The 144,179-nt window shown below is 34.2% G+C and overlaps 10 protein-coding genes, 1 long non-coding RNA gene and 4 pseudogenes across 17 annotated transcripts; 5 read left to right on the forward strand and 10 right to left on the reverse strand.

Moving 5' to 3' along the window:
• Nucleotides 1–373: 373 nt before the first annotated feature.
• LOC116113717 lies at nt 374–2,350 on the reverse strand (annotated as a pseudogene).
• A 9,857-nt stretch (nt 2,351–12,207) lies between these two features.
• LOC116113736 (clavaminate synthase-like protein At3g21360) lies at nt 12,208–14,644 on the reverse strand. Its single transcript, XM_031399897.1, has 3 exons — nt 14,099–14,644; nt 13,278–13,531; nt 12,208–12,832 (listed from the first exon to the last, which is right to left on the reverse strand). Exons 1-3 carry the CDS (start codon nt 14,471–14,473, stop codon nt 12,469–12,471), a joined length of 993 nt encoding a protein of 330 aa, XP_031255757.1. The 5' UTR covers nt 14,474–14,644; the 3' UTR covers nt 12,208–12,468.
• Nucleotides 14,645–17,565: 2,921 nt separating this feature from the next.
• Nucleotides 17,566–20,208, forward strand: LOC116113718. Its single transcript, XM_031399879.1, has 4 exons — nt 17,566–17,811; nt 18,558–18,668; nt 18,782–19,730; nt 19,850–20,208. The coding sequence occupies exons 1-4, from the start codon at nt 17,596–17,598 to the stop codon at nt 20,104–20,106; spliced, it is 1,533 nt and encodes a 510-aa protein (XP_031255739.1). The 5' UTR covers nt 17,566–17,595; the 3' UTR covers nt 20,107–20,208.
• A 9,530-nt stretch (nt 20,209–29,738) lies between these two features.
• Nucleotides 29,739–32,278, forward strand: LOC116113719. Its single transcript, XM_031399880.1, has 4 exons — nt 29,739–29,984; nt 30,730–30,840; nt 30,954–31,902; nt 32,022–32,278. Exons 1-4 carry the CDS (start codon nt 29,769–29,771, stop codon nt 32,276–32,278), a joined length of 1,533 nt encoding a protein of 510 aa, XP_031255740.1. The 5' UTR covers nt 29,739–29,768.
• Nucleotides 32,279–34,982: 2,704 nt separating this feature from the next.
• LOC116113728 lies at nt 34,983–37,095 on the forward strand. Its single transcript, XR_004125463.1, has 4 exons — nt 34,983–35,119; nt 35,569–35,631; nt 35,757–35,811; nt 36,923–37,095. It is a non-coding gene; the product is annotated as an uncharacterized LOC116113728 (long non-coding RNA).
• A 2,055-nt stretch (nt 37,096–39,150) lies between these two features.
• On the forward strand, nt 39,151–41,335 carry LOC116113726 (cytochrome P450 CYP72A219-like). Its single transcript, XM_031399888.1, has 5 exons — nt 39,151–39,473; nt 39,569–39,786; nt 39,896–40,140; nt 40,321–40,708; nt 40,791–41,335. The coding sequence occupies exons 1-5, from the start codon at nt 39,197–39,199 to the stop codon at nt 41,214–41,216; spliced, it is 1,554 nt and encodes a 517-aa protein (XP_031255748.1). The 5' UTR covers nt 39,151–39,196; the 3' UTR covers nt 41,217–41,335.
• A 3,446-nt stretch (nt 41,336–44,781) lies between these two features.
• LOC116113725 (MMS19 nucleotide excision repair protein homolog) lies at nt 44,782–58,870 on the forward strand. Of its 5 annotated transcripts, XM_031399883.1 has the most exons (20): nt 44,782–44,931; nt 45,379–45,441; nt 45,564–45,618; nt 45,890–45,987; nt 46,213–46,371; nt 46,492–46,551; nt 50,525–50,707; nt 52,175–52,228; nt 52,663–52,749; nt 52,885–53,602; nt 54,186–54,565; nt 54,883–54,956; nt 55,722–55,827; nt 55,909–56,807; nt 57,629–57,704; nt 57,803–57,914; nt 58,043–58,119; nt 58,220–58,300; nt 58,500–58,579; nt 58,666–58,870. In XM_031399883.1, the coding sequence occupies exons 1-20, from the start codon at nt 44,860–44,862 to the stop codon at nt 58,697–58,699; spliced, it is 3,468 nt and encodes a 1,155-aa protein (XP_031255743.1). In that variant the 5' UTR covers nt 44,782–44,859; the 3' UTR covers nt 58,700–58,870. The 5 variants fall into 5 exon arrangements, with proteins under 5 accessions (XP_031255743.1, XP_031255745.1, XP_031255744.1 ...); XM_031399885.1 differs by lacking the exon at nt 52,663–52,749 and having other exon boundaries at nt 52,936–53,602; XM_031399884.1 differs by lacking the exon at nt 58,666–58,870 and having other exon boundaries at nt 58,500–58,583.
• A 1,034-nt stretch (nt 58,871–59,904) lies between these two features.
• On the reverse strand, nt 59,905–65,329 carry LOC116113740 (protein PAF1 homolog). The gene is made up of 12 exons (XM_031399900.1): nt 63,815–65,329; nt 63,405–63,473; nt 62,825–62,932; nt 62,548–62,731; nt 62,380–62,456; nt 62,156–62,275; nt 61,651–61,756; nt 61,183–61,269; nt 61,002–61,070; nt 60,834–60,905; nt 60,602–60,745; nt 59,905–60,515 (listed from the first exon to the last, which is right to left on the reverse strand). The coding sequence occupies exons 1-12, from the start codon at nt 64,729–64,731 to the stop codon at nt 60,378–60,380; spliced, it is 2,091 nt and encodes a 696-aa protein (XP_031255760.1). The 5' UTR covers nt 64,732–65,329; the 3' UTR covers nt 59,905–60,377.
• A 7,214-nt stretch (nt 65,330–72,543) lies between these two features.
• On the reverse strand, nt 72,544–74,114 carry LOC116113751 (histidine-containing phosphotransfer protein 4-like). The gene is made up of 6 exons (XM_031399917.1): nt 73,984–74,114; nt 73,460–73,590; nt 73,300–73,368; nt 73,081–73,152; nt 72,715–72,787; nt 72,544–72,627 (listed from the first exon to the last, which is right to left on the reverse strand). Exons 1-6 carry the CDS (start codon nt 74,044–74,046, stop codon nt 72,580–72,582), a joined length of 456 nt encoding a protein of 151 aa, XP_031255777.1. The 5' UTR covers nt 74,047–74,114; the 3' UTR covers nt 72,544–72,579.
• An 11,058-nt stretch (nt 74,115–85,172) lies between these two features.
• On the reverse strand, nt 85,173–87,443 carry LOC116113720 (probable protein phosphatase 2C 6). Its single transcript, XM_031399881.1, has 3 exons — nt 87,212–87,443; nt 85,824–86,151; nt 85,173–85,355 (listed from the first exon to the last, which is right to left on the reverse strand). Exons 1-2 carry the CDS (start codon nt 87,441–87,443, stop codon nt 85,829–85,831), a joined length of 555 nt encoding a protein of 184 aa, XP_031255741.1. The 3' UTR covers nt 85,173–85,355; nt 85,824–85,828.
• A 67-nt stretch (nt 87,444–87,510) lies between these two features.
• LOC116113721 lies at nt 87,511–88,508 on the reverse strand (annotated as a pseudogene).
• A 12,683-nt stretch (nt 88,509–101,191) lies between these two features.
• On the reverse strand, nt 101,192–103,049 carry LOC116113755 (histidine-containing phosphotransfer protein 4-like). The gene is made up of 6 exons (XM_031399920.1): nt 102,919–103,049; nt 102,395–102,525; nt 102,235–102,303; nt 102,016–102,087; nt 101,649–101,721; nt 101,192–101,549 (listed from the first exon to the last, which is right to left on the reverse strand). The coding sequence occupies exons 1-6, from the start codon at nt 102,979–102,981 to the stop codon at nt 101,502–101,504; spliced, it is 456 nt and encodes a 151-aa protein (XP_031255780.1). The 5' UTR covers nt 102,982–103,049; the 3' UTR covers nt 101,192–101,501.
• Nucleotides 103,050–114,291: 11,242 nt separating this feature from the next.
• On the reverse strand, nt 114,292–122,341 carry LOC116113750 (probable protein phosphatase 2C 6). 3 transcript variants are annotated; one of them, XM_031399913.1, is made up of 6 exons: nt 121,922–122,341; nt 120,510–120,716; nt 116,862–117,146; nt 116,331–116,436; nt 114,943–115,270; nt 114,292–114,474 (listed from the first exon to the last, which is right to left on the reverse strand). In XM_031399913.1, the coding sequence occupies exons 2-5, from the start codon at nt 120,543–120,545 to the stop codon at nt 114,948–114,950; spliced, it is 750 nt and encodes a 249-aa protein (XP_031255773.1). In that variant the 5' UTR covers nt 120,546–120,716; nt 121,922–122,341; the 3' UTR covers nt 114,292–114,474; nt 114,943–114,947. The 3 variants fall into 3 exon arrangements, with proteins under 3 accessions (XP_031255773.1, XP_031255776.1, XP_031255775.1); XM_031399916.1 differs by lacking the exon at nt 120,510–120,716 and having other exon boundaries at nt 121,956–122,341; XM_031399915.1 differs by lacking the exon at nt 120,510–120,716.
• Nucleotides 122,342–133,657: 11,316 nt separating this feature from the next.
• LOC116113722 lies at nt 133,658–137,359 on the reverse strand (annotated as a pseudogene).
• Nucleotides 137,360–139,580: 2,221 nt separating this feature from the next.
• Nucleotides 139,581–141,912, reverse strand: LOC116113723 (annotated as a pseudogene).
• Between the last annotated feature and the right edge of the window lie 2,267 nt (nt 141,913–144,179).

Below are 144,179 nucleotides of genomic sequence, written 5' to 3' on the forward strand. Positions count from 1 at the left end.
GGGTGTTTTGGACAGATTTCAAACCTTAAGGGAGTATTATAGGGGTGTTTTTGATGAATTTCAAACCTTTAGGGACTAAATTTTTTTTTACAGAATACAGTCCAACCAACCGATCCAACAGGTCAAACCGGACCCTTGAATGGGTCATAGTCCAGTCCGATTTTCGGATCATTGGTGTTACACATGACCTTGCTTCAAATTTAAAGTATGGAAGTGCATTTTTCAATTCCTCTCATTTCCATAAATGAGATGATCTTGAGGCATATTGCCCTTAGATAACAACTTCTTACTACAAACGTTTTATCATCTCTACCACATAGATTAGATATGTTAATAAAAGAAATAGTTTTTATGTGTTTATAATCAAGTTTCACTACTTGCAAAGTGAAGCTAAAATGCGGCGAGGAGGATTGGATGATCTTCTGGCATGAAGCACGGGCAAGTTGTCTGCCAGCAATACATCACCCTTCTGCCAAGGAATGGCAACACTTCCTCTTCCATGATTTCTAGACAATCATAGATTATATCAGCTGGCAATGGTTTGCCATCCCCGAAAGTCACCTTAACAGGATCATTTTGCTTGCCTTTCCACCCAATATAAGCAGGTACCATGCTGTTAAACCAGATTTTGTGATGCCTTAATTTGTCATACTTGATAGCTGGAATTGGACCCATGATTGTTTTAACTCCACCATTCTGCATCCAGTCCAATTTTGTTCCCAACTTAGCAGCCCTGTTGGAAGATAATCAGGTTTGTATGAGTCTTGATAAATCAGCAAGCACCGCATGTTTTAGTTAGATGATCTAAACACAAAACTTTCTTCAGCCAGGTTCTTGTCATCAGTCGAGAATGTAGATTTCCAACTGCGGTCGATTGGTGATGAAAGATCATCCTCCTCTTCTAGCACCAATGTATAAACCAATCCATGTTGCTCTAAATGTTCAACAAACTCAGGGTACCTCTGGTTCATCCTTTCATAGACAATGTGGCTTAGGACTAAGGGAGTTTAATCCATTGTTTAAGAGTAAAAACAAATTCTAAAGTTGTTTTTATGTATTTAAGCCTAACATTAAGAATTAACCACAAAAGCACTTTTTACCATGGTTTTAAAACCCGAATCGGACCAGTCGGTTTGACTGAGAACTGATCACTAATCTAATCTAGTGAATGGCTAAAACGAGTTTTAGCCATTGGAGAGGATTGACCCGGGAATCAATCAGCAAAACAATACCAAATTGTCGATTCAACCGTCGGGTCAAAAAACCCGTGACGTCACCATGAAATTTATTAATTATTAGAGTTTTAAAATTTTATTACATCACACTAATGTCAACATGATGTCATCGGGTCAGACTGCGTGACCTGGGGATCAACCCCTAGATCAAAGCCCGGTCCAATTATAAAAGCATTGCTTTTTACCTTTTAGACACGTTTAATAACATCAAAATCCTCAAATTGTAAACGCAACTCTGAAGTCTTCCATGTTAAAAACCTTGACAAGCTCAACAATTCAACCTACTAAAAAACCTCAAAATTCTTTTTTTAAATAACAAAACACACTAACCAACCCAATGACAGGAGCCAATATTTTGATTTAGTAGGGACAAATTAAAAGAAAATTTTGAAATATAAAAAAAAAATTAGTTTAAAAGTAGGAAAAATTGATCATAAAATTAAAAACTTGAGGCACCAATTAAAACTTCTATTTTGAATAGACGAAGAATTTAGTTATTAAAGGAGAAAAAAATTAATTTTAAAATTATAAACTATATTGATTGTTTTTATTGATGTATTTTATATTCAATCATAAGAGAGAAAAAGAGAATCAAAGCTTAAAATATGTTAGAGGTTGAAGCAAAAAAAAAAGAATGGAGCATTTGTTACAAATATAAAATGGAATTGGATTAATAATTTTCCAGTGTCAGTGGGAGCATGAGTCCCCCATTCAGTACTTAGTGGCTTGGTCCCTGAACTAACCTGAGCCATTTCATGGTGAAACGGAATCTTTTGATGAAGCGGAGACTCATTAGCGGTAAAAACCCGACCAACGTTGGTCCGAGGAGCAGCACTACCCATGTATGGCAACTCCTCGTACCCAAGAGCCTCAACAACGTCGTTGAAGTCCTTGGCTGTCTTAACATCAAACCCTCTAAAAAGCACAGCTCCTGCTCTATGCAGTAGAGAATCAAGAAACTTTTTCCGGGCGGTGACGGTTTCAGTCAAAAGAGATAAAGAAAACGGAACATTTGTTGGGTTTGGAGAGGGAACTGAAGGGAACGAAATGGAGTTGTAGTTTCTTTGATGCGGGATCTGGAGTTCTGTGAAAGCGTGGGTATAATGATCTTTCATTTTGATTTCGTTTTCTGTTTATTTGTTCTATGTTTTTGGAAATCAAGTTAGAAGTGTTGTGGGATCCTGTGTTTGCATTGTGGTGGTGTTATGGAGGGTGATGTACTGTGGATCATGTCGTTGAGTCTGAGCTGGGCGGCAAATGCGTCCAGTTAAGGCGGATGGGAATGAAAAGGGTTGGACTAATCAAGGCTCAACAATGTTGGAGAGCATATCCGAAATTTGGAAGTCCTTGTTTTTGAGTAGCATCATAGAGCAGGCGGTGAGAAACAAAAGCTGGGAATTACATTTTACACTCTGCTTGATGATAATTATCGATTTAATAATATTATGCATGCAGCCTTCTCAGAGATGATGATATGAAGAGTAACAGTCAGGCTAGTTAAGCAGCATCTTTATATTTAAGAATTATGGATCGGATTTTCAACAACATTTGGATTACATTAAACTAAAAGTTTATGTCAAAATTTACTTAAAATTAAGGCATGTATCCAAGGATTTTGAAGGCAATTAATTGGTAATAAAGAATTGATTTCGCTTGAATAGTGTTACACATGACCTTCTTCAAGGTTCAGGCGGTTCGAATTGGTGAAGAATATTGTTGAGTTGCATCCTGACATCGTTGCAACTGTGAACAAGAAGCTCGAGATTCCATAACATGAAGCTTGTTGTCAAAAGAAAGCCGAGGGTTGTAATGCTGCTCTTGCAGACTAATCCATGTTTAGCTACAAGACGTGTATAAATATGGTAGTGCATTTTCCATAGCCTCCAGAAATTAAGGGCTTCTAGATGTAATGGTGAAGCTCATGCTGAGTCAGTCTTGGTGAGTGAACTTTAATTTGAAGAAGATGTAGAAGATAGGGTTGTTAATTGCGCTTTATGTTGCCACAGAAACGGGAAACAAAGGTAAGACTGAATTTCACTCGTAATCTAGATCTGGAACAAATGGAGCTGGTCAATGAGTTTGTTGAACTCATTTTGTGGGTTATGTTGCGAAATTCTCCAGAACATATTACAGGTGTGGCCGAATTTTTGGTCCAAACCCAACAAGACGGATTTCTCCATTGCACTGTGCTTCCGAGGGTTGACTAGACTTTCACTCTGCAATAGAATTACAAAGGTGACATACCACATGCTCTTGGAAGCCATGCCTGGAAAAGTTCCAACTGAAGAACTCTGTTGAGTTCTTTGCTTCAATAAGTACCTAACAAAAGGGGGACAAACAGTGTGTCAACTTGCTTAACATCAACCATATGACAACATCCTAATTATACAGGGCATACTGCATACAGTGAATTTTGCAAAAGAAGACTACGACCAACCAGTAGTCGTATTTCCCATCCATTCCAAAATTTTCTAACTCCGCAAATAGTGTACAGACCCATCTTTTCTTCAATGATCAAACTGCAATCAAATGACAACATACTAAAAGCTTTACGAACAACTATAGACTACAACTAAATTAGGTAACAGACATGGAGTATTTGAAACTCTCAATCAAATGACTGAATTATAGCTAATTTAAAGAGACTGTACTACGAATTATCCACACAACCCCAAAAGTTTTTACTATTATTTTCACCTACCTTGTTTTTTTTTTTTTTTTTTTGTTGGTTCAATGTTTATGCCTTATGGTCTTATGGAGTCCAACTCTTTTTCTCTAAACATAATTTGAATACTTCAAATAATAGGAAAAATTCCACATGCCGAATTTTTGAATAAATTCTATGACAGTCCATGCATATAATTGAACTTTGTATTATGTGAAAGTATGGGCTCATGGGGTTCAATTTATGTGGGCTTTGAAGGCATCTATGGAGGCCTCTTAAGATATATGGTCCAAGACTCCAATCTTCTGCAAAGCCCAGCTCAAATCCCCATTGGCCTAAATATGCAATGAATTGTATTGATTCGGTTTTTCCATGGACTTCAAATTTATCATTATATTCACAGTTTATAGTCATAACAAATGCCAAAGAAAATAAAATCTAGGAGCTTTTTGGTTATAGTTATTACAATGATTTTTAGAAGTTTTCATCTCATATTTACTTCCTTTTCCATTATATTACCTTTCTTTACGGTTAAATTGGGAAATAATGAGAAAATGGATCGAACACCTTTGCTTCAGAACAGGACTCAAACGACCAATTGCTCTAAAAATTTTCAAACAAAGCAAATCATCTCTTTCTCGGATGTTCAATTCTTTGTTCTCCATCTTCAAGCAACAAAACATTAGCCAAGTAGACAACAATTTTCATTCCTCTAAAATCTGATACACAACCTTTTTTTAGGGAAACCTCGACGGTACGAGGAGAATTTTATTGAAATAAAAAATAAGGATAAACACTAGTCGGGGGGGACGAATGAGCCTTACCCTTCAAAAGAATCTAAATACACGATAGAAATGAAATGCATAAAATACATTAAGATAGAAAAAACCCTATAAAAAAAACTGTCTAAAAGGAACAATAGTGTAACAAATCTCAAACATGAAATAAACGTTGTCTCACTAACTAATTTAATTAGTCAATTCAAACTTGAGCGCCCAAAGCATCCAACTATAAAAGAGCAAAATTGAAGATCAACATTAGCCAGTCTATGTCTGTCCGCGATAAAATTACTTCCTAGCAAAATGGGTAGAGTTAAGCCATTTCACCCAAATAACCCAAGCAGGTTGAAACTTTATGCCATGAGCACATGTTTAAACCGCAACTATCCAGGCATGACAGTTTGCTTTTCTCTTGAAATGCTTGTCTGGAGTTGAATGCACAAAGAAACTTTGTACTGAAAAAGAAGGGAAAGGAAAAAAAAGCTTGTCAAAAATCATAATAAACATTACCTATACGTACCTTCTATGATCAATGCGATAAATTACTGAATATGATGCTCAAAAGTAAAAGCCACTTGTTGGTTTAGGGGCACACATTTGATGACACTGATTTTGCAAATAGTACATACTTTGACGTTGGCTTTTTGAATAGAAGTGTCAAGATTTCTGAGAATATCTGAAAATGGAAATGAAAGATATAGTAACAGAATCATTCACATTAAAGAATTACCTGATCTTCCTCTTTATTCCATTTAAAACAGATTTATGAATGCCTCATGTCCCTGAATAATACGGTAGTATTCTGACCAGAGAGATTGTTCCTTTACCATGCGCATAAATAAACCCTTGCCTGCTAAGAAATGAACTCAACCATTTAGTGCCACAGAAAATATATATCCTCAAGGCTCAAGTTTAAATGGGATAGAAGCTAATAGAACATATTTGGGATTTTAGCTTTACAATTGATACTGCATGCATAAAACTGTTAAAGTTCAAGACTACTTTCTTTGTCAGACATAAAGACTCTCTAAGCAAGTCTTACAATTAGGCATGGTATTTCTGCTAAGAAATGGGAACAGAGCAGATGCATTTATTATTATAAATAAAAGCATCATCCAAAAAGCTCACGCATCCAGGAATCTTGTACCGAATATAGAAGGTCAAAAACTGGTTCAAAACTCAACTGTGAACAAAGTAAAAACTCGGTCAATAATCGCCTGTTTCCTTTTCACAACGCTGTTGAAAACAATACATCCATGCATATGTCAGTTTGTGTTACCTTTCTTAACAATGCATAGGCATGACAATTTTCTTTTTCCCTTGAAATTTGATGTATGGTCCACAAGTAGCAGGAGGAATTTTTTGCTAAAAAAAAAAAAAAAAAAAAAAAGAATCTTGTTAAAATATGATAACAAAGAAAAACACCTTTTGTGATGGATGTGAGTATACTATTAAATGTGATACTCAAAAATAAAAGCCACTTGCCTTAGTTTAAGCACACATTTGATGAAACTGATACTAAACATTTGTGCCATCAAGGAAGTTGACAAGTTTTTGAGACTCATAAACATGGGAAGAATATCTGAAACAGGAAATTAAATAAATCAGTTCGATTATCAATTCCATAACCAGAAGTATGTAACTATACTTGATTTTATTACTACACTAGACCATAAATGCTCCAAATTAAATGGCATAAAAGCTATAAAATAAATTTGGGATTTATGCTTACAACTCAAACTCATTGCATCAAACTATAAATTCTTCAAAAGTGAAAAGGACCTTTGCGAAAAGCAAACCTGATAGAGAGCGTATAAGATTTGTGCCCATTGACTGAAAATACACCAGTAGTTGCCTCTTTCAGCATTTTTCTCCACATCAGGATTTTCCTTCAATTAATTCACCCATAGACGGCTTCTTGATTCATTACAGAAAAAGGAAAAAGTCAATTTTTTGGAAATAAATAAATAAAAGCATCTTTAAAAAGCATTCACATCCAAGGCATTTTACCCTTATATTGAAGGTGGAAGCAATCCAGAACTCACATGTTATCAATGTGAAAATGTTATTCCGAAAGCTTGCTCTCTTCTCTAGTGGTCTCATTCTGGTATTTATTTTAAGTTTCTGTATGCCACAAATCAATAAAAAGAGTGAGATTAAAAAACAATAATGATAAAATAAAATGTCTGCTGTTCTAGATAATATCACAACATGCAATCAATTAAAAAATTGATTATTACTTTGATACTTAAAAAAGTACCATCTATTAAAAGGAAATAGAGAAGGGAAAGAAATACCACTAGGAAGAATCGTCCGTGACAGAGTTGGATAATTTGACATGCTGGTGGGGAGAATTCAACTTGCGGATTAAGAAATTTTGATTGAGGGATGGAGGAGATTTGGGCCCAATAGTCACCTCTTCCTTTTCACAACGCTGTTGTTAAGTACCGCATCTATGAAGCCGCCATTTTTCTAGTGTGGTTGACTGAAGAAGACTGTTTGGTATTCCTTTCAATCGAGGAGAGTAAGAAATGTGCAAGGAATGCAGACATGGCATGATTATAATATCTTTTCCATCCTTCTTGTAATTCATAATCCCACTCTTTCCATTCCCACATTTCTTTAAATGTGAGAGATTTCAATTTGGGAAGGCAATTGCAGATGTGTCATCACTCTTAATTCCTAAAAATTCATTACCCACACTTCCACTTTTTTACTGTCTTTATGTAGAGTACTTCAAGGGATGATAATTTCCCTAAAGAAGGCAAATGCTCAATGCTTACGCAATCAAAAATACCTAACACTCCTCAGATTAGTTAATGACACCATCCAATTGGGGAATAATATGCGCCTCCGTAGTATTGAATATTTAATCTCTTTAAATTTGGAGGTGGCTGTAAGGCTTCAAGATTACCTATCATCTCATTTATTCTCTCATGAAAACCAGCACGCCATTTTCATATCAAAATATAAATCCAAGAAAGGAGATTTGGTTATCTTAAGTTGTGCTCTTTTCGCCTCACCCACGTCTCTCAAATATCCCAACCCTTTATACCCCGAGAATGAAGATTGCTGAGGTGTTGTAACAACAAGACTACATGCTTTCGTATTATCACTCAATACGAATTCTTGTAACGTCCGAAGACAAGTTAATTTCTCCATTCCTTTTGGATGTACTCTAATCCTATAGTTCCCTTGTTTATCAAATGCCTCCAGTTTATTAATTTTTCCATCTTTTGAGGTAGTTTCTTGAGATGGTCACATTCACTGACATTAAGGTTTGTAAATATTATAATTCACATACTACTTCCGGCAATTCTTCAAATCATTATCACTAAAATTGAGATATCTCAAGTGTATCAATTCTTTTCTTTTAGAATTCTCCAATAAACTAGAGATAATATAGCATTCCAATACCTAGTGCCCTTAAATGTGTCAATTTAGCTAAAAACTTTGAAAAGGAGACATTATATTAACAAATCCCCCTGATATTTAACAAGGAAGCTACGTAACTTTTTGACATTACAAATAGAAGCAAAATCAGCTGATGGGACCTTTTCACCAACCAACATTGCGTGGTGACCTTTCTCATCTCAGTAAGAAAAGTGTAAAGTCATGAAACTATATCATGCATCTTACATCCGAATATTATTATCATCATAATTTTTTTCAGATCTTGAAAGAGAGATCGTGCAACTGAATATCAAAATACTCTCACCAATTATTCCATCTCCTTATTTTGTTCCAAACCCAGATAACCTTGAGCCATCCATAATTGTATTAATTGATCTTTATTTATACATATCTTTTGGAAAGATGTTACAATATGAGAAACATCGTTTCACCATAGATGGTAAATCGTTATAACTAAGAAATAGAGTGGGAAATAAATCTTCTTCAAACTTTTCTAGTTTCCACATTTCACTATGTAAGACACTTTCCCACTTCTTTATTCTTAAAAGCAGAAGAGACTCCCCATAATCTTTGCAGCAAGAGGTAACCCTTGCATTTGCCTACAATTTTCCTACCAATTCCTTCTAATTCTTCACATTCATCAGGGATTATTAGAACGCTAAACTTTTAAACAATGACCAACATGACTCTCGTGCAATTCATAATAGATGATGGCAATTTGATTCATCACTTGTGCAACTGTCTTTTGCGTGTGGTAATTAAAATTTTACTTTCATAATGACATTTTTAAACAATTGTACAATGGTCCCCATTTATCATAATCTTCTGTCATACATCATCTAGGACAAGAAGAAATTTTTTTTCCTAATTGATTCACTAATAGACTCTAAGACAGTTAATGCACCTAAATTAAGGACGACGCGTTAGAGCCTCAATGATCTCCTTGGCTACCTTGAACCGTCAAAAGGGTCTGATACACAGACCCACATTCTTTTTCAAATTTGTTTATCACCTCATATTGTTAAGCAAGTTGAGCTAGAGTTGTTTACCCATACCTCCCATGCCACAATTGAGATGATATGGAGGCTTTACCCTCACGACTAGTACTCTCACCCAACAATTTGCTTACTAAAGTAGCGTTCTCCATTTCTACCATAAATCTCAAAACATCAACAAAGGAGGTAGTTGGGTCACGTTGAGGTTGTTCAGTACTTCTAATAGTAAGACTATACCTATCTTTCTTTGGCAAGCATCTAGTCTTTCGTTTATATCCTAATTCAAGACTAATTCTACAACGAAAAACAAGTTGTCTGAAAGTAAAGCCAGAGGAGAGAAAAGAGAGAGAAAGAATGAGTACCCTCTTAGGAATAGAAGCATTTTCAGTTGTAGAAGCATTTCCAGCTGCCTCTTCAGCTTTCAATTTCAGAACTGAAGTCCTCCACTCATCCAACACGTCTTCCATGTCATAGGCTGCATCTTTGAGCTCATCTAACCAAAGTTTCACAGCCTCCTCCTTCAGTTGTCTTTCTTCAGCGTCCCTGAGCACGGCCTGAATCTTTCGGAGAGTGGTGGATGAACTCTTAACGGCTTTGCGAGCACCCGTCACAAGACTGATCCCACCTTTTATTTCTTTGACAGCAAAAGAAGTCAGCTGCTCCAAGACAATTGAAACAATTGCATCAGCCATTGGTAATAGTAACAAATCAAAGAGAAGAAATTAGGATATGAAGTTTGGTTGTTTTGTGAAAACTATGCGTATGCAATCCTGTCTACTTTTACAGTGTATGAAAAGAGACAATTGGAATATATTTTACTTAATTGGGAAAGTGAAACCTTGCTTTGATTCTGGTTTAGGCATGTTGCTTTCTCCAATCCCAAGCTATTCCTCTTCTAACATTCCTTACTTCTTCCCGTAAAGGTGTTTGTTTTATTAAAAAAAAAAAAAAAAAGAATATGGAGGTTGAAGAACTGAAGATAATCCATTGAAAGTAACGTAAAAATCCAATTCCAGGCTAAAAAGTAAAGTATTTATACACAATCCAGCACTCAAAACAAAAACTTGATAATTCAATTTGTTAATTAATTAATTAAAAACATTAATCCAATACTTAATTAATAATTCGTTAAAATAATAATTTGTGGTCATGCTTAGTCATATGATTAATTAAAGGATATGATAAGTGAAATTAATGATATGATAACTTATATTAAAAATTTAAAATTAAATGATTAGGCCTGAATGGTTGCGTAAATCGATGCAAAAAAAAAACCTTTGGTATTGCTAGATAATGAACTTTCAATTCCAATGTAATTTATTCGTATAATATAATTAAATCATTATCAACAAGTTATTATTAAGTTGTTAATTTAGTTATAGCTTTTTCAAAAACATTTAAAATTTTGAATTTAATAGCTCAGGAAAATCTTTGAAAGTTTCACTTGATATCTCTCTCCCTTTCCTAGAGCCTTTTATCAATGTTGTGTCTGTGCTCTGGGATCAGTGTTGCTTTCTCCAATACCAAGCTATTCCTCTTCCAATATTCTTTCCTTCTGCAAAGGGTGTTTGTTTCATAAAAAATCGAATGAAGAAAACCCATTGAAAGTAATGTAAAGATCCAATTCCAGCCTATAAAGTAAAGTATTTTTGGTTGGATTTATACACAATCCATTACTCAAAACAAAAACTCGATCAAAGATAAAAAAGAAATTGGTTTATATAATCTAATTAGTTTACTTGATTTGATCTTTATGATCATAAAGAAATGGTTTCAATGACATGAGATTTAAATTTCACCGTTTTATAAATGACAGTTTTTTGATTCCCTCAATTTAGCAGATGTATATGGGTTATACTCAAAACGATATGGGTTAGGCCCAAAATGAATGCGGGCTGTTACAAGCTAAGACATGTGAGGCATACTACTGAATATAATAATTAATATTCTAATATTAATGTTAAAATGAACTAAAATCATTTCACATTAAATGTATAGTTCATAAGATAAGAGGTTTGTAATATTTTAACCAATCTAAATAATATTAATATAAAGTTGAATATAATATTATATTTAAAATGATACTTAACATAAAATTTGTAAAAATTTTATAACAATCATAATATATCGCAGCAAACTATTTAACATTTTCTAACATTGATATGATATGATTATATTACAAATTCATCATATCATAATCACATTTCTAATGTTAGTCTATAATTCAGTATTTTCTCTAATTCACATTGAAGGGTATCCATCAATAACAATTCAGCATTCTTTCCTAATGCGGCCAATTTATCAACTTATTTTTCTTATTTTCTCTCATAATCTGTGTATGTTAATAAACATATGTGGTCGATATTTACTTCCTATTCTTATTTTATTACTAATTATTAGTCACAATTTTGTATTTTATTGAAATAAAACTTTAATTAAGAGAGAATCAATGTCAAAACCTAAACCCTTTTCACCCATAAGAAGGAATTTATTTAATTAGCATCTAATTAAAAAGAAATAGATCGATCCATCATCTAATTAGTTAATTCATTATCTTACTTCACATTACCCTTAAATTTAACTTGTAGTGCTTTCAAGTTAAACACTACAAGTTAAAGGCTTATTATCTGTGATCACGCAACCATCCAATCTGACCCTATTCAGATCTATCTCTTTTTCGTTTTCGTTTTCATTTATTTCTTGGTATGAATTTTTATTGTTTTGACTTTCATTAATTTATGGCTGATTGTTACTAAATCGCACGCACATCTTACTCAATTCCACCAGGGTCAATTGAGTATTGTTTTTGCAGATTTTCGTAACAGCATATATGAGAAGTGTCCAGGTTAACTAAATTCGAAGTGTTGCTGCATCTATAAAACATGAAATGAAATGAATTTGAAATGGAAGTGCATTATTAAAATTTGTTAAAGAGATTCGAAGTCCTTGTTTAATTGTTTTCTGTAGCATTAAAAAGCAGGTGGTGAGAAACAAAACCTGGGAATTATATTTTATAACACTCAACATTTCAGTCTAATGAATAATTATTGATTTAATAACATTATTAGTCTCATAATCTAACCATTAATCATCTTAAAACCAACAATGGTAAGTAGAACTTGAGTACTAAACATCAATGCACTTAGATAAGGCATGCAGCTTCTCAGAGAAGATAGTGTGAAGAATAACACTTTGATTCATGTCCACATTTACACGCTCTATCTTTTTCAGTGTCAGCTGTACCAAAAATGGCTATACAAGGACACAATAGCAGGCATAGTATACAAGCAGAAAACTCGGCTTTCCTTTATTCTAGAGCATCTAATATCTATTTCAGGCATACAGAAAATCATACACAAGCCATTATTAATTAACCTTTGCTACTTGCAAAGTGAAGCTAATATGCGGCGTGGAGGGTTGAATGATCGTCTAGCATGCAGCACAGCCCAGTTATCTATCAGCAAAACATCACCTTTCTGCCAAGGAACGGCAACTGATTCCTCTTCCAGGATTTTCAGACAATCATAGAGTGTATCAGCTGGCAATGGCTTGCCATCCCCGAAAGTCACTGCCTTCACTGGATCGTTTCGCTTGTCTTTCCACCCCGTGTAAGCAGCTACCATGCTGTTGAACCAGATTTTTCGTTGCCTTGATTCGTCATACTTGATAGCTGGAATCGGGCCCATGACTGTTTTCACTCCGCCATCCTCCATCCATTCCAATTTCATTCCCAGCTTAGCAGCCCTGCGGAAAGATAATTGAGAGCCATTTTAGCACAATATCCATAGTAAGATGCACTTTTATTTGCATATTTATGAAGTGATTCTCTTATATATGAGAGAAATGAAGCTAAGCTAAACAAAATATTGACAAGAATATCATGACAATGTAATCTTGAGCACTAGCAGAAGAAGGTTAAAAACTACATAACACAGTTTCGGCAAACAAAATTTTCATAATGCTGCCTTAACACGTGACATACACACAACCATGATTGACTGGATGCATGTGCATCTATTACACCAAAAATTTTCTCCAAATCCTCTGGGAGTGAACAATAGGCCTATCACCAAACTAAGGCACCCTCACAATCAATTAATTAAAGTAAATTAATCCTAGTTTGTTCATGTTTGTATGAGTCTAGATAAATCAGCACCTCAATAGTTTATTAGATGATCAAAGCTCAAACCTTTCTTCAGCTAGGCTTTTGTCTTCAGTCAAGAATGTGGATTTCCAACCGCAGCCGATTGGTGACGAGGGATCATCCTCCTCTCCTAGTACTCTTGTATAAAGTAATCCATGCTGCTCTAATTGTTCAACAAATTCAGGGTACCTCTGTTTCATCCTTTCATAGACAACATGGCTCAGGACTATAGGAGTTTCTCCACCACTTTCAGGCTCTACTTCACAGAAGAAGAACAACTTGGATGGAAACTCAGGAACCTGTTGAATAAATCCAGTGAGTCCAAAACAAAATTGGAACAATTTGTACTGAGCTACAAAACTATGAATTTATTATTTATATAAAGCAGTTTAAAGGATCAAAGTATTAACCCACAAGTAAAGCTAAAGAAAAATGGTACCAAATCAACCTTGAAATGTTTTTAACCAACTTAGCTAGAGTGAATTTAAAAGTGATTTGGCAAAAAGCATATATGAATAAAAATGGCTCTCCAAATGCACTTTACAACTTTATTTGGAAAAAAAAAAAATTATGGGGCCATGGTATAAGATCCTATTATAGCTACATTAAGATATAATTGAGCATTTAGCTTCTCTGAAAGTGTTTTTTTAAGAGAAAATCTAAAAGCTGCTTTTATCTATTTTATGCCAAACATTAAACATTAAATACAAAAGCAAATTTTTTACTATATAATCACTTCTAAGAACATCAAAATCCTCAAACTGCAAACACAACTCTAAACTCTTCCATGTTAAGAACTTTATCAAGTTCAATTCAACCTTATGAAAAGCCAGTAAATTTTTAAATAACAAAAACAACCAACCAACCTGAGCCATTTCATGGTGAAAAGGAATCTTCTGATCAGGCGGAGACTCATTGGCTGTAAAAACCCGACCAACAACGTTGGTCCGAGGAGCTGCACCACCCAGGTACGGCAACTCATCGTACCCAAAAGCCTCAACGACGTCGTTGAAGTCCTTGGCCGTCTTCACATCAAAACCTCTAAAAAGCACAGCTCCTGCTTCATGCAGTACAGAATCAAGAAACTGCTTCTGGGTCGTGATTGCTTCAGTGAAAAGAGACAAAGAAAACGGAACCGTTGTGGGGTTTGGAGACAGAACTGAAGGAAAAGAAATGGAATTGTAGCTTCTTTGCTGAGGGATTTGGATTTCTGTGAAATGGTGGGTATGATGAGCTTTCATTTTGTTTTCTGTTTTGGTGTTTCTGTGTTCACTGTTTTGAAACTCACAAAGTTAGAAGTTCTATGTGATCTTGTGGTGTTGTTTGTCTTGGTGTTTGCAGCGTTGTGTTGTGGAGGTGGAGGTGGAAGGTGATGTGGATAATGGTGGGGAGTATCACCTCGATGGCAAAGGCGTCCAGGTTCAGCTGATGGTAACGTTTCTAGATGGGAGTGAAATGGGCTGGACTCATTTAGGCCCAACAATATTGGACAGCATATCCAAATTGGGTTGGGCCTATATTGACCCGAAACATGTGTATATTTAGGGGATGTTTAATTCAGGGAATGTTTAATTATTGGAAAGTTAGATTATCTTGAGGGGGTATTTGGTTTAGGGAATGTTGGATTACTGAAAAGTTAGATTACCTTGAAGATTACTTATAATCTTTAGGAAAATATGTTTGGTTAATTCATAGGTATGTTATATTAATATGTTTGGTTGAGAGGAATAAATTGGTGGGTATGTTATTTAAATTACTAAATTGTCCTCTAATAAAAAATTATTATTATATTATTTTTTAATATTAATTATTATTTTTTAACAACAATCTAGCAGTCAACGGCCAGATCTGGCACTATCTAGCCATTTTCGGCCATATATATGGTCAGAAATGGCCAAATCTGGCACAATCTTGCCATTTTCAATCAGAAATCTGGTCAGAAATAGTCATATCGACAAACACTGACCATTTTCTGCCTTTCGTGTGCTATTCCGATGATGACGGAGGCTGGCTATGGTGGTGGTTACCGGCGGCAAGCAGCGACAGGTGGGTGGGGGTGGCGGCTTGGGTGGGCTGCAATTTGTTTTGAATTCAAGGGTAATTTTGTCTAAAAAGTTAATTAATTGTGGTGAAATAGTAAAAGCCATATTTATGTAAATAAATTAAAAAATAAGGGCATTATTGTCTTAAAATTTTATTAATAAGGGATATAATTGTAACAAAAAAAGATAATCCTGGTAATCTTAGAATACCTAAGAAAATGGAGATAATTAGATTACTTCTAATATTACCAATAGTAACCACTATTGGTATTTGAAGATTACCGGTATCTTATATTACTTGACAACCAAACATGATAATCAAATAATATAAGATGACTTAACCCTAATAATCCTGCATAACCCCCAACCAAACGCCCCCTGAAGATTACTGGGAATCTTTAAGAAAATGTGTTTGGTTAATTAGTGAGTATCCTATATTAATATGTTTTGTGTAGAGGAATAAATTTGTGGGTATATTATTTAAATTATTGAATTGTCATCTAATTAAATATTATTATTATATTATTTTTTAATATTTATTATTATTTGGATTATTATAACCCTCTATATTTAAAAACTTAGCAAAAACAACCCCATCATAAAAGTTTGGAAAATCAACAAACCACCCCCACCAACCCAGTCACTCTCGGCCGCCGGCAACCACCGTAGGTCGCTGGCAGCCGACAACCTAACGACGCATGGAAGGCAAAAAATGGCCTCCATACGTCGTATAGCCATTTCCGATTAGAGATCTGGCCAGAAATGGCCAAATGTGACAAATCTGGCCGTCGACAGCCAGATCGATGAGAAATCTAGCAGTCAACGGCTAGATCAATGGCAATTGATGGCCAGATCGTCGGATCTAGCCATTTTTGGCCATATATCTGGCCGAAAATGACCATATCGGCGCACAACAGCCATTTCTGACCTTTCGTGTGCCGTTCTGGCTGTGGCTGGCCGCGGTAGGTGGGTGGGGGTGGTGGCTTGGGTTGGCTGCAATGTGTTTTAAATTCAAGGGTAATTTTGTCCAAAAAATTAATTAATTGGGGTGAAACAGTAAAAGCAATATTCATGTAAATAAATTTAAAAATAAGGACATTATTGTCCTAAAATTTTATTAATAATAGATAAAATTATAAAAAAAAAAAATATTACCTTAGTAATAATAATTATCTTCAATATTACCAATAGTAACTACTATTGATATTTAAAGATTACTGAAATCTTATATTACTTGACAACCAAATATGGTAATCAAGTAACATAAGATAACATAACCCTAGTAATCCTACGTTACGCCCAACCAAACGCCCCCTTAAGAGTAAACAACTTTTTTCCACCCAAATAATAACTTAATGACACTTTCTCAGTCATAAATTTTTAAAATATTACTTTGCTGTCCAAATTTATATTCCGTTTCTAATTCTAGCATTGCTACGAGCCTACACTATCATCATTCTCTTCTTCATTCATCACTCACCAAAACCCCTCAAACCCTACTCTTATTGACCCCGTCAATCGTCAACAATCGAGCGACTAAGATTTGCACAATCACCCCTCCCAAGTCAAAATTCGATCAATTCCATGTACCAAAATCCAACCTTCCACCACCAACAGACTCAACAACCTCTCCTCTTCAAAAGTCAAATAGCTTTGACCGAGTTTGCTATTTGTTCGCAACCAAAACATAAATTTGAGTAGTAAAATACTATTTTAAAAGTCCATGGATGGAAAAATGTTAGTAAGCCAATATTTGGGTGGGAAAAAGTCATTGACTCTATATTATGATTTTGTAGTTACGACATTTTGCTATTAATTTTGTTATAATAATATTTAAAACATCGTTTGACTCATTTTTAATAAATTGGGCAATAGTACACTAACAAATGAATCTCATAAATTTTCTCTCACAAATCTAACATGATATTTGATAATTAATTTCAAATGAATTTTCTCATATAATAAATTGATCAAAAACCAATTATCAGCTATCATATTGGGTTTGCAAGAGAAAGTTTGTGAGCTTCTTTTATTAGACTATCTTTATTGTAATAAATTTTCTTTAAAATTTGCATATTGTGAAGAAATTTGAATTTCAACTTTTTTTTTTTCTCACTATTTGTCTAGTTGGATGTGGGCCGGGTCACCATTTAAAACTCCAACCCAATCTACATATCCTTCTAGAGAATTGAATTGAAAAAAATAAAAATAAAAAAAATCCCGCCTCAGGAGCTCAGTGGAAAAAAATTTAAAATCGAAACACGAACACAAATAAGGAGACAGATTCCGATTCCGATACACAGAGAGACAGAGTCACAGAGATGCCGAGAAACGATACGAAACCGAAATCAACCCGAAAACCGCTTCGAGATTTATCAACCAACAACAACTACAACAATGGAGGCGGAAGGTTCTCGAAATCCGTGAAGACGAAGAAGAAATCGGACGACAATAAGCAAATGGACGAAGCATCAGACGACAATGCACTCGATCGCCTCTTACTTGTGCAGTCCGACCTTTCGAATCTTCTTCAACAGGTTTAACTACCAGAGCCTCATAATTATTTCTTATAACTTCCTTTTTAAAATTTTTTTTTAATATAATTTGAGTGGTACGGTTGATATGAGTAACGTAGTGTTTAGTTGTAGGACATTCATTTGGAATTTTTCGGGATTTTTTTAATTTTATTATTATTATTTTGTATTGGAAGTTTTTGAAACTCTTATTGGGCGCGTTTGGTAATATGGAAATGAAATTGAGTGGAGATCGAAATATTAATATTTGATGATCTTAGTAAGAAGGTCTCTGATTTTGTTTATTTCTAGTTATTTGGCTAAATTCTGTGTCGCCAAACGCAATCCAAGTGGTGAGCTTAAATTTGGATCTTGTACTACTGTGTACATTCTGTTGTTTTGATGTAGATAAGCATATTGTAAATCTACATGTTTTTCTGCTGCTTTTTCACGTGTGAGGAATTTTAGCCGTATTGAATTTGAAAAACAGTTCATTGTTGAGAATGAATTCCGATGAAGGAAGGAAAGTGTAAGCTTTTTTCTGTTGCATTCGCACACAAGTTTTTTCAGTAATCTGTGAACAAATTGTGCCAATTTTACATGGTTTGAAGTTCCTTTTGTTACAACGCTTAAGCTTAGGCTTTAAGTTTTAATAATATCCAATGTACATATATTTTCCTTTTCTTTTCTTCTAAAATAGACATGGTTTATTGTTAATAAATTCCTTGAGCTGTTACTAATCGTGCAATAATTTATGCGATGAATAGCAGATTGATGAACTGGTTGTGCAAGCATTTAAAGTTAAGACAATGAGCAAAGAGGGGAAAAAAGAAATTGAATCTTTCACTCATGTCTTGTCTGATATGAGTTCTACTTTGAAGGTTACTTCCTATATTTCTCTGTGTCTTGTGGGTGGGTGGGTGGATCAATATGTTTTTGGTTCCATATGTTCTGTTTCTAAACTGCTTTGAAATATCATGTTGTATCATCGCAGCCATGGGTTCCCAGATTCCAGAAGGCTCTCTCCAGTCCTGCTGAGTCTGAGAATCAATTGGCGCAGACTTTAGCAAGTAAAACTGCTTCTGCTGCAGATGAAGATGAAAAAACTTGTGAATTTGGGAGTCCAGAAGAAGACAAGGAAGACACTTTAATCTCTCCTTCTCCCCTTGTATCCTGGCGAGTCAATTGCACTATTGAAAGAAATAGACAACTGTTTTTGCTCACACCTCTCCCTATTTCGAAATCTCTGTCGTCCAAACATCAGGACACTTCCAAATCACAATTTGAAAGGATTGCCTCCAATCATACAATAGAGCTACCACGATTTTCAACTATTTTGGGAGATGCAAACGATGATTTGCTGGAAGGAGTGCCAATAAAACCAACTCCAAGGAAGCCTTCGGAATCTCTAGTGCCTGGAAACGGAAACACTCTAGAGTCTGCATTTTTTGCTTCACCAATGGTTTCAAAAGGAGAACACTCCATGTTTATGATAACTCCATGTTTAAAAATGTCCCCTCCTAAATCTTGTGTGTTGCTTGAGCCTATTTCTGAGTCCACTCATCGACCCTTTGACAAAGTTCGTAAGTCCACTCCATTTCCAGTTGGAATTCATAATTGCCAAGGCTCAGAATCTTCTGAGTCCTCCGGTAGTGAAGCTTCTGAGGACCTGGCATTTAAGTACCCAGAACTGCTAGGAATACAGCAGGCTTGTAAATCAGTAATTCAGAAGAAAGAGTTGGAAACATCACCAGACTGGTCATTCTCCCCTCCTAAAAGTTGTGTTTTGTTGGAGCCACCTGATGAAAAATCATTGGAAAATGTTGCTGACGTTCACACCATGCCAATCACTTCTTGTGATTTAAATCAGCAAAATCTCTCTGTATTAAAAGGAAATGATATTCAAAAACCCTCTCAGCAAACCAAGAAATCGTTCCACCCAGGTATTACTTTTGTTATATGGTTTTACTTTTCTTTATGATATACATGCATTGGTTTGTAATGCCACGAGCGTTTATACTAAACATAATTTTATTCAAATGCTTATCCTTTTTTTTTTAAGAAATGATTCGAGGCAATGCAGCAATAGTAGAAAGCACTCCCCTGTGGAAGGAACCAGAGAGCACAATGAGAACCGGCAAGCGTCCTGGTGAGAGTACTCTAAAGAAAGAGTTGTGGACGAGGTTTGAGGCAGCATCGAGTATTGAGATTAGTTACAATGCCTCTGCATTGCAAAGGACTGCTAGGAAAGGATTTCTTGACATGCTGGAAGAGGCTTCCTGTGATGAAGAAAGTTCAGTGATCAATGGTCTCAGATAACAGTTGTTTTTATGTTCTGTAAACGGTGGCATTCTGTTGTATGTTTTAAAAGTGTCCAGTGGCTTAGCGGAAAATTGTCTCTTGAAGTGTTACAACGATAGTGCCACCTTAAATACATGTATTTTTTGGATTTCAAAAATTAATTTTCCTATAAGCCTTAGAGGCTGTTGCTTCTGCTTCTTTGAAATTCATTTTATAACCTTGCAGTAGGATTTTTATTGAGTGCATTAGACCAACGTTTTAAAACCTAACCCATGGTGAAACCTAACAAAGTGGTTGGATCTTGGGTTGACCGGTTTGACTAGTGGGTTAAACCGGTATCTAAAGGTTTGAAATCTAATAAAAATGATTGTGAAAATTTATGTAAGTCTTTATAGGTTTGAAATCTTGCAAAAATACCCCAAACATTATCGTCGACGTCGACAAATAAGGCATGTTTTTGGTGGTGACAACACTCCCCATCATCACGAAAACACTTCTCTCAGTCTCTTGACCAAAACCCATCTTATCCCTCCCTCGTTCGCCTCCCCAACCATCGGTGATAACATGATTTTTTTGGTGACATGGGTTTGTGATTTGATGTCGATTCACTCAACGGAAATCAACGTAGTTGCCACCATTGCACTCATTGGCAGTTTCTTTGTAAAAAACCTTAATATTCCAACCTTTAATTGTTTAAGGATTGATGTTCTAATTTATAGGGTTTTGAATAAATAAGAAAATTTGTAATTTGACCCGGTGAAGGCTTTGGGTCCTGACTCAACCGGTCGGGTTTTAAAACAATGCACTAGACAATATGCCCAAACCCCAAATGGAGTCTTTTATACCACAAATTTGTATAAAATCAATTGATCATGAGATGAATCTAGCATATGTTAATAAAAGTTAGGGTGTAGGTTCTAGTTCCTTATCCGGGCATCTTGTAAAAAAAATTACACCCTAGTAGTTTAAAAAATAACAAAAATACCTTAACAGTTTACAAATACACCCCTAAGAAATTAAAACCTGCATTTAGTAGTTTTTAACTTTTGATTACTCATTCATTTGTATCCAATATGACTCATAAATATTATACTAAATTTCTAATAATTTAATAAGTACTGTACTGATGTTTATAACATAACATTATAATTAATTAAGTAATCATACTATAAATCTATAATATAATATTATAATTAATTAAATTTTCTAATTATTTAATTAAGTAATGTACTAATGTAGTAAATTATTAATGTTTATAATGTAATGTTATAAATTTATAATTAATTAAGTAACTATTTAACTATGTAATGTTATAATTAATTAAATTTCTAATCATTTTATTAAGTAATGTATTAATGTAATAAATTACTAATATTTATAATGTAATGTTATGAATTTATAATTAATTAAGTAATCATTTATGATTTAACTATGTAATGTTATAATTAATTAAGTGATCATACTATTATTTAATATTATAATTAATTAAGTAGTCATTGAACTGTAATGTAATGTTATAATTAATTAAGCAATCATACTATAAATCTATAATATAATGTTATAATTAATTAAATTTCTAATCATTTAATTAAGTATTGTACTAATGTAGTAAATTACTAATGTTTATAATATAATGTTATAATTAATCATTTAATTATGTAATATTATAGGTAATTAAGTGATCATATTATAATGTAATGTTATAATTAATTAAGTAATTATACTATAAATCTATAATGTAATATTATAATAAATTAAATTTATAATAATTTAATTAAGTAATTATTTTTTATAATATAATGTTATAATTAATTAAGTAATCATTTAACTAGTAATATACTAATGTTTATCAATTTATCATATATAATTAATTAATTTCTAATTTACTATAAATATACTTAGAACTTGATAATTGAAGTAAATAACTAGATATTATATTATTATTCAATCAAATATACTATTTTATTAAAAAAATAACTCTTTTAATAACATTAAAACACTTTTAATTAGATCATAATTCCAATTATACACTTAATTAATCAAAACTTTAACTTTAATATTATAATATGTCAAAGTTTTTTATATGTAAAACTTTATATATATATATATATATATATTTGATTAGATTATTATAATATATCAAAGTTTTTATATAGTGTAGTTTATATGTATAGTTGTGTATATATATTTAATTAAGTTATTGTAAAAATTTAATTTTTTTAATTTTAAATTTTTTATATGTAAAATTACATTCACCCCCCATTCGTCACAAATATTTCGTTTCGACCCAGGTCCAAAACAGGTTCCAATTTGAGCACCTGCCCTCTGTTCCAAGCAGGTTCCAAACCGGGTACCTGCCCTCGGTTTCAAGCAAGTTCCAAACTGGGTAACCGCTTCAGGTTCTTTTCCCAAGTTCTGATTCCTCCATATATAGGAGTCGGAACAGCATAATATCGGTTAAAAAAAATGGAATCGGAACCTATCCACACAGTGTTGGTTTTGGGTAGGTTCCGATTCTACTCGCAGGTTCCGGTTCTATCTGCTACCTGTGCTCACCCCTAAAAGTTAAACACATGTCAATTATATATATATATATATATATAGAGAGAGAGAGAGAGAGAGAGAGAGAGAGAGAGAGAGAGAGAGAGAGAGAGAGAGAGAGAGTAAAACCTCTCTATAGCCATAATTGTGGGATTAATTTTATTACTATAAGGAGGTTATAACTTAATAGAGGTGTGGTAACAAAAATTTATTTATAATTCATGTTTTAGTAGTATAGTATTAGGATTTCAATTGATGTTTTAATAATATTAAAATTTCAATTCAGCGCTTCAATTGCCTGCTTTTGAAACGGATAGAAAATCGTGTCTTGAAACCAACAAAGATAAGCGTCTTTGATGGAATTGTAAATACAGTTGCTACATGGTCAAATTAATGTGAAGCCACAAACTATTGTCAATTTTTTTAATCATTACAAAATTATGCAGCAAATTGATGTGAAACCACGTATTATTGCCAATTGTTTTAATCATTACAAAATTATGCGGCAAATTAATGTGAAGCCACATACTACTGTCAATTGTTTTAATTATTACCAAATTAGGATCCCCGATGTTGATGAATTGTAAGTTACAGATGAAGTGGATGAAGAGAATCAAAGAGTCATTGTAGAATATAATGATTAGCTTCGACAACTTCATTACACTAATTGAATGGATATTAATGTCTTTTTCAATCATCCAAATGAGCAATAAGTTATGTTTTAACTAAATAAGAAATCATTATTATAATTAGACAAGAAGATAAAGAAAATAATCATGAGGATAATAGTACGGAAATACAAAAAATTTTGTGCCAAGAAGCTCTAAACATACTTGAGAAACTAGAAATATTTGGTTTCAACAAAAAGATATTCATGCTAGCGAGTAATCTATCCGCAAGTTAAAAGATGTAATAACATATTGTCAGAAGGAGGTAGATCAACATTGCATTACAATGATGGAAAATATTAATCTGTTTTGTTAATTGAAGTTGTAATGTTATAGTCAAATTAGTTTTCATAATCTGTGTAGAACTGCATCTGTATGCTTAGTGAACATTTAGTTTTATTTTATGTAAATTATAGAAATTCCTAGAGTTGGATGTTTTGGTTTTTAACTAGAATTAAATTACACAAGCTAAATCCAGTCAGGCATGTGTGATCCCTTCGCGTTTCTCACATGCAGGTTTATTGCATTTCTCACTTTTGTTGTATGTGTTTTTGATCACTTTACCTTTCCTATTTCTGCACGACTTGTACTTCAAATTCTTTCTCTCACCCTCTCTCTCACCCGTATACACACACACACACACACACACAAAGTGATTTGTTGATGTGTGATTTTGACACCAACCAAACGCACGTATGAAATGCTGAGCTGACCCAGAAGGCACACGTGGATGAAAAAATGAGATGAAAGAAATGACTAGACAGTGTTTAAAGTGGTTCGGATGCTTAAGGAAGCAAGTCCTACGTCCACTGATGTTATATTAATGATAGCGGCCAGGTCGAGTCAGCGAGCTGACCTTACAAATGATTACACGAGAGTGAGAGAGAGAGAGAGAGTATATGCCGTTTCTTAGTGAGATTAGCTAATCCCCTAAATTGAGAGAAGAACTCTCAATTTATAATGGGATAGATTAAGGTTATGATTATTGAATCTGTGAGTTGGTGGGATTATCCGTACAAATCTTCCTTGATGTCTCATTGCCCACCTTCCAGAGCGATTTACGCGATTTGGTGCAGGAATTGGACACATGGAAGCTCTCCAGCTCTGAGTTGGCCTGGCGCGCACCCACTGCACTAACAGAAGCATGCTGCTCCTTTCATCACGTGACTCGGCTACGGGTGTACCCAAGTTCTGACTTTTTCATGTTGACCTGACCTTTACGTCAGCCCTGCTTTCTTCAGGCATAACATGATTCGTGCACATGCATATGTGTGCTTGCGTACCTGACTCAAGACATGCACTTTCAGCCAGAAACATATTCAATAGATATCATTCAATAAATTTCTGCTCTTCTCATTTTTTAATTGATTTTCTTGGCATATTTCCTTGTATTCCTTTTAAGTAACAATTAAATGGTTTATTGTGGTCAAGGGTGAAGACTTTCTCTACGGAATCTGTGAAGCTATTGATGGGGAGAAGGATCCACAGTGCTTAATGCTAACTTTTTGCATTGTTGAGGTTGTGGTTGGAAGGTTACTTCCTACATTTCTCTCTGTCTGTGGGTGGGTGGGTGGTCAATATGTTTTTGGTTCCATATGTTCTGTTCTAAACTGCTTTGAAAATCATGTTGATATCGCAGCCAGGGTTCCCAGATTCCAGAAGGCTCTCTCCAGTCCTGGTGATTCTGAGAATCAATTGGTACAGACTTTAGCAAGTAAAACTGCTTCTGCTGCAGATGAAGATGAAAAAACTTGTGAATTTGGGAGTCCAGAAGAAGACAAGGAAGACACTTTAATCTCTCCTTCTCCCCTAGATCTTGGCGAGTCAATTGCACTATTGAAAGAAATAGACAACTGTTTTGCTCACACCTCTCCCTATTTCGAAATCTCTGTCGTCCAAACATCAGGACACTTCCAAATCACAATTTGAAAGGATTGCCTCCACTCATACAATAGATACCACCATTTTCAACTATTTCGGGAGATGCAAACGATGATTTGCTGGAAGGAGTGCCAATAAAACCAACCAAGGAAGCCTTCAGAATCTCTAGTGCTGGAAAGGAAAACACTCTAGAGTCTGCATTTTTTGCTTCACCAATGGTTTCAAAAGGAGAACACTCATGTTTATGAAACTCCATGTTTAAAAGTCCCCTCTAAATCTTGTGTGTGCTTGAGCCTATTTCTGAGTCCACTCATCGACCCTTTGACAATGTCGTAAGTCCACTCCATTTCCAGTTGGAATTCATAATTGCCAAGGCTCAGAATCTCTGAGTCCTCCGGTAGTGAAGCTTGAGGACCTGGCCTTTAAGTATCCAGAATGCTAGGAATACAGCAGGCTCGTAAATCAGTATTCAGAAGAAAGAGTTGGAAACATCACCAGAGGTCATTCCCCCTCTAAAAGTTGTGTTTTGTTGGAGCCACTGATGAAAAATCATTGGAAAATGTTGCTGACGTTCACACCATGCCAATCACTTGTGATTTAAATCAGCAAAATCTCTCTGTATTAAAAGAAATGATATTCAAAAACCCTCTCAGCAAACCAAGAAATCGTTCCACCCAGGTATTACTTTGTTATATGATTTTTATTTCTTTATGATACATGCATGGTTTGTAATGCCGCGAGCGTTTATACTAAACATAATTTATTCAAATGCTTATCCTTTTTTTTTGCAGAAATGATTCGAGGCAATGCAGCAATAGTAGAAAGCACTCCCCTGTGGAAGGAACCAGAGAGACAAGGAGAATCGGCAAGGTCCGGTGAGAGTACTCTAAAGAAGGAGTTGTGGACGAGGTTTGAGGCAGCATCAAGTTTTGAGATTAGTTACAGTGCCTCTGCATTGCAAAGGACTGCTAGAAAGGATTCTTGACATGCTGGAAGAGGCTTCCTGTGATGAAGAAAGTTCAGTGATCAATGGTCCAGATAACAGTTGTTTTTAGTTCTTAAACGGTGGCATTCTGTTGTATGTTTTAAAAGTGTCAGTGGCTTAGCGGAAAATGTGCTCTTGAAGTGTTACAACGATAGTGCCACCAAAACAGTATTTTTGGATTTCAAAATTAATTTTCCTATAAGCCTTAGAGGCTGTTGCTTCTGCTTCTTGAAATTCATTTTATAACCTTGCAGTAGGATTTTTATGAGTGCATTAGACCAACGTTTTAAAACCTAACCCATGGTGAAACCTAAAAAGTGGTTGGATCTTGGGTTGACCGGTTTGACTAGGGGTTAAACCGGTATCTAAAGGTTGAAATCTAATAAAATGATTGTGAAAATTTATGTAAGTCCTATAGGTTGAATCTTGCAAAAATACCCCAAACATTATCGTCGACGTCGACAATAAGGCATGTTTGGTGGTGACAACACTCCCCATCATCACGAAACACCTTCTCTCAGTCTCTTGACCAAAAACCATCTTATCCCTCCCTCGTTCGCCTCCCCAACCATCGGTGATAACAGATTTTTTTGGTGACATGGGTTTGTATTGATGTGATTCACTCAACGAAATCAACGTAGTTGCCACCATTGCATCATTGGCAGTTTTTTGTAAAAAACCTTAATATTCCAACCTTTAATGTTTAAGGATTGATGTTCTAATTTATAGGGTTTTGAATAAATAAGAAAAATTGTAATTTGACCCGGTGAAGGCTTGGGTCCTGACTCCACCGGTCGGGTTTTAAAACAATGCACTAGACAATATGCCCAAACCCCAAATGGAGTCTTTTATACACAAATTTGTATAAAATCAATTGATCATGAGATGAATCTAGCATATGTTAATAAAAGTTAGGGTGTAGGTTCTAGTTCCTTATCCGGGCACTTGTAAAAAAAATTAACTAAGTTAAAAAATAACAAAAATACCTTAACCGTTTACAATACACCCCTAAGAAATTAAAACCTGCATTTAGTAGTTTTTAACTTTGATTACTCATTCATGTATCCAATAGACTCATAAATATTATACTAAATTCTAATAATTTAAAAGTACTGTACTGATGTTATAACATACATTATAATTAATTAAGTATCTATAAACTCATAATAAAATTTAATTAATTAAATTTTCTAATTTATTAATAAGTAATGTACTAATGTAGTAAATTATTAAGTTTATATTAAGTATTAATTTTATAATATTATTAAGTACTAATTAACTATGTAATGTTATAATTAATTAAATTCTAATCTTTTATTAAGTAATGTATTAAGTAATAAATACTAATATTATAATGTATGTTATGAATTATAATTAATAAGTAATCATTTAGATTTAACTATGTAAGTATAATTAATTAAATGATTACTATTATTTAATATTATAATAAAAAGTAGTCATTGAACGAATGTAATGTTATAATTAATAGCATCATACTATAAATCTATAATATAATGTTATAATTAATTAAATTTCTAAATTTAATTAAGTATTGTACTAATGTAGTAAATTACTAATGTTTATAATATAAGTTTAATTAATCATTTAATATGTAATATTATAGGTAATTAAGTGATCCTATTATAATGTAATGTTATAATTAATTAAGTATATACTATAAATCTATAATGTAATTATAATAAATTAAATTTATAATAATTTAATTAAGTAATTATTTTTATAATATAATGTTATAATTAATAAGTAATCATTTAACTAGTAATACTAAGTTTATCAATTTATCATTATAATTAATTAATTTCTAATTTACTATAAATATACTTAGAACTTGATAAATGAAGTAAATAACTAGAATTAATTATATTCAATCAAATATACTATTTTATTAAAAAAATAACTCTTTTAATAACATTAAAACACTTTAATAGATCATAATTCCAATTATACACTTAATTAATCAAAACTTTAACTTTAATATTATAATAGGTCAAAGTTTTTATATGTAAAACTATATATAAATATATATATATATTTGATTAGATTATTATAATATATCAAAGTTTTATATAGTGTAGTTATATGTATAGTGTGTATATATATTAATTAAGTTATTGTAAAAATTTAATTTTTTTAATTTTAAATTTTTATATGATGACCATATCGGCGCACAACAGCCATTTCTGACCTTTCGTGTGTCGTTCTGGCTGTGGCTGGCCGCGGTAGGTGGGTGGGGGTGGTGGCTTGGGTTGGCTGCAATTTGTTTTAAATTCAAGGGTAATTTTGTCCAAAAAATTAATTAATTGGGGTAAAATAGTAAAAGCAACATTCATGTAAATAAATTTAAAAATAAGGACATTATTGTCCTAAAATTTTATTAATAAGGGATAAAATTGTAAAAAAAAAAAAAATATTACCTTAGTAATTACCTCCAATATTACCAATAGTAACTAATATTGATATTTAAAGATTACTGAAATCTTATGTTACTTGATTATACTTGACAATCAAATATGGTAATCAAGTAACATAAGATAACATAACCCTAGTAATCCTACGTTACGCCCAACCAAACGCCCCCTTAAGAGTAAACGACTTTTTTCCACCCAAATAATGACTTAATGACACTTTCTCAGTCATAAATTTTTAAAATATTACTTTGCTGTCCAAATTTATATTCCGTTTCTAATTCTAGCATTGTTACGAGCCTACACTATCATCATTCTCTTCTTCGTTCATCACTCACCAAAACCCCTCAAACCCTACTCTTATCGACCCCGTCAATCGTCAACAATCGAGCGACTAGGATTTGCACAATCACCCCTCCCAAGTCAAAATTCGATCAATTCCATGTACCAAAATCCAACCTTCTACCACCAATAGACTCAACAACCTCTCCTCTTCAAAAGTCAAATAGCTTGGACCGAGTTTGCTCTTTGTTCGCAACCAAAACATAAATTTGAGTAGTAAAGTACTATTTTAAAAGTCCATGGATGAAAAAATGTTAGTAAGCCAATATTTGGGTGGGAAAAAGTCATTGACTCTATATTATGATTTTGTAGTTACGACATTTTGCTATTAATTTTGTTATAATAATATTTAAAACATCGTTTGACTCATTTTTAATAAATTGGACAATAGTACACTGACAAATGAATCTCATAAATTTTCTCTAACAAATCTAATGTAATATTTGATAATTAATTTCAAATAAATTTTCTCATATAATAAATTTATCAAAAACCAATTATCAGCTATTATATTGGATTTGCAAGAGAAAGTTTGTGAGCTTCTTTTATTAGACTATCTTTACTGTAATAAATTTTCTTTAAAATTTGCATATTGTGAAGAAATTTGAATTTCAACTTTTTTTTTTTCTCACTATTTGTCTAGTTGGATGTGGGCCGGGTCACCATTTAAAACTCCAACCCAATCTACATATCCTTCTAGAGAATTGAATTGAAAAAAATAAAAATAAAAAAAATCCCGCCTCAGGAGCTTAGTGGAAAAAAATTTAAAATCGAAACACGAACACAAATAAGGAGACAGATTCCGATTCCGATACACAGAGAGACAGAGTCACAGAGATGCCGAGAAACGATACGAAACCGAAATCAACCCGAAAACCGCTTCGAGATTTATCAACCAACAACAACTACAACAATGGAGGCGGAAGGTTCTCGAAATCCGTGAAGACGAAGAAGAAATCGGACGACAATAAGCAAATGGACGAAGCATCAGACGACAATGCACTCGATCGCCTCTTACTTGTGCAGTCCGACCTTTCGAATCTTCTTCAACAGGTTTAACTACCAGAGCCTCATAATTATTTCTTATAACTTCCTTTTTAAATTTTTTTTTAATATAATTTGAGTGGTACGGTTGATATGAGTAACGTAGTGTTTAGTTGTAGGACATTCATTTGGAATTTTTCGGGATTTTTTTAATTTTATTATTATTATTTTGTATTGGAAGTTTTTGAAACTCTTATTGGGCGCGTTTGGTAATATGGAAATGAAATTGAGTGGAGATCGAAATATTAATATTTGATGATCTTAGTAAGAAGGTCTCTGATTTTGTTTATTTCTAGTTATTTGGCTAAATTCTGTGTCGCCAAACGCAATCCAAGTGGTGAGCTTAAATTTGGATCTTGTACTACTGTGTACATTCTGTTGTTTTGATGTAGATAAGCATATTGTAAATCTACATGTTTTTCTGCTGCTTTTTCACGTGTGAGGAATTTTAGCCGTATTGAATTTGAAAAACAGTTCATTGTTGAGAATGAATTCCGATGAAGGAAGGAAAGTGTAAGCTTTTTTCTGTTGCATTCGCACACAAGTTTTTTCAGTAATCTGTGAACAAATTGTGCCAATTTTACATGGTTTGAAGTTCCTTTTGTTACAACGCTTAAGCTTAGGCTTTAAGTTTTAATAATATCCAATGTACATATATTTTCCTTTTCTTTTCTTCTAAAATAGACATGGTTTATTGTTAATAAATTCCTTGAGCTGTTACTAATCGTGCAATAATTTATGCGATGAATAGCAGATTGATGAACTGGTTGTGCAAGCATTTAAAGTTAAGACAATGAGCAAAGAGGGGAAAAAAGAAATTGAATCTTTCACTCATGTCTTGTCTGATATGAGTTCTACTTTGAAGGTTACTTCCTATATTTCTCTGTGTCTTGTGGGTGGGTGGGTGGATCAATATGTTTTTGGTTCCATATGTTCTGTTTCTAAACTGCTTTGAAATATCATGTTGTATCATCGCAGCCATGGGTTCCCAGATTCCAGAAGGCTCTCTCCAGTCCTGCTGAGTCTGAGAATCAATTGGCGCAGACTTTAGCAAGTAAAACTGCTTCTGCTGCAGATGAAGATGAAAAAACTTGTGAATTTGGGAGTCCAGAAGAAGACAAGGAAGACACTTTAATCTCTCCTTCTCCCCTTGTATCCTGGCGAGTCAATTGCACTATTGAAAGAAATAGACAACTGTTTTTGCTCACACCTCTCCCTATTTCGAAATCTCTGTCGTCCAAACATCAGGACACTTCCAAATCACAATTTGAAAGGATTGCCTCCAATCATACAATAGAGCTACCACGATTTTCAACTATTTTGGGAGATGCAAACGATGATTTGCTGGAAGGAGTGCCAATAAAACCAACTCCAAGGAAGCCTTCGGAATCTCTAGTGCCTGGAAACGGAAACACTCTAGAGTCTGCATTTTTTGCTTCACCAATGGTTTCAAAAGGAGAACACTCCATGTTTATGATAACTCCATGTTTAAAAATGTCCCCTCCTAAATCTTGTGTGTTGCTTGAGCCTATTTCTGAGTCCACTCATCGACCCTTTGACAAAGTTCGTAAGTCCACTCCATTTCCAGTTGGAATTCATAATTGCCAAGGCTCAGAATCTTCTGAGTCCTCCGGTAGTGAAGCTTCTGAGGACCTGGCATTTAAGTACCCAGAACTGCTAGGAATACAGCAGGCTCGTAAATCAGTAATTCAGAAGAAAGAGTTGGAAACATCACCAGACTGGTCATTCTCCCCTCCTAAAAGTTGTGTTTTGTTGGAGCCACCTGATGAAAAATCATTGGAAAATGTTGCTGACGTTCACACCATGCCAATCACTTCTTGTGATTTAAATCAGCAAAATCTCTCTGTATTAAAAGAAAATGATATTCAAAAACCCTCTCAGCAAACCAAGAAATCGTTCCACCCAGGTATTACTTTTGTTATATGATTTTACTTTTCTTTATGATATACATGCATTGGTTTGTAATGCCGCGAGCGTTTATACTAAACATAATTTTATTCAAATGCTTATCCTTTTTTTTTGCAGAAATGATTCGAGGCAATGCAGCAATAGTAGAAAGCACTCCCCTGTGGAAGGAACCAGAGAGCACAAGGAGAATCGGCAAGCGTCCTGGTGAGAGTACTCTAAAGAAAGAGTTGTGGACGAGGTTTGAGGCAGCATCGAGTATTGAGATTAGTTACAATGCCTCTGCATTGCAAAGGACTGCTAGGAAAGGATTTCTTGACATGTTAGAAGAGGCTTCTTGTGATGAAGAAAGTTCAGTGATCAAGAGTCTCAGATAACAGTTTTTTTTATGTTCAAAACGGTGGCGTTCTGTTGTGTGTTTTGAAAGTGTCAAGTGGCTCAGCGGAAAATTGTCTCTTGAAGTGATACAACAATAGTACCATCTTAAATACATGTATTTTTTGGGTTTCCAAAATTAATTTTCCTTTAAGCCTTGCAGGCTGCTGCTTCTGCTTTGAAATTCACTTTATAACCTTACAATAGGATTTTTATCGTGTGCACTAGAGCAATGTCTTAAAACCCAACCCGGGGTGAAATCCGACAAAGCGGTTGGGTCTCGGGTTGACTGGTGGGTTAAATCAGTATCTAAAAGTTTGAAATCTAATAAAATGCCCTTGGAAATTACTGTAAGTTTCTATAAGTTTGAAATCTTGCAAAAATACCCCAAACATTATCATTGATGTCGACAAATAGGACTTGTTTTTGGCAACGACAACACTCCCTATCACCACGAAAACACTCCTCTCAACCTCTTGACCAAAACCCATCTCACCCCTACCTCGTTTGCCTCTCCAACCATCAGCGACAGCATGATTTTTCTGGTGACTTTGTTTGCGATTAGATGTCGATTCACTCACCAGAAATCAATGTCGTTGCCACCATTGCACTCATTGGCAGTTTCTCTTTAAAAACCTTAACATTCCAGCTTTCAGTTGTTTACGGATTGATGTCCTAATTTCTAGGGTTTTGAATAAATAGAAAATTTTGTAATTTGACCCGGTGAAGGCTCAGGGTCCTAGTTCAACCGGTCGGGCCGAATTTTAAAACAGTGCACTAGACAGTATGCCCAAACCCCAAATGGAGTCTTTTATGCCACAAATTTGTATAGAATCAACTGATCATGAGATGAATCTAGCACATGTTAATAAAAGTTAGGGGTGAGTGGTTCCGAGTACCTTGCAATTTTTAGGGAAACTGGAACCAAGACCTGTCAGTTCCGGTTCTTAAATTCAAGAAACCTAAACCTGAAATGCAGGTTCCGATTCCTTGAAATGCAGGTTTCGATTCCTTACTCGGGTACCCTGTAAAAAATAATAACCCCCTATTAATTTAAAAAATGATAAAAATACCTTAAAAGTTTACAAATACACCCCTAAAAAATTAAGAAAACCTACATTTAGTAATTTTAAATTTTTGATTACTCGTTCATTTGTATCCCATGTGACTCATAAATATCATACTAAATTTCAAATCATTTAACAAGTATTGTATTAATGTTTATAATATAATGTTATAATTAATTAAGTAATCATACTATAAATCTGTAATGTAATGTTATAATTGATTAAATTTTTAATCATTTAATTAAGTAATTTACTAATGTAGTAAATTACTAATGTTATAATTAATTAAGTGATCATACTATAATGTAATGTTATAATTAATTAAATTTTTAATCATTTAATTAAGTATTGTACTAATGTAGTAAATTACTAATATTTATAATATAATGTCATAATTAATTAAATAATCATTTAATTATGTAATGCTATAATTAATTAAGTGATCATACTATTATGTAATGTTATAATTAATTAAATAATCATATTATAAATCTATAATGTAATATTATAATAAATTAAATTTATAATCATTTAATTAAGTAATCAATTTTTTTATAATGTAATGTTATAATTAATTAAGTAATCATTTAACTAGTAATATATTAATGTTTATCAATTTATCATATATAATTAATTAATTACTAATTAACTATAAATATACTTAGAACTTGATAACTGAAATAAATAACTAAATATTATATTATTATTCAATCAAATATACTATTTTATTCAAAACTAATTTTTTTAATAACATTAAAATACTTTTAATTGGATCCTAATTCCAATTATATACTTAATTAATCAAAACTTTAATATTATAATATGTTAAAGTTTTTTATATTTAAATTTTTTAATAAATATATATATTAGTATATTACTATGTATTTGTATATATATTTGATTAGATTATTATAATATATCAAAGTTTTTATATATTATAGTTTATATATATAATTGTATATATATTTAGTTAGGTTATTGTAAAAATTTAATTTTTTCCATTTTAATTTTTTATATGTAAAATTAGTAGACCCCACATTCTTCACAGATATTTCGTTTCAACCCAGGTCCAAAATAGGTTTCAATTCGGGTACCCGCCCTTGGTTCCAAGCAGGTTCCAAATCAGGTACATACCCTCAGTTCCAAGCAAGTTCCAAACTGGGTACCTACCCTCAGTTCCAAGCAGGTTTCAAATCAGATACCCGCTTCAGGTTCTTTTCCTAGGTTCGGATTTCTCTACATATAGAAATCGAAACTGGAACCATACAATGTTGGTTAAAAAAAAAAATAGAATCGGAACCTACCCACACAGTGTCAGTTTTGGGTAGATTCTGATTCCGGTTACAATTCTATGCACAAGTTTTGGTTCTGCCTGCTATCCGTGCTCACCCATAAAAGTTAAACACATGTCAATTATATATATTAACATGACTATTTTTGCCAAAAACACCAGAAAAAATGTGTAAAAACTAAAAACCGTAGCTCAAAACGTGGAAAAGAGGGAAGCGCAAACATTACGAGCCGTTTAGTAATAACTAAACTATTGGGGTCAATTTGTAAATTGGAAAAATTCCATCTGTTTTTAGTTTCCACTTTTCTTCAACAAGACTAAAACTCACTTCGACTTGGTTCTCTTAAGAACTCACAAAGCCCTCTCTCCCCTCCTAAAACCCTAACTCATTACTCAGTCTTTCACCAAATCCAACGGCACAACCGAGTCATCTGAGTCAGCACATTGATTCATTCGTTAACTTGTCCAGCTCTTCCGCTCACCAGGTTCTTAACCGACAACTCTTGCTCTTATATATTCTTTTTCAATTTCTAGGTTTTGTGAATTTTTTGTATTTTTTTATAAAGTAGAATTGTGTTGAAAGATTATGAAAAATTGAAAAGTTAAAACTTGAACCTAGAATATGTAACTTCAAGTAAAATCTGTAGCAAACTGATTTTTACTTTTAATTTTTTTTAGATTAATCTGTGAGTTAATTATGTCTGTGTGTGTATAGAAAAACAGAACTTGAATTTAAATTATTTAATTATAACTTTAATTATCTGTACATATGTAAGAAATAGTCGAGTTTCAACCTAAATTATGGATTTATTTGTTAATCACTGTGTTTAATATAATGCATTTTTTTTTTAAAATGATCTTTATTAATCATACTTGTGGATGTTTATAGCTATGATGAATTTGAGTGTATAATTGTACTGTGTGTTGATTACAGGCTGCAAGTTTGGATGCAGTTGTTTCCTTGTTGAAGAATAATGTGTTGACTATAGAAAAACTGGTATGGTTTACATACAGTCGTTTTGTTTACGCTGAGTTATTTTCTTCTTTTTGGTGATTTTCTTTGTGTGTATAGTTTCCTGGTGTTTGTCTTTTACTTTGTCATTTTTTTAAAAATATATGTAGGTTAGAGAGATGGATATGTATTTGACTACCACTGATGATGTCACTCGTGCAAGAGGTAAACATTTTAATGTGTTATGTTGACTATGACGTTAAGTTGTTTAGACTGTAGTTTAATTGGATTAGTATATCACTATCATGTTCCTTTGATGATTTTGAATATGAAAAGAAGAAAAAGATAATCCAAAACATTTCGGGCAAGTTATGTTTTGATTGGCGATGTTAAATTTTTCTTCACTTACTGGTTATTTGTATACTGTTCTTTATTTCTTTCTAAGAATTAGCAAACAATTTGAGAATAAATCGTGGAGTTTGCACTTCTTTTTCAGGTATCCTTCTTCTTGGAGAAGTCCTTTCAAACTTATGCTTTACAGTGAATAGTATTAATTTATCACTTCAGAATACTGTAAAATAATGAAAATAAAGGAAAAGTATCTGAGGCTGTATCCTGAAAAGCAACAGTTGCGCTAATGCAATTGTGTTAAGGTCTAGACAATGAAGTAACGATTCAACTTTAAGACTTTACAAATGCTTTTTAAGTTCAAGAAGGAAGCTATTATGTTTTATCCGCAACATATTGTCAGAAGGAGGTAGATCAACATTGCATTACAATGATGGAAAATATTAATCTATTTTGTTAATTGAAGTTGTAATGTTATAATCAAATTAGTTTTCATAATCTCTGTAGAACTGCATCTGTATGCTTGGTGAACATTTAGTTTTATTTTATGTAAATTATAGAAATTCCTAGAGTTGAATGTTTTGGTTTTTAACTAGAATTAAATTTCATAAGCTAAATCCAGTCAGGCATGTGTGATCCCTTCACGTTTCTCACATGCAGGTTTATTGCATTTCTCACTTTTGTTGTATGTGTTTTTGATCACTTCACCTTTCCTATTTCTGCCCGACTTGTACTTCAAATTCTTTCTCTCACCCTCTCTTTCACCCGCATACACACACACACACACACACACAAAGTGGTTCATGCCCATGCTGACACATGCATATGTGTGCTTGCATACCTGACTCAAGACATGCACTTTCAGCCAGAAACATATTCAATAGATATCATTCAATAAAATCTGCTCTTCTCATTTTTTAATTGATTTTCTTGACATATTTCCTTATATTCCTTTTAAGTAACAATTAAATGGTTTATTTTGGTCAAGGGTGAAGACTTTCTCTACGGAATCTGTAAAGCTATTGATGGGGAGAAGGATCCACAGTGCTTAATGCTAACTTTTTGCATTGTTGAGGTTGTGGCACAAGTATTTCCCGATGATCTGCTTGCAAGTTTTGCCAGCGACCTTTTTGAAATTTTAGGCTGTTCCCCATTCATTTTACTCATGTAAGCTTGGTTTATTTACACAAACTGTATTCTGTTTGTCCTTTTACTTTTATTCTGTAGTTGAAATTTGAATTAGCATAGGTTATATTGATCGGTTAAATACCACAAGAAGGAAGTTGGATTATCCGGTTAATCAGATATGCATTGAACTTATTGCAGCATGCCGAGATGGAATATCAGGCTCTGAACCATTCATGACAGAGTCTGCTCTTGCACATGAGAAATGGTGTTGCTTGATTCAGAGCTTTTCTGCTTCATTAACTAAGGCCTTCACTTTTACCTTGGCAACAAGCACAAATGAAGATGCTTATGATGCAGATGTATATTTTGGAGGTGAATCTTGTTAAACTTACGGATATCATTGCTTGGATGTCTGGTACTTGTGTGTGTGCATGTGTGTGTCTGGCTGTCTTTTCCCATTTGCATATCATTTGTTTAATTCTCTCTCAATAAGCTTGGCCGGTGATTATTAGGAGGTTCCACGGTATATGTTACATGAATTTGCATAAACCTGTTGATCACAAGTTTGTGTAAATCTGAAGTCTGTCTAATACTCAAATCTTGCATTCCAAGGTCAGCACGGATGTTTGGCATGCACGGATGTTTTAATAAAACATTAATGTGTTTTAATATCCTCATCCCTGCCATGGGTAGTGTATGTCATTATATAACATTATTGAAACTGTTTTATATGATATAGTTGAATATGATAATTCTGTCCATTAATCATATTTTTGTCTTAAAACATTATATGGGATGTGACATCATGGTTATATGAGTTGTAATCTGTCAAAAATACAACTTCAGCTGACATTAAGTTTTGTGATTGATTAATTTTTTGGGGCATTTTTGAAAGAAATTAAAATCTAGACCCTAATTGTAATTTTGTAGGGGTGTTTTAAATGTATTAAAATATAAGGGACTGCTTTCAGGTTTTTAGAATATTTTTATTTTTAACCTCAAATGGTCTAACNTTGCATATCATTTGTTTAATTCTCTCTCAATAAGCTTGGCCGGTGATTATTAGGAGGTTCCACGGTATATGTTACATGAATTTGCATAAACCTGTTGATCACAAGTTTGTGGAAATCTGAAGTCTGTCTAATACTCAAATCTTGCATTCCAAGGTCAGCACGGATGTTTGGCATGCACGGATGTTTTGATAAAACATTAATGTGTTTTAATATCCTCATCCCTGCCTTGGGTAGTGTATGTCATTATATAACATTATTGAAATTGTTTTATATGATATAGTTGAATATGATAATTTTGTCCATTAATCAGATTTTTGTCTTAAAACATTATATGGGATGTGACATCATGGTTATATGAGTTGTAATCTGTCAAAAAGACAACTTCAGCTGACATTAAGTTTTGTGATTGATTATTTTTTTGGGGCATTTTTGAAAGAAATTAAAATCTAGACCCTAATTGAAATTTTGTAGGGGTGTTTTAAATGTACTAAAATATAAGGGACTACTTTTAGCTTTTTAGAATATTTTTATTTTTAACGTCAAATGGTCTAACCGGTCGGTCTAACTAGTTGGACTAGTTGACCCGTGACATGGTCACCTTGCCAGGTCTCACAACAGATCGGGTTTTAAAACAATGACTTAATTTGCTTGGAGGCCAAGGGGAATTCTTGGGACCAAGTCATCAGATCCTTGGTGATCAAGTGAGCAGCCCTCTAAAAGGGAAGAGGCGGTGGTCTTATAATATAATTTAGATTTCATTACAAATATATGCTTATAATATAATATTGCAGCAAATTACTGCAACTTGTTGATCTCAGTAACTTCATGGAAGTCGCATTCTGTGCTGCAACAATCCTCTTGATATAAATTATATACAAAAAACCATTAAATTAAAAGTAAATAGACAGCGATTTGGTGGCTCTTTGACAATTAAACGACCACAAAATCTTTCTATCAATTAAAATAATGAGCAAACTCCGAAGATATTTTTCATGGTCTCTTACAGTCTCTTTTTTTGTATTACTATAAATAAGGAACATTAGCTTCTCTCTCAATTCATTCCAAATACGTAGGATCTCATATCAATAAAAGAGTCTTTGAAATTTCATACTGATTCTGAAATGGAATTATCACTGAAATCCATTGCAGTCTCCATAGTTTTGGTTACAGTAGTAACATTGGCATGGAGAGTGCTGAACTGGGTATGGTTGAGGCCAAAGAGGCTGGAGAGATACCTGAGACAGCAAGGTCTCTTGGGTAAACCTTACAGGCTTCTCTACGGAGACTTGAAGGAGGCCTCAATGATGCTAGAACAAACAAAATCCAGATCCTTCACTGTCTCTGATGACAGTACACCACGTATTGTTCCATTCCTCCATCAAGTGGTAAAGGATTATGGTATGTACATCACCTATCTTTTTAGTCATTTTTCATATATTACCTATATTATTGTATCTTCTACTAACATTTGTACATATTTGTCAAAATTGCAGGTAAAAATTCTTTTATATGGATTGGTCCAATACCCAGGGTGACCATCATGAATCCTGATCAACTAAAAGTAATATTTTCCAGGCTTAGTGATTTTCATAAACCTCGGGCGAACCCACTTGCCAAGTATCTTGCAACTGGACTTTTTGAGTATGAAGGGGAGAAGTGGACCAAACAGAGAAGGATTATCAATCCAGCATTCCATCTCGACAAGTTGAAGGTCCATTCATTTTTTATTTTTTTTTCCATTTAGTAATTCCATATTCTAAACTTTTTTGTTGACATTTCTTTTTGCTAAGAGCTAATTTTGATTTTGTAACTTGTTACAGCTTATGTTACCTGAATTCTATCAAGTTTGTACTGAGATGATTAGCAAATGGGAGAAATTGGTCTCTGAAGAAGGATCATGTGAATTGGATGTATGGCCCTTCCTTGCAAATTTGACAGGTGATGTGATTTCTAAAACAGCATTTGGAAGCAACTTCGAAGAAGGAAGAAGGATATTCCAACTCCTGACAGAATTAGGTGATCTTATAACAGAAGTATTACAATCGGTTTACATTCCAGGATGGAGGTAAAATAATATCTAATGTTCAAAAAATGATATAAGCTTAGTCTAGATTTCGCACAGGAAACAATTTCTCTTTTTCTCATATATTACAGTTTCAAAAAATGGTGGATGCCCAGATATAAACAGTTCTTGATCATCATAGTTCATTTAATTAACTTTTATTGCTTACATACATGTTTGTAGGTTTTTACCTACTAAGAGGAATAGGAGATTGAAGGAACTTGACATGGAAATCCGAGCTTTACTTCTGGGTATCATAAAAAATAGAGAGAAGGCAAGGGAAGCAGGTGAAGCTGCAAAGAATGACTTATTAGGTATACTCATGGAATCAAATTTTAGAGAAATTGAAGAACATGGAAACAACAAAAATGTTGGAATGAGTATAGATGAAGTGATTAAAGAGTGTAAGCTATTTTACTTTGCTGGTCAAGAGACTACCTCCGTTCTGCTTGTTTGGACTATGGTTTTACTGAGTAAACATCAAGATTGGCAAGCTCGTGCAAGAGAAGAGATTTTCCTAGTATTTGGTGATAAGAAACCTAGCTATGATGAACTGAATCACTTGAAAGTTGTAAGTATCATAATATATCATACAAAAATTCTCTTCTTTTTTTTTTGTTCTATGGAATTTGATTTTAATTACTGTATATTAGGTCACAATGATACTATATGAGGTACTCAGGTTATACCCTCCAGTAGTTGCTGTTGATCGAGCTGTTAACGAAGAACTAAAACTTGGGAACTTGTCACTACCTGCTGGAGTTGAGGTCACAACCCCAATTATCTTGGTTCACCATGATCAGGAACTTTGGGGTGAAGATGCAATGGAGTTTAAACCAGAGAGGTTTTCAGAAGGAATTTCAAAGGCGACAGAAAATCAAGTTTCATTCATCCCTTTCGGATGGGGTCCTCGGATATGCATTGGACAAAACTTTGCTCTCATGGAAGCAAAAATGGCTTTGGCTCTAATCATGAAAAACTTCACATTTGAGTTATCTCCATCTTACGTGCATGCTCCTCATACAGTTATTACTCTTCATCCGGAAAACGGTGCCTGCTTAATCTTGAGGAAACTATAGTGTGAAACTGCCAATTGTAGACAAATAAGATTGACATTATATTGTTAAAAGAAAATAAAGTTATTACATTTTATAGCGCAAAGCAAGTATCGCTTTGGCCCTATAATTTTAAATATCAATATAACTTTCGAATTTGATCATTTATAATACATATAACTTAAAGACTTAACGTTACATTCAACTCGAATCTGGATAATCTCTAAATATAAAGTATTTATTACTTTGCTGTAAGTCAGGGGTAAGTAAGGTAGTTAACTGTACGATTGTTGATTTGTTGGAGTCAAGTGACAGATTTAAGTTACTTTGACAAGCGGAAGTAGGGTTTGAGCTATTAACGAAGGTGTAGGGGTTTTATGTATTTTTCACCGTAGTTTGGGAGAAGGGGTATGGAAAAAGTTTAGCCCTTTGTCTATTTCAATAGTAATCTGGATCTAGCGTCCCTTTGTTTCAGTATAATTAGAATGTAAGAGAAAAAAAGAAATCGTGTAACATGATGTTCGATCGGTTGGTAGTCGTGACCTAATAGCGAAAATGGTTTGTTGAGAGATTTTAACCTAAGAGCAGTTAATGTTCTTTTAGAAAAACCCTAATGATCCAGGGATAGCAACAAAGCTACAGACACCGAAAAAGTTACACTGAAATCGTGTACCGGTCTACGTGTAATATGTCTCTCATTTTTTTTACAATTTTTTTTCTAGTGAACGGTCGTCCATCAAATTTGGACGGCCATTCACTTACATGGGTGCCCGTCCATATTATATGGACGGGCATTCATATACAAGGGACGGGCGTCCACATTTAAAGGACGTCCGTCCATAAATAAATTATGAAAATTAAAAAAAAAACTTTGGGGATGGCCGTCCATAAATTATGGATGGTCGTCCCTTACGTTTGGACGGGCGTCCATTACATCCATACTTAAAAAAAAAAAAAAAAAATGTTAGGACGGTAGAAATGTTTGCATCATGGTTGAAGTTTTGTAGCTTATCCTTATTCTTTTCATCGCTACTGCTATCTACAAAAGATACATGAGGATCCTTATCACAAGGAGGATCATATCCAGGCAAGAAGGAAAATTCCATCTTATCAGAACATTGATAATTGTCTTCTTTCTCTTTCCTTTCTCAAAGAATGGATCATTTTCAAAAAAGGTGACATTTCTGGAAACGGGCACTTGTAAGTGAGTTTATCCATATCCAAGGAATTTCTAATCACTCGACTGAAAGGAGAGGAATTGAAAATTATACGATTTTTGTGCAAGTTTGTCTCTGACAGACGAATGAAGTAAAACATAGCATGTACAACCAAAGACACGCAATCTTGAGTAAGAAGGAGGTAAACCAGTCAGCTTCTCAACAGGTTATTTATACCAACAGTAGAGCTAGGGAGACGATTGATGAGATAGGCTGCAGTTAGAGCTGCTTCAGCCCAGAAATATGTAGGGACATTACTTGAGATAAGCAAGCAACGGACTGTCTCCACAATATGCATAATAACATAGGGCTTATCTCAGCTATCCCATTTTTAGGGTATGGGGACACGACCGTTGGTGCATGATTCCCTTCCGAGAGAGAAGGGATTGAAATTCATTGGACATGTATTCTCCCCTTTTTCTTTCAAATTGTGTTTTAACAAATTCACAGAAATTCTCAAACACATGTTAGCACATCAGATTTCCATTTCAAAAAAGAAATCCGTAAAGTCGTCTATAAATGTAACAACATATCTAGCCCCTNTGCACAACGTGGAAGATAAATTATGACCCTATCTCCTAAACACAGGGCTTCACGACTGGGCAATACATATGCCGCTGAAAGATGAGCAGAAAAACATGTTGTACTGTAAGCAAAAGAACTAGAGATAAAAGGCATACTTGGTGGAAAGCAAAAACATGTTGTACTGTAAGAAAAAGAACTAGAGATAAAAGGCATACTTGGTGGAAAGCACAGAAGAGTTAATTTGTTTCAGGAAACACAATTACATGGTAAGTTTGAAAAATTCCCATGCACAGTACGGTCAATCTGCTTGTTGTGCGTGCAACTCCCATGGCAGCCCAGTGCACAATAGCCACTAGCACAGAGTGTCCGAAACTTCAGAAGGATGCAATAAAGTTTCCATGGAGGCAAGTGAAGAAGGTGCGATAAATATGAAAAAAGCACAGTGAATGAGGACGAAGAAGAAGAGCGAAGAAGAAAGGTATTTAGAATGTTTTTTTGTTTAAAGTATGGACGGATGTCCATTAGGAATAAAGCCCGTCCAAACTTAGGGGACGACCGTCCATTCCTAATGGACGCTTGTCCAAATTTAAGGGGCGGCCGTCCAAAATTTATGGATGGCCGTTCCCAAATTTTTTTATTTTTTTATTTTCATATTTTAGTTAAAGACATGCGTCCTTTATTTACGGACGCCCGTCCAAAATGAAGAGACGACTGTCCATAACAGATGAACGGCCATCCCTAATTTTTATAAAAAAAATTTGTTCCATTTTAGTTATGGACGGGCGTCCTTTAATTGGGGATGTCCGTCCCTGGTATATGGACCCCTGTCCATATAATATGGACGGGCATCCATGTGAGTGAACGGCCGTCCAAATTTGATGGACGACCGTTCACTAGAAAACAATTGTTAAAAAAATCATAAGTGTGTTACACGTAGGCCGGTACACAATTTCAGTTTAGGTTTTTCGGTGTCCGTAGCATTATTGATAATTTAAAGGAACAAGAAGAAAACTATACTCTTGATGCTTGATTTTGACACTAACGATTCGCACTTATAAAGTGATAAGCAGACTTATAAATTACACGTGATAAAGGAATATGAAATGAATTAATGAACAAGAAGAGATATTTAAAGTGGTTCGATTGCTCAAAAGCGAATCCTACGTCCACTACTATTGTATTAATAGATGGTTAAAATAAAGTCACGTGCAACAAGCTGAGTTATAATCTAGAGAGAATACAAAAGAGAAAGAGAGAGAGTAAGCTATTTTAGACAAAGATTAGTCAATCATGTAGAATAGAGGGAAGTCTTCTATTTATAGTGGGAGATTTCAAGGTAATGATTACAAGTTTGCAAGTGGGTAGGTGTCGTGCAAATCTTTCTTTGCGTTACATTGGTTATTTGCACGAGAAATGTCCTCCACTTGCGTAGGGCTTGGACAGGTGGATGATTCCTAACCGTTCGCAAGCTTGACACTCACCTACCACACTAGTATGAGTCATGCCCCTTGCGTCATTGTGCGACGTGACAACGTCTAGACGATATAAAACTTTCCTAAGCCCTGATTGACTCTTACTGATGAGAGTCCACATCAGCTCTAACTTTTCAGGCATAACATATACAAAACTGTAACTGTTTTCGTAATGTAAGATGTTTTTAGTAGGGCGTAACCTGAAAAATGTGTAAAAACCGAAGCTCAAAAAGGGGAAAAGAGGGAAACGCAAACATGACGCGCTATTTTAGTAATAACTAAACTCTTGGGGTCAATTTGTAAATTAGAAACATTCTCTCTGTTTCTAGTTTCCCACTTTTCTTCAACAAGACTGTTTAACTCACTTCGACTTGGTTCCTCTTAAGAACTCACAAAACCCTTTCACTCCCCTCATAAAACCCTAACTCATTACTCAATCTTTCACGAAATCCAATGGTGCAACCGAGTCATCTGAGTCAGCACATTGAGTCATTCGTTAACTTGTCCAGCTCGCCCGCTCACCAGGTTCTGAATCGACAACTCTTGCTGTTATATATTCTTTTTCAATTTCTAGTTCTTGTGAATTTTTTGTTTTTTTTTTTATAAAGTAGAATTGTGTTGAAAGATTATGAAAATTTGAAAAATTAAAACTTGATTTTAGAATATGTAACTTCAAGTAATATCTTTAGCAAACTGGTTTTTACTTTTAATTTTTTTTTTTTTTTGGATTAATCAGTGAGTTAATTATGTCTGCGTGTTTATAGAAAAACAGAACTTGAATTTAAATTATTTAATTATAACTTTAATTATCTGTACATATGTATGAAATGGCCGAGTTTGAACCTAAATTATGGATTTATTTGTTAATCACTGTGTTTAATATAATGTATTTTTTTTTAAAAGAATACTTATTAATCATAATTGTGGATGTTTATAGCTATGATGTATAATTGTACTGTGAGTTGATTACAGGCTGCAAGTTTGGATGCAGTTGTTTCTTTGTTGAAGAATAATGTGTTGACTATAGAAAAACTGGTATGGTTTACGTACATCGTTTTGTTTGCGCTGAGTTATTTTCTTCTTTTTGGTGATTTTCTTCGTGTGTGTAGTTTCCGGGTGTTTGTCTTTTACTTTGTCATTTTTCAAAATATATGTAGGTTAGAGAGATGGATATGTATTTGACTACCACTGATGATGTCACTCGTGCAAGAGGTAAACATTTTAATGTGTTATGTTGACTATGACGTTAAGTTGTTTAGACTGTAGTTTAATTGGATCAGTGTATCACTATCATGTTCCTTTGATGATTTTGAATATGAAAAGAAGAAAAAGATAATCCAAAACTTTTCGGGCTAGTTATGTTTTGATTGGCGATGCTAAATTTTTCTTCACTTACTGGTTATTTTTATATTGTTCCTTATTTCTTTCTAAGAATTAGCAAACAATTTGAGAATAAATCGTGGAATTTGCACTTCTTTTTCAGGTATCCTTCTTCTTGGAGAAGTCCTTTCAAATCTTGTGTCAAAGCCGCTGGATGATGCTACTGTACATAGCCTGATAGCATTCTTCTCAGATAGACTGGTGAGTTTAGCATTTCTCTTTTGCAACATTATCTTTAAGAAGGATTAATGAATTTCTTTTCTTTTATTAATTTTACAAACATTACTAACATTGATTTGCATGGGTTTACTTGCTTTCATTTTGTAACATTAGCATTCCATTCATTTTGGTTATATAAGATTGATTATTATCAGTTATATACATGGTTATTTAAAAAATGGATAGATGATATTTTACTTGGATCAGGCAGATTGGAAAGCTCTCCGTGGTGCACTTGTTGGTTGTTTGGCACTAGTGAGGAGGAAAAGTAGTGGTGGTGTGGTTACTGCAAATGATGCAAAAGCAGTTGCCCAGTCTTATATACAAAACCTACAGGTGCAGTCATTAGCACAACGTGATAGGAAGGTAAGACAGTTTACATACCATGACTGTGTGTACCTTGAGTAGTTCTGTTGGTAACTTACCATTGCAGTACTCATTGAAGTTTCTGTTTTGTCTTCATATTTTGGATGAACATTGTTGCAGCTTTGCTTTGAACTTTTGGAAGGCCTATTACAACGTTTTCCTGATGCCATTGCTTCACTGGTATAAGTCCTGCTCTCACTTTGCCTCAACTTATACTTTACGGTGAATAGTACTAATTTATCACTTTAGAATACTGTAAAATAATGAAAATAAAGGAAAAGTATCCGAGGCTGTATCCTGAAAAGCAACAGTTGCGCTAATGCAATTGTGTTAAGGTCTAGACAAAACTACCAACTGCATATAAAATTCATACCTGAGCAGAAAGTTTTCTAACTTCAGAATTAGTGTCTGCACAACGTGGAAGATAAATTATGACCCTATCTCCTAAACACAGGGCTTCACGACTGGGCAATACATATGCCGCTGAAAGATGAGCAGAAAAACATGTTGTACTGTAAGCAAAAGAACTAGAGATAAAAGGCATACTTGGTGGAAAGCACAGAAGAGTTAATTTGTTTCCGGAAACACAATTACATGGTAAGTTTGAAAAATTCCCATGCACAGTACAGTCAATCTGCTTGTTGTGCGTGCAACTCCCATGGCAGCCCAGTGCACAATAGGCACTAGCACAAAGTGTCCGAAACTTCAGAAGGATGCAATAAAGTTTCAATGGAGGCAAGCGAAGAAGGTGCGATAAGTATGAAAAAAGCGCAGTGAATGAAGACGAAGAAGAAGAGCCAAGAAGAAAGGTATTTAGAATATTTTTTTTTTCTTTTTTTTTTTTTTAAAGTATGGACGGACGTCCATTAGGAATGAAGTCCGTACAAACTTAAGGGACGGCCGTCCATTCCTAATGGACGCTTGTCTAAATTTAAGGGGCGGCCGTCCAAAATTTATGGATGGCCATTCCCAATTTTTTTTTTTTATTTTCATATTTTAGTTAAGGACGAGCGTCCCTTATTTACGGACGCCCATCCAAAATGAAGGGACGACCGTCCATAACGGATGAACGGCCGTCCCTAATATTTATCAAAAAAAATTGTTCTATTTTAGTTATGGACGGGCGTCCTTTAATTGGGGACGCCCGTCCTTGGTATATGGACGCCTGGTATATGGACCCCTGTCCATATAATATGGACGGGGCCGTCCAAATTTGATGGACGACCGTTCACTAGAAAACAATTGTTAAAAAAATCATAAGCGTGTTACACGTAGGCCGGTACACAATTTCAGTGTGGGTTTTTCGGTGTCTGTAGCATTATTGATAATTTAAAGGAACAAGAAGAAAACCATACTCTTGATGCTTGATTTTGACACTAACGATTCGCACTTGTAAAGTGATAAGCAGACTTAGAAATTACACGTGATAAAGGAATATGAAATGAATTAATGAATAAGAAGAGATATTTAAAGTGGTTCGATTGCTCAAAAGTGAATCCTACGTCCACTATTATTGTATTAATAGATGGTTAAAATAAAGTCACGTGCAACAAGCTGAGTTATAATCTAGAGAGAATACAAAAGAGAGAGAGAGAGAGTAAGCTATTTTAGACAAAGATTAGTCAATCCTGTAGAATAGAGGGAAGTCTTCTAGTTATAGTGGGAGATTTCAAGGTAATGATTACAAGTTTACAAGTGGGTAGGTGTCGTGCAAATCTTTCTTTACGTCACATTGGTTATTTGCACGAGAAATGTCCTCCACTTGCGTAGGGCTTGGACAGGTGGATGATTCCTAACCGCTCGCAAGCTTGACACTCACCTACCACACTAGTAGGAGTCATGCCTCTTGCGTCATTGTGCGACGTGATAACGCCTGGACGATATAAAACTTTCCTGAGCCCTGATTGACTCATACTGATGAGAGTCCACATCAGCTCTAACTTTTCAGGCATAACATATACAAAACTGTAACTGTTTTCGTAATGTAAGATGTTTTTAGTAGGGTGTAACCTGAAAAATGTGTAAAAACCGTAGCTCAAAAAGGGGAAAAGAGGGAAACGCAAACATGACGTGCTATTTTAGTAATAACTAAACTCTTGGGGTCAATTTGTAAATTAGAAACATTCTCTCTGCTTCTAGTTTCCCACTTTTCTTCAACAAGACTGTTTAACTCACTTCGACTTGGTTCCTCTTAAGAACTCACAAAACCCTTTCACTCCCCTCATAAAACCCTAACTCATTACTCAATCTTTCACGAAATCCAATGGTGCAACCGAGTCATCTGAGTCAGCACATTGAGTCATTCGTTAACTTGTCCAGCTCGCCCGCTCACCAGGTTCTGAATCGACAACTCTTGCTGTTATATATTCTTTTTCAATTTCTAGTTCTTGTGAATTTTTTGTTTTTTTTTTTATAAAGTAGAATTGTGTTGAAAGATTATGAAAATTTGAAAAATTAAAACTTGATTTTAGAATATGTAACTTCAAGTAATATCTTTAGCAAACTGGTTTTTACTTTTAATTTTTTTTTTTTTTTGGATTAATCAGTGAGTTAATTATGTCTGCGTGTTTATAGAAAAACAGAACTTGAATTTAAATTATTTAATTATAACTTTAATTATCTGTACATATGTATGAAATGGCCGAGTTTGAACCTAAATTATGGATTTATTTGTTAATCACTGTGTTTAATATAATGCATTTTTTTTTTTTAAAAGAATACTTATTAATCATAATTGTGGATGTTTATAGCTATGATGTATAATTGTACTGTGAGTTGATTACAGGCTGCAAGTTTGGATGCAGTTGTTTCTTTGTTGAAGAATAATGTGTTGACTATAGAAAAACTGGTATGGTTTACGTACATCGTTTTGTTTGCGCTGAGTTATTTTCTTCTTTTTGGTGATTTTCTTCGTGTGTGTAGTTTCCGGGTGTTTGTCTTTTACTTTGTCATTTTTCAAAATATATGTAGGTTAGAGAGATGGATATGTATTTGACTACCACTGATGATGTCACTCGTGCAAGAGGTAAACATTTTAATGTGTTATGTTGACTATGACGTTAAGTTGTTTAGACTGTAGTTTAATTGGATAAGTGTATCACTATCATGTTCCTTTGATGATTTTGAATATGAAAAGAAGAAAAAGATAATCCAAAACATTTCGGGCAAGTTATGTTTTGATTGGCGATGTTAAATTTTTCTTCACTTACTGGTTATTTGTATACTGTTCTTTATTTCTTTCTAAGAATTAGCAAACAATTTGAGAATAAATCGTGGAGTTTGCACTTCTTTTTCAGGTATCCTTCTTCTTGGAGAAGTCCTTTCAAACTTATGCTTTACAGTGAATAGTATTAATTTATCACTTCAGAATACTGTAAAATAATGAAAATAAAGGAAAAGTATCCGAGGCTGTATCCTGAAAAGCAACAGTTGCGCTAATGCAATTGTGTTAAGGTCTAGACAATGAAGTAACGATTCAACTTTAAGACTTTACAGATGCTTTTTAAGTTCAAGAAGGAAGCTATTATAATTTGTCCGCAACATATTGTCTGAAGTAGCTAGATCAACATTGCATTACAATGATGGAAAATATTAATTACAATGATGGAAAATATTAATCTGTTTTGTTAATTGAAGTTGTAACGTTATAATCAAATTAGTTTTCATAATCTGTGTAGAACTGCATCTGTATGCTTGGTGAACATTTAGTTTCATTTTATGTAAATTATAGAAATTCCTAGAGTTGAATGTTTTGGTTTTTAACTAGAATTAAATTACATAAGCTAAATCCAGTGAGGCATGTGTGATCCCTTCACGTTTCTCACATGCAGGTTTATTGCATTTCTCACTTTTGTTGTATGTGTTTTTGATCACTTTACCTTTCCTATTTCTGCACGACTTGTACTTCAAATTCTTTCTCTCATCCTCTCTCACCCGCATACACACACACACACACACACAAAGTGATTCATGCCCATGCTGACACATGCATATGTGTGCTTGCATACCTGACTCAAGACATGCACTTTCAGCCAGAAACATATTCAACAGATATCATTCAATAAATTTCTGCTTCTTATTTTTTAATTGATTTTCTTGACATATTTCCTTGTATTCCTTTTAAGTAACAATTAAATGGTTTATTGTGGTCAAGGGTGAAGACTTTCTCTACGGAATCTGTGAAGCTATTGATGGGGAGAAGGATCCACAGTGCTTAATGCTAACTTTTTGCATTGTTGAGGTTGTGGCACAAGTATTTCCTGATGATCTGCTTGCAAGTTTTGCCAGCGACCTTTTTGAAATTTTAGGCTGTTACTTCCCCATTCATTTTACTCATGTAAGCTGGGTTTATTTACACAAACCGTATTTTATTTGCCCTTTTACTTTTATTCTGTAGTTGAAATTTGAATTAGCATAGGTTATATTGATCGGTTAAATATCACAAGAAGGAAGTTGGATTATCCGGTTAATCAGATATAAGATTAATATGAGATCACTTTTTATATGAAGCATTCCCTTGGTTCATGTATATTTTAAACCATATTTGTACTTTTGTCTGGATATCTTAAGTGCATTTATGACTGTAACCTACCCCTTTCAGTATTGGGTTTGTTATTTTCTAAATCTTTCTTTGATGCATTTGTTGTTTTGATTCTGAGAATAACCATGTGTTTGTCTATAGACATGTGCATGGGTTTGTGGTCTTAGGATCCTTCACTTACATCAGGGAAGCAATGTATCATCTTATTTGGTAGACATTTGGATTTTTAGTGGCTTTATCTCTTGGTTTTATAACAGAGTATATGGGAGTGACCCCAAAACCAGCAGTTAAAAGGATAAGTTGTTTTAGTGGGTTTTTCTTCAGGATACTTCTTCTCAGTCTGCTATTTTATTCAATAAACAATATGCATTGTTATTCGCTTTTATATATCTTCTGTAAGAAATGCAGAAGTGTTTCAGACTGATAATGGATTAGATCTGAATGTCTGAACATTTGTGTTCTATTGTCCTGACAACTAATCTTCTATGAACATGAATAACATTTGAGTTCCCCTTTGGTTGCTCTTCTTCTATTTTGCTGACTTGAGATCTGGATATTATTCTTGATNATTCCCTTGGTTCATGTATATTTTAAACCATATTTGTACTTTTGTCTGGATATCTTAAGTGTCATTTATGACTGTAACCTACCCCTTTCAGTATTGGGGTTGTTATTTTCTAAATCTTTCTTCGATGCATTTGTTGTTGTGAGTCTGAGAATAACCATGTGTTGTGTATAGACATGCGCATGGGTTTGTGGTCTTAGGATCCTTTACTCACATCAGGGAAGCAATGTATCATCATATTTAGTAGACATTTGGATTTTTTGTGGCTTTATCTCTTGGTTTTATAACAGAGTATATGGGGAGTGTGGAACAGTGACCCCAAAACCAGCCTTTAAAAGGATAAGTTGTTTTAGTGGGTTGTTCTTCAGGATACTTCTTCTCAGTCTGCTATTTTATTTAATAAACAATATGCATTGTTATTCGCTTTTATATATCTGCTGTAAAAAATGAAGAAGTCTTTCGGACTGATAATGGATTATATCTGAATGTCTGAACATTTGTGTTCTATTGTCCTGACAACTAATCTTCTATGAACATGAATAACATTTGAGTTGCCCTTTGGTTGCTCTTCTTCTATTTGGCCGACTTGGGATCTGGATATTATTCTTTATGTCTTTTTGTCTGTGGATTTTACTGTCCTACATGGTTTGCTATTTTGTTGATTTACGCTTTGTGATTTTCTTTGTATACATTTACAGTCTACAGGTGAGGACTTTGATGTGAAAAGAGATGATCTTTCATCTGCATTGATGGTATGTAATTCATTGTTGTCTACTATGCTGCCTTTTGGCCATATTTGGTTAAAGTGAATTCCTGCTTTTTTTTTTTTTAATAAAAAAAAAATTGAATTTTTTTATTTTTATATGTCCTTACTTGTTCTTATTCCTCAAAATGTTGTATGGATCCTCCTTAAATGGGAAAGTAAAAAACATATAAATTTTTATTTTCGAAATTGATTGGAATCTGTTAATATATTCACACCAAAAATCATTATCATGACTCTCAAGATATCTTATTCTTACCACCCTCCTGCCCCCCATGCTGCAAAGGACTTTGTTTTACTTGTTAATGTTTAATATACTTTGTTAACCCTCATTTTTTGTTGTGTATTTGGCCTTCTACTTGGCCAACGATTGTTGGACTAATCCAATTCTCTCTCTCTCTCTCTCTCTCTCTTTTTCCACAGCGAGCATTTTCCTCCACTCCTCTTTTTGAGGCCTTTGCCATTCCATTGCTCCTTGAAAAACTTTCTTCCTCTTTGCCATCAGCAAAGGTCAGTATCGATTTTAATTATATGTTGTTCTGCTAGTTAGGATTCATTATAATGATGTAATATTTGCTTCCATGGTTAGAATGTTATCTTTGGATTGTTGAATCTGAGTGCTAGCTTTATGATTACATGCTTCAGGTTGATTCTCTGAAGTATCTCAGCAGTTGTACACTGACGTATGGTGCAGACCGGATAGCAAAACATGCTGGAGCAATTTGGTCATCGATAAAGGATGCGATATACTTTTCACTGGAGCCTAGTCTGTCCTTTGGTTTGGAATCACTGGATGGCCTTGGCTTTGAGGACAATGCAATTTTACGAGAAGCTCTAACTCTTCTGCAGACAGTTATCAAGCAAAATACTGATTTGTTTTTAAGTCAGATTATAGCTGATGAAGATATAAATTTTATTTTCAGATCCATCTCTAATTTTAAGAGTTACAATAACATTCCTATGCAAAGCAAGCAGAAACTACATGCGGTTGGTTGCATCCTTTCTGTCTCTGTCAAAGCTTCTCTTGCCTCCTGCAATAGAGTTATGGAAAGTTTCTTCCCCAGCTTGGTGGATGCTTTAGGGCTTTCAGTCAGAAACTCATCTCAGGATTGCTTTCCAAATGATGATTATGTACTTGCTGAAAGGCTTAATCATGCAGCTCTTTATCTCTGCATTGAACTTATTGCAGCATGCCGAGATGAAATATCAGGCTCTGAACCATTCATGACACAGTCTGCTCTTGCACATGAGAAATGGTGTTGCTTGATTCAGAGCTTTTCTGCTTCATTAACTAAGGCCTTCACTTTTACCTTGGCAACAAGCACAAATGAAGATGCTTATGATGCAGATGTATATTTTGGAGGTGAATCTTGTTAAACTTACAGATATCATTGCTTCGATGTCTGGTACTTGTGTGTGTGCATGTGTGTGTCTGGCTGTCTTTTCCCATTTGCATATCATTTGTTTAATTCTCTCTCAATAAGCTTGGCCGGTGATTATTAGGAGGTTCCACGGTATATGTTACATGAATTTGCATAAACCTGTTGATCACAAGTTTGTGGAAATCTGAAGTCTGTCTAATACTCAAATCTTGCATTCCAAGGTCAGCACGGATGTTTGGCATGCACGGATGTTTTAATAAAACATTAATGTGTTTTAATATCCTCATCCCTGCCATGGGTAGTATATGTCATTATATAACATTATTGAAACTGTTTTATATGATATAGTTGAATATGATAATTTGTCCATTAATCATATTTTTGTCTTAAAACATTATATGGGATGTGACATCATGGTTATATGAGTTGTAATCTGTCAAAAATACAACTTCAGCTGACATGAAGTTTTGTGATTTATTTATTCTTGCCTAATTATTTCATCAATTGCTCCTCTAAATGAGTAATGATTAATTGATAGTTCTTTTTCTTCTGAGCTAAATACAGTGAAGGGTCTTCTGATTCTGGGAACATTCCCTGGTGGCTCTTTAATAATATCAAAATCTACATTTGAGAATATTTTGTTGACATTAACATCAATTATCACTGCGGACTTCGAGAAGACTCTGTTATGGAAGCTGGCACTAAAGGCACTGGTGTACATTGGCTTGTCCATTGATAGATGTCATGCGTCTGAGAAGGAACTGAGCTATATGGGTATTGTCATTGAAAAGATTGTTTTATTGGCATCTTTCAATGATTTAAGTATGCCATTACCACTCAAACTGGAAGCAATTTCCGAGATTGGTGCAAGTGGATCAAATTATTTGCTGAAAATTGTTCAAGGACTAGAAGAAGCTATATGTGCCAATTTGTCTGAGGTTTATGTACGTTCAGCTGATAAATTCTATGTTCTTTAAGTAGAAATTTTTTTACTTAAAAGTCATGAAATGTCCTCGTTGAAAGAAGATATTGGTTCAGCATCATTGTTTCATCTTTTGACGCTGCTTATCTGTCTGGAGATGTGTGCAATTATTATTTGAACTAATCTATGTTTCTAGTTTAACAAAGCATTATCTAAGTACATCAGAGTAGTGGTTTCACCAACTTTCTCTGAGGATGTTTCATGGGCTGCTCAAAGCTAATTTTTAAAATTAATTCTTTTCTTTTGATGGTGGTTCATTTTTGCTTTCTATTTGATTAGGTCCATGGGAATTCTAAGTCAGCCGAAGTCGTAGTTCAACTTTTGGAATGCTACTCAAATAAGGTGTTTGCGCGGTATACTCTCCATCCTGAATAGCATTTTACCGTCTTTTTAATTCTTTTGACTATTCTTATTGCTGCAGTAGTGCAAAGACTCTTATGTTTGTATTCCCTCATTAGTGGTAAGCTAGAAACTTTTACTATTTAGAAGGTTATCATCTTTTAGAAAAATTTGGTGGGTGTTCCACTGCTGCCGGTTATGTAATGAGTTCAACAACAGTATTGGTTTGTGTTGCTTATGCCCTGCTATATTTTCCAACTTCTCACCTTATGTGCAGCAAGTTTCCAAAAGTGAAACTAACTTAAGATGCTAGGAAGAGATGCTCCAAACCTTCATGTTAATCACAACCCAGATGGTTCTGACTGTATTGTGGCTATTTTTTTTCCCTGGAATATTATTTTGCGAATGTTAAGCTCATGTAGTGTATGGATGGCATCACAGAATCTCGGTGCATATTTTCTTTTTAAAATGTAGATTGGATTCTGTGTATCTGTAGGGGTGTGCATGCTTGCGTGTGTCTGTGTCAAAACTATCATGGGCCAGCAGGACCACTTCCCATCTCCTATTTGTGCTCTTCTGGTCAGTTTAGAAACTAGTAGATATATTGGTAATCTTATAGATGACATGAGCTATATGGATAATCGCTGTCATCTATGCTTTCGGTGAAATTTCTTAAGAGAAAAAGGAGGAAGTTTTCAATCATGTTTCCGCGCTCCTGCTTTTATTTTTCTAGCCATTTGACAGGATAAGAAATAAAACCGATGTTGGAATGATCTCAGGATCCATGAAACTGGAAGCTTTGAGGAAGTCTTGCTGAGGTTTGCACTGAATATTTGGGGCCTACTTGAAAATTGTGCAGCTTTCAGTGTTCAGACCCATGAAAAAGTAAGTCTCATTGAATTTACTTTCACAGCACCTCTCTGGCTTTATGGATTATGTGGCACTGATATATTCATTGTACTGCAGGGGCTTCTTGATGCAACGATGAAGGCGATGAAGCTAGCTGTTGCAAGTTGTTCAGTGGAGACCCAGAGCATAATAGTTGAAAGAGCTTACAGTGTACTTTCATCAAGCACTTCTTTTCCGAAGGAGCCAATGGCTGCCATTCCAATCCAACTGAAAGGATTACAGCTCACTCAAGAGATAGACGTTGGTTCCAGTAGAGATGAATGGATATATTCACTATTTGCATCAGTAGTTATAGCACTTCATCCTCAAACACACATTCCAAATGTGAGGCTGGTATTACATCTGTTTATGACAAGCATTCTCAAGGGTAATGTTCCAGCAGCTCAAGCATTGGGTTCCATGGTTAACAAATTTGGTCTGAATGCCAATGGAACAGATGTATCAAGTACATGTACCTTGGAAGAAGTAATGGATATAATTTTCAACACGAGTTTATGTAGTTTCAATGATAATGGTCCTTCAAGGATACATGGTGGGATGAATAATGGCAGTGAGATGTGTCTTAATAGTATATGCCGCGGTGTTGTAAATAGTAGATCTCTTCAAATCCATGCAATTACTGGGCTAGCATGGATTGGAAAAGGTTTGCTTATGCGGGGGCACGAAAAAGTTAAAGACATAACTATGATTCTTATAGAGTGCTTATTGTCAAATGACAAAAAAGGTTCTTTGCCAGCAGAGCAGGAATCCTCAGAAGACATATCTGAGCAGGGTGTGCATCCATCTGTCATGAAATGTGCTTCGAATGCATTTCAAATTCTTATGAGTGATTCTGAAAATTGTTTATGCCGAAAATTCCATGCAACAGTACGGCCACTTTATAAGCAACGTTTTTATTCAACCATAATGCCAATTCTGCAATCTTTGATTGTGAAATCTGAGTCATCATTCTCAAGGTATGTATGCCTTTAAAAAATAAAATAAAAATATTATGCCTTCATCACTCATAAGAGACTATATCTAGCTTTAGTTTTGAATGATTTTTCTTATACCTTTGCATAGCGTTCATTTTGTGCAAATATATTGCTGCTTGAATGATATATACCAAGAAATATATTGTTGAAGCTGAATCTGATGGATTGCTGATAATTCCTTCTAAAAAAATTCAAATAAGAGCCTACAATAAGCATAGTTTTGGGTTCATTTTGCTGAATCCAGTTAGTTTGTCTGTCCCAGTTTTGATGGGGCCTTGTTCTGTATCATAGCATAGTACAAATGTTGACCAAAATGCTGTCAGTCTATAAGATGTCGAGCACAATATTGGGTCTAGTTGCTACTTTGTATGATATTTGGCAATTTTAGTACCTCGTTTTCATTTTTACACTTTTTTCTTTTTATCAGCTAATTATTCACTGATGTGTGCTAGAGAGAAACATAATATGGATATTAAAGAAGAATGAAATTACAGCCTAAATTTAAGCATTTGTGAAATCTTAAAATAAGGCCAAGAGAATAATGTCTTGAAAGATTACATAGTTCTTTAAATATTGAGTTTCAGCTCTGAACTCTCAAACACCTTGTTGTAGACTTGTAGTACAAATCCATCTGACATGATAAATTGATCTTGAATATTGATCAGAAGTTATGTGCACCAAGTACAATTAACTGACTAGCTTTGCCATCTTGAAGAAATATTTATTGTCCATGTTGTGAGGAATGATGTAAAAACCAATTTGAACTGTACAATTACTTAGTGAAGCTGCTAATATGATTTCAGATCAATGCTGTATCGGGCCTGTGCATACATAATGTCAGATACTCCCTTAGTTGTTCTCTTGAATGATGCCAAGAAGGTTAGTGTTGAATAATCTAAAACGAATGGTTTTATATCGGATTACATCAAGCAGGATTTTTTAATTTTTGCTCAAAGTATAATATTTTAATTTTGCAGGTAATTCCAATATTGATGGAGGGATTATCTGTGTTATGTAGTGATACTTTGGATAAAGATATACTGTACAGTCTCCTGCTGGTCATATCTGGGATATTGACGGAAAAAAATGGTAAGTCTGCTTGTATGCATATATGTTACTGGATTAAAAAAATTCTCCTTTCATGATGGGTTTGTGGTATAATGGCCCTTCACTGAAGTAAGTAATTTATGTTTTAATTTTTGTACTTATGACTGCAGGACAAGAAGCAGTCTTAGAGTGTGCTCATATCATCATTAATCATCTTATTGGACTTATTACCTACCCTCATATGATGGTAACAGATTTTCTTTGAAAGCAAACTTATTTTTTCGTAAATTGTCCCGTATGTGTGTTCTTGCATTTGAAATAGCCGGTAACCTTATTAAAATTTTCAGCTTGTTCGAGAGACAGCAATTCAGTGTCTGGTTGCCATGTCTAGACTGCCTCAAGCACGGATTTATCCCATGAGAGTACAGGTTAGTAAGAGCAGAACATAATTATCAGCATTTGCTACAATAGGGTTATGCCGTTATCTGTTTAGTTGCTTTTACTATTTGCAGTACCTTATTATAGAATATCTCCTCAAATCTGAGTCTTGACTTACTTGCTAATCCAGAAAACCACCATCCCACTTGTCTTCTCTTATGATTTTTCTTTTCTAATTGTGTTTATTAGGTACTACAAGCAATATCCATGGCACTAGACGACCCAAAGCGAGCTGTTCGTCAGGAAGCTGTAAGATGCCGGCAAGCATGGTGAGTACTTTAGTTCTAGTTTTGGTTCAGATGCTTTTGTACGTTTTTGATAGTCACTGCCATTATTTTTTGTGATCATAAAACAGGGCACCAGTTGCATCAAGAAGTCTTCATTTCTGAAGATTTAAGCGATTTTTCCTTTTGAAAGAAGTGAATATGGAGATTGTTTTTAACATGTCTCAATTATTTTTTTTTTTCCCCTTTTGTTGTATTGTTCATAAAATATTTGATCAAATGTAGTTGTAAATATCCAAAGTGGTTACAAGATTTTCTTGTTATTTAAAGAAATGAGACTGAATAGTAAGTTATTAAATTTCTTTATATATATATATATATATAATTTGGCCTTTTTTTTTTTTAATTTATTTAAAGTTGCTATTTTATACCGTCCTGACCAAATCATCAATAACTTATTCTACCTATGATGTTCTTAAAAAATCTATAAGTTCATTCATTTAGCCTAGTCAAACCCAATGTTTTAAAACATAATCCGGGGTGGAACGCGGCAAAGCTGCCAGGCATTGGGTTGACCGGTTTGATCGATCGGTCAAATTGAGTGACAAAAATTTTAAAATTCGGCAAATATACCCCTGAAAATGATGTTAAGTCCTTACATGTTTAAAATTTATCAAACACCCTTTAAATACAAATCGGCGGTTGATTGGTTGGTCGTGGTGACACCTCAAATGCAATCTTAATTATTGCTTGAGCAAATTCCCCAAGAAATCTACTCAAGGTTTAATCGATTTTGATCAGATCTCACCAACGTTGATGTGGATAACCCTTTCCATCACCTTAAAAATACTCCCCTCTGCCTTTTGATCAAAACACATTTCACCCCACCCCTTTTAGCCTTAACAATCGTTGGCAAAAGCAGATTGTTGTCATCACCAGTTTTTTTTTTTTTTCGATTTCCAATGGATTCACTAACTGGAAATCAATTCTGTCACCACCATTGCACTCATCGAGACTTTCTCTTCAAAAGTCTCAACATCTTAACTTTCAATTGTTCGTTGATCATCATCCCAATTTTTAAGGTTTTTGGTGAATAGTGAAACAGGTAATCGGAAACGGTGAAAGCCCCAAGTCCAGGTTGAACCACTTTAATTGACTAGGCCGGGTTTTAAAAGAATGGTCAAACCAAAGAAGCTTATTCTATGATGTTCAATCATCAACAATCATTCATGTATTAGCTTATCAAAGAGGTACCAACCATTGAATTAACATTTATACATAAAATGGTGAAATATATTGGTAAGGTTGAATCAAATTTTAGCCAAGTTTACCAAATTGAAAAAATACAAATCAAAGTGAACCATTAATCATAGAACAAGCTTATATTCATTGCTAAAATACTTGTTTGTTTCAAAGATGAACATTCTCACTATGACACCGTAACAAGATTTCTCTTATGTTCAACCAAGTTTACACTTCATTTTTTTCCTTATGGTATTGAAGGGAGGAGCCTAAATAAATTAACACCCGCTAATATCAAGAAAATGCTATAATCGAGAAAATGTATCCTATTTGAAATGACGAAATACTCAGCCAATTATATCTTGTAGCTGGTCGTCTGGGAGTAATCGGGATCTAGTTAAACCTTTATAAATCTAATTAAATAAAACTAGACCCTGAGCACTCCTAAGCTGACCAGCAATAAACTAGACCCTGATCACTCCTAAGCCGATCAGCATTATGATATAATGTCTGTGTATTCCAACCTTCCAAATCGGATACATTTTCCAGATTATAGCATTTTGGAAATTTTCCTTCCAGGTACCCTCAGTATCGATAGCCTTCAATCAGATAAGTCATCTTCTGCTCCACTAGAATGATACAGATCTTGGTGCCGCGAGAGCTTTCGTGATCTTCCCACCCCATCTTCGGTATCTAACCTTGCCATCTTTGAGCTGGTCCCCTTTGAGTTTGAATAAGCCTGAAAGTAGCATCAATATGTCAAAACACATCCCAAAACTAAAATCTAATGTATAAGGTGAACTTAAATATAGAGTTCCACCATACCCCAGCATCCTTCAGTTCTATTACAGCGACACTTGATCGCCGCCTTACAGTCAGTCTTGAAGGTGCAGGAAAATGCTCAACATCCTCGTTAGATCTCCCCTCTCTGGCCCTCTTCTTTCTCAAATTAAGTTTTGTGGGGAGAGGCTGCATCATTTTGAGAAGTGTAAGAACCACAAATCTTACCAACAGAAAACATGTGCAATGGAAACATAAATCCTATTTGAGTGTATACCACATAGCGAGCTTCGTCATCATCAAATGAAACGAGGTATGATGTTGGATCATCGGCATCATCACCCCGCACCTGTTGGAAAGAAGATATAGCGATCAATCATTTTCAATTCACGAACAAGTAAAATGCTAATATGGTAGATAGAATGATTAGAATCAATGAACGTACATCCCAATTATACTCGCGAACCCAAGAAAATGAGACATCTTCACTCTCATCATACATATCCTTCGATAGCTGCCACCAGAAAGATACAAGTAATTAATAATGAAGTAGCCTTAGCAGGACATATATTACTCTATGAAATGTTCCACGCCAAAATGTGCAAGTTTACACAAGCAATATCTACCTCATCTATGGAAGGGACCATGTATGCCAGAAATTTATCTGGGTTAGCTGGATCGGCACCTGTTGCCACATAACTTTTCATAACAGCCTGACACATACCAAGAAGAATAGATGATCAATATAGTATCATAGCCATCTAGGAAAAGATTAGAAAAAGGCAAATATGAGATATAGTCATTTAAAATCTTGAATTCAATTGGGACACAAAGTCTTGTCTATGGATATATTGCAATCAAATAGATATGTGGAGGTTAAAGGTAGTTATTTTCTTTGCCACCTTAGCAACTCATAAACTATTGGATTTTAATGAATTGATGGCTAAAAATTACAATTAAAAATTTAAGTCCAAATTTTAAGTTGATAAAGCTTAATGCTTAAATAAATAAGCCTACGCTTTGTCATGAATAATTTTTAATGAACCATCACTGTTATACATTTATGCTACAAAACCGTTCCATATATAACTGACCCGTGATTCATGCTCATCACGGACAGACTGGTCCAACTTGCTGTAGATTTCTGAATCTGCTGTTGGAACACCATCAAATAAAGCCACAACAAATTGATCATCGTACCTGGCAAAATAGCATCACAAGGCTCAAAGTTATTACGAACATGATGTAATGTGGTATAATCATCAATGACTAAAATTTGAAAATAATATTCAATCAGCCAACAGCAAAATCGTCTATTATGACTGGAGAAATAATTTTCCATTCAACAAACACTAAGTTAATTTAGAGCATTATTCTACTTATGAAGAGCACATGCTTGATGAAAACAGTTCAATCAGCCTTGTATTCAAAACAACACAAGCTACGGAAATATTGAATTCACCAGTAGTCCCGGTTTCTATATATTCTTTCCAATAAAAGAAAAGAAACTAACTCACTATGAAGCTTCATCAAGCTTGAATTGACAATGATTGCTCTAAAGAAAAGACAAAAAAATTAAAGGCACAAAATTGTTCATACCTCTCAAAATCAGGTAACAGAGGCCAAATCTCAACAGGACGTAAATCTTTATTGGTTGCATGAATAGGGCGCAGCTTTGATGCCTCAAATGATGCTTGAATGTCCTTAATCTGTCTGTCCCTGAAAAAATATTTGACGTTTTCAATAAAAAAAAGGGAAAGTTCCCTCATAATTCTTTTACGGTCCAATAATGTATTCAATGGACAGGTTTGGATAGAACAGACCTATCATTAAGGTTATCTAAAATGTTCCGGCCTCCCTTCATCTCTTTCAGTTCCTTTGCTTGTTTTTCAGTCAAAGACTGCAAAAACCAATGTATTTTGTTACGGCAAAGCTTTCATTAATATTTGTCAAAAAAATATCAGATATAAAACAGTGTACTTATCAAGTACCTGTCTTGTTGATTCCATGCTAAGAGGAGAGATATACTGAGTCTTAACCAGCCAAGAAACACCTTTATCAGTCGGCCGCTCTTTTTTCCTTATACCATCTTTCTTTACTGGGGTAACCACATCATCATCACGCAACAACTCCTCATCTTCTGGAGCAAGAGGTATTCTGACGCCCTTGGGAGGACTAATTAAACAAGCAGAAATACAACAATCAGGACTGTCATGACAGCAAAATTATGAGATTCTTAAACAAGTTTAAACTGGTAAGAGATAATACTTGTAAACATTAAGGTCAAGCAGGTCAAGAGGTATCCCAAGATCTGGCTCAACATACAGCTGGGGCTTGTAATTTTTCTCCAGAGATGTAATTGTGTATCTTGTAAATCTGCATAAGAAGATGAACATGGCATTATTACACAATAAAATCAGAATATGAATCTGGACACATGATGACAACAAACTAAACTTTTTCCCTCGATCTTTGCAACTTCAAGAGGACAAAGGCTTGTTTCAAGTCTTCCATATTCTAGCCTTCAACATTGTCATTCAACGCATGCTACCAGCCGTATGAATTTATCTGGCCTTCATTTGCCTTATCCATGTCATCTCTTCTTGGTGACAAATAATTCTTGGATAATTTTGATCAGTTAACATAAAAATATAGAAAAGTAATTCTAATTGTCCATTAAATTCCTCACCACCAAACATGTTCCAATCAGATATAAACTTTGTCAATCAGAGCACAAAATAACATAACTGCTGTAACTTAAGTAGAAATGGCCCAAAACTTATAATTAAATTTTTATACACACATGAAAGGCACCAATATGTCAAGATAATTAAGAAATGTTGCATACCGATCTTTGTCTTTCTTCAAAGCCATAAGCTTTGGCTGTGCACTTGGGTCAGGAAGCTCATTACGGAATCTACATAAGAGTTCAGGGGTTAAAACAGCATGTCAATGGTACAAGAGAACAAAGTAAAAACTTGCTAAAGACTAATGATGCTTGCCCAACATATCATGTTGCTATAATCTAGCTTCCATAATTCATTAGTGAAAATTCATAACAAATACAACATTCAACAGGTAAGAATGCACCACACACCCTCGCTATGGCATAACTAATGCAGATTGATTTGTTTTTCACGATATAAATCCACTATAATATATATTTTCGTGCAACTTGTGAAAATAGAAGGCTCCAAACAGTACACAAACAAAACACAACACAACAGCAGAATACATACTAGACATATCGATACTCACTTCAACTTGCACAAGAACGTGGTGGGCTTTTTCAACCTATTCTCAATCCTCTCACCACTCAAAAATGGAGCAGCCCTCCTATCCCCCATTCTTGACCCTACAATTGACCCATGGCCTCCTTTCCCAGAAGTCATCATCTGAGTCTTCTGCATTACTGCATTCTGAGACTCCTTCATTTGTTGCCTATGCTTCTCCTCTTGCCTCTGCTTCTCATACTCCTTCTTCTTCCTTATCCTCCTCTCCTCCTCCGTCTCTACTCTCCCTGAACCTCCACTGACCTTCTTAACCATTTGTGGTGGCACCGGAGGCTTGTGCTGCCTCGAATGCCCGTGATCACGAGAATCACGCCTAGAAACCTCCTTAGGCACCCTTTTATCACGATCAAGTCGCGAACCTCCACCATCAATCTCCTTAGGAGGAGGTGGTGGTGGAGGAGAACTGGGAGGTGGTGGTGGCGGGATAGAGGAACTAGGGGGCGGAGACGAAGGTGGTGGAGGTGGAAGTGGTGGTTGCAATGGCTGCATTGGTGGTTGAAGATTATACATAGAATTTTGTGTATACTGGTTAGATGGATAATACATTGGAGGCTGCTGTGGTTGTTGTTGTGGAGGAGGAGGTGGGGGTGGAGGGGGGTAGGATGACTCCGGGGGCGGTGGTGGCGGTGGCTGAGCATAAGGGTATTGTTGGTGTGGTGGTGGAGGTGGTCTTGACGGAGGATAATTTTGTTGTTGTTGTTGTGGAGGCATTTGGCCATTATAACCCCAGTTCTGATTGAACTGATTTGGCCTCTGTGGTTGTTGTGTTGATGACGGTTGTGGTGGAGGTGGTGGAGGTTGAGTAGGGTTTTGGTTCGGCGGCGGCGGTGGCGGTGGAAACGAGGATTGTGGTGGTGGTGGAAATGGTCTATATGACGCCATATAAATCAAAATTTCAAATCTAGACAATTAAGATTAAGTTTTTTTTTTTTTTTTTAATTAAAAAATCCAGAACCCAACAAGCAAAAACAGAATAAAAAAACTCAAAAACCTAAACGAATCTTAATTCTCCAAATCCAGAACAAAACCCTAAAGGAGAGAACAAAGTGATTCAAAAATTTTCTGGGGTTTTCTCAACTCTTCTTGATTGAATTCTAAATAATTCAAAACCCCAGATTCTAATTTCTCTCACACTGCTCAAAATAAACAAAATTAAAAATTCACTGACCCCAAAAATAAAATTCAAAAACTTCCCGAAAGCAAGAACAAAATCAAGTTATCAAATTAAAGCGATTGCTGATTAACAAGACCAACAAAAACCCATAAAAAACAAAACTTATAGAAAATTTCTCTCTAAACAAAAAAGAAGATTTGAAGTGAAGTGAAAGACCAAAATAGAACATGCGTTTATATACACATTCAAAGAGTTTCAGTTACTTTCAGAGTGTGTAAAAACAGAGGAGTCTGTTTGTCTTTATATGAAGAAACATGTTAAGTGTGATGGGAGCACATTGATTTCTGTGAACTTTGGATTCATTTTACAGGTCAGGTACTGGTTTTCTTTTTGTTTAGATTCTGGTTTATCGGGAAATATCGGCCGAAACACAGTTCTCAGGACCGAGATTCAGCGATATTTCGGGTTTGTACTTATGGTAAGCTGTTTTTTAATTCAATTTCTTGGCTGTTTATCTTAATTGAAATTCTAATTATGGCAATTTGTGTTTAATTTATAATCTGTCAGGTTGGTTTTTGAGAATCTAGTAATTATCACAATTAATTAATTTGTTTTTTATTCAACTAAAGATTTAAAAAAAAAAAAATTATCAGTGCGATTAAAAAGAATAATAATAAATTTTTTATAATATCGGAATTTATTAATATGAAAAAAAAAAGGAATAGAAGAATAAATATGTTTCAGAAATAGAAGAAATAATGTAATATTATAAGTAAAAAAAAATTAATTCAAAATATTTATTATATCTCATCATATCTTTTTTATAACTTGATAACTATAATGTTTGAAAATTTATGCTCAATAAAAAAGACTTCACAATCTAATCCACCTTCCTAAAATTTAGTTATGACATCTTTAAAAAGTATATAAAAATATGAAATAATAAATGTTTCAAATCCAATCGGTTATTTAATTAATTAATTTATTATTATTATTTTTTTTTTTTGTGGTTGGAATTGTTCAAACTAACTTACGTATAGATCAATTAATCCCTAGAGTCTATTGAAAGATTTTTGAATAACCTAATGTCTTGTCATCCGGCCACAAACCAATTATTAAAATTTTTACAAAGAGAAAACTAAAGCCAACAATACTCTTTGAAATACAAAAGAGGATGGTGATGAACTAATGGTATAATGGCTAAAATATCTAAACAAGATTCAATCCATGGAACAAGATTGACAAAATATGATGTAACATTTATAATATTCATTAACATTTTAACAGTATGAAGAACATCATAAGAACAATCAATAGATAAATTTATTATCCTTAGTTCATATGCAATATATATATTTGAACAATAATTCTAAATGGAATCGTGTATTCTCAAAAGAATAAGTGAACTTACATAGAGAGAGATTTCTAAGATCGATGTCCATTTTAGCACAATGAATAGAGCAAAAATGTTGAGAGAGATTATGCTATGGTTATATCTTTCTCCACTTTTACCCTTAGAATTGAAATAAAAAGGGGTTTCTTCACTGGTTGTCCTCGGTCTTAACGGGTGAAAAGAAAATCTAACGGACGTTGTTGTTTTATAAAGTTATGAGAACTGTTGATTTGTGTAAACTTTTCTTTCCTAAATGGTTTTGTTTACTTGGAATGAATTTAGTGCATGATATCCATTTGTCAACTTACCGTTTTTTTATTAATGAATCAGACGGTTCGACGAATCCACAGATTACATATATAATACACTTACATGTTCCATTTGTCAATAGCTCGTACTACCTTCACTGAAATACTATATTACATAAATGCTACAAATAGGGTTTTCTTCACTTATCTTTCTCAGTCTTAGTGGAGGAAATCCAACGACCATTGTTGTTATACAAAGATATGATAGTCGTTGATTAGGTTATAATTTTCTTTCCTAGAATGATTCTCTTTACCTAAAAAAAATCATTACACATAGAATCCATTTGTCAAAACTCACCGTTTTTCTGTCAATGAACCGGACGGTTCATTGAATTCGCAGATTACATATATAATACACTCACACATATTCCATTTGTAAATAACTTGTCTCATCTCATTTTACCTTCACTAAAATATATACTATATTACATAAAATAGCACATAAATGCTATAAATATGGTTTTCTTCAATTATCTTCCTTGGTCTTAACAGAAGAACAGAAAAGCCAACGGTCATTGTTGTTTTATAAAGTTATGAGAGCAGTACAATTTTCATTGGTAAAATGGTTTTGTTTACTTGAAAAGAATCATTGTGCATGATATCCATTTGTCAAAATTTACTTTTTTTTTTTTGTCAGTTACCTGGACGGTTCACTGAATCCATAGATTACATATATAACACACTCGTACACATTCTATTTGTCAATAACTTGTCACCATCTTATACTACCTTCAATGAAATACTATATTACATAAATAACACATAAATGTTATAAACAGTGTTTTCTTTACTAATCTTCATCGGTCTCAACAGGTGAAAAAAAAAAAAAAACTTTACTAATCTTCATCGGTCTCAACAGGTGAAAAAAAAAAAAAAAATTCAATAATCAATCTTGTTTTATAAAGTAATGAGAACCATTAATTAGGGTATAATTTTCTTTCCTACATGATTTTTATTTTCTTGAAAAGAATCATTATGTATGATATTCATTTGTCAAAACTTATTACTTTTCTGATAGTGAACCGTTCGGTTCACTGAATCCACATTTTACTTATATAATACACTCATACACATTCTATTTGCAATAATTTGTGAGCATCTCATACTAACTTAAATGAATTACTATATTACATATATAACACATAAAATCATATATCTAAGGCGTACCATTGGTTAGAAACTTATCAAAAGCCATTAAGACATAATTTACTTTTCAAAAATATGTTCTGCCTAGTGCCTAGCTACCATTAAGCTTAGCTAGTAACACCTCATGAAACTCCTTAATCTTCATGCATAAAGGGCGTGGCTTCTTCTATTGATAAAACAAGTGTTAGCCTTCAAAGACCTTGTGGAAATGACATTGAACAGAATGAGTAACCCCATCACTATGTCTTTGATGAATTAGCCTTCCTTATCCAGTGCTAACGCATCGAAGACGGCCGTCTGCCTGATGCAGAGATTCCAGTGAATTAAACAATTTTAAAACAATAATGCCTCACTAAGTTTCATTACTCAAATTTACCAGCCATTACTAAACAATAAAATCTCTGCACTTTTAAGAAATGAATGAAGATGGGGTAGCAAAAAACGCTTCTTTGATCACACGGCCGTCTTATAGTTCCGACGCCGCTGGACTTCCCTTAGAGATGCAACCCACTTTCCCTTTTGAGTATAAGTGCAGGCGAAAAAGTTCAACATCTCTTCCTCGCGAGTCATGCTCACAAACTGTCTTTAGCCAAAATTTCTGGCCACCATTACCATCAATGGTCCATCCCACAAGAAATATTCTACTCAAATTTTACTAAAATAAGAATTAGTTTGTTTTTCATAATCAAGTTGAAAAAATAGACCGAAAATTAAAATAAGCAGAACAAAGAGAAAGCACATATGGAAATTGTTAAATGAAGAGCAAACTTGTGTTTGAAAACTGTCTACACGTTCAATCACCGTGAATCATTTGCTCCTTCTTCAGGTAAAACGGACTCGAAAATTGAATTTATCTAAAGTATAATTAACTTTAATGGTTAAAAGATTTGTCATCCGATCACAAGAGAATCCCTTGGCTATAGTTAACTAAAGTGGCTAAAGGATTTGACATTCGAACCACAAGAGGAGAGCGTGAAATCAAAGTTTGTAAACAAGAGTCACAATGTTCCAAAAGCACTGAATAATTTCTCTAAAGCCTGTTGTTAGTAACAACAACTACATTATTAAACTTTTAACAAGAAAACTCAATCACACAAGGTCTCAAATATTTCTTCTTCGAAACTACAGCCATGAAGATGGTTTAGATTCTCTGAATCTTTCATACATTGAAGATGGCAAGGGAGAAGTAACCTTTCTTATTGGTAAAAATAAAGTTTCAAACTTACAGGCAATGGTTCTTTTGGTTAGTTAACGATAACGCCAATCTACCGTTATTTAAACGTTAATTTCAACACACCTTTAGTTAACAGTTATGAAATGTTGCCGTTACAGCCGTTAGTTAATTGCAACTGCAATTCCCGACTGTTAGTTAACAGTTAATTGACGTTTCTGCGGAGAAAGAACGGGCTTAGTTTTGGGCCTAGTACATGGGTAAAAATGTAGTCCAATTCAGTAGAAACGGATATTCATTATAACTCATTTTGCATTTGAGGTAATAAGATTCTACAATGTATTTACAAAATATAATATAGATTGTTTGATATCAATAATTTAAAAAAATAATAATCTTATATATATATATATATTGTCCATTATACTCTAGATGGTGGTGAATTAAATGCAATCAATTAAACATTGAAAAGGTTGTGTTCTAGGATCCATTCTTGATAAATTTTGAAAACAAATATAAGAAATGTTTGATATGATTCTTGTTAAGCTATACTATATAGATTGTGTTCTAATAACAATCTTGAGAGTAGCAAAATAATATACAGATTCTATTTGTTAATATTCACCGTCTTTTTGTTTAATTCATTAAATTCGTAGGTTATATATATAATTCTAGATTCAACTCTATATTCTTGGAAGAATAAGTGAACTTACACAGCAAATAACTTTTAGATCACTGTTCATTATAGCACAATGAAGAAACAAAAATGTTAGGAGATTGATAGAATTTGAGATGGATCTGACTTTTCAGCCAATAAGACTTTGTTGAATGGGAAGATTATCCCATTTTATAACCCAATAGGCATGCCTAATTGATGTGGGACTTCAACACACACTCTCACGATCAAACCCATATATTGAATCATGCCTGTTGATAGAGGTAGTTACTGGTTCTAACTCTTCACCCGCTAGTTAAAGCGCTCAACTCAAATGAACCAAGCCTCTAATATCATGATAGAATTTGAGGTGGACCTGACTCCTCATCCAATAAGGTCTTATTAAATGGAAGAATTACCCTCTCTTATAATCCAATAGGCTTGAGCGTGCTTAATTGATGTGAGACTTCAACAGAGATATCATGCCATGGTTATATTTTTCTCCACTCTTAACCTTAAAAATAAAATGAATAAGGTTTTCTTCACTAATTTTCCTCGATCTTAATGGATTGAAACAAAATCTAACCGCCACTATTGTTTTATAAAGTTACGAGAGTTGTTGATTAGGGTATAACTTTCTTTTCTAAAATCGTTTTGTTTACTTGAAAATAATCATTATATATGATATCCATTTGTCAAAACTCATCCCTTTTCTCCTAATGAATCAAACAGTACACTGAATCTGAAAGAACTAAAGAGCGTTTGCAATCAAAGAAATAAATAATCACACACAACTATCAAACCAGTAAAGAGAATGAAAACATGCACGATGTATTATAGTTCACCCAAAACTGGCCTACATTCAATAAAATCAATATTATTAAAATATTGACTCAGTTCTTTCATTACAATGAATGTATTTGTTATGATTTTTCTATCACTTATACAAGAAAATAATGTCTTTATAGACTAGGTTATGAAGAGAGACATAATACAACTAGGATCCTTATCCCTAAGCTCAACCCTATTAGAAGTTATAATCCTTAGAGAATCCTACCACGATTATACATGGTATAAACCCAAACCACTTACAAACCCCGAGAGCGACGTGCAAAGCAGCTGCGACCTCTATTGTTGAAGTGGTCGCCAACTCCAACAGAATTCCCCAAATTACATATATAATACACTCATACACATTCAATTTGTTAATAACTTGTCATAAATAAATAGAGTTTACTGATAAAATTTGATGTTGTTTTTGATGTTATTCAGCTAGCAAGACAAGCAGGGCCTATGGAGACTGCTAGTCGTCGCAAATAATTAATTACAGAAAGGAGTGCAATGAAAATGTGAAATGTTGTTGTTGAAGTTTGTGCTGTGTAGTGTATGAGCAGCAGTACAAATTGAGCACTTGAAAGGGCTTTTGGGTTGAGTTGATGAGTGATGTTAATCTATGTATTAGATTTGGTTTCCTGAATGAAAGTTTTGCTCTTTGTGTTAGGCTTCTCAGTTTCAGAAAAAGATCATAAAAAGCCCTGTAATGTAAACTCAGTTCAATACTTCAATTATACGCTCTGCTTTTCAACTACTTGTAATTTCTCTCCTCCTTGTTTAATTCACAATAAATCATGGTGATCCCAAACCAAAACCATTACTTGTTTCCGTTTCTAGGTTTGACTTATTATCTTGAGTCGTTACAAGATATATACCTTAAAACTTTTAGATCAAATAGTCTTTCAATGTCGTTCTTATGAAATTTAAGCAAATGCGATCATTTTTTAACCTATAAAAGATAAATGAAAAATTTTTCATTCTCAGTTTCATGACGATGAAATTTTTTTCTTACAATAGATGTATATACAACCAAACAATCATGAAATGTCACGTTAATGTGTATGATTTGTACTCATCTCATAATTAATTAATTTAGTTGCACGTATATTTATTGTATAGAAGACTCTCTTTTGTGTAAACAGTTTGTATATTAAGTTTATTGAATGCCCAATAATTGGGGTTGTTGACTTGAAATCTTCAATGAAATACTATATTTCAATAAAAGATGTCTCTATTATTAGTGATTACTAAAGGGGTTTTTTTTTTTTTTTTCTTTCATTATAATCAAATAGAATTTTATGTCTTTCGATAATCATATGCAAGCATAATCATATTATAACTCAAAGTTTGATCAATAATTATATAAAGGGAAGTGACATATATAATTACATGTAGCTATTAGAAGTTAATAACATAATAACAAATGAAATATAATGCAAGTTTCTGCGGTTTGAAAATTCATGAGAGATTTCAGTTTGGTTCTTAAAAGAAGAGCCAGACCGAAGAAATCGATCATAAACAATGAACACTTTTCCTTGGAAAATTCGTCTACATTTCATGATTGTTTGGTTGTATATACATCTATTATAGGAAAGTTTTTTCATCGTCATGGAACAGAGAATGAAAAATTATTCATTTATCTTTTATAGGTAAAAAAAATGATCGCAATTGCTTAAATTTCATAAAAACGATATTAAAAGACTATTTGATCTAAAAGTTTAAGGTATATATCTTGTAATGACTCAAGATAATAAGTCAAACCTAGAAACAGAAACAAGTAATGGTTTTGGTTTGGGATCACCATGATTTATTGTGAATTAAACAAGGAGGAGAGAAATTACTAGTTGAGAAGCAGAGCATATAATTGAAGTATTGAACTGAGTTTTCATTACAGGGCTTTTTATGATCTTTTTCTGAAACTGAGAAGCCCAACACACACAGCAAAACTTTCATTCAGGAAACCAAATCTAATACATAGATTAACATCAGTCATCAACTCAACCCAAAAGCGCTTTCAACTGCTCCATTTGTACTGCTGCTCATACACTACACAGCACAAACTTCAACAACAACGTTTCAGATTTTCATTGCCCTCCCTTCTGCAATTAATTATTTCCGACCACTAGCAGTCTCCATAGGCCCTGCTTGTCTTGCTAGCTGAATAACATCAAATTTTATCAGTTAAAAACGCATAATTTGCTTTTTCTGGGTAAAAAAAACACAAACAGGGTTCAGCTCAGCCACCTGAAAATAAGCTTCTAGTTTCTTCTTCAGTGTTGCATATTCCTTCTTCAGTTGTTGGAAAGTCCTTCTACTTCTGCAAACCGCAAACACACAGGTAAAAAAGCTGTCAATTTCTAGGAGTGTCAGGTGATTAATATTAATAACTATTATAATTTTAACCATTACTAGATGGCTTGATAATAATAATAATAAAAAAAGTTTCATGAGCTCCTAAGTTCGAATTCACTCGGTCACTAATAGGGGTGACCACTAAGACTCTTGCCCAGTTGATAGTTCCAAGATTTCAAGGAATTAGTTGAGGTACACACAAGTTGACAGGAACACCCCGATTATAAAAATAAAAAAAATAATTATTTTTATTATTACCCTTCTCCATTTCCTGCCTTGCAATATTCTCTGAACTGTGTGCTCTCAGCTTTCACCTTTTTGGCTCCAATGCTGCACCCAATAAGAAAGAATGTTTTTATGAAGTTGTTGTGATAAAAACCGACAAAGAATATACTTGATAGATACACTTTTTATTATTAGATATATTGATTTATAATAATCACCAATATTAATTTAACTAATTAACTAATTGATTACCTTGAGCTGCTTCCCTTGAACTGATGCATATGGCCATCTAACTTGTTAAAATCAAGAGGGCTCTTCTCCCTGCAAATAATTTGACAACATTAATTAGTGTTTAATTTATTTATTAGTATTGAAATTAATAGAGAAGATTGATGTTTTATCATAAACTCACAGTGCCTGGTCTATGCTAGTGATTAGCCTGGCGGAATCTCGGTAGTACAATGTGACAACTTCCTCTACAAAACTGGGGTTAGCATCATCTTGAAGCTCCTCCAACTGGATGAACTGTTCATCAAGGTATCCCTGAAAATGCCCCCAAAAAATCATTTTCCCGTCTCAAACTCAAAGAAAATTATATATAAACAGAACCTCTCACATATAACATGCACTAGAACAAGCTAAATTCAACTGTCAAGTCGATTACAAACACGAAAAAACAAAAAGTTTTAACTGAAAAGACTTTTACTCTCATACTCTGTTTAAAATAGAAAACTTGTGCATGCTCTCTTCCAGTCGTACAAACACAATAATATGTTGATAAATGCAGCTCCGAAGAGAGAAAGATCTAGAGTTAGAAAATTTTATTTATGATTAATGTGGCTTGAAATGAAGAGAAACTTTTGTAAGTGCATGTTACAAAAATGTGAAGAAGAAGAAGAAGAAGAGGAAGAAGAAAAGGAGTTATTATAACGAAACCTGATCAAAGAGGGACTGTCTCATGGCTGCAAGTTGTCTACGAAGTTGCTGGTTTCCCTCCATTTGATGAGAAAAAGAAAATGTAGGAGAAAGGAAAGGAAAGAAAAGAAGAGTTGGGGGAGAGAGAAAGTTGAAAGGTTGTAAGTTTGATCGTGCAATAATATGAAAGGGAAGAAGGGTTTATATAGTGGAGAGAATAGAGGAGAGAAGGGAGATTTCAGAATCTAATTAAATTAATCCATGGAAATAAAAAATATCTATATATAAATATATTACATTTCTTTATGTGTAGGAATTGGGAGATAGGCATTCTGATTCTGATAGGTTATCTTAAAAAATTGAATAAAAATAAAAATATCAGATGGGATTTGTTCATGAACTACACATGAAGATTCTAAGTATATATAATATATATGTGTGTGTGTGTGTGTGTGTGTGTGTGTGTGTGTGTGTGTGTGTGTGTTAAACGAAACTGATCTTATAGCGTTTTATTTACTCCATCCCCAAGATTCTGTCTAGGCTTAATTCCTATTAATATATAATTAATCTTAATTACTTAACAAAAACATAAAGTTAAGTTTACTTATATATTTAGAGTAAACGACTTTTGTCCACCCGAATAATGGCTTAATGATGACATTTTTTAATCCATGGACTTTTAAAATGTCACTTTATTACCCAAATTTATATTCCATTTCCTATTTCAGCATTATTGCTGTTACATTAGGTGTCATAGAGCCAATCAATTATTATAAAATTGATTCTGTAATAAATGTTTATTTATCAATAAAAGGCATATTCTTCTATATCGTGTATGCAATGATATATGTCCTTAGGATGGTAGAACCGTGACGAGGGTATCAAGTGTTTCAAATCTTTATAGTGAGAACACTATGATCACATATGGTGGCTATTCTAGAAACGTATGTAGCCCCAGTATTATTCTGACCAATGACACAGATAATACGGTAAGGCTATCATAGTGTTGAACGACCCTGTCAAAAGGCAGTGACTGATCTCACTTATTAAAGTTGTTTGCCGACAACCTGGTGCAACGCATGGGTGCTTCTAGAGGCAAGTTCACTGGACAGACCCACCAGAGGATTCCATATGGATGGTAACCCCAGTGTCTATGGAATAAATCCTTTTACGAATGGTGGTGCATGTGATCCTTAGACTTGAGATCACCGGAGCACCTTGTGCACCAATTGGTGTAGTTTGATGCTAGCCCAACGTAGTTCTATTCAGAGCTATCAATGCGGTAGTGATTGGCTACATTGAGAAATGTATCGAGACTATGGTAGATCGACAAATGATTCATAACTCCTGGGTACGGGAGAAGTTATCTCACTGAGTAATTCAATAAATGACAATGACACTAAATATGTGGCCATAGTGAGATTGAGTTGATGCTCAATCCAATTTAATATTCTTGGCATTGGTCTAGTAACTGAATACAAACATGTCAAGGATATCTAAGGTTGACACTTTTTCTGTACCTCAGTCTCAATGAGATAACAGTTGATGAAAGGATTTGATTGCACGATAACCATACCATTGACAGGCTACGGTTTCACTGAATCCGAATCTATCGAGGGGCCATGATGCCTTGCTAGGGGTCAATCTTGGTCTGTGTGTAGTGAAACGATTAATTGGTGTTAATCGCGATACTACTAACTGCTGATATGATAAGGAGCTTATGAGTGTCACACTTAGAAGATAATTTAAGAATTAATTTGTGATAAGGGTATTTTCTTCTTTCAGGACGAAAGAGTATTTTGGTAGTGCAATTAAATTTGCTGAGATTGTTGCCTGTATTTAATTTTAATATTAAAATTAAATTAGTGAGATTATATTTAAATATATTTATGTATATATTTAAATAAATTATTATTATTAATTGAATGTTAATATATTATTATATATTAATTGATTTTAATTATAATAATAATTAATTAATTAAAATACCATAAAGTGTGTGTTTGGTTGCAATGGTGAACTAGGGTTGGAGCCCATGGCTATTCCTAGAATAAGGGTTTTAATTGTTGCACTATATAAGTGCAACTTAAAATTAAAACAAAGGGGAATTATTCATTCAATTAAAACCCTAGCCACCCATCTCTATCTCTCTCAAGAATAAAACTTTTCTTGTTCTTCTTTCTTGATTCTTGAAGCCCTTGATTGTTCTAGTAAAATAATCAAGGGTTCTGCAGATTATCTTCGTGTAGACTTCCGTGAGTGCGATCCTACTTTGGATCGATTGGCGAAAAATCACATGAACAGCAGACAGTGAACAGTAGACGATGAACGGTAACCGTGAACAGTAGACGATGAACAGTAATTGTGAACAGTGTTCCTGTCCGAAATCAGAGATATTCGAAGGAGCCTCCAAACGTACGTAAGTATTCTAATCCTTAAATGAATTTACTTTATACAGATTTTTGTTTATAAACATGTAAACGGTATAATCTATAGGCAAAGAAAGGTAATTGATTTACCGATTGAATTTTTGTTTTTCACTGCGTATGATAGATCAATTACTTAAAGTTGTGACCCCACACCACCATCATTCTCTTCTCTAATCATCACTCATAAAACCCTTCAAACCCTACTCCGACCGACCCACGAATCACCAACAACCAAGCGATTAGGGTTTGCGTAACCACCCCTCCCAAGTCAAATTCCAATCAATCCCAACCACCAAAATCCAACCTTCCACCACCAATAGACTTATCGGTCTCCCCTCTTCAAAAGCTCCAATAGCCTGGACCAAATTTACTCTTTGTTCACCGCCGAAATATAAATTTGGATAGTAAAGTGGTAGGTGAGAAAAAGTCGATACCTCTATATATTTAATTAATTATGAATCCTTGATACTGCATGCATAGATTAATGGATTAATATAACTTATTAGAAGAGATTAGTATTAAAAATAACCCTTCTAATGAAGAGTATGAAGAGAAAAACAGGTTGATGTGAAGGTGGAACCTGAATGAAATATTCTCTTAGCTTGAGATATATAATGAGTATTAATTATTTAATTACTTTGATGGTTGATTTCACCAATCTTACAAATATTTAAATTAATATATAATTTTAAGTAGCAATAGATCAATATAGAAAGGACCAACTATCTTCAGTAATTGGTTAAATTAGCAATAGCTAGCATATGCCATTTCGGCTTCTTTTAATTGTGTCGACTCAAATAATTGACAACAAAAAACTATTTTTTTTTAGTATTGGGTATCGATAAGACAATGGAATTTATCAATTTATTATTATATTACATGATTTAACCCAAAGCTACCATGAATATATTGGCTGTCATGCCACATGTAGTTTATATAGAAATTAAATAACATCATTTTGTTTACCAAATTTTTTTTTTTTATTATCACCAGAGGTGTCCGGGTCAGCTTACGTGCATCTCAACTAATCTTTCAGGACCCTGAAACTGTCGACCATGTAAGAGTCTTAATGACCACCTGTATTAGTGTTTGGGAAGACTCGAACTCAAGAGCTTATAAACCTCCTTTTGTTCTTTTACCATTAGATCATCCAATGGTGGTTTTATTTACCAAATTATTCATCAAATTTGGAAAAAAGAAAATAAAATTTGAGTTAGGGAAAAGTAGAGAAAAGTTTGATTCTACAAAAAGATCAATCATGTACGGACACCGCCTTTTAATTAGTTAATAATTGTTTAACTTGCTAATCTACCTCTCTAATCAAAATCTCAACAAAATTCTCTTATCTTTCAAGTCTCAACTCATGATCTTTAGAGGATTAAAATAGTAATTAAGAATGTTACTATCAATGAGGAAATTGGTTACATCAATAATCCAGTTAGTTGGAATGGACTCAGATTCACCAATGTGACGTATAAGACTTAAAACACTTTAGTATAAATTTTTATTCCCACTACTCTTAGTTGTACATATGCATGCATGTATTTTTTTAATGTATATGGATTTGATTACTCCTAATTAAACTATTATTATGTCTAATCTAACTTGTTGATGCTTGATTTTGACACCAACTACTCGCACGTGTAAAATGCTAAAATGACTTAGAAATCACACGTGATATGAGGGGATTGAATTAAATAAAAGGTGAAGAACAATATTTAAAGTGGTTCGGATACTCTAAAGTGAATCCTACGTCCACTGCTATTGTATTAATAAGAGAGAGTGATCAGGTCGTATTCAGCGAGTTGAGTTACAGTTTAGAGAGAGAAAGAGAGAGCTATTTCAGTGTAAAATTAGCTAATCTTTACAAATGAGAGGGAAATTCTCTATTTATAGTGGGAAAGTTCAAGGTAATGATTATGAAAGTTGCAAGTTGATAGGTGTCGTGCAAATCCTTTCTTTGCGTCTCATTGATCACCTGCCCGAGGGATTTCCTCGATTAAAGCAGGGCTTTGACATGTGGGCCATCCTCAGCCACTTGCTGGCCTGGCACTCACCTGCTGCACTGACATGAGCCATGCCACTTGTGCTAGGCGCGACGTGGGCGCACCTGGACGACGCAGAACCCTTCTGAACTCTGACCATCCTTTACTGACGAGGCTCCACGTTAGCCCTACTTTTTCTGGTATAACACAACTCTAACTTGGGAGAAGAATCCATATCATCATATAAATGTAAAATAATTATTATTCTTTCATCTGGGTGTTTAGGCTATAACTTAAATGAGCTAGGTCAAAAATAAAACTCTCTCCGAGCTCTCTTTAAAAATCAAGAAGGAAACAATGGTGTTTGGCAATATAGAATCAGAATCGAACCATACAATCTTTGAAAAATGTTTGACCATACAACTATACTTTGATGGTAAAACATATATATGCATTCTAGAATTCATATTTTGGAGAAGAACCCATCTCATCATACAAACTTTGGTTAATTAACCCGTCTAGAATTCTTTAAACTATTCTTTCATATGGGCATTTAGGCTATAAGTTAAATGAGCGAAGTCAAAAATAGAACTCTCGCTAAGTTCTATAATCTTTAAAAATCAAGAAGGAAACAATGGTATTTAGCAATGTAGAATCAGTGTCGAACCGTACAATCTTTGAAAGATGTTTAACCATACAACTATACTTTGATGGTAAAACATATATGTGCATTCTAGAATTCATATTTTGGAGAAGAATCAATCTCATCATACAAACTTTAGTTAATTAACCCGTCTAGAATTCTTTAAACTATTCTTTCATATGGGCATTTAGGCTATAAGTTAAATGAGCGAAGTCAAAAATAGAACTCTCGCTAAGCTCTATAATCTTTAAAAATCAAGAAGGAAACAATGGTATTTAGCAATGTAAAATCAGTGTCGAACTGTACAATCTTTAAAAAATGTTTAACAATACAACTATACTTTAAAGATAAAACATATATGTAAAAAAAAATATAAATATAATTAAGAAAAAAGGGTTGATGTAAAATAAAGTATGATCTCATTGTCACACCTTTTTATTTTTGTTAAGAGTATATACTAATTGATGGATAGAGCATTATGATAAAATGAACAAATGTCTAGGGTGGATTTGTTCCTCAAAATTGATTCTAATTTCTACATCAAAATAAATCATTGGCCTTCTATTCTTTTGGTCTCGAATCTCTTGATAGACCATTTAATTAATTATTATAATTTTTTTTTACATATTTTATAATTTTATTTTTTTCAACTTTAAGATATGGTCTTAAAAGGGTGTTTCTAGTTTTAATTAACCAAAAATTTATTTTAATATATAAAAATTTTAAAATAATTTTTAGGTATTTTTCTCAAAAATTAAAAAAATATTTTTCATAAAAATCAATTATACATATTCTTAAGTTATTATATCAACAATCATTAGAAGGGCAATGCTACGCGGCCAGTACTGTGACAGATATTTGATGACAGGCACAGTCCTCACCGTCCAATAGAGAATCATCTACTCATAGGTTCCCATGATCAAAAGGTGTTGCTGGCTAAAATGACTTGATTTCACATCAAATTTTATTACACGTGGAGGATCAAAATTGGCTTTTACAAAAGTCAGCTACCCTTTTACTATTCACAATTCTATATAAGAAAAGTGCGATAATCTTTAAGGGATGATCACTATGATTTGGTTCAGTTTGATTCGGTTTTTATCGTAAATTGATCAAGTAGGCTCAATTATATGAGTGAAAATCGAATTGTATTATATTACATGAATAGCTTTACCCTATGAACCTTCGAATTATGATTTAATGATTGACATGAGAGGTTCAAAATCTTGATATTATACTAGTAAATCCATATTTGTTCTTGTTTGAAACTAATAAGGCAAATTTACCTTTCAGTCCAATAACTTTGCTAATATCTCAATCCTATATTAGAACGTTGTAATAACTAAACCACCGCTAGATGGTTTAATGGTAAAAAAACAAAAGGGTCCAAAATAGATACATAAGTTCGAGTTAACTTAAACACTAATAGAAGTGACCATTGAAGGGATTTATCTAGTCGTTCACTTCAAGACTCCGAAGAATTAGTTAAGATGCATACAAGCTGAAACAGAAATCTCACATTTGCAATAACTTTGCCAAAATGAAAGGCCAAATATGAAGTGGTAAGTGCATATTGTGTTTAAATAGTCCATGTGGATCAAATCATTCCATTTTTACATGAAAATTAGGTCAAAATGCAATAATTTAATTTGAAGTAAGAAAAGCATCCTTGAAAGATATGGCGGGCAGAGAATAATAATAAACAGGAAACACCAACAAGGAAAGAATAATAATCTTACAAACCCAAAATAGGAAAAATCAAAATAATGATTGACATATAACAAGTTTACCTGTAAATTTTAGTAAAATTTTAAAAAGGGAAGAAGTGTAAGAGAAGAGATTCCCTCTTTATTCCTCTGCCAATGCCATGCACAAACGAACACAAGTGAAAGCAGAAAGCAGAAAATAATAATAAAATGTTTTTGTTTTCCCTACAGTATTTTCACAAAAGTGTGGTCACATCTTTGTTAAAAGAGTAATCAAAAGCTGGAGGATGGTCTGGGTGGAGTAGGATCAGAATATGATTTTGTGTTCATTTCTGCCACAGATTATGATTCTTTTTTCCTATCACTGTCTCCTATGTTGATAAGAATCCCACCCTGGACAGTACCAGCTGCTACTATAGTTTTTTTCTTCAGTTTGCTTCTAAATCGAACTATAAGATATTTTCACCAAATCATTATAAAAAATGTACAACAAACTTTGCATCAGCATAACAGAGATGACATATGTGTTTCAGTTGTTGCTTCCTTTCGCATTTATGTTAAATCCTGAGTCTAATGAAGTAGAAATTGTCCGTTTTGGGTCCAAGCCTACACAATTGAGTCTAACCAAGTAAAAATTGTCTGTTTTGTGACTAAGGTTGCACGGGTTTACTTTTGGACTGCAAGCAAGCATCCTTAACTCAAAACATGTCTATTAAGTTAGGGGGGTCTAAGTCTTACAAACTAAATCACAAAGCTCATTCACCAGACGATGTGGGATGCAACAATTTCTTTCTTAAGTACAGAGTTTGCATGCATAATACATACACAATAGTTATATCAGGGACCAGTGCTGGAGCAATATGGTAAAAGAATATTAATAATAATGAATAATATGACACATTTTGGCGATAACAGCTGTGGTAGCTATCAACACATTGTCAACAATTTCTTGTGAAAATGATCCTGCTCCATTTGTCTATCTATGTGCTGCTAATCTATGCAGAGTTAAGAATCATATAAAGGCAATATATTCAAAATATAGGCAGTCTTCTCACTAGATGTGTTGTCCAGTTCATTGAATCACAGCTATGAATTACTTTGAACCTTCGAAATCACTTTGCCGGTAACTATGACGTATGCAGTTGAGATATGATTTTACTACTGAAATATATGTGTTCATTTTCTGTAAACAGAAGTCAGAAGAAACACTTTGTTCTGATTCTTGACAAACCAGGCCAAATAATTTGAGTGTTCACAAGGGTAAACCTGGTTTTTATCCTAAATGAAAAATCAACCAATCAGCAACTAGCACTTGCAAAATGAGTAAGCTAGTAGATTCAACGATAAGAAAGGAACATGAGTTTGTGTAATGCTATTTGGCTTAAAAGGAAGTAAGCTAATGTTGCCACATAAAAGAATTTGCTGCTGGCTGGCCCTTCTCGAAAAACATCCCTTTCACTCATCAAGAATGTGCTTATGCGAATAAACCGAACTTGTGGGCATTGATGCAATCATACAGAAGTTAGCTTTAAAGTTGCTTTCACGCTAACCTTTATGTAGATATTCTCCTTGCAGCATCAATTCTGCTCATCTCAATAAGAATCCATTTCTTAGTAGACATTATTGAAAGCAGCAACCGCACTATAGGCAGCTTCTGCTTCATCCGCCGAAATTTTATCCAAATAAACTGAACAAGACTTGATCCTCGTAGCAAACCAGAAAAGTGAAGAACCAATCGAATGATCAAAGAGCCACCTAATTAGTGAAGATAGAACATCAGCCAAATAAGGAAAAGTAATTCTGAATAACTTTTGAGAGAGAGCCATCACGGCGCCAAGTGGACAGTCGTTAAGATTTTAACATGCAAATGGATTGCTCAAAGACATCAGCATTTCCCTTCTGTAGCAATAAAAGTTTGGACCCCAGTTATGCATGCTACAGGCAGATAACTCCAAATATTAATAACAAACATGAACCAAAAGAAAAGTAAATAATTTTTCTAAGCGAATTATATAGAAAATAAAGGATTAGGATTCAAGCAAACATGAGCTCAAATGCATGAAGCTGAGAGATTGGTCTTTGCTCTCCCAAGAGTCACGAAGAAAAATTAAATAACAGTAACTCATTCTGAATATACCAATAATAAATATTCATGCTTATCATATTCTCACAAGTTGCATATGAATCTATAAAGCACTTAGAAACTAAGGAATTTTTCAAGAGCTATTATAAGATCTTGAGACTTATGCAGTTTATTTACTGGACTACGATGAGCATGGTTTAATCAAAAGATTGAAACTCAGACTATTGAATTTGAGCTCGATGCCTTTGACTTTAAAGAAACTAAATTCTTATCCAAATCCAGCTTGCTAGAAATTATTTGAATCTTAGCAAATGCCACCGAGGAAGACTAAGTAGATTGTAAAAGTCTGGTCAAAATGAAAGGGTGGTTGATCTTGTACTGAACTTAACAGCACATAACACTTTCAGTTTCCCCTATCCAAGAAATTGAAAGTACATGGTGGTATATGAAAGTCCAGCATTGGCTTTGCAACATCAAAATACTGAAATACTAAATAACTTAAGACACATGTATGTCAAAAATATGAGCATACGGAAACAGTTTTCATGTATTCCAAAAGAAGAGCTATTACAGCCATCAAGAAACTTGTCTTAGTTGCATCTGCAATAATATAATTTCGTTTGGTTTAAAGCACCTAAAACCTAGAAAACTTGCATTTAAAAGTAGTCAACATTACTTAGATCAACAAATGCAACACAATGCTGGTATTTAGAAATTTTAATAAGATAAATCCTCTTCAGCTTAAATGCACTTTCAACTTTTACTGCATTAGATAACTTCATTCTTATATTCTGTCCAGAATACTCTAAAAGTAGTGATACAGTTATATGGTCCAACAACATTTATGTGCCCTATGCTTATATGTTCGTTAATATCATAATACTTATTATCAAATAATAAATGATTTTTGACCATCCAACCATCTAGATGCATAAACATGCAGTGTGATTCCTACTAATCTCCTATTTCACAATTATCCCGGTGCTGTGATGTTGAATAACATAAAAAACATAGATCAACTCAGCGAAAATTTATTCCGTACATCAAAAAAAATTTCGTTGCCCGTCCTGTTTTTCTGTGTATGGTTTCCTTACTCTCTATACATCACTCATATGTCTCCATTTGAATCCAAAGAGTTCTGTGAAGGACATAATAGGAGTCTGCTACAAATAGAAGTACTATGCTGATGCCTATGATTCTTATAATGCTCAAACATAATGGTGAAAACCACTGTCACCAAGCTTTCCATAAAAAACTCAACTAAAACAAAAGGTAAACCTGCATATACCTGATAAAGTTGCCTATAGAAGCTAGCTTCCAGAATTGTAGATTCAGTGTATGATAGTTAAACTAAATAAGTTATGCCATATACATTTTAGGAAGAGATTACTTTAACACTTGTAACCAAAGTTTCATCAAGTTCTTTCTCCAAGTGTTCTTCTATCTGATCTCAAGAGGTTAAAGAATGCAAGATTTTCCCAACTTTCAAGCAACAATTCCAAGTTTTGACTCTAAGAAGAGTTCCAGTTCCACTGACAATTAATTTCTGAGAGTTCTTATTTTCTAACTCTTGCATCAGTGGTAGCTCCTTGCCCTTGAATTGGTAGAATACTTGAAGATACAACCCCACCAGATATATGTTCGTTTTTCCCCTTAATTTTACAAGTCTGACATATAGCTTGATGCATTAATGTCGCATAGTTTGTTCCTAATTAAACTGCTGAAGGTACAGTCTTCTCACCTAGGCCAATGAGTAGCCATCCCAACTATAGACTACACACGGCAAATAAAAGGAGCAGCAATGTCCTTTATTCAACTTTTCTGTCATCTCCAACCCTAAAATTTTGATTATGAAATTGAATAGGCTGATATAAAGCTTGGTAAACTGAAACTCAAGGAACAGAACCTTAACTAAAATCTCTATCCAAGTTTTGAACTTATTTCTTCTAACAATCTTAACCCTTTTCTGATCAGTGTCATACACTGAAGTGTCACCAACTCAAACAATAGTACTAGCTCTTAATGTAGTCGGCCTCCATTTCACACTCATGGTGTACCACATCATGAACCAACTGTAAACAACAATCTCAACTAGCATGTACAGAACTTCATACTCAAGAATAATAGAAGACAAATAGAGGCCTCAGTCACAACTAAATCTACATAAGTGACCTCATTTTCTCGTCATCTCTAAACTTCTACATTCCTTTTCATCCCAATCTCACTTATGTATGATTTATGAAAATGGTAACTGAATGCAAATTCTCCATTCAGAATGCAGCAATAGATCAATACTTAAAATGAAACAAAAGATTGAAACTACTCTACTGAGTAATCAATAGAAAATAATATATATATGTCCAAAATATGTAGGTTATTATTGGAAATAGCTCATGTACAACTTTTGTTTGTCTAGAGTTTGTTATACACAACTTATTATAACATCCTACTTTTACCATCTCATTGAAACATGACTTGGCCAACAAGAAACGATTCCTTCTTTTCCTTCCCTCTGAAAAAGGTGGAACCCAGGTTTCTTTTCCATCCCTGTTGGGAAAGAAAACAAAACCAACTGATTAACTGAAAGAATTTGATATGTTCTACTAACGGCAAATAAAAGTGCTGATAATGTACACACAAAACTTCATAGATTTTTACAATTTAAACAAGATGAGTGTTTTATGTCTAGAGATACGTAACTCAGACATTTTTAACAGTCTAGTCAGAATTAAACAAAAGATGGAGCCTGAAGTTAGCAATAAAACATCCCAGTAACTATAAATTAGGGTGATAAACAAAATATAAGTGTCAAAGTTGTCTTGTATAGCTGTCAACAGAAGTTCAAAACTCTTTCACCACATAATAATAGAATAAGTCAATGAGCTATATAACGGACCTCATGATAAGTATTTTGCTGTCTCAAATTCAATATAAATGAAGTTCATAAAGTATTTCTAAAACTAAAGCCAGTTGGAGAAGTGAAATGTGACTGAGCAAGAAAGAGAGAGAAAGAACCTTTTTCAAAGCTTTTGATGAGGCCTTCTCCTAGGCAGTTTCAGGTCAACAACAACAACAGAGACATTGTCGCAAGTGTATGCAGTAAAAGCTCGCTTCAGCAGTTCTTTGGCAACATTAAGGGCTGGAGGGTGGGATGAAGTATCATCTTTTTTTGGCTGCCTGCGTTGGTACCTAAATTCTTCACGAGCCAACCTTACAGCAACATCATTAGACAAGACGTCCCAAAGTCCATCACTTGCCAAAATCAAAAACTCGTCATCTTCAGTTCTAGGCGTGAAAGTAACTTCTGGCACTGAAATAACCCATGGTTTCAAACCATGATCACCTGAAACTCAGACATACCAAACATGCAGATTATTAGATCTAAAGTTAAACATATCTTAGTCATAAAAGAACTAAAATGCCTCAAACTTTGAAATTGAATCAACAAATTATTCTGTAAAACACACAGTGAACTAAAATCTAATCGTAGCTGAAAAAAGACATAAAATACTGGAAAGGAAGAAAGAAAAAGAATGAACAATTGTAAAGTTACACTGCTAGAAATAATTTGCTTATGAGAACCATTGTAATTGAAAGAATCTTAGAAGAGAGCCAATTCAAGGCTCTCAACTTAGACATAGGATAGAAACAGAAAAGTGGAAATTTAAAAAGGTAAAATAAAAGAAGTTCATACCAAATAAATCTAAGGAGAGAGACCAAAGTACCTTTGGAAGTAAATGGAATGTCTTAAATGAATGTGTATATGTAATTATCACAAGCATATACATGTATTTTTTGTATGAATATTAACATGTAGATATAATGAAACATGTGAGGAGATAAAAAGGAACTTTGCACCGCATTTGTTGTATATGCCTTGCCCACAAAAGCCTGCCATATCGAGAAATGACAAAGTGTAGGTCATCGACAAAACTTACATGTATGAAGGTCTAAACTAAAACTTATCTTACTAGCAAAGTAGAAATATTACCAACATCTCAAACTGGATACAATATCAATACATCTTTTACACAGTAGGTCTTATATATGCTGGTGGTAATTAGCATCAGCTCTAGAGCAAAATAGAGGCACAACCACAAAAGAAAGCAACATTTATAGCAAGATGCTGCAAATATTATTGCACTACTCATATCCATGTAGTAAGATTACTGCACTGTTGCAGTTTGGTTCAGCTCTGTGCTCTGTTTAAAAGCTCAGGAGTTCTTATCAATTATGCAGCATTCTTGCTGCAAAATTTATTATCTCCCCGGAGAGAAAAAAAGGTTTTTTGAATGCACTGCAATTTTAACAAGTCACTAACATGGAAAAGATAATAGTTCCTGCAGAAAAACCAAATAATTCATGTTATGAAAACAAAAAGCCATATAGGGTAAAAGAAAAACCTATTGCTCTCGACATAGAAAGCACCCCCTCAACCCTTAAGCAGCCCCACTGCACAATTCTGCCCCCTTTATCCCTAATCCTTGCTAGTTCATCTTCTCTTTCAAGCTGCAAAAGAGGCAACAACTCATCTCTGAGGAGTGAATATAGTCGTATACATGTATACACAGTCAAAGAGGGTCGAAATTTAAGTGCAAGTGGATTAAAACATTCCAGTATCTTATTCATAAGCATTATCCTCAGATAAAAGTAGTCCCTGAACACTAAAAAGCATAAAATAAAAAAAATAATTATTTTATTATTACCCTTCTCCATTTCTGCTGCAATATTCTCTGAACTGTTGCTCTCAGTTTCACCTTTTTGGCTCCAATGCTGCACCCAATAAGAAAGAATGTTTTTATGAAGTGTTGTGTAAAAACCAACAAGAATATACTTGATAGATACACTTTTTATTATTAGATATATTGATTTATAATAATCACCAATATTAATTTAACTATAACTAATTAATTACCTTGAGTGTTCCCTTGAACTGATGCATATAGCCATCTAACTTGTTAAAATCAAGAGGGCTCTTCTCCCTGCAATATTAACACATTAATTAGTGCTTAATTTATTTATTAGTATTGAAATTAATAAAGAAGATTGATGTTTATAAAACTCACAGTGCCTGGTCTATGTTAGTGATTAGCCTGGCGGAATCTCGGTAGTACAATGTGACAACTTCCTCTACAAAACTAGGGTTAGCACATCTGAAGTCCTCCAACTGGATGAACTGTTCAAGGTATCCCTGAAAATGCTCCAAAAAATCATTTTCCCGTCTCAAACTCAAAGAAAATATATATAACAGAACTCTCACATATAACATGCACTAGAACAAGCTAAATTCAACGTCAAGTCGATTACAAACACGAAAAAACAAGAAGTTTTAACTGAAAAGACTTTTACTCTCATACTCTGTTAAAATAGAAAACTTGTGCATGTCTCTTCCAGTTGTACAAACAACATAATATGTTGATAAATGCAGCTCCGAAGAGAGAAAGATCTAGAGTTAGAAATTATTATGATTAATGTGGCTGAAATGAGAGAACTTTTGTAAGTGCATGTTACAAAAATGTGAAGAAGAAGAGGAAGAGGAAGAAGAAAGGAGTTATATAACGAACCTGATCAAAGAGGACTGTCTCATGGCTGCAAGTTGTCTACGAAGTTGCTGGTTTCTCTCCATTTGATGAGAAAAAGAAAATGTAGGAGAAAGGGAAGGAAGAAAAGAGAGTTGGGGGAGAGAGAAAGTTGAAAGGTTGTAAGTTTGATCGTGCCATAATATGAAAGGGAAGAAGGGTTTATAGTGGAGAGAAGGGAGATTCAGAATCTAATTAAATTAATCCATGGAAATAAAAAATATCTATATATAATATATCACATTTCTTTATGTGTGGGAATTGGGAGATAGGCATTGATTCTGATAGGTTATCTTAAAAAATTGAATAAAAATAAAAATATCAGATGGGATTTGTCCATGAACTACACATGAAGATTCTAGTATATATAATAATTTATGTGTAGTGTGTTAAATGAAACGATCTTATAGCGTTTTATTTACTCCATCCCGAAGATTCTGTCTAGGCTTAATTACTATTATATATAATTAATCTTAATTACTTAACAAAAACATTAAGTTTACTATATATTTAGAGTAAACGACTTTTGTCCACCCGAATAATGGCTTAATGATGATATTTTTTCATCCACAGAATTTAAAATGTCAATTTATTACCCAAATTATAGTTCATTTCTATTCCAGCATTGTGTTTGTTAGAGTAGGTGCCCTAGAGTAATCAATTATTGTAAAATTGATTCTAAATATAAATGTTTATTATCAATAAAAGGCATATTCTTCTATATCGTGTATGCAATGATATATGTCCTTAGGATGGCAGAACCGTGATGGAGTATCAAGGTGTTCAAATCTGATAGTGAAAACCCTATGATCACATATGGTGGTCATTCTAGAAACGTCCGTACCCCAGTATTATTCTGATCAAGGAAAAGATAATATGTAAGACTATCATAGTGTTGAACGACCTTACGAAAGGCAGTGACTGATCTCACTTATCAAGGTTGTTTGCTGACAACCTGGTACAAACACTAGGTGCTTGCTAGAGGCAAGTTCAATGAAAAGACTCACCAGGATTCCATATTGATGGGTAACCCCAATGTCTATAGAATAAATCATCTAACAGATGGTGGTACATGTGATCTTTGCTTGAGATCACCAGAGCACCTTGTGCACCAATTGATGTAGTTTGACACTAGGCCAACGTAGTTCTATTAGAGCTATCAATACGGTAGTGATTGACTACATTGAGAAGTGTATCGGACTATGATGGATCGACAAATGATTCATCACTCCTGGGTACGGGGAGAAGTATCTCATGGGTAATTCAGTAAATGGCAATGACACTAAATCTGTGACCACAGGGGGATGAGTTGATACTCAATCAATTTAATATTCCTGACATTGGTCCAATAACTGAATACAAACGTGTCGAGGATATCTGAGGTGACACTATTTCTGTTACCTCGTCTCGATGAGAACAGTTGATGAAATGATTTGATTGCACGGTAACCATACCATTGACAGACTGCCCGTTTGTTGAATCCGAATCTATCGAGTGGCCATGATGCCTGCTAGGGGTCAATCTTGGTCTGTGTCTAGTGAGATGATTAATTGGTGTTAATCGCGATACTACTCACTGCCGATATGATAAGGAGCCTACGGGTCATACACTTAAAGATAATTTAAGAATCAATTTGTGAGAAAGGTATTTTCGTCTTTCAGGACCAAGGGGTATTTTGGTAATCTCACAGTGCAATTAAATTTGCTGAGGTGTGTGCCTGATTTAATTTTAATATTAAATTAAATTAGTGAGATTATATTTAAATATATCTATGTTATATTTAAAGAATATTATTATTAATAGAATGTCTATATATATTATATTAATTGATTTTAATTTAATAATAATTAATTAATTAAAATACCATAAAAGGTGTTTTGGTTGCAAAGATGACTAGGGTTGGAGTCATGGCTATTCCTAAGTGAATAAGGGTTAATGGTTGCACTATATAAGTGCAACTTAAAATTAAAACAAAAGGAATTATTCATTAATTAAATCCTAGCCACCCACTCTCTCTCTCTCTCTCAAGAAGAAAACTTTTCTTGTTCTCTTTCTTGATTCTTGAAGCCTTGATTGTTCTAGCAAAATAATCAAGAGTTCTACGGATTATCTTGTGTGGACTTCCGTGAGTGCGATCCTACTTGGATTAATTGGCGAAAAATCATGTGGACGTAGACGATGAACATAACCGTGAACAGTATTCCTGTCGAAACAGAGATATTCGAAGAAGCCTCCAAACGTACGTAAGTATTCTAATCATTGAAGGATTTACTTATATAGATTTTTATTTATAACAATACGATATAATCTATACTCGGATCTAGACAAAGAAAGGTAATTGATTTACCGATTGAATTTTGTTAGCTGCGTTGATAGTTTGTTGGACAATTACTACAGTTGTGACCCCACACCATCACCATTCTCTTCTCTGATCATCATCACTAAAACCCCTCAAACCCTAATCCTATGACCCGCTAATCACAACAACCAAGCGATTAGGGTTTGGCAACCACCGCTCCTAAGTCAAATTCCATCACCAAAACCCAAATTGTACCACTAATAGATTCATCGAACTTCCCTCTTCAAAACTCCAACAGCCGGACCAAATTTACTCTTCGTTCACCGCCGAAATATAAATTTGGATAGTAAAGTGGTATTTAAAAGTTTATAGGCGGGAAAAAGTCGTACCTCTATATTTAATTAATTAGTTTCCTTGATATTGCATGCATAGATTAATGGATTAATATAACTTATTAGAGAGAGTAGTGTAAAAATACCCTTCTAATGGAGAGTATGAAGAGAAAACAGGTTGATGTGAAGGTGGAACGAAGAAATATTCTCTTTAGCTTGAGATATATAATGGTATTATTATTTAACTACTTTGATGCTTGATTTCACCAATTTTACAATGTTTAATTAATATTGTATATCTCACGCACTAATTTAACCAACAACAACAACACAAAAAAAGAATCACGAAGAACACACACACAAGAACACAAGAAATTACCATGGTTCACTTGCTCAATCTGAGCAAGCTACTTCCACGTTGAGCTCAGGAAACAAGCAAGCTCGCTGCACTAACACTATCAAGATCACAGTTCAAATTAACCCAGTATTAACACCCTTTAATCCCCTTCTACAATCGTAACTCACCTAGAGACTCTACCCTTGGAATCCCTACTGGTAACGAATCAAATACACCTGAATGACCTGAAACAGTCACTCACACAAAGTTACAAGATTCAATCACAAAATTCGTAAACCCTAACAGATCGATTTTTGCTCCAACGAAGAGAGAGAGGTTCTCACGAAATACTGTGTATTACCAATCTGCCCAAAGTTCAGCTTTTATATGGTTGACCGAAAAACTAATTACAGCCTTTGGATTTCTCTCCATCAATGCTCAGGATCAATTCTTCAAATTGCTCAAAATGACGTCATCTCATAAACCATAAAACGTCAACGTTTCAAGCCATCACACTAACAAATATCTAATTTGAATAGCAATAGATCAATATAGAAAGAGCCAACTCTAGTAATTGATTAAATTAGCAATAGCATATGCCATTTCGGCTTTTTTAATTGTGTCGACTTAAATAATTGACACACAAGCTATTTTTTTTTTAATATTAGGTATCGATAAGACAATGGAATTATCAATTTATTATATATTACATGATTTAACCCAAAGCTACCATGAATATATTGGCTGTCATGCCACATGAAGTTTAGATAGAAATTAAATACATCTTTTATTTACCAAATTTTTTTTTATTATCATCGGAGGTGTCAGAGTCAGCTGCTTATCTCAATTAATCTTTCAGAGCCTTGGAACTGCCAGTGGATAAGAGCCTCAATGGCCACCCCCATTAGTGTTTGGGGGGACTCGAACTCAAGAGCTCATGAACTTTTTTTGTTTTTATTATCAGGCCAACCAGTGGTGGTTTATTTACCAAATTATTCATCAAATTTGGAAAAAAGAAAAGAAAATTTGGTTAGGGAAAGTAGAGAAAGTTTGATTCTAAAAAGATCAATCAGTACGGAGGTGTCCGGGTCAGCTTGCATGTATCTCAACTCATCTTTAGATTCTTGGAACTGCGGCCAGATAAGAGCCTCAATAGTCACCCGTATTAGTGTTTAGGGGACTCGAACTCAAAAGCTCATGAACCTCTCTTTGTTCTTTTATCATCAGGCCAACTAGTGATGGTTTTATTTACCAAATTATCATCAAATTTGGAAAAAAAAAGAAAGAAATTTGAGTTAGGGAAAGTAGAGAGAAAGTTTGATTCTACAAAAAGATCAATCATGTACGGGCACCGCCTTTAATTAGTTAATAATGTTTAACTTGCTAAACCACCTCTCTAATCAAAATCTCAACAAAATTCTCTTATCTTTCAAGTCTCAACTCATGATCTTTAAAGGATTAAAATAGTAATTAAGAATGTTACTATCAATGAGGAAATTGGTTACATCAATAATCCAGTTAGTTGGAATGGACTCAGATTCACCAATGTGACGTATAGACTAAAACACTTTAGTATAAACTTTATTCCCACTACTCTTAGTTGATATATGCATGCATGTATTTTTTTAATGTATATGGATTGATATTACTAATTAAACTATTATTATGTCTAATCAACTCTAACTTGGAGAAGAATCCATCTCATCATATAATGTAAAATAATTATCATTCTTTCATCTGGGCGTTTAGGCTATAACATAAATGAGTTAGGTCAAAAATAAAACTCTCTCCGAACTCTATAATCTTAAAAATCAAGAGGAAACAATGGTATTTGGCAATATAGAATCAGAATCAAAAATACAATCTTTGAAAATATTTGACCATACAAGTATACTTGATGGTTAAAACATATATGTGCATTCTAGAATTCATATTTTGGAGAAGAACCATCTCATCATACAAACTTTAGTATTAACAAGTCTAGAATCTTAAACATCTGTATATGGGCATTTAGGCTATAAGTTAAATGAGCGAGGTCAAAAAAAAACTCTCACAGCTCTATATCTAAAATCAAGAAGGAAACAATGGTATTTGCAATGTAGAATCAGGTCGAACACGTACAATCTTTGAAAGATGTTTAACCCTACAACTATACTTTGATGGTAAAACATATATGTGCTTCTAGAATTCATATTTTGGAGAAGAATCATCTCATCATACAAACTTTGGTAATTAACCCGCTAGAATTCTTTAAACTATTCTTTCATATGGGCATTTAGGCGTATAGTTAAATGAGCGAAGTCAAAAATAGAACTCTCGCTAAGTCTATAATCTTAAAAATCAAGAAGGAAACAATGGTATTTAGCAATGTAGAATCAGTGTCGAACCGTACAATCTTTGAAAGATGTTTAACCATACAACTATACTTTGATGGTTAAACATATATGTGCATTCTAGAATTCAATTTTGGAGAAGAATCAATCTCATCATACAAACTTTGGTTAATTAACCCGTCTAGAATTCTTTAAACTATTCTTTCATATGGGCATTTAGGCTATAAGTTAAATGAGCGAAGTCAAAAATAGAACTCTCGCTAAGGTCTATAATCTTTAAAAATCAAGAAGGAAACAATGGTTTAGCAATGTAAATCAGTGTCGAACCGTACAATCTTTAAATATGTTTAACTATACAACTATACGTACGGTAAAACATATATGTATAGATATTATATATATAATTAAGGAAAAAGGGTTGATGTAAAATAAAGTATGATCTCATTGTCACACCTTTTTATTTTTGTTAAGAGTATATACTAATTGATGGATAGAGCATTATGATAAAATGAACAAATGTCAAGGGTGGATTTGTTCCTCAAAATGATTCTAATTTCTACATCAAATAAATCATTGGCTTCTATTCTTTTGGTCTCGAATCTCTTGATAGACTACTTAATTATTATAAATTTTTTACATATTTTATAATTTTATTTTTTCAACTTTTAAGATATGATCTTAAAAGGGTGTTTTTAGTTTTAATTAACCAAAAATTTATTTTATATATAAAAATTTTAAATAATTTTTAGGTATTTTTCTCAAAAATTAAAAAAATATTTTTCATAAAAATCTTATACAATATTCTTAAGTTATTATATCAACAATCATTAGAAGGGCAATGCTACGCGGCCAGTACTGTGACAGATATTTGATGACAGGCACAGTCCTCAACGTCCAATAGAGAATCATCTACTCATAGGTTCCATGATCAAAAGGTGTTGCTGGCTAAAATGACTTGATTTCACATCAAAATTTATTACACGTGGAGGATCAAAATTGGCTTTTACAAAAGTCAGCTACTCTTTCACTATTCACAATTCTATAAAAGAAAAGTGCGATAATCTTTAAGGGATGATCATATATGACGTTCAGTTGATTCGGTTTTTATCGTAAATTATCAATAGGTCATATATAGTGAAAATCGAATTGTTTATATATACATGAATAGCTTTAGCCTATGAACCTTCCAATTAGATTTAATGATTGACATGAGAGGTTCAAAATCTTGATATTATACTAGTAAATCCATATTTGTTCTTGTTTGAAACTAACAAGGCAAATTTACCTTCAGTCCAATAACTTTGCTATATCTCAATCCTATATCAGAACGTTGTAATAATAAACCACTGCTAGATGGTGTAATGGTAAAAAAACAAAAAGGTCCAATATGATTCTAGTTCGAGTTCTTTAAGCACAATAGAAAGGACCATGAGGGATTTATCTAGTCGTTCACTTCAAGACTCTGAGAATTGTTGGATGCACAAGCTGACCCAGATATATCCATTTGCAATAACTTTGCAAATGAAAGGCCAAATATGAAGTGGTAAGTGGATTTGTGTTTAAATAGTCCATGTGGATAAATCATTCCATTACATGAAAATAGGTCAAAATGCAATAATTTAATTTAAGTAAGAAAAGATCCTTGAAAGATATGGCGGGCAGAGAATAATAATAAACAGGAAACACCACAAGGAAAGAATAATAATCTTACAAACCAAAATAGGAAAAATCAAAATAATGATGACATATAACAATTCACCTGTAAATTTTAGCAAAATTAAAAAGGGAAGAAGTGTAAAGGAAGAGATTCCTCTATTTCCTCTGCCAAGCCATGCACAAACGAACCAAGTGAAAGCAAAAGCAGAAAATAATAATAAAATGTTTTTGTTTCCTACAGTATTTCACAAAAGTGTGGTCACATCTTTGTTAAAAAGGTAATCAAAAGCTGGAGGAGGTCTGGGTGGAGTAGGATCAGAATATGATTTTGTGTTCATTTCTGCCCAGATTATGATTCTTTTTTCCTATCACTGTCTCCTATGTTGAAGAATCCCACCCTGGACAGTACCAGCTGCTACTATAGTTTTTTTCTTCAGTTTGCTTCTAAATCGAAAGATATTTTCACCAAATCATTATAAAAATGTACAACAAACTTTGCATCAGCAATACCAGAGATGACATATGTGTTTCAGTTGTTGCTTCTTTCATTTATGTTAAATCCCGAGTCTAATAAGTAGAAATTGTGTGTTTGGGGTCTAACCAAATAAAATTGTCCGTTTTGTGACTAAGGTTGCACGGGTTTACTTTGGACTGCAACCAGTCCTTAACTCAAAAAAGTCTATTAGTTAGGGTCAAGTCTTACAAAATAAATCCAAAGTCATTCACCAGCGATGTGGGATGTAACAATTTCTTTATTAGTACAGAGTTTGCATGCAATACATACACAAAAGTTATCAGGGACCAGTGCTGGAGCAATATGGTAAAAGAATATATAAAATGAATATACACATTTTGGCGATAACAGCTGTGGTAGCTATCAACACATTGTCAACAATTTCTTGTGAAAATGATCCTGCTCCATTTGTCTATCTATGTGCTGCTAATCTATGCAGAGTTAAGAATCATATAAAGGCAATATATTCAAAATATAGGCAGTCTTCTCACTAGATGGTGTTGTCCAGTTCATTGAATCACAGCTATGAATTACTTTGAACCTTCGAAATCACTTTGCCGGTAACTATGACGTATGCAGTTGAGATATGATTTTACTACTGAAATATATGTGTTCATTTTCGTAAACAGAAGTCAGAAGAAACACTTTGTTCTGATTCTTGACAAACCAGGCCAAATAATTGAGTGTTCACAAGGGAAACCGGTTTTATCCTAAATGAAAAATCAACCAATCAGCAACTAGCACTTGCAAAATGAGTAAGCTAGTAGATTCAACGATAAGAAAGGAACATGAGTTTGTGTAATGCTATTTGGCTTAAAAGGAAGTAAGCTAATTGTGCCACATAAAAGAATTTGCTGCTGGCTGGCCTTCTCGAAAAACATCCCTTTTCACTCATCAAGAATGTGCTTATGCGAATAAACCGAACTTGTGGGCATTGATGCAATCATACAGAAGTTAGCTTTAAAGTTGCTTCTCACTAACCTTTATGTAGATATTCTCCTTGCAGCATCAATTCTGCTCATCTCATAAGAATCCATTCTTAGTAGACATATTGAAAGCAGCAACCGCACTATAGCAGCTTTGCTTCATCCGCCGAAATTTATCCAAATAAACTGAAAGACTTGATCCCGTCTAGCAACCGAAAAGTGAAGAACCATCGAATGATCAAAGAGCCACCTAATTAGTGAAGATAGAACATCGCCAAATAAGGAAAAGTAATTCTGAATAACTTTTGAGAGAGAGCCATGACGGGCCAAGGAAGTCGTTAAGATTAACATGCAAATGGATTGCTCAAAGACATCAGCATTTCCCTTCTGTAGCAATAAAGTTTGACCCCAGTTTGCATGCTACAGCAGATAACTCCAAATATTAATAACAAACATGAACCAAAAGAAAAGTAAATACTTTTTCTAAGCGAATTATATAGAAAATAAAGATGTAGGATTCAGGCAAACATGAGCTCAAATGCATGAAGCTGAGAGATTGGTCTTTGCTCTCCCAAGAGGCACGAAGAAAAATTAAATAACAGTAACTCATTCTGAATATACCAATAATAAATATCATGCTATCATATTCTAACGTTGCATATGAATCTATAAAGCACTTGGGAAATTTTCAAGAGCTATTATAAGATCTTGATACATGCAGTTTATTTCTGGACTACGATGAGCATGGTTTAATCAAAAGATTGAAACTCAGACATTGAATTTGAGTCGATGCTTTGACTTAAAGAAACTAAATCTTATCCAAATCCAGCTTGCTAGAAATTATTTGAATCTTAGCAAATGCCACCAGGAAGACTAAGTAGATTAAAAGTCTGGTCAAAATGAAAGGGTGGTTGATCTTGTACTGAACTTAACAGGCACATAACACTTTCAGTTTCCCCTATCCAAGAATTGAAAGTACATGTGGTATATGAAAGTCCAGCATTGGCTTGCAACATCAAAATACTGAAATACTATATAACTTAGACACATGTATGTCAAAAATATGAGCATACGAAACAGTTTTCATGTATTCCAAAGAAGAGCTATTACAGCCATCAAGAAACTTGTCTTAGTTGCATCTGCAATTATATAATTTCGTTTGGTTAGCACCTAAAACCTAGAAAACTTGCATTTAAAAGTAGTCAACATTAATTGGATCAACAAATGCAACACATGCTGATATTAGAAATTTTAATAAGATAAATCCTCTTCAGCTTAATGCACTTTCAACTTTTATTGCATTAGATAACGCATTCTTATATTCTGTCCAGAATACTCTAAAAGTAGTGATACAGTTATATGGTCCAACAACATTTATGTGCCCTATGCTTATAGTTCGTTAATATCATAATACTTATTATCAAAATAATAAATGATTTTTGACAGCCAAACATCATAGATGCATAAACATGCAGTGTGTTCACTAATCTCCTATTTCACATTATCCGGTGCTGTGATGTTGAAAACATAAAAAACATAGATAACTCAGCGAAAATTTATTCCGTACATCAAAAAAATTTCGTTGCCCGTCCTGTTTTCTGTGTATGGTTTCCTTACTCTCTATACATCACTCATATGTCTCCATTTGAATCCAAAGAGTTCTGTGAAGACAATAGGAGGCTGCTACAAATAGAAGTACTATGCTGATGCCTATGATTCTTATAATGCTCAAACATAATGGTGAAAACCACTTCACCAAGCTTTCCATAAAAAATCAACTAAAACAAAGGTAAACCGCATATACCTGATAAAGTTGCCTATAGAAGCTAGCTTCCAGAATTGTAGATTCAGTTATGATAGTTAAACTAAATAAGTTATGCCATATACATTTTAGGAAGAGATTACTTTAACACTTGTAACCAAAGTTTCATCAAGTTCTTTCTCCAAGTGTTCTTTATCTGATCTCAAGAGGTTAAAGAATGCAAGATTTTCCCACTTTCAAGCAACAATTCCAAGTTTTGACTCTAAGAAGAGTTCCAGTTCCACTGACAAATAATTTCTGAGAGTTTATTTTCTAACTCTTGCGTCAGTGGTGCTCTTGCCCTTGAATTGGTAGAATACTGAAGATCAACCCCACCAGATTATGTTCGTTTTTCCCTTATTTACAAGTTGACATATAGCTTGATGCATTAATTGCATAGTTTGTTCCTAATTAAACTGCTGAAGGTACAGTCTTCTCTCTCACCTAGGCCAATGAGTAGCCATCCCAACTATAGACTACACACGGCAAATAAAAGGAGCAGCAATGTCTTTATTCAACTTTTCTGTCATCTCCAACCCTAAAATTTTGATTATGAAATTGAATAGGCTGATATAAAGCTTGGTAAACTGAAACTCAAGGAACAGAACCTTAACTAAAATCTCTATCCAACTTTTGAACTTATTTCTTCTAACAATCTTAACCCTTTTCTGATCGTGTCAACACTGAAGTGTCCCAACTCAAACAATAGTACTAGCTCAATGTAGTCGGCCTCCATTTCACAATTATGGTGTACCACATCATGAACCAACTGTAAACAACAATCTCAACTAGCCTGTACAGAACTTCATACTCAAGAATAATAGAAGACAAATAGAGGCCTCAGTCACAAACTAAATCTACATAAGTGACCTTATTTCTCGTCATCTCTAAACTTCTACATTCGTGTATTTGTTATGATTTTTCTATCACTTATACAAGAAAATAATGTCTTTATAGACTAGGTTATGAAGAGAGACATAATACAACTAGGATCCTTATCCCTAAGCTCAACCCTATTAGAAGTTATAATCCTTAGAGAATCCTACCACGATTATACATGGTATAAACCCAAACCACTTACAAACCCCGAGCGCGACGTGCAGAGCAACTGCGACCTCTATTGTTGAAGTGGTCGCCAACTCCAACAGAATTCCCCAAATTACATACATAATACACTCATACACATTCAATTTGTTAATAACTTGTCATAAATAAAGAGAGTTTACTGATAAATTTTGATGTTGTTTTTGATGTTATTCAGCTAGCAAGACAAGCAGGGCCTATGGAGACTTCTAGTCGTCGCAAATAATTAATTACAGAAGGGAGTGCCATGAAAATGTGAAATGTTGTTGTTGAAGTTTGTGCTGTGTAGTGTATGAGCAGCAGTACAAATGGAGCACTTGAAAGGGCTTTTGGGTTGAGTTGATGAATGATGTTAATCTATATATTAGATTTGGTTTCCTGAATGAAAGTTTTGCTCTTTGTGTTAGGCTTCTCAGTTTCAGAAAAAGATCATAAAAAGCCCTGTAATGTAAACTCAGTTCAATACTTCAATTATATGCTCTGTTTTTCAACTACTTGTAATTTCTCTCCTTGTTTAATTCACAATAAATCATGGTGATCCCAAACCAAAACCGTTACTTGTTTCCATTTCTAGGTTTGACTTATTATCTTGAGTTGTTACAAGATATATACCTTAAACTTTTAGATCAAATAGTCTTTTAACGTCGTTCTTATGAAATTTAAGTAAATGCGATCATTTTTTTTTTTTTACCTATAAAAGATAAATGAATAATTTTTCATTCTCTGTTTCATGAAGATGAAAAAACTTTCCTATAATAGATGTATATACTATATACAACCAACTAATCATAAAATATCATATTAATAATTAATTAATTTAGTTGTACATATATTTATTGTATAAAAGACTCTTTTGTGTATACGGTTTGTATATTAAGTTTATTGAACGCCCAATAATTGAGGTTGTTGACTTGAAATCTTCAATGAAATACTATATTTCAATAAAAGATGTTTCTATTATTAGTGATTACTAAAGGGATTTTTTTTTTTTTTTTTTTCATTATAGTCAAATAGAATTTTATGTCTTTCGATAATCATATGCAAGCATAATCATATTATAACTCAAAGTTTGATCAATAGTTATATAAAGGGAAGTGACATATATAATTGCATGTAGCTATTAGAAGTTAATAACATAATAGCAAATGAAATATAATGCAAGTTTCCGCGGTTTGAAAATTCATGAGAGATTTCAGTTTGGTTCTTGAAAGAAGAGCTAGACCGAAGTAATCGATCATAAACAATGAAAACTTTTCCTTGGAAAAATCATCTACATTTCATGATTAGTTGGTTGTATATACATCTATTATAGGAAAGTTTTTTCATCGTCATGAAACAGAGAATGAAAAATTATTCATTTATCTTTTATAGGTAAAAAAAATGATTACATTTGCTTAAATTTCATAAGAACGGCATTAAAAGACTATTTGATCTAAAAGTTTAAGGTATATATCTTATAACGACTCAAGATAATAAGTCAAACCTAGAAACGGAAACGAGCAATGGTTTTGGTTTGTGATCACCATGATTTATTGTGAATTAAACAAGGAGGAGAGAAATTACAAGTAGTTGAAAAACAGAGCATATAATTGAAGTATTGAACTGAGTTTACATTACAGGGCTTTTTATGATCTTTTTCTGAAACTGAGAAGCCTAACACACAGCAAAACTTTCATTCAGGAAACCAAATTCTAATACATAGATTAACATCACTCATCAACCCAACCCAAAAGCCCTTTCAAGTGCTCCATTTTTACTGCTGCTCATACACTACACAGCACAAACTTCAACAACAACATTTCACTTTTTCATTGCATTCCCTTCTGCAATTAATTATTTCCGACCACTAGCAGTCTCCATAGGCCCTGCTTGTCTTGCTAGCTGAATAACATCAAAAACAACATCAAATTTTATCAGTTAAAAACACATAATTTACTTTTTCTGGGTAAAAACAACACAAACAGGGTTCAGCTCAGCCACCTGAAAATAAGCTTCTAGTTTCTTCTTCAGTGTTGCATATTCCTTCTTCAGTTGTTGGAAAGTCCTTCTACTTCTGCAAACCGCAAACACACAGGTAAAATAACTGTCAATTTCTAGGAGTGTCAGGTGATTAATATTAATAATTATTATTATTTTAACCAGGTAGCTTAATAATAATAATAAATAAAAAATGTTTGATGAGCTCCTGAGTTCGAGTCCCCTCAGCCACTAATAGGGGTGACCACTAAAACTCTTACTCAGTTGACAGTTCCAAGACCCCAAGGGATTAGTTGAGGTACACACAAACTAACATGAACACCCACCTCTGATTATAAAAAATAAAAAAAATAATTATTTTTATTATTACCCTTCTCCATTTCCTGCCTTGCAATATTCTCTGAACTGTGTGCTCTCAGTTTTCACCTTTTTGGCTCCAATGCTGCACCCAATAAGAAAGAATGTTTTTATGAAGTTGTTGTGATAAAAACCAACAAAGAATATACTTGATAGATACACTTTTTATTATTAGATATATTGATTTATAATAATCACCAATATTAATTTAACTAATTAACTAATTAATTACCTTGAGCTGCTTCCCTTGAACTGATGCATATAGCCATCTAACTTGTTAAAATCAAGAGGGCTCTTCTCCCTGCAAATAATTTAACAACATTAATTAGTGCTTAATTTATTTATTAGTATTGAAATTAATAAAGAAGATTGATGTTTTATCATAAACTCACAGTGCCTGGTCTATGTTAGTGATTAGCCTGGCGGAATCTCGGTAGTACAATGTGACAACTTCCTCTACAAAACTAGGGTTAGCATCATCTTGAAGCTCCTCCAACTGGATGAACTGTTCATCAAGGTATCCCTGAAAATGCTCCCAAAAAATCATTTTCCCGTCTCAAACTCAAAGAAAATTATATATAAACAGAACCTCTCACATATAACATGCACTAGAACAAGCTAAATTCAACTGTCAAGTCGATTACAAACACGAAAAAACAAGAAGTTTTAACTGAAAAGACTTTTACTCTCATACTCTGTTTAAAATAGAAAACTTGTGCATGCTCTCTTCCAGTCGTACAAACACAATAATATGTAGATAAATGCAGCTCCAAAGAGAGAAAGATCTAGAGATAGAAATTTTTATTTATGATTAATGTGGCTTGAAATGAAGAGAAACTTTTGTAAGTGCATGTTACAAAAATGTGAAGAAGAAGAAGAAGAAGAGGAAGAAGAAAAGGAGTTATTATAACGAAACCTGATCAAAGAGGGACTGTCTCATGGCTGCAAGTTGTCTACGAAGTTGCTGGTTTCCCTCCATTTGATGAGAAAAAGAAAATGTAGGAGAAAGGAAAGGAAAGAAAAGAAGAGTTGGGGGAGAGAGAAAGTTGAAAGGTTGCAAGTCTGATCGTGCAATAATATGAAAGGGAAGAAGGGTTTATATAGTGGAGAGAAGGGAGATTTCAGAATCTAATTAAATTAATCCATGGAAATAAAAAATATCTATATATACATATATCACATTTCTTTATGTGTGGGAATTGGGAGATAGGCATTCTGATTCTGATAGGTTATCTTAAAAAATTGAATAAAAATAAAAATATCAGATGGGATTTGTCCATGAACTACACATGAAGATTCTAAGTATATATAATATATTTATGTGTAGTGTGTTAAATGAAACTGATCTTATAGCGTTTTATTTACTCCATCCCGAAGATTCTGTCTAGGCTTAATTACTATTAATATATAATTAATCTTAATTACTTAACAAAAACATTAAGTTTACTATATATTTAGAGTAAACGACTTTTGTCCACCCGAATAATGGCTTAATGATGATATTTTTTCATCCACAGACTTTTAAAATGTCACTTTATTACCCAAATTTATATTTCATTTCTTATTCCAGCATTGTTGTTGTTAGAGTAGGTGCCCTAGAGTCAATCAATTATTGTAAAATTGATTCTATAATAAATGTTTATTTATCAATAAAAGGCATATTCTTCTATATCGTGTATGCAATGATATATGTCCTTAGGATGGCAGAACCGTGATGAGAGTATCAAGTGTTTCAAATCTTGATAGTGAAAACCCTATGATCACATATGGTGGTCATTCTAGAAACGTCCGTAGCCCCAGTATTATTCTGATCAAGGACACAGATAATATGGTAAGACTATCATAGTGTTGAACGACCTTATCGAAAGGCAGTGACTGATCTCACTTATCAAGGTTGTTTGCTGACAACCTGGTACAACACATAGGTGCTTGCTAGAGGCAAGTTCATTGAACAGACTCACCACAGGATTCCATATTGATGGTAACCCCAATGTCTATAGAATAAATCATCTAACAGATGGTGGTACATGTGATCTTTAGACTTGAGATCACCAGAGCACCTTGTGCACCAATTGATGTAGTTTGACACTAGGCCAACGTAGTTCTATTTAGAGCTATCAATACGGTAGTGATTGACTACATTGAGAAGTGTATCGAGACTATGATGGATCGACAAATGATTCATCACTCCTGGGTACGGGAGAAGTTATCTCATTGGGTAATTCAGTAAATGGCAATGACACTAAATCTGTGACCACAGTGGGATTGAGTTGATACTCAATCCAATTTAATATTCCTGACATTGGTCCAATAACTGAATACAAACGTGTCGAGGATATCTGAGGTTGACACTATTTCTGTACCTCAGTCTCGATGAGATAACAGTTGATGAAATGATTTGATTGCACGGTAACCATACCATTGACAGACTGCCCGTTTCGTTGAATCCGAATCTATCGAGTGGCCATGATGCCTTGCTAGGGGTCAATCTTGGTCTGTGTCTAGTGAGATGATTAATTGGTGTTAATCGCGATACTACTCACTGCCGATATGATAAGGAGCCTACGGGTCATACACTTAAAAGATAATTTAAGAATCAATTTGTGAGAAAGGTATTTTCGTCTTTCAGGACAAAGGGGTATTTTGGTAATCTCACAGTGCAATTAAATTTGCTGAGGTTGTTGCCTGTATTTAATTTTAATATTAAAATTAAATTAGTGAGATTATATTTAAATATATCTATGTATATATTTAAATGAATTATTATTATTAATAGAATGCTAATATATTATTATATATTAATTGATTTTAATTATAATAATAATTAATTAATTAAAATACCATAAAAGGTGTGTTTGGTTGCAAAGATGAACTAGGGTTGGAGCTCATGGCTATTCCTAAGTGGAATAAGGGTTCTAATGGTTGCACTATATAAGTGCAACTTAAAATTAAAACAAAAAGGAATTATTCATTTAATTAAAATCCTAGCCACCCCATCTCTCTCTCTCTCTCAAGAAGAAAACTTTTCTTGTTCTTCTTTCTTGATTCTTGAAGCCTTTGATTGTTCTAGCAAAATAATCAAGAGTTCTACGGATTATCTTCGTGTGGACTTCCGTGAGTGCGATCCTACTTTGGATTAATTGGCGAAAAATCATGTGAACAGTAGACGATGAACAATAACCGTGAACAGTATTCCTGTTCGAAATCAGAGATATTCGAAGAAGCCTCCAAACGTACGTAAGTATTCTAATCATTGAATGGATTTACTTTATATAGATTTTTATTTATAAACATATAAACGATATAATCTATACTCGGATCTAGACAAAGAAAGGTAATTGATTTACCGATTGAATTTTTGTTTTTAGCTGCGTATGATAGATCAATTACTTACAGTTGTGACCCCACACCATCACCATTCTCTTCTCTGATCATCACTCACTAAAACCCCTCAAACCCTACTCCTATCGACCCCGCTAATCACCAACAACCAAGCGATTAGGGTTTGCGCAACCACCGCTCCTAAGTCAAATTCCAATCACCAAAACCCAACATTGTACCACTAATAGATTCATCGAACTTCCCTCTTCAAAAACTCCAACAGCCTGGACCAAATTTACTCTTCGTTCACCGCCGAAATATAAATTTGGATAGTAAAGTGGTATTTAAAAGTTTATAGGCGGGAAAAAGTCGATACCTCTATATATTTAATTAATTATGTTTCCTTGATATTGCATGCATAGATTAATGGATTAATATAACTTATTAGAAGAGATTAGTGTTAAAAATAACCCTTCTAATGGAGAGTATGAAGAGAAACACAGGTTGATGTGAAGGTGGAACCTGAATGAAATATTCTCTTTAGCTTGAGATATATAATGAGTATTAATTATTTAACTACTTTGATGCTTGATTTCACCAATTTTACAAATGTTTAAATTAATATTGTTATATCTCACGCACTAATTTAACCAACAACAACCAACACAAACAAGAATCACGAAAGACCACACACACACAAGAACACCAAGAAATTACCATGGTTCACTTGCTCAATCTGAGCAAGCTACTTCCACGTTGAGCTCAGGAAACAAGCAAGCTCGCTGCACTAACACTATCAAGATCACAGTTCAAATTACACACAGTATTAACACCCTTTAATCCCCTTCTACAATCTGTAACTCACCCTAGAGACTCTACCCTTGGAATCCCTACTGGTAACGTAATCAAATACACCTGAATGACCTGAAACCAGTCACTCAATCACAAAGTTACAAGATTCAATCACAAAATTCGTAAACCCTAACAGATTCGATTTTTGCTCCAACGAAGAAGAGAGAGGTTCTCACGAAAATACTGTGTATTACCAATCTGCCCAAAGTTCAGCTTTTATATGGTTGACCGAAAAACTAATTACAGCCTTTGGATCTTCTCTCCATCAATGCTCAGGATCAATTCTTCAAATCTGCTCAAAATGACGTCATCTCATTTAAACCATAAAACGTCAACGTTTCAAGCCATCACACTAACAAATATCTAATTTTGAATAGCAATAGATCAATATAGAAAGAGCCAACTATCTTAGTAATTGATTAAATTAGCAATAGCATATGCCATTTCGGCTTATTTTAATTGTGTCGACTTAAATAATTGACAACAAAAAGCTATTTTTTTTTTAATATTAGGTATCGATAAGACAATGGAATTTATCAATTTATTATTATATTACATGATTTAACCCAAAGCTACCATGAATATATTGGCTGTCATGCCACATGAAGTTTAGATAGAAATTAAATAACATCATTTTATTTACCAAATTTTTTTTTATTATCATCGGAGGTGTCAGAGTCAGCTTGCGTGTATCTCAATTAATCTTTCAGAGCCTTGGAACTGCCAGTCGGATAAGAGCCTCAATGGCCACCCCCATTAGTGTTTGGGGGGACTCGAACTCAAGAGCTCATGAACCTTTTTTTGTTCTTTTATTATCAGGCCAACCAGTGGTGGTTTTATTTACCAAATTATTCATCAAATTTGGAAAAAAGAAAAGAAAATTTGAGTTAGGGAAAGTAGAGAAAAGTTTGATTCTATAAAAAGATCAATCATGTACGGAGGTGTCCGGGTCAGCTTGCATGTATCTCAACTCATCTTTTAGATTCTTGGAACTGCCGGCCAGATAAGAGCCTCAATAGTCACCCGTATTAGTGTTTAGGGGGACTCGAACTCAAAAGCTCATGAACCTCTCTTTGTTCTTTTATCATCAGGCCAACTAGTGATGGTTTTATTTACCAAATTATTCATCAAATTTGGAAAAAAGAAAAGAAAATTTGAGTTAGGGAAAGTAGAGAAAAGTTTGATTCTACAAAAAGATCAATCATGTACGGACACCGCCTTTTAATTAGTTAATAATGTTTAACTTGCTAAACCACCTCTCTAATCAAAATCTCAACAAAATTCTCTTATCTTTCAAGTCTCAACTCATGATCTTTAAAGGATTAAAATAGTAATTAAGAATGTTACTATCAATGAGGAAATTGGTTACATCAATAATCCAGTTAGTTGGAATGGACTCAGATTCACCAATGTGACGTATAAGACTTAAAACACTTTAGTATAAACTTTTATTCCCACTACTCTTAGTTGTATATATGCATGCATGTATTTTTTTAATGTATATGGATTTGATTACTCCTAATTAAACTATTATTATGTCTAATCCAACTCTAACTTGGGAGAAGAATCCATCTCATCATATAAATGTAAAATAATTATCATTCTTTCATCTGGGCGTTTAGGCTATAACATAAATGAGTTAGGTCAAAAATAAAACTCTCTCCGAACTCTATAATCTTTAAAAATCAAGAAGGAAACAATGGTATTTGGCAATATAGAATCAGAATCAAACCATACAATCTTTGAAAAATGTTTGACCATACAAGTATACTTTGATGGTAAAACATATATGTGCATTCTAGAATTCATATTTTGGAGAAGAACCCATCTCATCATACAAACTTTAGTTAATTAACACGTCTAGAATTCTTTAAACTATTCTTTCATATGGGCATTTAGGCTATAAGTTAAATGAGCGAGGTCAAAAATAGAACTCTCACCAAGCTCTATAATCCTTAAAAATCAAGAAGGAAACAATGGTATTTAGCAATGTAGAATCAGTGTCGAACCGTACAATCTTTGAAAGATGTTTAACCATACAACTATACTTTGATGGTAAAACATATATGTGCATTCTAGAATTCATATTTTGGAGAAGAATCAATCTCATCATACAAACTTTGGTTAATTAACCCGCCTAGAATTCTTTAAACTATTCTTTCATATGGGCATTTAGGCTATAAGTTAAATGAGCGAAGTCAAAAATAGAACTCTCGCTAAGTTCTATAATCTTTAAAAATCAAGAAGGAAACAATGGTATTTAGCAATGTAGAATCAGTGTCGAACCGTACAATCTTTTAAATATGTTTAACTATACAACTATACTTTGACGGTAAAACATATATGTATAGATATTTATATATATAATTAAGGAAAAAGGGTTGATGTAAAATAAAGTATGATCTCATTGTCACACCTTTTTATTTTTGTTAAGAGTATATACTAATTGATGGATAGAGCATTATGATAAAATGAACAAATGTCAAGGGTGGATTTGTTCCTCAAAATTGATTCTAATTTCTACATCAAAATAAATCATTGGCCTTCTATTCTTTTGGTCTCGAATCTCTTGATAGACTACTTAATTAATTATTATAATATTTTTTACATATTTTATAATTTTATTTTTTTCAATTTTAAGATATGATCTTAAAAGGGTGTTTTTAGTTTTAATTAACCAAAAATTTATTTTAATATATAAAAATTTTAAAATAATTTTTAGGTATTTTTCTCAAAAATTAAAAAAATATTTTTCATAAAAATCAATTATACATATTCTTAAGTTATTATATCAACAATCATTAGAAGGGCAATGCTACGCGGCCAGTACTGTGACAGATATTTGATGACAGTCACGGTCCTCAACGTCCAATAGAGAATCATCTACTCATAGGTTTCCATGATCAAAAGGTGTTGCTGGCTAAAATGACTTGATTTCACATCAAATTTTATTACACGTGGAGGATCAAAATTGGCTTTTACAAAAGTCAGCTACTCTTTCACTATTCACAATTCTATAAAAGAAAAGTGCAATAATCTTTAAGGGATGATCACTATGATCCGGTTCAGTTCGATTCGGTTTTTATCGTAAATTAATCAATTAGGCTCGATTATATGAGTGAAAATCGAATTGTATTATATTACATGAATAGCTTTAGCCTATGAACCTTCCAATTATGATTTAATGATTGACATGAGAGGTTCAAAATCTTGATATTATACTAGTAAATCCATATTTGTTCTTGTTTGAAACTAACAAGGCAAACTTTCCTTCAGTCCAATAACTTTGCTAATATCTCAATCCTATATCAGAACGTTGTAATAACTAAACCACTGCTAGATGGTTTAATGGTAAAAAAACAAAAAGGTCCAATATAGATTCTTGAGTTCGAGTTCTCTTAAGCACTAATGGAAATGACCACTGAGGGGATTTATCTAGTCGTTCACTTCAAGACTCTGAGGAATTAGTTGAGATGCATACAAGCTGACCCAGATATCTCCCATTTGCAATAACTTTGCTAAAATGAAAGGCCAAATATGAAGTGGTAAGTGCATATTGTGTTTAAATAGTCCATGTGGATCAAATCATTCCATTTTTACATGAAAATTAGGTCAAAATGCAATAATTTAATTTGAAGTAAGAAAAGCATCCTTGAAAGATATGGCGGGCAGAGAATAATAATAAACAGGAAACACCAACAAGGAAAGAATAATAATCTTACAAACCCAAAATAGGAAAAATCAAAATAATGATTGACATATAACAACTTCACCTGTAAATTTTAGCAAAATATTAAAAAGGGAAGAAGTGTAAGGGAAGAGATTCCCTCTTTATTCCTCTGCCAATGCCATGCACAAACGAACTCAAGTGAAAGCAGAAAGCAGAAAATAATAATAAAATGTTTTTGTTTTCCCTACAGTATTTTCACAAAAGTGTGGTCACATCTTTGTTAAAAGAGTAATCAAAAGCTGGAGGATGGTCTGGGTGGAGTAGGATCAGAATATGATTTTGTGTTCATTTCTGCCACAGATTATGATTCTTTTTTCCTATCACTGTCTCCTATGTTGATAAGAATCCCACCCTGGACAGTACCAGCTGCTACTATAGTTTTTTTCTTCAGTTTGCTTCTAAATCGAACTATAAGATATTTTCACCAAATCATTATGAAAAATGTACAACAAACTTTGCATCAGCATACCAGAGATGACATATGTGTTTCAGTTGTTGCTTACTTTCCCATTTATGTTAAATCCCGAGTCTAATCAAGTAGAAATTGTCTGTTTTGGGTCTAACCAAATAAAAATTGTCCGTTTTGTGACTAAGGTTGCACGGGTTTACTTTTGGACTGCACTCAAGCGTCCTTAACTCAAAACATGTCTATTAAGTTAGGGGGGTCTAAGTCTTACAAACTAAATCACAAAGCTCATTCACCAGACGATGTGGGATGTAACAATTTCTTTATTAAGTACAGAGTTTGCATGCATAATACATACACAACAGTTATATCAGGGACCAGTGCTGGAGCAATATGGTAAAAGAATATTGATAATAATGAATAATATGACACATTTTGGCGATAACAGCTGTGGTAGCTATCAACACATTGTCAACAATTTCTTGTGAAAATGATCCTGCTCCATTTGTCTATCTATGTGCTGCTAATCTATGCAGAGTTAAGAATCATATAAAGGCAATATATTCAAAATATAGGCAGTCTTCTCACTAGATGTGTTGTCCAGTTCATTGAATCACAGCTATGAATTACTTTGAACCTTCGAAATCACTTTGCCGGTAACTATGACGTATGCAGTTGAGATATGATTTTACTACTGAAATATATGTGTTCATTTTCTGTAAACAGAAGTCAGAAGAAACACTTTGTTCTGATTCTTGACAAACCAGGCCAAATAATTTGAGTGTTCACAAGGGTAAACCTGGTTTTTATCCTAAATGAAAAATCAACCAATCAGCAACTAGCACTTGCAAAATGAGTAAGCTAGTAGATTCAACGATAAGAAAGGAACATGAGTTTGTGTAATGCTATTTGGCTTAAAAGGAAGTAAGCTAATGTTGCCACATAAAAGAATTTGCTGCTGGCTGGCCCTTCTCGAAAAACATCCCTTTCACTCATCAAGAATGTGCTTATGCGAATAAACCGAACTTGTGGGCATTGATGCAATCATACAGAAGTTAGCTTTAAAGTTGCTTTCACGCTAACCTTTATGTAGATATTCTCCTTGCAGCATCAATTCTGCTCATCTCAATAAGAATCCATTTCTTAGTAGACATTATTGAAAGCAGCAACCGCACTATAGGCAGCTTCTGCTTCATCCGCCGAAATTTTATCCAAATAAACTGAACAAGACTTGATCCTCGTAGCAAACCAGAAAAGTGAAGAACCAATCGAATGATCAAAGAGCCACCTAATTAGTGAAGATAGAACATCAGCCAAATAAGGAAAAGTAATTCTGAATAACTTTTGAGAGAGAGCCATCACGGCGCCAAGTGGACAGTCGTTAAGATTTTAACATGCAAATGGATTGCTCAAAGACATCAGCATTTCCCTTCTGTAGCAATAAAAGTTTGGACCCCAGTTATGCATGCTACAGGCAGATAACTCCAAATATTAATAACAAACATGAACCAAAAGAAAAGTAAATAATTTTTCTAAGCGAATTATATAGAAAATAAAGGATTAGGATTCAAGCAAACATGAGCTCAAATGCATGAAGCTGAGAGATTGGTCTTTGCTCTCCCAAGAGTCACGAAGAAAAATTAAATAACAGTAACTCATTCTGAATATACCAATAATAAATATTCATGCTTATCATATTCTCACAAGTTGCATATGAATCTATAAAGCACTTAGAAACTAAGGAATTTTTCAAGAGCTATTATAAGATCTTGAGACTTATGCAGTTTATTTACTGGACTACGATGAGCATGGTTTAATCAAAAGATTGAAACTCAGACTATTGAATTTGAGCTCGATGCCTTTGACTTTAAAGAAACTAAATTCTTATCCAAATCCAGCTTGCTAGAAATTATTTGAATCTTAGCAAATGCCACCGAGGAAGACTAAGTAGATTGTAAAAGTCTGGTCAAAATGAAAGGGTGGTTGATCTTGTACTGAACTTAACAGCACATAACACTTTCAGTTTCCCCTATCCAAGAAATTGAAAGTACATGGTGGTATATGAAAGTCCAGCATTGGCTTTGCAACATCAAAATACTGAAATACTAAATAACTTAAGACACATGTATGTCAAAAATATGAGCATACAGAAACAGTTTTCATGTATTCCAAAAGAAGAGCTATTACAGCCATCAAGAAACTTGTCTTAGTTGCATCTGCAATTATATAATTTCGTTTGGTTTACAGCACCTAAAACCTAGAAAACTTGCATTTAAAAGTAGTCAACATTACTTGGATCAACAAATGCAACACGATGCTGATATTTAGAAATTTTAATAAGATAAATCCTCTTCAGCTTAAATGCACTTTCAACTTTTATTGCATTAGATAACGTCATTCTTATATTCTGTCCAGAATACTCTAAAAGTAGTGATACAGTTATATGGTCCAACAACATTTATGTGCCCTATGCTTATATGTTCGTTAATATCATAATACTTATTATCAAATAATAAATGATTTTTGACCATCCAACCATCTAGATGCATAAACATGCAGTGTGATTCCTACTAATCTCCTATTTCACAATTATCCCGGTGCTGTGATGTTGAATAACATAAAAAACATAGATCAACTCAGCGAAAATTTATTCCGTACATCAAAAAAAATTTCGTTGCCCGTCCTGTTTTTCTGTGTATGGTTTCCTTACTCTCTATACATCACTCATATGTCTCCATTTGAATCCAAAGAGTTCTGTGAAGGACATAATAGGAGTCTGCTACAAATAGAAGTACTATGCTGATGCCTATGATTCTTATAATGCTCAAACATAATGGTGAAAACCACTGTCACCAAGCTTTCCATAAAAAACTCAACTAAAACAAAAGGTAAACCTGCATATACCTGATAAAGTTGCCTATAGAAGCTAGCTTCCAGAATTGTAGATTCAGTGTATGATAGTTAAACTAAATAAGTTATGCCATATACATTTTAGGAAGAGATTACTTTAACACTTGTAACCAAAGTTTCATCAAGTTCTTTCTCCAAGTGTTCTTCTATCTGATCTCAAGAGGTTAAAGAATGCAAGATTTTCCCAACTTTCAAGCAACAATTCCAAGTTTTGACTCTAAGAAGAGTTCCAGTTCCACTGACAATTAATTTCTGAGAGTTCTTATTTTCTAACTCTTGCATCAGTGGTAGCTCCTTGCCCTTGAATTGGTAGAATACTTGAAGATACAACCCCACCAGATATATGTTCGTTTTTCCCCTTAATTTTACAAGTCTGACATATAGCTTGATGCATTAATGTCGCATAGTTTGTTCCTAATTAAACTGCTGAAGGTACAGTCTTCTCACCTAGGCCAATGAGTAGCCATCCCAACTATAGACTACACACGGCAAATAAAAGGAGCAGCAATGTCCTTTATTCAACTTTTCTGTCATCTCCAACCCTAAAATTTTGATTATGAAATTGAATAGGCTGATATAAAGCTTGGTAAACTGAAACTCAAGGAACAGAACCTTAACTAAAATCTCTATCCAAGTTTTGAACTTATTTCTTCTAACAATCTTAACCCTTTTCTGATCAGTGTCATACACTGAAGTGTCACCAACTCAAACAATAGTACTAGCTCTTAATGTAGTCGGCCTCCATTTCACACTAATGGTGTACCACATCATGAACCAACTGTAAACAACAATCTCAACTAGCATGTACAGAACTTCATACTCAAGAATAATAGAAGACAAATAGAGGCCTCAGTCACAACTAAATCTACATAAGTGACCTCATTTTCTCGTCATCTCTAAACTTCTACATTCCTTTTCATCCCAATCTCACTTATGTATGATTTATGAAAATGGTAACTGAATGCAAATTCTCCATTCAGAATGCAGCAATAGATCAATACTTAAAATGAAACAAAAGATTGAAACTACTCTACTGAGTAATCAATAGAAAATAATATATATATGTCCAAAATATGTAGGTTATTATTGGAAATAGCTCATGTACAACTTTTGTTTGTCTAGAGTTTGTTATACACAACTTATTATAACATCCTACTTTTACCATCTCATTGAAACATGACTTGGCCAACAAGAAACGATTCCTTCTTTTCCTTCCCTCTGAAAAAGGTGGAACCCAGGTTTCTTTTCCATCCCTGTTGGGAAAGAAAACAAAACCAACTGATTAACTGAAAGAATTTGATATGTTCTACTAACGGCAAATAAAAGTGCTGATAATGTACACACAAAACTTCATAGATTTTTACAATTTAAACAAGATGAGTGTTTTATGTCTAGAGATACGTAACTCAGACATTTTTAACAGTCTAGTCAGAATTAAACAAAAGATGGAGCCTGAAGTTAGCAATAAAACATCCCAGTAACTATAAATTAGGGTGATAAACAAAATATAAGTGTCAAAGTTGTCTTGTATAGCTGTCAACAGAAGTTCAAAACTCTTTCACCACATAATAATAGAATAAGTCAATGAGCTATATAACGGACCTCATGATAAGTATTTTGCTGTCTCAAATTCAATATAAATGAAGTTCATAAAGTATTTCTAAAACTAAAGCCAGTTGGAGAAGTGAAATGTGACTGAGCAAGAAAGAGAGAGAAAGAACCTTTTTCAAAGCTTTTGATGAGGCCTTCTCCTAGGCAGTTTCAGGTCAACAACAACAACAGAGACATTGTCGCAAGTGTATGCAGTAAAAGCTCGCTTCAGCAGTTCTTTGGCAACATTAAGGGCTGGAGGGTGGGATGAAGTATCATCTTTTTTTGGCTGCCTGCGTTGGTACCTAAATTCTTCACGAGCCAACCTTACAGCAACATCATTAGACAAGACGTCCCAAAGTCCATCACTTGCCAAAATCAAAAACTCGTCATCTTCAGTTCTAGGCGTGAAAGTAACTTCTGGCACTGAAATAATCCATGGTTTCAAACCATGATCACCTGAAACTCAGACATACCAAACATGCAGATTATTAGATCTAAAGTTAAACATATCTTAGTCATAAAAGAACTAAAATGCCTCAAACTTTGAAATTGAATCAACAAATTATTCTGTAAAACACACAGTGAACTAAAATCTAATCGTAGCTGAAAAAAGACATAAAATACTGGAAAGGAAGAAAGAAAAAGAATGAACAATTGTAAAGTTACACTGCTAGAAATAATTTGCTTATGAGAACCATTGTAATTGAAAGAATCTTAGAAGAGAGCCAATTCAAGGCTCTCAACTTAGACATAGGATAGAAACAGAAAAGTGGAAATTTAAAAAGGTAAAATAAAAGAAGTTCATACCAAATAAATCTAAGGAGAGAGACCAAAGTACCTTTGGAAGTAAATGGAATGTCTTAAATGAATGTGTATATGTAATTATCACAAGCATATACATGTATTTTTTGTATGAATATTAACATGTAGATATAATGAAACATGTGAGGAGATAAAAAGGAACTTTGCACCGCATTTGTTGTATATGCCTTGCCCACAAAAGCCTGCCATATCGAGAAATGACAAAGTGTAGGTCATCGACAAAACTTACATGTATGAAGGTCTAAACTAAAACTTATCTTACTAGCAAAGTAGAAATATTACCAACATCTCAAACTGGATACAATATCAATACATCTTTTACACAGTAGGTCTTATATATGCTGGTGGTAATTAGCATCAGCTCTAGAGCAAAATAGAGGCACAACCACAAAAGAAAGCAACATTTATAGCAAGATGCTGCAAATATTATTGCACTACTCATATCCATGTAGTAAGATTACTGCACTGTTGCAGTTTGGTTCAGCTCTGTGCTCTGTTTAAAAGCTCAGGAGTTCTTATCAATTATGCAGCATTCTTGCTGCAAAATTTATTATCTCCCCGGAGAGAAAAAAAGGTTTTTTGAATGCACTGCAATTTTAACAAGTCACTAACATGGAAAAGATAATAGTTCCTGCAGAAAAACCAAATAATTCATGTTATGAAAACAAAAAGCCATATAGGGTAAAAGAAAAACCTATTGCTCTCGACATAGAAAGCACCCCCTCAACCCTTAAGCAGCCCCACTGCACAATTCTGCCCCCTTTATCCCTAATCCTTGCTAGTTCATCTTCTCTTTCAAGCTGCAAAAGAGGCAACAACTCATCTCTGAGGAGTGAATATAGTCGTATACATGTATACACAGTCAAAGAGGGTCGAAATTTAAGTGCAAGTGGATTAAAACATTCCAGTATCTTATTCATAAGCATTATCCTCAGATAAAAGTAGTCCCTGAACACTAAAAAGCATGCAGAATTCCATCCTAAAATTCAGACAATTGCAGTTGCAGCAAGAGCAGCACAATACTTAAATCTAAAACATTATTGACATTGCACTCTCAAATGCAAGTCTTCAACAAAGAAGAATAATGTTTGTGTCACTTCTAGGGGCAGAAAATATGTACATGAAAATGATGTCATAGAAAGCTTGAAATTGGCTGAACTAAAATTTTATACTGATGTAGGGAAAAAGAAAGGTAGAGAAATCAAGTAAAAATTAGCTAAGAGACCTTGTGATCAACTGTCAAGGGGATTGCTCTCTTCCCACGGCAAAGAACAACCCTGGAGTCACCAACATTGGCAGCAATGATGTGGCAGGGTGACAGAATCACTATCGAAGCTGTTGAACCGACTGAGTATGGTGCTAATGACTTGTCTTTGCAAGCCTCATCTGCCCTTCCATAAGCGTTGCACAATGCAACTTCCCATCTCTTACGCCAACCATCTTCATCAGTTCCTTTCTCCCATTCCTCCGCTACCATTTTATGGAGCTCGTTTGCACAATAGTTACTTACCTGAAAATCACCATCCAAACGATGAAAAAAGTCCATGCTAATGTCATGTGCATTTGCATTTATTGGTCACTGATAAAGTAAAAACAATTTGCTTCAAACAATGCTGTGCCAATTACTGGAATCAACAAGATTAGTTATGTAAGACAGTATGCTCATCAGAAAAAACTTATTGAGGAGCTGGACATATTTGAAAGCAACAACCATTTCAGACAATTTAGACAAATGAACCTAGAAGTACTACTATTATAGATGAATATTTCGCTCAATAAAACCTTTTTGCACCGATAAAACTTGAATTGAAACACAGTATTAGAACATTTCAGAAGAATTTAAATTTTCAAACATCATATCTGGAAAGTAAAATATTAAAAGCTTTGTAGTTTCTTAATGTGATCCTATTAATTTTTTCTTCTCAAATAGAAATATACAATAGAAGATCATAGATGATATTTTACATTTTATTGTTTTGAAAAGTATACCATATAGGTCTCAACATAGTACCTAAACACTAAAAGATAAAGCAATTTAGACCCAAGAGTCAAAAATAAAAAGGAAAAAGAGAGAGAGAGAGAGAGCAATCTAATATTGAATCAGGTGACCAATTGTTTAAAAAAGGAATGTAAGAACTTTTAAGAGGTTGCAAGGCTAATACCAACTTGGTGGTGGAAAGACAAAATGAGGAGGTTCATAAATCATTGAATTAAAAGGAAAGTGTCAAACAATATTTTCCTACATGCGCACACAAAAATTACAAAGATATTCAAAATGAACCCAAAAGCGCTCTATGTAAGCTAATATCAAGTGTGTAGCATAATCGACATGTTACGAACACCAAGTAGAAATTACGTTTGAAAACTGACATATAAAGAAAGGTTTCGAAGAATTTATAAAAACTAACCTACACCCATATTTAACCGATGTGGGACACTTTGGATATTAAGGCAACACGCATACCATATTTAGAAGCCGATTTCTCCAATGGCTTCACCATGGTCATACACTTCAAAAAGATCGTTTTTCCTTTTTCAAATCCCGTAATCCGAACACATTTAAAGAAAAATGATTTTTATGAACTAATAGGGATAATAACCATTCTTGAATCCCAACTTCTATAATAATCTTTCTTACATCCCAATTGTTTAAAAAAAGAATGTAAGAACTTTTAAGAGGTTGCAAGGCTACTACCAACTTGGTGGTGGAAAGACCAAATGAGGAGATTCATAAATCATTGAATTAAAAGGAAACTGTCAAACAATTTTTCCCCTACACGCACACACAAAAATTATGAAGATATTCAAAATGAACCCAAAAGCGCTCTATGTAAGCTAATATCAAGTGTGTAGCATAATCAACATGTTGCGAACATCAAGTAGAAATTACGTTTGAAAACTGGCATATAAAGAAAGGTTCCGAAGAATTTATAAAAACTAACCTACACCCATATTTAACCGATGTGGGACACTTTGGATATTAAGGCAACACGCATACCATAATTAGAAGCCGATTTCTCCAATGGCTTCACCATGGTCATACACTTCAAAAAGATCGTTTTTCCTTTTTCATATCCCGTAATCCGAACACATTTAAAGAAAAATGATTTTTATGAACTAATAAGGATAATAACCTTTCTTGCATCCCAATTTCGATAAAAATCACCTTAAAAAATCAAAATCTCTCAATTATCTATTTTCCATGTCCCTTACCGATCCTTTGACTTCCCTTTTCTACAAAATAAAACCATTGCATCATTAGAAGATGGTACCATTTTAAAGTAAATATTATTAATAACCTTTTATTACTTTTATAACCAAAAGGCTTGAAATTGTAGATTTCTCTTTACATTTTCTGTTCGTAGCTAAGATGTTACTTTCATCAATGCATTTAACCTTCAACTCAATCCTTCATTTGCAAATTTTGTGACCAAAACTCTGAATAGTAGTCCAAGGAAGAGTGCAAACTCCGTCGAAGACAAATATGTTAAAGGTCAATGGTAGTCTATTTAAACAGGAATCACGAGAGGATTATCACTCTTTGACCCAATCTTTTAGCAGCCTCGAAAGTTAAGCCTAGCTTCTACACTAACAAATAAAATACCGTGATGGATTTTGTTTCCTCTTCCACAAGAAAAACATTTTAGGTAATAATTTATCCATCAAGACCCTCTTCAACTCAATAAAATTCATTTGTTGCGCTTACATCTAAACTAGACATACTTGTTAAATTATATAAATCAATTTCACTTCTTCATCATTGGCACTACAGTTTTCTTTATATACTCTCCCCTACTCTTGATTATTGAAGAACATATCCCTCCACGCTTACCTCATTGGCCTTTCACATATATCAATCAAAGATGTTACCATCCTTGATAGGAGTGCTAAAATAAGCAATCTCATGGCAAGAGGTATTAGCGAGATGCTATCTACACTGGTGAATTTACTTAAGATACTACTTAAGGTCTTGATGCATCCATCCATTGATAATCAAAATCTTTTCACCTCAAGAATAATAAGCGCGCATTCGGATATAGAACCAAGCACAAGCAAACTACATCTCTTCTGGGCATCAGGGATAACATTGTTATGGAGAAAGTGAACGTATTGAGTTCGCAATCAATATCATAGTCCATGACATTCACTTGATAAGGGCTAACTTAACATGTTCGATACTTTTCTTCTAAAAACAATACATACTCATCACCATTTCCGAAAGTTTCAGGATCATCGAGAAGCCCCTTTTAGTAATTCCTTGGTTTTTACCTCATTTTTTCAAATAACTTTAATATAATTCATTTATTAATTTCTTCTCCTCATCTGTTCCACTTCTTGTACTCATATATAGGCATCAGAGAAGCCAATTTAAAACATTAAGCGAAGTCCAGAGATGCCAAATAGCTTCATTTGTCCAATTCATACTCTAAAATGCGTAATTTCTCATTCACTCCTAAAAGATCACTTCCTAGAATTCTGTTAACTAGTGTTATCTAAAATGTCACTACAAATTTTCTCTAATCTTCTATATCATAGATTATTCAAGTGGTAATTAAATTAGAAGTATGGTATTTTATCTTATCTTAAATATTTTCGTCAAAAAAAGTATTAAAAATCTTCAACAATTCATTAAACGGAAAAAAATCTTTACGAAAATGTTCAAAGAAATTCAAGGGCAAACAATGATACACTTATATTCTCCAACAAAATGGTGTATTGATGCAAAGATAAGCATATATGAATGGAAACGATGATATTGAACAATCAAGACATAGTTATGAAATCATAATTGAAGAATCAAAAGCTTCCAACTTAAGCACACTCATTTTCTTAGCATAATGAGTTTGGTGTTCAAGACTGTGCTACAGCTTACATGGCGAGTGTCATTAATAATGGCTTCCCCATGCATTTATACAAAAATGTAATGCATGGTTAACTTCCCCATCCATGACTTGAATAGTCGACAACGTGAAGCTTCTCTTCGAACATGATCTTCACAGTTATACACAATTCCAACGAAATTTACGTCCTCATGTTCCCCTCATCTTCAAAAGGCTTGTAGTTGAGACTAAGATATCTCCTTCAACAAATTTAAAAGCCAAATTATAACAATGAATTTATGAAGGAGGGACACCCCATAATGGGGCTACAAGTATTCCCCTTCATATCCCATTTCTAAGCTTGTATATAGTCCATTTCTATCAAAAAGTTCCTTTGAGGACACCACAACTAAGCATTGAGTATCCTCACAACTATAATTGCATCAGCATTTGTTGATGCAATGAATCTTTTATATATGCACATCTTATAGTGTGCATATGTGCTTATGGGATTCGTTAAGTAACTTGGTCCAGTGTAGGAATTAAAATCTTTCATTACCATAAGCCTCAAAAAAGCAATAATTGATATCATATATAAACAATTAACACTACCACCATGTGAACAAAGGGAATCCTAAATTTTAATCAACATAAAGTGCAAGTGGAAAACTTAAAAATATTAGACAACCTCAAAGCTAAATAACTCTTCAGTCTCCGAATGGGAATGCATTTTCTGAAAGATTGTTTTGCTTCAAACCTCCTAAAATGACCAAACATATTTACAAAACAAACTCGAGCATCTTCAAATAGAGAAAAGAATTCAGTTGGTAACAAAACAGCGATATTTTTAGAAAATGGAAATATGACTATCCAAATACAGCAAAGTGACTAGGTCAAATCCTCAAGCAAGTAATAGGCAATGAAAGAATTTACCCTAGTACTGTATTTGGTAGTGTTTTAGACACCATTCAAAGCCCTTAAAATAGTCGAAAATGCAAAATCAATGAATAGTTACTTAGAAAAGAAAACAAAAAAAAAAAAAACTCTCGTAAACCGGAAAAGACATAAAAAAAAAGTAATTTTGTAAAACACTTCATAGGTGTTTCTAGTAAAAGTAACTTTAATCTCTAATGCACCAAACGCCTTAACATTTAAATGAGAAGACACTTGCAGTAGTTTTACAAAACACTTCATAGATGCTTTCGAGAAAGCAATTTGAAGAGTTTTTGCCAAAAACTCTTGTAATACGAAAGCACTTATGACAATTCTTTGCATGCATTAGAAAGGGGCAACAAAAAAAACCCATCTTTAAGCCGAGAATGCTACTATGAAACAAAGACAACAATTGCAATTGTAGAATCTCAATAATAAAACAATCTATAACTCCATAATGGGCAGTCTTAATTATCAGATCAACACAATCATTCAAACAAATCCTTTACATTAAATTAATGTACAATCTTACTTGTTTTGACGTTCATGCACAAGACTCAGAGTACCTCTTTAGCATCTGGGGCTCTTTTCCTTTCCTTTTACTTTTCGTTTTCTCAGGAATCAAACGCTGAATTGAGAGCTTAGGTAGAGTAAGCCGTTGCGTTTGAAAGTTTGTAGGGAAACAAGGTTTAAGGAGTGAAAAAAAAAAGAAACGGGAATTTAGATTGGGGGTGTAGATGCGAATATTGAGACTTATGACAGGAAGATTATAATTTCTAAAGTTGTACCTAAAATAGAATTAGTAAAATTGTGGCTGTGGCGCAAATATAAACAGTTAATATAGAAAGCAAAGCAAATTGAAGAAATCCTTTACACCCCCGAGTTTTGCTTGAAAATATTAAAACCCCTCAGGCATGGAAAAGTACCCTGAACTCCCGACCGTTAATTTTTTCGTTAGTTTTAACAAAATCGAGGATAAAGAAGTAAATGAACCTAAGTTAAAAAAATAATTAACGAAAATATTAAAAAAAGAAGTTAATAAATACAGAGAAAAGTTCCCTCCAAACCTAACACGACTACGGCACTAATTCATCCCCCACCCAACCGCCATTCCATTCAAACCCTTACTGTCACAGCCTCGTGCGGCGCAGCAGCCCAATCTCCTAACCGTTCAATCCCTTCACCGTCACGTCAAAGCCTGGTGCGGTACAGCTACCGCAACTAAGAGTTGTGTGCAGCGCGCCGCAAAGTTGTTCATGCTTTGGCAATCGCCCCAAACTCCATTTTCTTCTCTTTTTTTCATTTTGAGTTTTGCTGATTTGTGATTGTTGTAAATGTTTTCATTTTGGTTATGGATTATTGTTTCGAAATCTAAGAAATCCAATTCAAAAACTAATGATTATGGAGTGGTGGAGATTGATTTTTGGTGGCCGTTTCTCTATTATTGCTGTTGGTGGGTTTGTTGTAGTATGGGCCGTATGGCAGTAGCTGAGTAAGGGAAAATAATACAGCCATCGACGGTAGTACACCGAATGACGTAGTAAAATCTTGACCGTTTATTAATTTTAACTTAATATTAATCAACTGTCAAAATTTTGTCACATCATTCGGTGCACTACCATCGATAGCTGTAGTATTACTCCTGAGTAAGATGGGTTAGATGGGCTGGATCAGCAAACCAACAAAAGCACAAGCTTTTGTTTTTGTTTTATATTATGAATCCTTTTCTTATTTTTATTTTTGGAGACAATTGGTATAGGAAAAAGGGGAAACTTTGTGGGATAATCTGGTATTGATTGCTTCTGGAATTAGTGGTAGACAGTGGTTGGTTGGGGGTTGGTGGTGGAAAGGGTTGACTACGGTGGTGGAATTGAAATTTCAAGTGTTCGACAAGGCTGCGGAGTGTGGGGGTGTTGTGTAGAAAGGCGAGGATGGGGTGCGGTTGGGTTGTTGGGCAATGGTGGAATAGAGCATAAAGGTCATTTAACATCGTTCCGTTAGATCTAACGAAAACTTTTTAACGGCTGGGGTTCAAAGTGATTTTTCATAATTATTTATGGCTGAAGGATTTTATCTAGTTTTAGGAGGTTTACATAATCCCGCACATATAAATAGGTCTTGGAGGCCGAGGAACGGCCCGGGTATTTCTTCTATCTAAAGATTAACCTCGGACTAATCCCGGGCGAGCCCGGCCCGGGTAGGGTGTTGCCTAACCTTACTAATTAGGATGGGATCGGGTTTGGGTTGGGGTTTCGGGTATCTTGAGTTTTTAACTTTTTATAATAGAATGGGCCTGGGCTCCACGCACTGATACAATCCACCAACACTTGTTCAAGCCCACGCGGTCCAAGAGCGCGTTGCGCCGCCATCAATCCATCAAGAATAAGACAGCAACGACCATCTTGTCCGGACGTAAACGTGGACTCTGGGTGGGCACTAAAAAGGTCCACAATTACTTGCGTTGGCATAGCGGGGCCCAGATTGTCAATTTCGAACACACCAGAACACAAAGGACAGTCGCGTGGTTTCTTCTCCCATTGGATTGTCCACGTGTCAGACCGACGCCTTATCTGTCACAAGCATTAGCTGACAGGTCGGTGTGAGAAGCCACGTTTAAGGTCATCAGAGTAAGACCAAGAATTACCGAGACCCTTAACACCACCCTTAAAAATCCATCAAAGTGGACGGAAAAAAATAAATAATTTAATTTTTTAAAATATTAGTAATTTAAAAAATCAAATAAAAAAACATTCAACTGACAGTTTCGAATACAAACTTAAACGTGCAAGAGAATGACTTGTGGGCAGAGTTTGGACTCCACGTGCAGCCATAAAGCATCCATGAATTGGAGTTCCTCAAACGGGGTCTTGCTGTTGGAATTGAATTGCAGGAAAAGCTGTAATTGGAGTCAAGTAATTTCAATGAATATAATTAGCTCCATTTCCATGTCAGGATATGAACCAATAAGGAGTCAAAATTTGACCAGTTATGAATGAAGGATTTCTGAAACTTTATCAGAAACTGATCGAACTGTGGTCAGTTTATAATTTTCTGAAGAAAAAAATACTGAACCGAAACTGCTCATGCATGGCTTCTAAGCCCACAAATTTACACCAATGAAATCATAGCAAAGCAATTCATGAATAGATAATCAGATAAAATCAAACTCGTCTTCATCTTTGCATGCAAGGATATATAATAAATACGATAAATTAAGTTACCTCAGAGCCGCCATGGCCGTCGAACACTCCGAAGAAGTGGATAGGCGACTTCTGCAGGGCGTATTTACACCCCGGCGCGGTGCACCCGCCGAATTCATTGCACGTAAGCTTCATGAACGTGGGATAAACCGCCACAGTGTCCTCCATTGTCTGTCTCCATCCTTGTTCATAAACCTTCCCCCATGTCACACCCTTGTTATTCCTTCCCAAACACCAATTCCACCCCTCGTGCTCCTTCCCTTTGCTCCCGCCATCACCACCTGCCACGGAAATGACGTTACCCGCCACGGAAGTGACGTTGTCCGCCACGGCTGTGACGTTAACGACCTCGGTTATCGGGGTATCAGGGGTGGTTTCAGTGGCTGGAAGGACAGTTTCCGAGGTGGTTTCAGCGGCTGGCAGGACAGTTTCCGGGGTGGTTTCAACGGCTGGAAGGACAGTTTCCGGGGTGGTTCCAGAGGCTGGAAGGACAGTTTCCGGGGTGGTTTCAGCGGCTGGGAGGACAGTTTCCGGGGTGGTTTCGGAGGCTGGGAGGGCGGTTTTGGGGGTGGTTTCGAGCGGGGATTGTTCGGAAATATTAGTGTTTGCCATTTTTGAGAGAGCGACAAAAAGAAAACTAGAGAGTAAGAGACTGAAGGTGACGGTGGGAGAGGAGTTTTATCAGTTTATGAAGAGGAATTTGCAGCTACGCGTGGAATGGGAGTATGAATATAGATGGCAATCAATCTCGACGTTGCATGGCAGGGAGATAGACTAACTGCGCGGGTGAGGGACTGGGGTGAAGGTGCAATGGGATTGTGAGATTTGGCGGGATTACTGTAGGCAGTAGTGGATTCTCCTACGTGGCGAGTTATCATTTGTTAAAAAGTGAAATTTCAGTGGGGCTTGTTGGGTTGATTAGGGTGATCAATTCTGTGTTTACAACTCAACATTGGCTTTTAAGGATTGAATGCCACCTTTGGAAACTTCTATTTTTGAGGGCCAAGTCAGAAAAACATTAAAATAAATTCAATGAATTTTACAATTTAAAATTGAATATAAATGGGTCTTAAAAAGTAATTAGTTGAATCAAAACTTAAATTATTAAGGATTTAAGTTAATTTTTCCTACATTTAAAATATTTAACATTCTTACTATATAATGATATAATAATAAATTGACATAAATGTTTTTTTTTTTTTTTATGACTAGGGTGTCCGGACCAGTTTACATACACCTAAACTAGTCCCTTATGACCCTGAAACTACCGGTCGGATAAAAACTCTAGTGATCACTCTTATTAACAATTGAAGAGGGACTCAAACTTAAAATCTCGTAAGTAATATACTCAAGAGTCTCTACTGAATCATTCGACCATCTAAGGATTTGTTAATTGTTGTTAATTATAAAAAAAAAAATTCAAATTATTATATTTACACATGATATTATAAGTCCATTGTTGTACTCATAATAATATATTTGTAATATTTAAAAAATTTATATAAAAAAAAAAAAAAAATCTTAGATGCTTCTTTAATTGTGATATTTTTGCCCATATTGGCAATTAATTAGAGGATTAATTAAGAGCTTTCTCTCACTTGCCACAGAAGGAATAATAATTTTTTTTTTTTTTTTTTTTTTTTGTAATTAATGTTATTGATTAATAAAATAGTTGGAGAGGTTAATTATAGTGAGGTCATTTAATCCTTATATTAATTAACATTTGGCAAAAGGAATGGGAGGAGGAATTTTGATTCTGCTATACACTTGTTCTTTGTTTATTTAACCTTAAACACAAATGGCTTTCATGCAAATACCCTCTTTAATTACTCAAAATAAATCAGATTTTTTTTTTTTTCAAAATGAAGATGCAAATTACTCTGAAAGGGAGGATGTCCCTTTTGTTATTTATTATATGTTATGTTCATTTTCTAAAAGTGCTTTTTCTTTTTTTAAATGAATCAAAGTACTTCCAAAAAGCACCGATCCATAAATTAAGGTAAACTGGTTTGGCCTTAAATTGGCAAAATAGAAACAAGCCTTCACTCTCAAGAAAATATATAAGTTTTATATAATTAATAATTTACAATAAAAATGATAATATCGGTTCACATATTAATAATAAAAGAAAAAATAATAATTGTATGTAAAAAGATCGAACAGTTGCCAAATTGATGAAGAGGGTCGAAAAAGTTAAACTTTGACAATCGACGAAGAGTACTCATCGAGAATTATTCTTACGTGGATTCGATGCACATATATATATCTACAATCACCCGATGAGAATGTATCACATTATTGCATATGTATAACATATATGTATTTTAAACGTTTGTATATTCATTGGATGTTTGAAAAAGAATGTTCGTTCTTCGATGCTTAAGTCAACACTAAAGAATTACTAAGTATAACGATGATCACGAACACTATCTTTTTGTGCCATGTGTTGCATCCCAAAAATCTCCGTACCAACAATGTATAATTAATATCTCACAGCACTAGCTATAACATTGACAATGTAATTGGCTTGACATAATTTTATAACGGTTGCCTTCCGTTGTTAGACTTATCACAGCAAGCCACCTCAGACAAATGCTCCACCTCAGACAAATGCTCCAGCTCGGCTAAAATATCTCAGCACAATAAAGATGATTCTAGAATATCATGAGCTGTATTTCTGTTTCATCATGAGTTGCGTTTTCTGTTTCATTCAATCTGTACAAATTAGTTAGAATTGCTTTTTTTGATTCTTTATTATTGTTATAAGTTGATTGCTCAACACGTTGTAAAGGTATTCAAAAATAGTGAAAACACATTTTTCAACAACTCTCTGCTTCCTTGCATTTTCGGTTATCTCTCTGCAAATACCATTTTCGTTATGGTATCAAAGCCATAACAATGGCTTCCGAAGATAAAACACCCACCCGAGATAATCCCATCCCACCTTTGATTGAGCCAGTAACAAAGGCTTCCAAATATCAAAAAACCCCTATCAATTGCAACCCAAAAGACCCTGCTAATCCTTTTTTTCTTAACCAGAATGATGGTCCAGGAACACTACTCACCAACCATCCTCTCACCCCTGAAAACTACCACTCCTGGGCACATACCGTGCGCTGTTCACTCCTAATAAAAAAGAAACTGGGTTTCATTGATGGTACTCTTCTTGAACCCTCCTCCATTGATGACTCGTAGAACCATGGCTTGAATGCAATGACATGGTTGTAACCTGGCTTCAAAATGCACTGTCTCTTGAGATAAAAAACAGTGTTGTTTATGTTAAGACTGCCAATGAACTATGGCTTGAACTCGAACAACGTTTTGCCCAAAACAATGGGCCAAGAATCTTTGAATTAAAGCAATCCATTCACAATATTAACCAAGGTGATGATTCCGTTAGCCTTTACTTCTCCAAGTTAAAAAGTTTATTTGATGAACTTCTCAATTTTGAATTTATTCCATCATGTACATGTGGTGCCATGAAACATGTGCTTGAGAACCAACAACGTGACTAGATGATGAAATTCCTCATGGGGCTCAACGATTCCTTTAGTAACATCAAAGCTCAGATTATCCTCCTCAAACCCATTCCATCTTTGAGTGAACTTTATGCTCTTGTTCAACAAGAAGAGAAGCATAAGCAGATCTCCGACCTTCCCAATCTTCATGACACATTGGCCTTAGCTACCAGAATTCATCCACCCACCCGAGACAACCCCAAATCTTTCAGTTCCCAACGACGAGACAAAATTTTTTGCACTTTCTGCAAAGTCTCAAGCCATTCTCTGGAAAAGTGTTTTAAGGCTAATCCAAATCTTGAGAAACCCACATGTACACACTACCATCTCGTTGGACACACTACAGAGAGATGCTACAAATTACATGGCTATCCCTCTGGCCATAAGCTTGCCAATCGATCCAAAGGAGCTGACCCATATGTTAACCAAATTAGTCTCTCCCACCAAGAACAGATCAGTGAGAAATCTCAGGTAGCTCTAACTCAAGAGCAATATCAACATATCATTGCTTTACTCCAGTCTCAAGCTACGCAACCAGCGGCAAATCAGGTTCAGTCCATTAATCCATCCTCCGTCTGCCCTTCACCTTCCACCTTCTCTGGTATAGCTTCCTGCTTTCTAGTCTCTAATACAACATCTTCACATCATATTCCTTGGATAATAGACACAGGTGCAACAAATCACATGATCTGTTGCACCTCCATTTATACTTCCTCCCCATCCATAGTTGATTTTAAAGCCAGATTTCCAAATGGTAATCATGCCAATGTTACCCATAAGGGTATTGTTAAAATCAATTCTATCATTACTCTCAAAGATGTTTTATGCATCCCATCTTTTAATTTCAATCTCCTCTCAACCAAAAAATTAATCCAAGACAGTAATTGTTATTTTGTTTTCTTTGCTAATGAATGTTATATGCAGGACCTTTTCTCTTGGAGCACGATTGGGAAAGGTGAGGCTATCAATGGTCTTTACCATCTTCGGCTGACAGGAGTGTCTCCCACGGCCCTATCTTCTTTTTTATCCGCTTTACCCTCCAATAAATTATCTATTTCTGCCTCTGTCACTTCTCAGCAAATTTCCCATAGCTTATGGCATTGTAGAATGGGTCACTTGTCTGACTCACACTTATCTTTGTTACAAAAGGATTTACCTCACTTAACTTCTCTGGATTCTGTTGTTTCATGCTCTACATGTCATTTTTCAAAACATCACAAGTTACCTTTTCCTATCAGTAACAACCGCGTCTCTAAACCTTTTGAACTCATCCATTGTGATATTTGGGGACCATGTTCCCAAATGGCATATGATGGATCAAAATATTTCTTAACAATCGTTGATGACTTCACTAGATCCACTTGGGTCTATTTAATGAAAAATAAATCACAAACCCGACCCTTATTGCAATCTTTTTGCTCACTAATTGAAACACAATTCCAAACAAAACTTAAAGCTCTTCGATCTGATAATGGAAATGAATTTTCCATGATTGATTTCTTCATGCAAAAAGGAATTATCCATAAAAAAAACTTGTGTGGAAACCCCCCAACAAAATGGGGTTTTGGAACGCAAGCACCAACATATTTTAAATGTTGTTTGTGCCTTAAAATTTCAATCTGGTGTTCCCTTATCTTTTTGGAATGATTGCATTTTAACCGCTACCTATCTTATTAACAGAACACCATCCCCAAATTTACAAAATCATAGCCCATACCAACTTCTTTTTCAAACCAAACCAACTTATCACCACTTGAGAACCTTCGGGTGTCTTTGCTATGCATCTACCTTAAAACAAAACAGACACGAGTTTGACTCTAGAGCAAGGAAATGCATTATGCTTGGATATCCATTCGGAATCAAAGGCTACAAATTATTTGATCTAAACAGCCAATCCATTTTTTACTCTAGAGATGTCGCTTTCTATGAACACATATTTCCCTTTAAAATTGCCCAATCCTTTCCCACACCTCAATTTCCATCCCTAGGTACCAACATCATTACTGAGCCCTCCGAATTACAATATGATATTCTCATATCACATTCACCATCACAGCAAGATATTATCATAGAACACACAGCAACACAATCCACTTCTTCCATCCCTTCGAATATTACCACAGATTCTCCCATTTCCCCTACTCTACCTGATATTCCTTTTCAAACACAACCTCCTCCCCGCAGATCAAACAGACCAAAAAAAACCCCTGCTTATCTCCAGGACTACTCCTGTCAACAAGTCATTGCACCCACTACTTCCCTTTCAAGCTCCAAGATCAAAGGTAATTCACTTGCTAATCCTTTTTATCCTTTACGTTCTGTCTTGTCTCATGCTAACTTGTCTCCTAACCATGTTGCATTTTCCATTTCAATTCTTCATCACACTGAACCCTCCACTTATGCACAAGCTGTAAAAAGCTTAAACTGGCGTAATGCAATGGATAATGAGATTAGTGCTCTAGAACTAAACAAGGCTTAGGATGTTACTGATCTGCCTATTGGGAAGAAGACCATTGGTTCAAAATGGGTTTACAAAATTAAATACAATTCAGATGGAACCATTGAGCGGCACAAGGCACGTTTAGTTGCTAAGGGATATACCCAAGAAGAAGGCCTTGATTACCATGAGACATTCTCACACGTAGCCAAACTTGTAACGGTAAAAACCTTGCTTGTCGTGGCTGCCATCAAAGGGTGGAAACTCCATCAATTCGATGTTCATAATGCATTTTTACTTGGCGATTTGGACGAAGAAGTGTATATGAAAATCCCTCATGGTTATTCAGTTCAAGGACAGAACAAGGTTTGCAAATTAAACAAAAGCTTGTTTGGTCTCAAACAGGCATCACATCAATGGTATGCCAAATTCTCATCCTCCTTGTTACAATTTGGATTTACTCAATCAAAAGCTGATTACAGTGTCTTTACTAAAGGAAGTGGTTCATCTTTTTTAGCACTACTTGTGTATGTTGACGATATCATTGTAGCTTCCAATGATCACCATGACATTTCAGCTCTCAAAGCTTTTCTAGCATCCAAATTTAAGATCAAAGATCTCAGCACACTCAAGTATTTTTTTGGTTTGGAGGTAGCCCCAAACTCAAATGGCATTCAATTATGCCAAAGGAAATATTGTTTGGACATTCTTGACGATGCTGGTTTAACAGGCTGCAAGCCTAGTTCAATTCCCATGGACCCGAGTCTCAAACTTAACAAGGATGAAGGAAGATTGCTACATGATCCATCAGAATTCAGAAGGCTCGTTGGAAGACTCCTCTACTTAACAATCACCCGACCTGACCTTTCATTCTCTGTCAACCTACTGAGTCAATACATGAGTGCCCCTCGGGTTCCACATCTTCAAGCAGCTTACAAGGTGCTGCATTATGTAAAGAAATCACCTGGTCAAGGATTAATATTTCCTACCTCATCTGCATGTCAATTAACATCTTATTGTGATTCCGATTGGGCATCATGCCCGATTACAAGAAGATCTACAACTGGCTACTGTGTATTTCTCGGGCAATCACTCATTTCGTGGAAATGCAAGAAGCAAACCACCATCTCTCGCAGTTCAGCTGAGGCAGAGTACCGGTCTATGGCTACTGCTTCTTGTGAGCTTGTCTGGTTAAAGTATTTACTTGCTTTACTCATGGTTTCTCACCCTCAGCCTGCCACCCTTCACTGTGACAGCAAGTCTGCTCTACACATTGGCTCCAACCCAGTCTTCCACGAAAGGACCAAGCATATCGAATTAGATTGTCATCTAATTCAAGATAAAATTCAAGATGGTGTTATCTCAACTGCATACACACCTTCTTCTTGTCAATTAGCCGATATCCTTACAAAAGCCCTCTCCTCTCCAATGTTCTATTCCTTATTGCGCAAGATGGGAGTTATTGACATACACTCTCTATCTTGTGGGGGTGTTAGATTTATCACAGCAAGCCACCTCAGACAAATGCTCCAGCTCGACTAAAATATCTCAGCACAATAAAGATGATTCTAGAATATCATGAGCTGTATTTTTGTTTCATCATGAGCTGCGTTTTCTGTTTCATTCAATCTGTACAAATTAGTTAGAATTGCTTTTTTTTATTCTTTATTATTGCCATAAATTGATTGCTCAACACGTTGTAAAGGTATTCAAAAATAGTGAAAACACATTTTTCAACAACTCTCTGCTTCCCTGCATTTTCGTTTATCTCTCTGCAAATACCATTTTCGTTATCCGTATTACTTATTGGGGGAAAAAATGACATGTCGTTCTCAACTATCAACATTGGATGTCAAGTCATTCATAAATTTTAATATGAACCTACAAGACAATCGGTCTACTTGCTCATAATTGTTCTTAGGGGTGTACACCAATTTAGGATAGAACCGGAAATGAGTACCTAGGGTTTCATTACTCAAAAATTGGAACCAGTACTATTTAGTTCCGACTCTAGTTCCACCATTGTAGGAACTGGAATTGAAACCAAGATCCGAGTACTTGATAGGAATCAGGTATATTTATAATTTTTGTAAACAGTTAAGGTATATTTGTCATTTTTGTGAATAGTAAGGGGTATTCAGAATTCTTCCAAGTACCCGAAACTGGAACCTAAAACTCAAGTTCTGGTTCCAGGCATTTAGGAACCGAGACCGGCCAATTCTGATTCCAGTTCTTGTTATATGGGATTTTCGCAGGTACTTGAACCCACCCACCACTAGTTGATCTTAACTTTTTAATATGAACCACTAAACACTATTTATAACTTGGTTTAAAAATATAAGTGAAATAATATACTAACTAAAATTGAAGTTCGTATGTTATATAATGAGACTTTGATACAGGACTTGAATTAATTTATCATATACAAATAATATATAACAGAGTTTTCTTAACATATTTACATTTAAACTATAATAGAGTTTTCTTAACATAAGCTTTTACATTTAACATCAAGAAGTTAAAGTAATTCTGATAGTTCTTCTATTAATTGCCTTAATTTCAACAATAATATACAATTTAATATATATTTCCTCGCCATATACAAAGAATTACCGAAAAATATTTTAAAAGATGAACAACTAACAAAAAATATTTTACAAAAGAATAGACCTACTAGAGTTCTACAACATTTTTCAAAAGTTAACTCGAACACTTAAAGGATTAGTTAAGGTGCATGTAAGCTAGTCCGGACACCCCAATTATTTGAAAAAAAAAAAAAACCCTTTCAAAAGCAAAACCAACAAGGATCATTGAGCTTGAGCACATATGAAGAGAAAGCATTTGTTGCCAAACCAATTGAATTATTTGAACTAGCTGTTTTTACAGTTTGAAAGAATTAAAATAATATCCATACCAATTAATGTTTTAACCTATAAATTAAGGAACAGCAAAACTCATACTATCAAGAGGAAAAAAAAAACACAAGATGTGTCTTGGAGAACATATAATTGTACAAAAAGGGAAGATTTACCCAGAAGGGTAACAAAATTCCTCATTCCACCAATTCAAACTGCTTGTAGGAGCTAGTCTTTCCGTGCTTAATTCCTAACTTCTCACCGGGGCATTGTGTGGAACGCTGACTGCCTCGATGGCTCTCCCAGCAGTTTTAAGGACAGCGGCGAAGGCTCTCTCAAGCCTCTCCCGTCTCTCCTAAACAGAGCTGAGACATGCCAACTAGTTCATCCACGTGACAGGTTCCTTGGCAAGCATTGGAATCGGCTTTAAAATCTGGTGAGGATGAGATGCCTCTGCTTCCTTATCTTCTCAGGCAGGCTGTGTTTTGCGGCCAGAACGGGTAAGGGACTGGTTATACGCCGGCAAGAAACAGGACCCATTTGACCAAACCCATTTGATCCGATCAGAGTTTCTTCAGGTTCTTTTACTGTGTCTTTAGCTTCCAGGGTTCAAATTCTGTGTTCAGGGAAAGATTTAGAGAGGGCAGTGAGTGCTATATCAGTTTCCCTTGCCAGAGGTGAAGTACGTAACACTTGTTCTTCTGGCACCGGCGGGGTATCAGTGTCCTGAAAAATAAAAAAATTCATTAAGTATCACCAAATCTTTTCCATGAATCGAAATATCTAATAACTGGAACACGGCAAACATGAAGAAATGTCAAATTGCAACCAGAAACATCTATATTCAAGCACGTGCAATATGAAAAAATCAATATAAAGAAGTGAGACTAACCATATCATCAGCACCATGTCAAAAGGCTGGTACGCCTCTTTCTTCGGGTGGCATTAGTCTGCCGGATGAAATACTTCTGTGCATGACTTGCTACCTGAGTTGGAGTCTTGACACAACAAAATTTCGTGATATACCACGCCAGTCACCCTTCCCTAATTTCTGAAGGCAACTAAAACAACGAGCTTCTTTCCGTCCATGGAGTACCTACTGTCAAACCGTTCAGATAAGGAATAATCTCTAATTGCTACTAATAAGAATATTAGTCCGCCTTCATAACAAGCTAAATTTGCAGGGAATTAAGCTGCGAGTAATACAAACCACAGGGTCTTGCCCTACACCATGGATTTTATTCTACATAACAATCAAAAGAAGATTGAAAAAACAAAGGAATGCATAGGAAAAACCGAGAGAATAAAAAAAGAAGGACATTCTTTGTCAAAATCTAAGACAAGTACTCTTATCCTCTGAATATAGCAACAAATGTATAAGGTACAAAAGTCTACCATGGCTTTGAAGATAAAAGGACATGGTAACGATACAGTGAGCTAAACGGAATAAACTAAGCATGTTTGTTGCTTGGTCAAAAGTAGATTCCTAGATCTGAAAGCAATATCAGGTGAAACACAAGCAGAACTTTGAAAGGAACCATACTGCAATCTTGTTGCGAGAAAAGAACGAAAAAGCTCTCGAATGTGCTAATCAAATGCATGAAAATCAAAGAGAAGTTTGACAAAACCAGCTTAATATACAGAGTGCAAAGAAGCAATTCGAACTTCAAGCTCAGGCACATTACAAGTCTATCTTAGAATCCATTAAACCGAAACGTATTTACAAATGACTCAGAGAGGTTCATCAAAAACCAACAAGGTACTTATCAGAGACCTCGGTCCTTCAAAGCAATTAATATACCCACATCTGCTCATATTCCTGAATACCAACGCAAGCAACTAGTCAAGTCAAATTGAAAGACTACAACCCCAGAATATAATAACAAGACAGTATGAGTTGACTTTGGTCAAGAAAGAAGGGTGGACTCAAAATGGTTGAAGTTCATGCATCGGTTCGACATTAACAGTAAATCCACAAAGCTAACTCAAAACAAAACTCTCTAGCAAACAAAACCAAGCAACAATTGATATCATAAAAATGGAAAATTGAGCTAAAACTCAACATCCCCCCAGTCATCCATGAATTACAATAAGGTAGCATATCAGATAAATTCATAGTCCTGGTCATGGGACCTTCAAAATGTAGCAAACAAGAACTTTTCTACCGCTGACTTCACATTTCTTCAAGAGTAAGAAAACATTGGCTCCGTTTGGTTGCCAATGGGAATAATATTTTTAGTATTCCACAAAAAGTTAAACAGTAAAATACCCAAACCTTGATTTTTGGGAATGCTACTCCCAATATTATTCAACTTTTTTTAAACCCCTTAATTTATAATTTAATTAAATCCCCAAAATATTTTTTAAAATTACAAAAACACCAGTAATTCAATTTACCAGATTCGGCAACCACTGCCGGAAAATGGTGGAATCTGTTAGGATGGCGCACTACCGGTGAATCTGGCCGGTAGTGCACCGATCTAGCCTTTTCTGTCAGATCCACGGTGGATCTGGCCGGAAAAGGCCAGATCTAAGGCCAAAGATCTGGCCGTTGACGGCAGATCTTTGGCCGTAAGGTTTATAACGACGGCCAACAAAGGACCATCAACGACGATCGTTGTGGTCGTCGTTGATGAGAAAATACGGCCAGATCTGGCCGTAGATCTGGCGGAAAGGCCATATCGGACCCGGCCACCCTCCGGCGGTGGTGGCCGGCTGTCTGTATTTGACATTGGGTTGGGGGTGGTTTTTGTTAACTTTTAAGATTTATTATAGGGGGTTTTTGAAATAAATAAATAAGGGGTATTTTATTAATTATAAACCACATCGTAATACCCACCCAATTCAAATTTTTTAACTTTTTTCAGAAAACTTTCAAAACACCCAATTGTGAACTAAACGGAGCCACTAAAATTCATTCAAAAGCTCCAAATATGAAATTTATTTTCTTTGTTGACCTTAAATTTTGTAACCATTTTGTTGGTAATTGATATTAATTGCTATAAACTTGCTATCAAGTTGCTAGATTCCTGGGTTATTAAAAAAAGAAAAAATTAAGATAATTAAAAGAACAAAATAGTTCATTAATTATGTAACAAAATAAAATACTACCATAAAATATCAAATAAAAAATTTATTTCATCAATCATTAAAAAAAAAAAAACCATAAAATATTGTGTGAAATAAATTGATTTCATTATAATATTTATCAATATAAAAAAAATAAAAATAAAAACATATCATCAAATTTAAAATTAACCCAAAAAAAAAAAATCCTTAAACGCCTCAAAATTCTTAAAATAGCAAAAAATAAACCCATTAATTACAGAAATGCCATTGCTTTAATATAAAACGCATCTAACCTTTCTTTCTCTCTCCACGCCGATTGGTGGAACAAGACGCGTGGGTCGGGTCATCGGACAAGTAACCGTCGGTTATATGCGTCGGGTCACGCACGTGATCCGATAACGGCGAGTCCGGATTCGGTGAAGCGGCAGCGGAAGACGAGCTATGGTAATGCAAGGCCGATAAGTTCCCCATACTCGCGCTCTTCTTTATGATCGACCCGTCCGTCAACCTCACACCGAACAACTTCACACCGCCGCAGCTCATCGACGCGACGCCGCATCCTCCTCCCCCGCCGCGCGTGGGACACGTCCGTGAGTTGTGTCCGTTGTTGCTGCAATGCGAGCACCGCCGCGTCATCTTCAACTCATGCACTGAGTCACCCCACCGCCAAGTCGAATAAAAATCTCGAAAGATTAATTAATTAATCAATCAATCTTAAAATTAATTAATTAATAATCAGTTGAGTAAACGAAAGGATTGGAGAGAGAGAAGGGGGGCTTGCATGGCGAAGGAATGAGAGGGCGTGAGAGAGATAAGTACAGAAATTTATGGGAGAGTGAAGGGTAAAATAGGAATATCAAAGTTGGGAAGGGAAGAGGAAATAGAGATTTGCGGTGGAACGCTAGTTTGGTGGGAGTGAAATGACTGATTTGTCCTTTGTAAAGAAGATAACGTCCATGACTTGACTTGGTTGTTGTTGTTGATTTTGTTTTTATTAATTTCTTTTTTTTTAAAGCATGATGTTCGAGCCAATTTACGATATATTTAAATTATTTATTTAATAAAATATAAATTACACCATATATTGTAAAATGTTATTTGGGTTTTAAGTAATTAAAGCAATTGTTTGACATGCCTTTAAATATTATTGTATATTTTATATAATTCCCTACCTAACATACATATATAAATGTTTTTTTTAATTATCTAGAAAAAAATAAATGATAATTAGCATATTATTTATATTTAGAAACATTGTGCCTTCATTATGATTTTTCTTTTTTGGTATATAATATTGGATAAATATCTATTTCTTTGTGTCTTATTTCAAATATCATAAACCAACATTAGTGGTAAAAAAAAAAAATCAATCAACCTTTAAATACAATAAGAGATCTTATTACTTGCATTTTTTTAATCTTTATAATTTTATTTTAAATCGACTAAATAGAAATAAAGAGTAATATAAATTATTATAAATACAAGAGTGTATTTTACATTATCTTATATTTGTTAAAAAATAATAATTATTTTAAAATTATTATAATTAAACTTTGTTTATGTATATTATTACTTTAAAAGTGATAAATAATAATTTCCAGTATTAGAAAATAATTTTGAGTCACTTTGGTGACATTTTTATCTGGCTTTATTTATGGAAATGAGTGGTGAGGATAATATTTCGGACAAAAAGATTATCCAAATCTGGCGAAATGTCTGGGGATGTAAAGACTTCAGTTGTTGTCAGAACTCAGAACTCAGAAACATGTTTTCTTCTCTGACCAAAATGCCCTTTTTGTTACGTGTAGAAACTGGCTTGTGTTTTTTCATACATCATCTTGACGAGCTTGGTTAAACGCGTAAAATTCCAATTTCTTTTTCTTATGAAAATTTTTAAAAGAGATTTTAAAATCACTTTTTTTTGTTGATTTTTTTTTTTTACGATAATGTCTGGGTTAATTCATACACAGCTTAATTAATCTTTCAAAACTCTAGAATTATCAATTAGATAAAAACTCTAATAGTTATTCTTATTAACAATCGAAGAGAAACTTAAATTCAAAACATTTTAAATAATACACTTAAAAGTCTTTATTAAACTACTTGATCACCTAATTAAAATCACTAATTAGTTGAATTGTTCAATTAATATCAAATAATTATTGATATTTTATGTCCTCTTTGATATACACATTTAAGGAATAAAATAATTAAGATTAAGTCGAAATTTTCTTCTTATAAAAAATGAAATAAAATAAATAAAAAGTGATTGAACTAGACATTTTTCTTTGAAAAATGCTAGGTATGAACCACTAAACACTATTTATAAATTGGTTTTAAAAAATAAGTGAAATAATATACTAACTAAAATTGAAGTTCGTATGTTATATAAGAGACTTTGATACAGGACTTGAATTAATTATCATATACAAATAATATATAACAGAGTTTTCTTAACTATTTACATTAAACTATAATAGAGTTTTCTTAACATAAGCTTTACATTTAACATCAAGAAGTTAAAGTAATTCTGATAGTTCTTCTATTAATTGCCTTAATTTCAACAATAATATACAATTAATATATATTTCCACGCCATATACAAAAGAATTACCGAAAAATATTTAAAAGATGAACAACTACCGAAGAATATTTTACAAAGAATAGACCTACCAGAGTTCTGCAGCATTTTTCAAAAGCTAGCCGAACACTTGAAGGATTAGTTAAGGTGCATATAGCTTGTCCGGACACCCCGTATTTGAAAAAAAAAAAAAAAACATTCAAAAGCAAAACAACAAGGATCATTGAGCTTGAGCACATATGAAGAGAAAGCATTGTTGCCAAACCAATTGAATTATTTGAACAACTAGCTGTTTTTACAGTTTGAAAGAATTAAATAATATCCAAACAATTAATGTTTTAACCTAAAAATTAAGGAACAGCAAAACTTCATACTATCAAAGAGGAAAAAAAAAACACAGGATGTGTCTTGTGAAACATATAATTGTACAAAAAGGGAAGATTTACCCAGAAGGGTAACAAAATTCCATCATCCCACCAATTCAAACTGCTTGTATGGAGCTAGTCTTTCCCTTGCTTAATTCCTAACTTCTCACCGGGGATTCGTGTGGAACGCTGACTGCTCGAGTGGCTCTCCAGCAGTTTTAAGGACAGCGGCGAAGGCTCTCTCAAGCCTCTCCCGTCTCTCCTAAACAGAGCTGAGACATGCCGACTAGTTCATCCACGTTGAAAGGTTCCTTGGCAAGCATTGGAATCGGCTTTAAAATCTGGTGAGGATGAGATGCCTCGCTTCCTTATCTTCTTCCAGGCAGGCTGTGTTTGGCGGCCAGAACGGGTAAGGGACTGGTATACGCCGGCAAGAAACCAGGACCCATTTGACCAAACCCATTTGATCCGATCAGAGTTTTTTCAGGTTCTTTTACTGTGTCTTAGCTCCATGGGTTCAAATTCTGTGTTCAGGGAAAGATTTAGAGAGGGCAGTGAGCTGCTATTATCAGTTTCTCTGCCAGAGGTGAAGTACGTAACACTTGTTCTTCTGGCACCGGCGGGGTATCAGTGTCCTGAAATTAAATAAAAAAATTCATAAGTACACCAAATCTTCGTTCTATGAATCGACATATCTAATAACTGGTAACACGGCAAACATAAAGCTAAATGTCAAATTGCAACCAGACAACATCTATATTCAAAGCAAGTGCAATATGAAAAAATCAATATAAAGAAGCGAGACTAACCATATTATCAGCAACCTGTCAAAAAGGCTGGTACGCTCTTTCTTTGGGTGGCATTAGTCTGCCGGATGAAATACTTCTGTGCATGACTTGCTACCTGAGTTGGAGTCCTTGACACAACAAAATTCGTGATATACCACGCCAGTCACCCTTCCCTAATTTCTGAAGGCCAACTAGAAACAACGATGCTCCTCTTCCGTCATGGAGTACCTACACGTCAAATCCAGTTCAGATAAGGAATAATCTCTAATTGCTACTAATACAGAATATTATTCCGCCTTCAAAAAAAAGCTAAATTTGCAAGAGAATTAAGCTGCAAGTAATACAACACCACAGGCGTCTTGCCTACACCATGGATTTTATTCTACATAACAATCAAAAGAAGATAAAAAAAAACAAAGGAATGCAATGAAAAACCGAGAGAATAAAAAAAGAAAGGCACATTCTCATTTCTTTGTCAAAAACCGTAAGACAAGATACTCTATCCTCTGTATAGCAACCAAATGTATAAGGTACAAAAAGTCTACCATGGCTTTGAAGATAAAAGGACATGGAACGATACAGTGAGCTAAACTGAATAAACTAAGTGTTGTTGTTGCTTAGTCAAAAGTAGATTCCTAGATCTGAAAGCAAATATCGGGTGAAAACACAAGCAGAACTTTGAAAGGTAACCATACTGCAATCTTGTTGCGCAGAGAGAAGAAGAAAGACAAAAGCTCTCGAATGTGCTAATCAAATGCATGAAAAGCAAGAGAATTTGACAAAACCAGCTTAATATACAGAGTGCAGATTCAACAGTGCAAAGAAGCAATTCGAACTTCAAGCTCGGCACATTACCAGTCCATCTTAGAATCCATTAAACCGGAAAGTATTACAAATGACTCAGAGAGGTTCATCAAAAACCAAACAAGGTACTTATCAGAGACCTCGGTCCTTCAAAGCAATTAATATCACACAATCTTGCTCATATTCCTGAATACCACACGCAAGCAACTAGTCAAGTCAAATTGAAAACTACAACCCCAGAATATAATAACAAGACAGTATGAGTTGACTTTGGTCAAGAAAGAAGGGTGGACTCAAACAATGGTTGAAGTTCATGCATCGTTCTCGACATTAACAGAAAATCCATCAAAGCTAACTCAAAACAACTCTCTAGCAAACAAAACCAAGCAACAATGATCATCATAAAAATGGAAAATTGAGCTAAAAACTCAACAATCCCCCCAGTCATCCATGAATACAATAAGGTAGCATATCAGATAAATTCCTAGTCCTGGTCATGAGGACCTTCAAAGTGTAGCAAACAGAACTTTCTAGCCGGACTTCACATTTCTTCAAGAGTAAGAAGACATTAGGAGGCTGGGAGGGCGGTTTTGGGGGTGGTTTCGAGCGGGGATTGTTCGGAAATATTAGTGTTTGCCATTTTTGAGAGAGCGACAAAAAGAAAACTAGAGAGTAAGAGACTGAAGGTGACGGTGGGAGAGGAGTTTTATCAGTTTATGAAGAGGAATTTGCAGCTACGCGTGGAATGGGAGTATGAATATAGATGGCAATCAATCTCGACGTTGCATGGCAGGGAGATAGACTAACTGCGCGGGTGAGGGACTGGGGTGAAGGTGCAATGGGATTGTGAGATTTGGCGGGATTACTGTAGGCAGTAGTGGATTCTCCTACGTGGCGAGTTATCATTTGTTAAAAAGTGAAATTTCAGTGGGGCTTGTTGGGTTGATTAGGGTGATCAATTCTGTGTTTACAACTCAACATTGGCTTTTAAGGATTGAATGCCACCTTTGGAAACTTCTATTTTTGAGGGCCAAGTCAGAAAAACATTAAAATAAATTCAATGAATTTTACAATTTAAAATTGAATATAAATGGGTCTTAAAAAGTAATTAGTTGAATCAAAACTTAAATTATTAAGGATTTAAGTTAATTTTTCCTACATTTAAAATATTTAACATTCTTACTATATAATGATATAATAACAAATTGACATAAATTTTTTTTTTTTTCATGACTAGGGTGTCCGGACCAGTTTACATACACCTTAACTAGTCCCTCATGACCCTGAAATTATCAGTCGGATAAAAACTCTAGTGACCACCCTTATTAACAATTGAGGAGGGACTCGAACTTAAAATCTTGTAAGTAATATACTCAAAAGTCTCTATTGAATCATTCGACCATCTAAGGATTTGTTAATTGTTGTTAATAATTAAAAAAAAAATCAAATTATTATATTTACACATGATATTATAAGTCCATTGTCGTACTCATAATAATATATTTGTAATATTTAAAAAAATTATATTAAAAAAAAAAAAATCTTAGATGCTACTTTAATTGTGATATTTTTGCCTATATTGGCAATTAATTAGAGGATTAATTAAGAGCTTTCTGTCACTTGCCACAGAAGGAATAATTTTTTTTTTTTTTTTTTTGTAATTAATGTTATTGATTAATAAAATAGTTGGAGAGGTTAATTATAGTGAGGTCATTTAATCCTTATATTAATTAACATTTGGCAAAAGGAATGGGAGAAGGAATTTAGATTCTGCTATACACTTGTTCTTTGTTTATTTAACCTTAAACACAAATGGCTTTCATGCAAATACCCTCTTTAATTACTCAAAATAAATCAGATTTTTTTTTTTTTCAAAATGAAGATGCAAATTACTCTGAAAGGGAGGATATCCCTTTTGTTATTTATTATATGTTTTGTTCATTTTCTAAAAGTGCTTTTTGTTTTTTTAAATGAATCAAAGTACTTCCAAAAAGCACCGATCCATAAATTAAGGTAAACTGGTTTGGCCTTAAATTGGCAAAATAGAAACAAGCCTTCACTCTCAAGAAAATATATAAGTTTTATATAATTAATAATTTACAATAAAAATGATAATATCGGTTCACATATTAATAATAAAAGAAAAAATAATAATTGTATGTAAAAAGATCGAACAGTTGCCAAATTGATGAAGAGGGTCGAAAAAGTTAAACTTTGACAATCGACGAAGAGTACTCATCGAGAATTATTCTTACGTGGATTCGATGCACATCTATATATCTACAATCACTCAACGAGAATGTATCACATTATTGCATATGTATAACATGTATGTCGTTTTAAACGTTTGTATATTCATTGGATGTTTGAAAAAGAATGTTCGTTCTTCAACGCTTAAGTCAACACTAAAGAATAACTAAGTATAATGATGATCACGAACACTATCTTTTTGTGCCATGTGTTGCATCCCAAAAATCTCCGTAGCAACAATGTATAATTAATATCTCACGGCACTAGCTATAACATTGACAATGTAATTGGCTTGACATAATTTTATAACGGTTGCCTTCCGTATTACTTATTGGGGGAAAAAATGACATGTCGTTCTCAACTATCAACATCGGATGTCAAGTCATTCATAAATTTTGATATGAACCTACAAGACAATCGGTCTACTTGCTCATAATTGTTCTTAAGGGTGTACACCAATTTCGGATAGAACCGGAAATGAGTACCTAGGGTTTCATTACTCAAAAATTGGAACTGGTACTATTTAGTTCCGGCTCTAGTTTCACCATTGTAGAAACTGGAATCGAAACCAAGATCCGAGTACTCGATAGGAATCAGGTATATTTATAATTTTTGTAAACAGTTAAGGTGTATTTGTCATTTTTGTGAATAGTAAGGGGTATTCAGAATTCTTTCAAGTACCCGAAACTGGAACCTAAAACTCAAGTTCTAGTTCCAGGCATTTAGGAACCGAGACCGGCCAATTATGATTCCAGTTCTTGTTATATGGGATTTTCGCAGGTACTTGAACCCACCCACCACTAGTTGATCTTAACTTTTTAATATGAACCACTAAACACTATTTATAAATTGGTTTAAAAATATAAGTGAAATAATATACTAACTAAAATTGAAGTTCGTATGTTATATAATGAGACTTTGAT

The sequence above is a fragment of the Pistacia vera genome, unplaced genomic scaffold, assembly GCF_008641045.1.
Source record: "Pistacia vera cultivar Batoury unplaced genomic scaffold, PisVer_v2 Contig69, whole genome shotgun sequence".
Taxonomy (NCBI): domain Eukaryota; kingdom Viridiplantae; phylum Streptophyta; class Magnoliopsida; order Sapindales; family Anacardiaceae; genus Pistacia; species Pistacia vera.

What these genes read in the sequence shown, in the direction of transcription:
- LOC116113740 (XM_031399900.1), bottom strand. Translation starts at nt 64,731, where the DNA reads ATGGCGTCATATAGACCATTTCCACCACCACCACAATCCTCGTTTCCA. An exon ending in ATGACGAAGCTCGCTATGTG is followed by an intron (nt 60,746 to 60,833) that starts GTATACACTCAA and finishes AAAATGATGCAG; the next exon opens with CCTCTCCCCACAAAACTTAA. An exon ending in TAGAACTGAAGGATGCTGGG is followed by an intron (nt 60,516 to 60,601) that starts GTATGGTGGAAC and finishes TGCTACTTTCAG; the next exon opens with GCTTATTCAAACTCAAAGGG.
- LOC116113736 (XM_031399897.1), bottom strand. Translation starts at nt 14,473, where the DNA reads ATGAAAGCTCATCATACCCACCATTTCACAGAAATCCAAATCCCTCAG. An exon ending in TTCACCATGAAATGGCTCAG is followed by an intron (nt 13,532 to 14,098) that starts GTTGGTTGGTTG and finishes TTTATTCAACAG; the next exon opens with GTTCCTGAGTTTCCATCCAA. An exon ending in AAAAGCCTAGCTGAAGAAAG is followed by an intron (nt 12,833 to 13,277) that starts GTTTGAGCTTTG and finishes ATCTTTCCGCAG; the next exon opens with GGCTGCTAAGCTGGGAATGA.
- LOC116113719 (XM_031399880.1), top strand. Translation starts at nt 29,769, where the DNA reads ATGCCGAGAAACGATACGAAACCGAAATCAACCCGAAAACCGCTTCGA. An exon ending in ATATGAGTTCTACTTTGAAG is followed by an intron (nt 30,841 to 30,953) that starts GTTACTTCCTAT and finishes GTATCATCGCAG; the next exon opens with CCATGGGTTCCCAGATTCCA. An exon ending in CAAGAAATCGTTCCACCCAG is followed by an intron (nt 31,903 to 32,021) that starts GTATTACTTTTG and finishes TTTTTTTTGCAG; the next exon opens with AAATGATTCGAGGCAATGCA.
- LOC116113718 (XM_031399879.1), top strand. Translation starts at nt 17,596, where the DNA reads ATGCCGAGAAACGATACGAAACCGAAATCAACCCGAAAACCGCTTCGA. An exon ending in ATATGAGTTCTACTTTGAAG is followed by an intron (nt 18,669 to 18,781) that starts GTTACTTCCTAT and finishes GTATCATCGCAG; the next exon opens with CCATGGGTTCCCAGATTCCA. An exon ending in CAAGAAATCGTTCCACCCAG is followed by an intron (nt 19,731 to 19,849) that starts GTATTACTTTTG and finishes TTTTTTTTTAAG; the next exon opens with AAATGATTCGAGGCAATGCA.
- LOC116113725 (XM_031399883.1), top strand. Translation starts at nt 44,860, where the DNA reads ATGGTGCAACCGAGTCATCTGAGTCAGCACATTGAGTCATTCGTTAAC. An exon ending in CATTCTTCTCAGATAGACTG is followed by an intron (nt 45,988 to 46,212) that starts GTGAGTTTAGCA and finishes TACTTGGATCAG; the next exon opens with GCAGATTGGAAAGCTCTCCG. An exon ending in GTGTTCAGACCCATGAAAAA is followed by an intron (nt 55,828 to 55,908) that starts GTAAGTCTCATT and finishes ATTGTACTGCAG; the next exon opens with GGGCTTCTTGATGCAACGAT.
- LOC116113726 (XM_031399888.1), top strand. Translation starts at nt 39,197, where the DNA reads ATGGAATTATCACTGAAATCCATTGCAGTCTCCATAGTTTTGGTTACA. An exon ending in TCAAGTGGTAAAGGATTATG is followed by an intron (nt 39,474 to 39,568) that starts GTATGTACATCA and finishes TCAAAATTGCAG; the next exon opens with GTAAAAATTCTTTTATATGG. An exon ending in GTTTACATTCCAGGATGGAG is followed by an intron (nt 40,141 to 40,320) that starts GTAAAATAATAT and finishes ACATGTTTGTAG; the next exon opens with GTTTTTACCTACTAAGAGGA.
- LOC116113720 (XM_031399881.1), bottom strand. Translation starts at nt 87,443, where the DNA reads ATGCTTATGAATAAGATACTGGAATGTTTTAATCCACTTGCACTTAAA. An exon ending in TTCTATGTCGAGAGCAATAG is followed by an intron (nt 86,152 to 87,211) that starts GTTTTTCTTTTA and finishes TCTGAGTTTCAG; the next exon opens with GTGATCATGGTTTGAAACCA.
- LOC116113755 (XM_031399920.1), bottom strand. Translation starts at nt 102,981, where the DNA reads ATGGAGGGAAACCAGCAACTTCGTAGACAACTTGCAGCCATGAGACAG. An exon ending in GACAGTCCCTCTTTGATCAG is followed by an intron (nt 102,526 to 102,918) that starts GTTTCGTTATAA and finishes GAGCATTTTCAG; the next exon opens with GGATACCTTGATGAACAGTT. An exon ending in AACTAGAAGCTTATTTTCAG is followed by an intron (nt 101,550 to 101,648) that starts GTGGCTGAGCTG and finishes GATGTTATTCAG; the next exon opens with CTAGCAAGACAAGCAGGGCC.
- LOC116113750 (XM_031399913.1), bottom strand. Translation starts at nt 120,545, where the DNA reads ATGCATGGGGAAGCCATTATTAATGACACTCGCCAT. An exon ending in TTATTAATGACACTCGCCAT is followed by an intron (nt 117,147 to 120,509) that starts GTAAGCTGTAGC and finishes GGTGATTTTCAG; the next exon opens with GTAAGTAACTATTGTGCAAA. An exon ending in TTCTATGTCGAGAGCAATAG is followed by an intron (nt 115,271 to 116,330) that starts GTTTTTCTTTTA and finishes TCTGAGTTTCAG; the next exon opens with GTGATCATGGTTTGAAACCA.
- LOC116113751 (XM_031399917.1), bottom strand. Translation starts at nt 74,046, where the DNA reads ATGGAGGGAAACCAGCAACTTCGTAGACAACTTGCAGCCATGAGACAG. An exon ending in AAGGCAGGAAATGGAGAAGG is followed by an intron (nt 72,788 to 73,080) that starts GTAATAATAAAA and finishes TGCGGTTTGCAG; the next exon opens with AAGTAGAAGGACTTTCCAAC. An exon ending in AACTAGAAGCTTATTTTCAG is followed by an intron (nt 72,628 to 72,714) that starts GTGGCTGAGCTG and finishes GATGTTATTCAG; the next exon opens with CTAGCAAGACAAGCAGGGCC.